Source organism: Onychomys torridus, chromosome 2 (assembly GCF_903995425.1).
Source record: "Onychomys torridus chromosome 2, mOncTor1.1, whole genome shotgun sequence".
NCBI lineage: Eukaryota > Metazoa > Chordata > Mammalia > Rodentia > Cricetidae > Onychomys > Onychomys torridus.
The window spans coordinates 139589669-139729435 of record NC_050444.1 but is presented as its reverse complement, the minus strand read 5'-3'; the positions used below and the strand labels follow the sequence as shown (position 1 = coordinate 139729435).

General features: G+C 47.9%; 5 protein-coding genes and 2 long non-coding RNA genes across 10 annotated transcripts; 3 read left to right on the top strand and 4 right to left on the bottom strand.

The window, feature by feature from the left end:
* Positions 1–2700: 2700 nt before the first annotated feature.
* LOC118577157 lies at positions 2701–14317 on the bottom strand. The gene is made up of 3 exons (XR_004944171.1): positions 14061–14317; positions 6944–7008; positions 2701–3448 (listed from the first exon to the last, which is right to left on the bottom strand). It is a non-coding gene; the product is annotated as an uncharacterized LOC118577157 (long non-coding RNA).
* A 204-nt stretch (positions 14318–14521) lies between these two features.
* Positions 14522–53849, top strand: Thrap3 (thyroid hormone receptor associated protein 3). Of its 2 annotated transcripts, none has more exons than XM_036178102.1 (11): positions 14522–14610; positions 30389–30556; positions 37408–38310; positions 39716–40414; positions 41929–42101; positions 42916–43027; positions 44931–45015; positions 46567–46754; positions 49697–49892; positions 50311–50454; positions 52276–53849. In XM_036178102.1, exons 2-11 carry the CDS (start codon positions 30420–30422, stop codon positions 52495–52497), a joined length of 2859 nt encoding a protein of 952 aa, XP_036033995.1. In that variant the 5' UTR covers positions 14522–14610; positions 30389–30419; the 3' UTR covers positions 52498–53849. The 2 variants fall into 2 exon arrangements, with proteins under 2 accessions (XP_036033995.1, XP_036033996.1); XM_036178103.1 differs by lacking the exon at positions 14522–14610 and adding an exon at positions 14809–15336.
* An 823-nt stretch (positions 53850–54672) lies between these two features.
* Positions 54673–67384, top strand: Sh3d21 (SH3 domain containing 21). 2 transcript variants are annotated; one of them, XM_036180033.1, is made up of 16 exons: positions 54673–54724; positions 54808–54965; positions 55057–55117; positions 55347–55465; positions 55637–55727; positions 55883–55938; positions 56026–56071; positions 56204–56304; positions 56385–56471; positions 57908–57950; positions 65599–65692; positions 65782–65831; positions 65917–65999; positions 66135–66991; positions 67074–67137; positions 67224–67384. In XM_036180033.1, exons 1-16 carry the CDS (start codon positions 54721–54723, stop codon positions 67266–67268), a joined length of 1959 nt encoding a protein of 652 aa, XP_036035926.1. In that variant the 5' UTR covers positions 54673–54720; the 3' UTR covers positions 67269–67384. The 2 variants fall into 2 exon arrangements, with proteins under 2 accessions (XP_036035926.1, XP_036035927.1); XM_036180034.1 differs by lacking the exons at positions 54673–54724; positions 54808–54965; positions 55637–55727 and having other exon boundaries at positions 55060–55117; positions 67218–67384.
* A 398-nt stretch (positions 67385–67782) lies between these two features.
* Positions 67783–69503, bottom strand: Eva1b (eva-1 homolog B). Its single transcript, XM_036180035.1, has 3 exons — positions 69366–69503; positions 68966–69124; positions 67783–68758 (listed from the first exon to the last, which is right to left on the bottom strand). Exons 2-3 carry the CDS (start codon positions 69030–69032, stop codon positions 68328–68330), a joined length of 498 nt encoding a protein of 165 aa, XP_036035928.1. The 5' UTR covers positions 69033–69124; positions 69366–69503; the 3' UTR covers positions 67783–68327.
* Positions 69504–79236: 9733 nt separating this feature from the next.
* Positions 79237–117710, bottom strand: Stk40 (serine/threonine kinase 40). 2 transcript variants are annotated; one of them, XM_036177233.1, is made up of 12 exons: positions 117360–117710; positions 116989–117166; positions 95098–95217; positions 93613–93698; positions 93159–93302; positions 90502–90729; positions 89812–89864; positions 84075–84190; positions 82997–83141; positions 82760–82879; positions 82307–82391; positions 79237–81494 (listed from the first exon to the last, which is right to left on the bottom strand). In XM_036177233.1, the coding sequence occupies exons 3-12, from the start codon at positions 95207–95209 to the stop codon at positions 81276–81278; spliced, it is 1308 nt and encodes a 435-aa protein (XP_036033126.1). In that variant the 5' UTR covers positions 95210–95217; positions 116989–117166; positions 117360–117710; the 3' UTR covers positions 79237–81275. The 2 variants fall into 2 exon arrangements, with proteins under 2 accessions (XP_036033126.1, XP_036033127.1); XM_036177234.1 differs by lacking the exons at positions 116989–117166; positions 117360–117710 and adding an exon at positions 116444–116590.
* A 5431-nt stretch (positions 117711–123141) lies between these two features.
* On the bottom strand, positions 123142–125491 carry Lsm10 (LSM10, U7 small nuclear RNA associated). The gene is made up of 2 exons (XM_036177239.1): positions 125282–125491; positions 123142–123907 (listed from the first exon to the last, which is right to left on the bottom strand). The coding sequence occupies exon 2, from the start codon at positions 123881–123883 to the stop codon at positions 123515–123517; it is 369 nt and encodes a 122-aa protein (XP_036033132.1). The 5' UTR covers positions 123884–123907; positions 125282–125491; the 3' UTR covers positions 123142–123514.
* LOC118577166 lies at positions 125070–132314 on the top strand. Its single transcript, XR_004944172.1, has 4 exons — positions 125070–125653; positions 126282–126350; positions 126994–127159; positions 132260–132314. It is a non-coding gene; the product is annotated as an uncharacterized LOC118577166 (long non-coding RNA).
* The last annotated feature ends 7453 nt before the right edge of the window (positions 132315–139767 follow it).

Below are 139767 nucleotides of genomic sequence, written 5' to 3'. Positions count from 1 at the left end.
TCTGCTAGGCCATGGTTGTGCACACCTTTAATCCCAGTCCTCGGGATTAAATCCAGAGTCAGGCGGATTTCTAAGTTTCTGGTCTACAGAGTGAGTTCCAGGATAGCCAGGACTACACAGAGAAACCCTTTATCCAAAACAAAACAAACAAAAACACCCCAAGTGCCTCAGGCAGACATGGTAGCACATAGAAGTGATCTTGGTATTCAGAAGGCTGCAGAGAATCTTCAGGACAATTTCAGATTTAAGGCCAGTTTGGGTGGCTCTAGCTAATCTGGAACTCAATTTGTAAACCAGGCTAGCCTCAAACTCATAGAGATCTGCTTGCCTCTCCCTCCCCCGAGTGACAGGATAAAAGGTGTTACCATGCCTGGTCTTTATTATTATTATTTTTTTAAATAGAGATTCTTGTGCCTCAGGCCGGCCTTAAATTTTAGATTTTCCCACCTCAGCTTCCCAAGTGTCAATATAGAGGCATGCGCCTCCATGGGCTGGGATATACTTGAACTAAAAAAATCTAAATTGAGCATGGTGCCTCATACCTTTAATACTAGAACTGGGGAGGCACAGGCAGGCTGACCTCTGTGAGTCTGAGGCCAGCCTGGTCTACACTATAAGTTCTGGGTCAAGAAAGGAGTACACAGTGAGAGCCTGTCTCCAAAAAAAAAAAAAAAAAAAAAAAAAAAAATCATTTACCACTTTCTCGAAAAGTAAAAATAAATAATAAATCTCCCCCCAAAAGTATTTTCCTACTTTACTGGGCCTAGCATCTTGGTTTTTGTTTGTTTTGTTTTGTTTTTCAAGACAGAGTTTCTCTGTGTAGCTTTGGAGCCTATCCTGGAACTCACTCTGTAGCCCAGGCTAGCCTTGAACTCAGACATGGCCTGCCTCTGCCTCCTGAGTGCTGGGATTAAAGGCGTGCGCCATCACTGCCTGGCAATGGACTAAGTAACCCTACCCACTCCCAGTCCTCAATCTGCCCCCTCCTCCTGATATATTGTGTACCCCAATAAACTTATCTGGGGTCAGAGAACAGAACAGCCACTAGATAGACATAGAAGTCAGGCATGGTGGCATTCACACCTTTAATCCCAGGACTTGAGATCTCATGTCGTGCTTGGGAAAGACACACGCCTTTAATCCCAGGAAGTGATGTCAGGAAGCAGAAGGGTATGTAAGGCATGAGGACCAGGAACCAGAGGTCTTTTTAAGCTTTTAGGCTTTTGAGCAGCAGTTCAGCTGAGATCCACTCGGGTGAGGACTCAGAGGCTTCCAGTTTGAGGAAACAAGATCAGCTGAGAAGCTGGCAAGATGAAGTTGGATGTGGCTTGTTCTGTTTCTCTGACCTTTCCATTCACCCCAATATCTGGCTCCAAGTTTTTTTTTTTTTTTTTAAATTTTATTTATTTATTTATTAATAAGACCATCTAGTGCTTCGTGTTACATCTTCCTGTTTACCTCACTAACCCTTCCCCAGTGTGTTCCTTTTATTCTCATTTGACTAAAACTGTACTTCAGAAGTCCTTAGGGGCTAGGGTATGACTCGGTAGTAGACTGTACTGTAGGACCCTGGCCTTGCTGAGTACCTGCCCCTGGACCACACTAGCCTGGCACACAGTAGCCTGAGCCACTAGGGCCTGTCAGGGGATATGAGCGGGAGGGCCAGAGCACTCTGAAGGCAGGCCCTGGTGACAGGGACCAGTTACTAGGCTGCATGGTAAATTCTGGGATTCAATACTTTAAACCATGTCCTGGCTTTGGACATTGCACTCGGGTTCTGAAAACCAGGCCCAGGGCAGAGGTCACAGACCTCGGGTCTTTTGACCCTAGAGGGTACTAGGCTCAGTGGCAGTCATGAGTTTGGTGTCAATTGCTACCCAGGTGGGGCCAAGATTGAGGACCTATCCAGTCCCCAAACAGCTGTGTCCTACCCTGCCCAGCTGTTTTGTAACAGCTATTGGACTAGCCTAGAGGAGAAATTTAGGGAGCTGGTGGTGGGGTCAATGGGGAGGGTACAGAGGGTCAGACACACAGATTAGTCCTTGGTCCTGGGGTTGAGCTCCAGGCCTCTCAGAGGGCCCTCACAGTTAGGGAAAGATGGGGTGAGTGGGAAGAGTGGAGACCTTCCCGGTTCCCTGTCTTTTCATCCACCCCCTTTGCCTGCCACTTGGCTCTGCTCCCCGGCAGAGGCAGCTGGAGCAGTTCCTGTGGCTGAGGAGTACGCATGCCCAAGGCTTGGGCTGGACACAGAACATAAGGATCCTACCGGAACAGATGGCAAGATGCAGAATGAAGAATAGAGACCAGATTAAACAGAGGGACAAATAGGGACATCACCAAAAAGATGGACCACAGGAACGGGTCAGAGACTAAATAAGGAGAGTTGGAAGGCCTGCCGGACAGTGGTAGTGCATGCCTTTAATCCCAGCACTCAGGAGGCAGAGGCAGATGGATTTTTGTGAGTTTGAGACCAGCCTGGTCTACAGAGCAAGTTCCTAGCTGGGCTACACAGAGAAAGCCTGTCTCGAGAAACAAACAAACAAAACCCAAATTATTTGTTTGTTTTGTCTGTTTTGCTTTCCAGGACAGGTACACAGCACCACTGCCAGGCCACCTGTCTATTTTCTTTTTTTGTTTTGATTTTTTTGTTTTTTTTTTCGAGACAGGTTTTCTCTGTGTACCTTTGGAGACTGTCCCGGATCTCAATTTGTAGACCAGGCTGTGCTTGAACTCACAAAGATTCTCCTGGCTGTGCCTCTCGAGTGCTTATTAAAGGCATGCGCCACCACCACCCGGCCCAAGTGTCTATTTTCCTTCCATCTAGAAAGGATAGTAGTGTGTTCTGTGAGGTACTAGGACATGCTCTTTGAGAGGAGAAAGATGAGCCCTGGGGTGTGTGTACAAGGTACTTAGAGCAACAAACACACATTTTGTTCGTTGGCTTGTTTTTTTGAGACAAAGTCTTGCTATGTAGCCCTGGCTGGCTTAGACTTTACTATGCTTATCAAGCAATCATCTTGCCCCTGCCTTTCAAGTGCTGGGTTGTATCTCACCATGCATTGAAAGTATGCAGTTAATCTACAGAGTTAGACGTCAGAAATGCCTCATTTCTGGTTGTGGTCACACAGTCTAATTCCCAATACTCAGGAGCTGGAGGTGAGAGGATGAGACGGTCATGGTCAGCTCCGGCTATGTTTTTAGTCTTCTTTAGGCATTCTAAATCAGCTTGTCTGCGGGGAAACTCTGCTACAAAGGCTGCTGGAAAACTCAGTCACAGTGAGGTTTTGGCGATCTCCGGTGTGCTGGTGGCTGCATACAGATGATGTGGGGGAGGGTTGCTTTCCAGAAGGATGAGGTTTGTAGAATTCTCCAGTTTTCATGGCCAATGTCAAACTATCAGGCTGAAGTTACTGCAGGTGTGCCAGGAGAGGTGACTACAGTACAGGACCTATGTAGGGTTCACAAGTGAACAGCATCAGGAGCTCTGGTAATTCCAGGCTAGTGGTATACACCTATAATCCCTGAGACAGGAAGATCCTGGGTTCAAGGTCAGCCTGGGATATCTAAGGGGGTCCTGTCAATACAACAATAATCTGTAATAGGAAAACAAAGGAGGGCCACTGAGATGGCTCTGTGGGTAAAGAAGCCTGCTATCGAGCTTTCCTACCTGCGTTTGATCCCCAGGACCCATATGCTGAAAGGAGAGAACTGGCTCCTGCAAACTGTTCTCTGACCTCCATTCAGGACCTGAGTTCAGTTCCCAGTACCCATCTTGGAATGGTAACTGTAACTCCAGCTCCAGGAGATCCAACACTCTCTTCTGACTTCTACAGGCATGCACACAAGCCATACTATCACACACACACACACACACACATACACACACACACACACACACCAAACAAACAGTATAGCAAAACTGTCTCAAAAACAAAACAAAATAAAAATAGTAAACTAATTAGGAAGTGATGCACTGATGTTATATCTTTGGATATGTGTGTGTGTGTGTGTGTGTGTGTGTGTGTGTGTGTAAGATACAAGTACTCTATCTGCATGTACACCTTTATGCCAGAAGAGGGCACCAGCTCTCATTACAGATGGTTGCCAGCCACCATGTGGTTGTTGAAAATTGAACTCAGGACCTCTGGAAGAGCAGCCAGTGCTCTTAACCTCTGAGCCATCTCCCCATCCCCCTTTTGATATATTTTAATTATAAGTTGGTTTTTGTTTTTTTTTGGGGGGGGACAGGGTTTCTTTGTGTAATACCCTTGTGGCCATCCTAGAACTCGATCTCAGACTCGTCCTGGTCTCAAGCTCAGAGATTCGACTGCTTCTGCCTGAGTGCTGGGATTAAAGGCGTACACCGCCACCGCTCAGCATGATTATAAGTTTATAATTTATTTACAGGTTTCGGTGTCAGACCTGAGTTTCTATCCATAGCCTTCTTCTCTCCTTATCCTTCTCCTTCCCGTTAGAGATTGAACAAAGCTCCTCAAGCATGGGTAGTCAAGGGCTCCACCCGAGAAGGCCCCATCCTCCCTATGTGTGGCTTCAGAAAGTGACTTTTCCTCCTTCTCCTCTCCCTCCTCCTTCTTCTTTTTGTTTTTTTCCAGACGGGGTTTCTCTGTGTAGCCCTGACTGTCCTGGAACTCACTCTGTAGACCAGGCTGGCCTCAAACTCATAGAGATCCACCTGCCTCTGCCTCCTCCTCCGCCTCTGCCTCCAAGGCCTGCGTCAACACCGTCCAGCTATCTCGGGCCATCTTTAGCCTCCATTCCTTGTTCATTTCTATGACCTAATATCCTGTGACTAGCAGATAAAACCTCTAGAAATGTACTAACCTAAAAAAGTCTTTCCTTTGACTTATTAAAAAGCTAATGGTATTAGAGGATAGCATCTGGTGCCTAGAGCCAATATGTGCCCATTTTTCTATAACTGCCTACATAATATTTCCACCAATATATTTGAAAAGTCTCTTGATTTCTGACTTTCTTTTCTGTTACTATAAAAACTTCAAACTGTCACCACGTTGGAATATAGAATTCAGGGAGATCTGAATCTTTTCTCTGGCCATGGTCACTTGTATTTGATTCCAGAATAAACAATAGCTCATCCCCTTTGAAGAGAGAGCTGTTTCTTTTGCTGACAACGATGCAATGCTTCTATTGCTCAAGGACAGAGACAGTGACCAAGACAGCCAGATTCAGGTTGGTTTTCTCAGATAGGTGTACTTAACTTCACACACACACACACACACACACACACACACACACACACACACCAATCTGGAAGGCCTTGTGGCTCTGGAATAATCCAGCTCTGAGTCTCTTGGAGTCTGGCCTTAGCAAACAATAGGCCCAGCTGGTAGATGTCTTCTGGTGCCTAGCAACTTCTGGTTTTGGCCTGGCAACCCCTAAGCCTTCAGCAACTTCAGTCCCTACCCCAAGACAGGAAGGAGGAAACACACCCATATCAAGGAGACCAGCATGCAAATTACAAATTAGAGATCATCCCTGAATGCATGTGCTGGCAACTGGCAGACCAGGCTCTGAACCAAGAAAATAGCTGAGGAGAGGAGAGGAAAGGACAGACACCAGCCCTTAGACCTCAAGAAAGACTTCCTGGCCTACCTGAAGGGAAACCAAGCACAGCACATTGAGGTAGATAAGGAGTCCTGCTCTAGGCTACCTAAGTGACCCATGAGGGCTCACCACCTCCTCTGAGCTCCCATAACTTCTCACGCTTCTTAACTGCTTTACAGTAAAGTCACATGAATAGCTGGGGGCCTGGATCTTGTACGGCAGTTGTCCTTTTGGTTTGTTTTTTAAGACACAGTTTCTTTTTCTTTCTGTTTTTTCGAGACAGGGTTTCTCTGTGTAGCTTTGTGCCTTTCCTGGAACTTGCTCTGTAGCCCAGGCTGGCCTCAAACTCACAGAGATCCACCTGACTCTGCCTCCCGAATGCTGGGATTAAAGGCGTGTGCCACCACCGTCCAGCCAGTTGTCCCATTTTATACAAGAGAAAACTAAACTGAGGTCAGAGAAGACTCAGTTGCCTGAAGTCATGCAGCTGAGGTAGTCAAGGCTGGAACAGGAACTCCGGTAGGACACCAAAGCCTATGTGCTGTGTTGTGTGACTTCCATCACGTATCTCCACCTGTCCCGTTGGGGAATATTATTTTAAGGTGTATTACTTTTGTTTATGTTACATTTGTTTAACTCTGTAAAGTTGTGTTACTTTGCCTGTCTAAAACATCTGATAGGCTAATAAAGAACTGAACAGCCAATAGAGAGGCAGGGGAGAGAAATAGGTGGGTCTGGCAGGCAGAGAGAATATATAGAAGGAGAAATTTGGGAAGGAAAGGAAGAAGTAGCCAGAGAAAGAGGAGGACTTCAGGGGCCAACCACCCAGCTCCTTAGCAAGCCACGAAGTAAGAGTAAGATTTACAGAAGTAAGAGAACGGGAGAAGCCCAGAGGCAAAAGGTAGACAGGATAATTTAAAGTTAAGGAAAGCTGGCAAGAAACAAGTCAAGCTAAGGCTGGACATTTATAATTAAGAATAAGCCTCCAGGGTTGGGGATTTAGCTCAGTGGTAGAGCGCTTGCCTAGCAAGCGCAAGGCTCTGGGTTCAGTCCTCAGCTCTGGAAAAAAAAAAAAAAAAAAAAAAAAAAAGCCTCCATGTGTGATTTATTTGGGAGCTGGGTGGTGCACCCTCAAAAGAGCAAAAGCTAACAACAGTCCCCAGTCTATCTCCCTGGCCTTTCTATGCCATAGCCTTTATACCCACCGCATAAAAGGAGGCAGGAAGGACAGCAGCATGAAGTTGTCAGGAACTTCAACCTGACCACGTGTATCTGGGATGAGACATTAAGCTGGTGGAGCAGGATGAAGAACTCACAGGAGCAGGGAGGAACCAAGGAAAAGTCCAAATGGACTACTTACTGTTGCCAATTTATGCTTTACCCATTGCTGGGAAGATGAATTCTTCCGTCCTGGAAGCCGGCTCGCTGTAGATGAAACAGCATGTGATGGGTCATTTCAACAAATGTGGACTGTGTGCCATCAGCAGCTTTGGTTCCCATTCCTCAGAGTTGGCGCCAGACCTAGCCATATTCAGACCTCAAACTCACTTGAGGCCACAGGGCTTCCCCCTGTGCTGTTCTTTTTGTTTGGAAGGATCTTCCTGAACTCGTTTATTTATTTTTGAGACAAGGTCTTACTATACAGTCCTGGCTGGCCTGGAACTCACTATGTAGGTCAGGCTGGTCTTAAACTCACTGAGATCCCCCTGCCTCTGCCTCCTGAGTGTAGGATTTAAAGGTATGGGCCACCACCAACTGGCTGGATAGTCTTTCTTTAAAAAATTACTTTTAAACTTTATTTTTAAAAAGTTGACCCTTTTTTCTCTGAGCATCTCGCATAAAGCCTGGCTGTGCTGACCTATTGTATGTTAACTTGACATAAGCCAGAGTCATTTGGGAAGAGGAAACCTCCACTGGAAGAAGTCCCCAGCAGATTGTCCTGTGGCGTACGGATGATTGATGTGGGAGGGCCCAGCTCACTGAGGGTAATGCTACCCCTGGTCCAGTTGTCTGGGAGTTATCGGAAAGGAGGATGAGAGAGCCACTGGGAGCAAGTCAGTAAGCAGCACCCCTCCATGACTGGGCTTCAGGCCCTACCTCATGATCTCCGTACTGCTTGAGTCCCGACCTTGACTTCCCTCACTGATGGAGTGTAACAGGAGTTGTAAGCAGAAACAAACCCTTTCCAACCAAGTTTGGTATCACAGCAATAGAAGCCCCAAGACACCAGCCCATGGTACTAGTTGAAGAAATGAGTGGAGTGGGGTGACAAGGTGCAGCCTTGTAATCCCAGGACTCAGGAGGTGGTCAGGTGAATTCTTTTTTGTTTGATTTTTGGTTTTTTTTTTTTTTTTTTTGAGACAAGGTTTCTCTGTGTAGAACAAAAAAGAGGGTGGGGGTCCAAGTTCAGCTTTTTAAGGTGTAGACTGTGACCACGCCATGCATTCATAGTCGCCAGTGCCCAATGACGCCATAAGATGCAGGACCCCGAGCTGCACGTGTGCAGGAGTGAGGGCAGGATCCTAACATTCAAGAGTTTTTGCTTCTTATAAAAAGGGAGTGATTAGGAATAGGGGTGCTGTTTCTCCTGGAAAAACTGCTTCCAGCTGACTTGGTGGGTGTTGGTTGGCTCTTGGGTCAGGGGTAGAGAAGAGGGCCTTCCAAGGTAGACAGGCGTCTTGGGATGGTGGGCTGTCCTGCTGCCCTGGAGCTGTCCATCCCTCTCGGCTTGGCACCCTGACCACTTTTGTGTCTGACAGGATGCTGGTGAGACAGAAAAAGCCTGAAGTAGGTCCAACTTGTTCAGATGGATTTAAGCTGGTTTTTGGAGCTCAGGAAAAAATTTTGAACATGTTAAGAAGCAGCCATGAGAAACTTAGTGACCATTGTACTCTGCTTATATTGGTTAGTGTTAATGGAAGAGAAGGAGAGATTGGAACATGTTAAGCTTTATCAGAGACAGATCATTTAAGTCACCTGTTTCCTTTACTAGTTTAGCATCCAGGAGACACAGGTGATCAATTGTTGAGAGCATTTAACAGGAATAGATGGTTATATTAAAGCCTGTTTTTATAGAGCCCAGACACTTTTGGGTCTGGGGGTGTAAATACCTTTTAGAGTTGTTACAGTTTCTTACCTGATGACCTCTGGACTCTAGTTCTGTGGTGGTGCAAAGCAGCCATTAGCTGATCAGTTAATTACAAGAAGGAACTGGGAAGAGAAAAGCTTGTGGTACATGAGACCTTATTTCTTTGGAATTAGGGACAAGGCAAAGATCAGGTCTGTGTGCATGAGGAGGGGAAGCACTGCTGACAGGTCTGGAGTGAGGCACGTGGAAGGAGCAATGAATTGAAAGCTCCTACCTTAGCTGGAAAATCTTTTCCCATTAAGTAACCCAGAAAGTACAACTAAATCTGGTGAGGTGGGTAAGGCTGTCCCCCTGTCCCAACAATAGGGAAATGAGGAGAGGTGACACCCCAAAACTGAGTCAGTGGCTCTGGTGTCCAGAAGGAAAGAAACGGATCACTTCCATGCTGCATTCTGAGTTCCTGCGAGTGAGCCTGTGGCCAAGCCTAGGTCTGCTGGAGGTCTTTGTTTGTCCCCATGCCACTCGGGGCCTGGGTGCAATCAGCTGACCAGTTGTCTCTGTAGGTGGCACTTTCAATGAGGCTCAATTGATGGCCTGGCAGGGCACGCACTAGCCTGAGTGGCCTCTTTTTTTGGGACCCAGCAGCTTTTGGGAGCCAGTCAGACAGTGTGTGACAGCACTTGGCAATTCTGTTCTCAGGCTTTTTTATCTCTCCCCTGGTACACCTTAAATGCCACAGTTGAAACTTCTGCCTGTGGGGTCAGGAGCCTTGCTCTCCAGATGCTTAAGTTTTAGCCCTAATGTCAGGGAGTTCTGGGAGACAAGAGATGGATTTTACTCCGTGTCTTGAAATTTTTTTTATGTCTGCTGGCTTGGGGACAGTTTTAGGAAGACCTGCCAGGAGGCAGGCTATAAACTGATCTCTGGCTAAAGAGCCATCCTGATTATTGTAAACTTATTTGCATGGATCCTAGCCTGCTTTTAGACCCGTCTGTGCTTCTCAGGGCAGCTTGAGAATGAGTGGGAGGCATTAAGGTGAGTTCCAGCCCGCCCAATGCCAGAGAGCAGAAGTCAGATAGACAGAGGTGGTTGCACATGGCACACAACTAATCAGAGATGGAGAAGGAGAAGGGTTCAGAGCTTCTGTAGAAAGCGTGGGGATAAGGCAATTCTTTTCATTTGCCTGTTTGCTGGCAGAAGTTAGACAATTCCCATGAAGCCATTATGTGGCCAGATTTACTGGTGTCTGCCCCTATGTCCCATGGCTGCAGCACTGAGAGAGAAAAATAAAAAAATTTAAAATAAAAAATAACTAATGGGATCCCAGGCTCCTATCTCAAGCATTCTTGAGAATAGGCAGTCTGTGAACTGGCATTAACAGCACAAATTACCTGGACCGTTGTCACAATAAGGGTGAGGGCTGGGGCACACATACCCAGAGGACCCCCAGGGGCCTGGACAGCATCCCTTACTTCATCAAGAGAGACTGTGTTGTGTTATGCAGCAGAGGACCCCCTCCCCGGGTCTGGTGCAAGGAATATAGCTCAGGCTGCAGCTGTGGAAATGGTGGGGGACTCACCAATCTTGGCAGCACGTGATGGGGGGAGATGCAGCCATGGTGGCAGTGACAGCGGGGCAAATGTGTAGCATAGCTGGCAGTTGCAGGTCCTCGGTATAGGTTTCCAACAATGCTCAGCTCCGGATACTGAGTGAGCAGAATCTCCTATCCGAGTCCACGGCACCAATGAAGGAATGAATGGCGCTGGTGGTGGTGCTGGTTACTGTGTGGAAGGGTCACGAGCCACAGCCTCCAGTTACAGAGAGCTGTATTAGAAGGAAGGAGGGATAGGAGAGAGGAGAGCCAGGCCTGGAGAGAGAGAAAGATTGTGGGAGCAGAGCAGGGAACAGAGAGTAGAGAACAAAAAGAGGGTGGGGGTCCATGTCTGGCTTTTTAGGGTGCAGACTGCGACCAGGCCCCCATATGTAGTCCCAGTGCCTGCTGATGACGTAAGATGCAAGACCCCGAGCTGCACATGTGCAGGAGTAAGGGCAGGATCCTAACACTTTCTGCTGAGTTGATGGCCTGAGTTTGATCCCTGGAACCATGTGATGGAAGGAGAGTGCTGTGGAACAATCCTCCTCTTCTACACTATGAATAGGTATTATTCTCATTGGTTAATAAAAAGCTCATAGGGGTTAGGGATTTAGCTCAGTGGTAGATCGCTTGCCTGGCAAGCACAAGGCACTGGGTTCGATCCTCAGCTCAAAGGAAAAAAAAAGCTGATAGGCTAGTAGCTGGACAGAAAGTTAGGCAGGAAAGACACTTTGAGAATGATGGGAAGAACAGAGTCAGAAGAGACACCAGCCAGACCCCCAGGAAGCAAGACATACTAGAGGACAGGTAAAGCCATGAGCCACATGCCAATACACAGATTAATAGAAATGGGTTAATTTAAATGTAAGAGTTAGCTAGGAACAAGCCTAAGCTATCAGCCAAACATTTATAAGTAATATTAAGTCTCTGTGTGGTAATTTGGAAACAGCTACCAGGATGGGGAGTGGGCAGTCAGGACGGAAAAACTCTAAATTCAAGGCCAGCCTGGTCAACAGAGTGAGTTCCAGAACATTAGGGCTACACAGAGAAACTCTGTCTTGAAAAACAAAACAAAATAGCAACCACCTACCAACCAAAGAACGCAAACACACAAATAACTGCATCAATTAGAAAGTGCTATACTGGGGGGAAGGAGAGCTGGGTAATAGACAGTTTGACGTTGCTGTAGGAAACCAGGGTGCATGATGGCTTCCAAACATTTAAAAGTGAGTTAAATGGTTCAAAGGACAGAGTGATGTAAAGGCCACATGAACTTACTGGATCAGTGGAGGAGAAAGGGGACACAATGGAACTGGCTGGCTGAGAAGAAAGGGTAAAAGCTGGACCCATGGGATAGTCTCTGGGCCAGAGAAGGGGCAGATGGACCTCATTTAGTTCACCACTGTGTTTGCAGTATTTTGCCCTGGTCATGGCATGTAGTAGACATCCAGAAAGCCTGTGAACTGGCAATTAAATTGAAACTGAGTGTCTCAAGAGGTACTACACTGTATGCTGCTCAAAGGAAATACTCCAGGAGGAGGAGAATGTGAGTTAGGTGGGAAAATACTGCTAAGAACAGAGAAGCTTCGGGTTGACTTGCACTAGACATTTCTCTCATGACAAGCAGATTATGTATGTATTTTTTGTCTCCTATGACCTGGTGTGCGCAAAAATCCATCAAAACTCATCTCTGTTCTCAAAGAGTTCCCAGTCTGGTGGGGGACAAAACATGCTTTAGTAATTGTAGGTGATAGGAACTCCAGCCACACCCCCATGATCCCGCATGCCCCAGCGGGACACTTACTTAGTCATTTCTGATTAGTCATTTCTGGGTCGTGCGTCCTATGTAACCCATGCACTGCATGGCCATGTAAATTGTGTGTAGCGTGACCACATGATCTACGCCCAAGTGTGGAGTAGCCACGCCACGTGGGCCCATGTGCACATGCGCAGGGGGGGTGGGTGGGGGGTAGTCTTTAAATGGTAGATTCCAAGTGCTCTCCTCTTCACGTGTCTTTCTAGCAGGTCTGATTCACTCTGTTCCTTTTCTCCTTTTAATAACTCTCTTGTTAGTGGGTTTTGTCGTGTTCCGTGACTTTTCCTCACAGGGTAAGAGTGCTGCTAAAACCAACATTTGGTGCCTAGAGAGGTAACTGGTCAGCTGACTACCCTGGTGCACCTGTGGCATGGGGACATCAGACAAAGACCTCCAGCTGACCTCCTAGGCTTGGCCATGGGCTCACAGGGAACCCAGGATGCAGCATGGGGCGATCTGTTTCCTTCCTGTTGGACACCAAGCCACTTACTCAGTCCTGAATGAGTTTTGGGATCCCACCCTCCTTCTCGTTTCCCTATTGTTGGGGTAGAGGGACAGCCTTACCCACCTCACCATACCCCACTTATTCAGGGGTACCTAATGGGAAGAGATTTTCCAGCTAAGGTGGGTGCTTTCATTTCATTTGCTCCCTCCACGTGTCTTACTCCAGACCTGTCAGCAGTGCTTCTCCTCCTCATGCAGTGACACACACAAGGCCCTGCTCTCTCTCACGTTCTAGAAGACATCAGGATCCACTGCCTTCTCCCAATTCCAGAAGAATGAGGTCTCACCCCACAGGCTTTTCTCTTCCTGGTTTCCTCTTCTAATTAACTACTCAGCTAACTGTTACAGGATCACCATAGATCTGGAGTCCAAGGACCATCAAGCATATACCTGCTCTTCCACCACCTTTTATAAAAACAAATAGTATGCAGAGATTGGAATAGTTAGTAAATGCACTTCAGAAACGGCGACATTTGAACTCACTCTCTCTCTCTTTTTTTTTTCCCCCTGGAACTCGCTAGGTAGCCCAGGCTGGCCTCGAACTCACAGAGATCCACCTGCCTCTCTGCCTCCCGAGTGCTGGGATTACAGGCATGCGCCACCACCGCCCGGATTTGAACTCTTACATGTACAGTGTTCACTAGGGCACCAACTGTAGAGGAAACCAGCCTGCTATAAAACCCACATCAAATTGGTAGGCATGATTATGAGAAACAGAGTTTGGTGGCTCACATCTGAGATCTCAGAAATCAGGAAGCTGAGATAGGAAAGGCTGCTTCAGGTTTAGTGATTTCCAGGATAGATTGGAATATAGAGGAAGATTCTAAAATCAAAGTTAAAAAAAAAAAAAAAAAGAAAAGAAAGAAAAATAAAGAAATCAGCAAGCAGGGGTGGAACATGACTTTAATCCCAGCACTCAGGAGGCAGAGGCAGGTGGATCTCTGAGTTTAAGGCCAGCCAGGTCTACAGCACAAGTTCCAGGACAGCAAGGGCTACACAAAGAAACCCTGTCTCGGAAAACAAAACAAACAAACAAAAAAATCATCTGAGAGGTCTGTTTGAAATGCACATTCCAGGGTTTCACTTTCCAAGACATTTGTGGTTCAACAGGTACTAACACACTTCCTGGGCCCATGATCTCTCTGAGCCAAACCAGGCGGTGGTTGCACATGCCTTTAATCCCAGCATTCGAGGCCAGCCTGGTTTACAGGGCTAGTTTCACGACAGCCGGGGCTACACAGAGAAACCCTGCCTTTAAAACAAAAACCAAGAACCTCTCTGGGCTCACACTGTCATGAAACCGGATGGAAGGCTGGAGAGAGTGCGGTGCATCCGGGCTTCTGGGTCTCCCCTCCCCCCCCTCCCAAGTCACACTATCAAAACAAGAACTCTTTTTCCATTTTCCGTTGAGCTTACGGGATTCCTGGTGCTCATTAAGTACCTCCCAACAACTTTGTGAGTTGCAAATTACGAACCTCACTTTATATAGAAACGATATGCTCAAGGTCACAAAGCGGGAAGAGGGCATGGCGGAGAATGAAAACCAAGTCGCCGGGTGGCCGCCAGCCTGGAGAAGTTCCGAGGACACAGGCAGTCGGCGAGTGGGTGGCGCCCAGGGCCTCCTTCAGCCTCCGGAGAAGCCGCTCCAAAATGGTGGGGGCGGCGGCGTCAGCTACGCCCCCGCCCCTTCCGTCAACCTCAACCTCCCTCCCTCTTCCTCAGGCCACCCAGGCTGGGGGGGAGGGGACGCAACGCAGCCGCCCACGTGACCGTCGATCAGCGGGCGCGTGACGCACAGCGGCGGGCCCAACGTTCGCTTTGCTTTGTGGGAAATAGAGTTCGAGAGGCCGTCCGGTGAGTCAGGAGAGGTGAATCTAGGACTACATTTCCCAGAAGGTAGAGGACCGAGGCGGTAGCTGCCGTCGTCGGAGAGCGGGGACGCGGGGCGCGCTGTCGGGCGGGGGTGAGGTTCGGGCCGGTTGTGCCGTTGCGAGACTGCTGCTGTGGTCGCTTCGGCGGGTCCAGGTGAGTGGACGTAGCTGATGGGGGTTAGGACATCTCGACTGGTGTCTGTGTTTTTGGGTTTTTCTCTTTTCTCAGCGGCGGCAGGTCCCGGGCCAGGGTAAGGCCTAGCGTGCGGCGGCTCCCCCGCGCTCTGCTAGGGCCTGCTCTGAGCGGGCCTGCTGGCTCGACTCCTCCCCCTCCCCGCCCTTCAGAGCTTCCCTCCGCTCCGGCCTAGTTCCTCAGGCCCCGGCCGTCTTCTCTCTGGAACAGCTCGCAAACTTCTTTGCACTCTGCGGGAGGGTCGCCTTCCACCAGCCCACCTTCCCCGTCCCCTGGTCGGACGAACCCCATTAATTGAATTGTCTTTCCGGAAACTCTTAAACGCCCTTCCCCCACCTAGTCTCGATTGGCCTGATTCTGGCTTCTAGGGGCGCAGGTGGCCCTGGAGTACACTAAATATTAATATTCCCGTTTCTTGTTTGTTTTTCCCTGCCTTCTGGCCCAGAGGCATAATCCAAATTTGTTTCCTGTCGGAAAAATACTGTTCCCACTTTTTTCTGTGGGTTGCAAGTGAGGCTGACTTGCATTCCAGTGGTAATTGGCTTGTGTCCTGCTTATGAGGAGCAGTTGTGTTCCACACTTAAGCAGCTTTTCTCTATTTCTTTGCCCTTCTGGATCTTAACGGGTGGAGCGTGGCGGCGGTAGTTGGCGGCAACACTGGTGGCCCAGAAGTTGGAAGCCATCAGTGTGAGTACAGTGTTAACGCGGGGTGTGTGTGTGTGTGTGTGTGTGTGGCGGGGAGTTGTTGTTAAATGCCTTGAAGGAAAAGCTGCTGCGAATATGGGAATATGGCAAGGCCGTAATAGGAGAGAGCCAATAAAGTCGGCTTTACCAGCTTTTGATTTTAAATTTCAGTTTTCACTTCCAGGTACTTAGGTTGTTTTCTCTTTTTCTAAAATGGCAGTGCACTGCACTGGCAACGGCAGTGGGTTTTTGTAACATTCAGTGAGATCAGCTGAAGATCGCTTAGTCTTTGTTACCCGTGTAGTTTTCCCGAGTGGAAAGGCAGATTGTCATTTTTCAGACCTTTCCTGGTTGTGTTTGTGGAACTCCTCCTGTCTGTTGTAGTTGGTGCCGGTCGTGTGTATTCCGTATAACTCTGCTAAAGATGGCTGGTGCCTTGAAACTTGTGGGAAAACAAGGCTTAGTTCTCTGTTTGCAGACGCGTGTCCTGAACTTGAGTGACTGAACTTACTACTTAAGTGACATAAAAGGGAAAAAAAAGAATGCAGTGGTGGTGCACTCCTTTAATCCCAGCACTCGGGAGGCAGAGGCAGGCTGGTCTACAGAGTGAGATCCAGGACAGCCAGGAATATTACACAGAGAAACCCTGTCTTGAAAAATCAAAAAAAAAAAAGAAGAAGAAATAGTTAGACCATTTAGTCATGACCCCCCCCCCCCCATTTTGTTTTTTTCCTGAGACAAGGTCCAGAATGACCTCTAAACTCTGTAAGTAGTTGAGACTGGCCTTGAACTCTTGACCCTCCTCCCTCTACTACAGTGCTGATTTTACAGGCTTTTGCCATCATGCCCAGCTTGGTAGCTTGGTTGCTTTTTTTTTTTTTAAAGACAGGGTCCCTTTGTGTATCTGGCTGGCCTGGGACTGGAGAATATGCTAGCCTTCCTCTGCCTCCCAAAGGTAAGCTCCATCACCCTGGCTTGATTAAGTCTGTAAATGGAAAGAACTGTTTGAGGGTTACGGCATGATTGAGTGTGGTGGTTCTTACCTTTAATCGTGTGGCACTCAAAGACAAGTGGCAGGCAGATCTCCTGAGTTCCACCAGGCCAAGTAGTGAAAACCTGTCTCAGGAAAGAGAGAGAGGAAGATACTTATTGAAATAGCATTTCTTTGTTTTTCGATTCTTTGAGCACCTGTGAAGGGTCTCCAGTTTTAGAAATAGATGGATAGATTGGCTTAGAGACTAGGTCTGGATTTAGTCTAGGTAGGGCCTTTCCTCCTGCCTCTGTCTCCTGAGTGTTAATGACTGCCAAGGTGAACAGTCACACTTTGTAAGATTGGTGTTTTAGTCTGCAGACTAAATACAATTCAACTTGAGTGGGGTTCTGGTAATTGTTTAATGCTTCAGGCTATTTCTTTAATATCAAGTATGGACACTTTGGGTTAGTCAGTGAAGTTATGGACCACAGTCCTGGGGTGTAGTTTAGTGGTAAGAGAGCTTTCTTAGAGTACTCAGTTTTGTCTTCAGTGCTAAAGAAGGAAAAACTATGGAGAGCTGGCCATGGTGGGGCACACCTCTAATCCCATCACTTGAGAGGCAGAGACAGGTGGATCTCTGAGTTCAGTCAGTGCTAGCCTAGTCTACTTAGTGAGTTCCAGGACAGTTGAGCCTGTGTAAAGACTCTCAAAAAAATTAAAAATAAAAACAAAAAATTAAAAGTAAGTATGGATTATGAAGCGATCTACTTTGTATTGGTTAATTTTCGGGAGAAAATCTTGGCGTGTGTCCAAGATTAGCACAAAGGAGGGATAAGCTTGCCTGGGGGAGCACAGTCTAAAGTTTATTTTAGGTTTGGGTATTTTTTTTCCCTTTTGCTTTGAGACAGGGTCTCTGTAGTCTAGGCTGTTCTGATGATGTTTCAAGGACATCAGCCATCACACCTGTCTTTTATATAATTTAGAATGGGTAGATTTTTAGAATGTTACCCTGTTTCTTTTGAGAATTATGACATCATGAATTGAAGGAAATGTAATTAATGCTATTAGGTCAAATACTAGATTTTGGTGGCTTGCCTCATAAATATCTAGAGTCAGTGAACTACTTGACTATGAGTGGGTGAATGATTCAACAAATAGTGCCTGGAAGCCTGCCCATTTCCAGCCTCTGTGCTTAGGCCCTGCAAATACAGTGCAGGAAGCCAAGATAGCAGCAGTTCAAGGCCTGCCGGGCAACTGGTTTTTTTTGGGGGGGGGCAGGGCGCATGGGTTTGGTTTGGTTTTGTTTTTGAGACAGGGTTTTTCTTTTTTGGTGCCCGTCCTGGATCTCGCTCTGTAGACCAGGTCGGCCTTGAACTCACAGAGATCTGCCTGGCTCTGCCTCCCCAGTGCTGGGATTAAAGACATGCCTGGCTTAGGCAACTGTTTTGAGGACAGTAGAAGGCAATGTGAATAGGTAAATTACAAATTGAGAAAAAGGGCATGGAGGTATTAAGCAGAGTATATTTCCTGTAGACATTAAGAAAGACCTAATAACTGATCAGAGTGGGTTTTTGTGTGTGTGGTTTTGTTTTTTATTTTTGTTGTTGAGACAGAATCTCACTGTGTGTGTCTTTGGCCAGGAATTTGCTGTATAGAACAGGCTGCCTTGAACGCAGAGATCCACCTGTCTTTGCCTCTTCCTCCTGAGTACTGGGAGCGTGTGTGGACCATGCCTGGCCAGACATTTTTTGTTTGTTTGTTTTTGAGGGGAGTAAGGAACCAGTTTTGTGGGGTATTGGAGCGAGAGTTCTCAGGTGGAAGGAACAGCAGGTGTGCAACAGGAATGGATTCCTTCCTCCCTTCCTCTTCCTTCCCCTCCATCTCTTCCTCCCTTCTTTCTAAGAAAGCCACCTGTGGCTGACAGGCATGACTGTTGAAGGTGAGTTAGAGGTCTGGTAGGTTGGTGAAGGGATTTGGAAAGACTTGTGACTTTGGTTGGGGGAAGAGATATATATGATGGATGACTTTTGCAGAGCTTGGAAACACTATAGGGGGTGTAATGAACAGGCTAGTGTAGGCTAGAGATGGTCCTGGAGATGTAGAATGATGGGTAGGGGTTTACAAAGAAGCTTATTAGAGTTTGAGGATTAGCTTTGTGCTCTCTAGTCAGGACAGTATTACTGTATGATTCACATAGTTCAAGAGGCTCAGGATCTCTGTAATTGTGCAGTGTGCACATTTTTAAAAAAGTCTCTGTTACATCCATATAAATCTAAAAAAAAAAGTTTAGCTGCATAAGAGGCAAAGGCAGTGGGATTCAAGATCCTTGCAAATTCAAGGTCTGCCTGGATACCTCCATCTCAAAAGAAAAAGTATGGTGGCTCATGCTTTTAATCCCAACTCTCAAGAGACCGAAGCAGGCCTATATCTATGAGTTTGAGGCCAGTTTGGTCTATATAGGGAGAGTTCCATGTCAGACAGACACTGTCTGGAAAAAAAGAAAGGGGAAAAAATAGAATAGGGATAGAAGAGCTTAGTGGCAGAATAACTAGCCTGTTACATGCAAGCTCCTGGGTTCAGTCCTTGGTACCACAAAAAATAGTTTAAGAACCATTGTTCTAGGGAAGAGGGGAGGGAGATTAGAAAGGATCATAGAGCGGATTGGAATGATCAGAGTTTATTGTATGTATGTTTGAAAAGTCATAATGAGCTGGTGGTGGTGAAGCTCAACTTTAATCCCAGCAATCGGGTGAGAGAGGCAGGTGGATCTCTGTGAGTTCGAGACCAGCCTTATATACAGAACCAGTTCTAGGACAGCCAGGGCTGTTAAACAGAAACCATGTCTTGAAAAACTTAAAGAACACTTTTTTTTTTTTTTAAATTAAAAGTTTGGTAGTGTAGGGTATATCTGCCTTAACTGCCACTAGAATATTCATATCTGTCTTGTTATGGTGGAGGTTGAAAATGTAAGACTAAATCTGGTCTGCAGATTGATTTTTGTTTGGCTCATACAGAGTTAAAATTTGAATTAGTTGTCAGCATTTAAAAATGGATATATGGGGCTGGAGAGATGGCAAGCAGTTAAGAGTACTGACGCTCTTCCCAAGGACCCAGGTTCAATTCCCAGCACCCACATGGTAGCTCACAGCTGTCTGTAATTCTAAGATCTGACACCTTCACACAAACGTGCATGCAGACAAAAACCAATGCAAATGAAATAAAAACAAATACATTATCTAAAAGCAAAAATATATGTAAATCTTCGGGCTGCTCTTGAAAAAGTAGTTCTGGTGAGCTGTGGATCTGTTTTATAGCAGCTATCTCTTGTGATTGAGACATTTCTTTTCCCGATTGCCACGGACCTTAGCACTCACCAGAGCCTTTTTTTTTTTTTTTTTTTCTCTTTTGGTTTTTCGAGACAGGGTTTCTATGTATAGTTTTGGTGCTTGTCCTGGATCTCGCTTTGTAGACCAGGCTGGCCTCGAACTGGCAGAGATCTGCCTGGCTCTACTCACCAAGTGCTGGGATTAAATGGGTGTGCTGCTGCCACCCAGCTCTTTGGGTTTTATTTAGGCTTTTCTTTTTCCCTCAAAATTTTGTTTACTGATCCTCCCCCACTTTTTATTGAAAATATTTTTTCCTCACATAATATATCCTGATTATGGCTTTTTGAGACAGTGTCTCTGCATAGTCCTGGCTGTCCTGGAACTCACTCTGTAGACCAGGCTGGCCTCTGCATGCTGAGTGCCAGGATTAAAGGTGTGCAACATCGTGGCTGGCCTGATAAGGAAGGGAGAAGGGGGAGGGACCCCTAAAACATGGGGATACTTTGCTTTGGAACTGAAGCCCCAGGAGTTTTAAAAGGCAGTGCCTTTAAAAAGACATTGATCTGTCCACTGCCCTTGCCTTTTTCACCTGGCTTAAGTTCAGAATCTCCATTTTGTTGTGGTTTACTTTGTAGCATCTGGAATGTTGTAACTGCATAGCTTAGCCTGCCTCAGAGGACAGAAGGCCAAGCAGAAGGGAAAGGCAGGTACAAGAGTGTGGGCTGGTAAGAGTTAATCAGAGTTTGCCACGTGTGGTGTCTTCTCTACTAGTTCCAGTGGCTTCCGAAGCTGAGGCAGGAGGATCACATGTTCAAGGCTATCTGGGCTCCATAGCAAGTCTGAAGTAAGTCCTGGTAGCATAGCAAGACTGCCTCCAAAAAAGATGAGGGGTTTTGGGGTGTAGGGAGCCTACTTAGCATGCAGGAGCTCTAGGGTTCAATTTCCAGTACTGTTAGAAAAAATTCCAGAATTTATTTTTATTTTTTTGCAGGACTTAGGTTTGAGCCTTATGTATGTTAGGCAAACACTTACCCTGGAGCTGTATCCTCAACCATATGTATTTTTAAAGCTTTATTTTTATGTATATGAGTATTTTGTCTGCATGTATGTGTTTGTGTGCACCCTATGCATTCCTATGCATTGAGGCACCATGTCCTACCAGATCCTCTGTAACTGCACTTAGAGATGGTTGTAAGTCACCTTGTGGGTGCTGGGAATTGAACTTGCAAGAACTCTAACTTCTGAACCATTTCTCCAAACAGTCCTGCAAAATTTGTATATTTATTTTGATGCTTGAGGACAATTTTATTAGGTTTTGTTTTTTTTTTGTTTTGTTTTGAGACAGTCTCACTTTAGCTCTGACTGGCTTCCAATTGACAGATCTACCTGCCTCTGCTGGGATTAAAGGTATGTATTACCACATGCTGTGCTCTTTATTAATATGAGGGAAACAACTCTGCAGGCTAACTATAAGTCTTAGCAGCTGCCCAAAGGAAGAGATGGTGAAGGGGAAGGGAAAAAATGTCATTTGTAGGCAGTCATGGCAGAAGGGGGTGGTTAGCTTCTAAGAGTGAGAGTCTGTAGAAAGATTGTCTAAGGTTTGAAGAAAAAAGTTAGTGCTGTACTGTAGGCAAGGCCAAGCAGAGCTGTGTGGTGGCGATTCCATAAGTGACTGCCCAGAAGAATTTTATTTTTAAAATTAATTCACATCTGTGAAATCTATTACTTTATGTTTAATTCTTTTTTCTTTTTCTTTTCTTTTGTGTGTGTGTTTAATGGTTAATACTGGGCTTCCCTCTATTTTAGTGGGAAGGTAGGGTTAATAGAGACTTGATGGAGTAGTTCACTGAGATGAGGGTGCCTCCTAAAATCACTCAGAAAGTTACATTGCTTGAAAGCATCTTCAGCATCAAAAATAGAAAGACTGTGTAATATCCTGGCTTCCAGACTATGGGGTTCAGGAAAGAAAGATGCTTGCCACTGAACCTGATGACTAGAGTTTGATCTCCAAGCACATATGGTGAAAGGAGAGAACTGACTTCTGCAAGTTGTTCTCTGAGGTCAAAGCCTGTAGTTTAGTGGTAGTACACTTGTCTAGCATATACAAATCCCTCATCCTCAGGGTCACGACAAAAACAATACTTGCTTCCTAAGGAACAAAGGATGAGTACAGAAGCACAGAGATTGACTAGGAGATGATGCAATTGAACCAGATAGTAGTATGCTTGAGATTTTACAAGCATAATACATAAAGTAGTAGTAAATTAACGTAATAAAGTACATTGAGACTAGAGATGGTAGTACATATCTATTAATCCCAGCATGTGGGAAGTGAATTAGGCAGGATCAAGGCTTTCAAGGCTACACAGTTCAATTAGACCCTGTCTCAAAGAACCAGAATAAAAATAAATACACTTCAGTGTTTTTCTTCTAAATCTCTGTGGTAAACTTGTAGGAAGAGTACTTGATCTTTAAACCACACCAATACACATTGGTGTCAGATGTGTTAAGTGTTCCTCTAATCCCAGCACCCTGGAAGCTGAAGCCCTAAAAACAAAATACGAGTGTATAAAAAGATGTGAAATTGTCCGTCTTTTCTATTGCTGTGACAAAACACCACAACAAAGGCAACTTTAAAGAGTTTTAATTTGGGGTTCACAGGTTCTAGGGGGCTAGGGTAAGGGTATATTATATGATCATCATGGTGGGGAACATGGCAGCAAGCAAGCAGGCTTGGCACTGGAGTAGTAACCGAGAACTAACATCCAGATCCACAGTAGGAAGCAGAGAGACACAAGCACACACTGGGCATGACCCAGGCTTCTAAAACCTCAAAGCTCACCTCAGCTGACACCTCCTCCAGCAAGGCCATATATTCCTAATCCTTCCTAAACAGTTCCACCAACTGGGGACTAAATATTGTGCCTATGGTGGCCATTCTCATTCATACCACATTATTTTTCCTAATAGAGTTGTAAATAAGCTTTGTTATAAAACCCTACAAAAATGAATAGCTATGTATCAATAGTGGGGGAATGATTATGTGTTACTGTGTTACAGAGACCATGACCTAGTCTATAGTCTTTGGAATAGTCCACTTCAGCCTCCCCAATAGCTGGGACTCTGGGTTTGCACCACTGAGTCTGACTCATAATATTTTAAGAGAAGGAGTAAAGCTGGAGAAATGGCTCAGTGGTTAAGCACACTTGCTGCTCTCCAGAGGACCAACGATCAACCCAAATTTGGTTCCCAGCACCCATATTGGGCAAACTACTTGTAACTCCAGTTCTAAGGGATCTAACACCCTGTTCTGGCCTCTGTAGCACCCATGCATAAGTGTATGAGCACACATGGTGGGGGGTGGTGAATTAATGTTAAAAAAACAGTTACTGTAACAATTGGCTGCTTAGTTAATAATGAGGACTGGAAGGACACTATAGGCTATTATTAGTTAAGTTAGAAAAGCTCCAAGTTTTTCTAAGAAGTGAGAAAATATTCCCAGTGGTAATGCAAACACATTTAATATGCATACTGAAATTGCCATCACTTTCTCTGAGGGACAAAAGAGGAGCCTCTGGGGTGAGTCAAAGATCTCTGAACTGCCAGCTCTGTTGTTCATTCTCTTTCCCTACTGATGAAACATTAATTGCATAGATGATCATGGGCTTAATAGACCCTTTGTATTGAGTAAATTCTCAAGAGAAAACATAACAAGTTGTTTACACTGGGGATTTTGTAGGGGAAAAGTTTTTTGTTTGGTTTGGTTTTTGGGTTTTCAAGACAGGGTTTCTCTGTGTAGTTTTGGTGCCTGTCCTGGATCTCACTCTGTAGACTATGCTGGCCTTGAACTCACGGAGATCCACCTGGCTCTCCGAGTACTGGGATTAAAGGCGTGGGCCACCACCGCCTGGCTGCAGGTAAATTTTTTTATTTAAATTGATTTTGTTTTGTTTTTGAGACGTCTCACATAGCCCAGCTTTTTCTAGTCTAACTTGTATCAGACCCTGACTTTGACATCCAAATCTTCCTGCCTTAACCTCCCAATATTAGAATTTACAAGTGAGTGTTACCACAACTGGCTTTATGGGTACTTTAACTCTCTCTTCGTCTTCTGTACAGTGAAGACACAGAGTCCAGCTAATGATTCACAGAGGCCCCTACCTGCCCACCTCCTTTATTCCTGCCAAAGCTTTTGTTTAGCCAAGACCATGTTATAAAGTGACTCTCTGGGACTCTATCCATTTGGATTGACTATTAAATTTTTTTTCCTCTTTTTCTTTCTCCTCTCTTTTTGTGTATGGGTATTTGCCTACATGTATGTATGTATGTGTGTGCACCACTTAAGTTCCCTCAAATGCCAGAAGTTATTGGATCCTCTGGAATTAGAGTTACAGATGGTTGTAAGCTGCCATGTGGGTGCTGAGAATCAAATCTGGAACCTCTAGAAGTGCTTTGAATTGCCAAGACTTCTTACCAGCCAGTGATTATCCATTTTAGATTAATTAGCTTTAGCATATTTCCTCCCTTCATGCTAACCTTTATGTCTATTTAGAAATAACAGAAACACTTTTTTTTTTTGAGCTGAGGATTGAACCCAGGGCCTTGTGTTTGCTAGGCAAGCGTTCTACCACTGAGCTAAATCCCCAACCCGGAACACTTTCTTACAAGTTCTTGTTTTTGTTTTTTTAAAACCAGAAAATTGGGCTGGAGAGATAGCTTAGAGGTTAAGAGCATTGGCTGCTCTTCCAGAGGTCCTGAGTTCAGTTCTCAGCACCCACATGGCAGCTCACAATTGTCTGTAACTCCAGTTCCAGAGAATCCAACACCCTCACACAGAAATACATGTAGGCATAACACCAGTGCACATAAAATAAATAAAAAAATAAATCATAAAACCAATAGAAATAAACAGACCCCCAGAAAATTGTGGGTAGTACAGAGTTATTGGATTTGCTGTGGCTACTGTAACAAAATGTGATTTAAACAGCATTGTTGTTAGTGTCTGATAGTTCTGTAGGCCAGCAGTTCAAAAACCATGGTTTTGGCAGGTTGTTGCTTCATTCTGAGAGCTGCAAGGGAATGATGTATTCTTTTCTTGGCTTATGAGTGGTCATTCTTCTCCCTGTGTCTTACATTTCCCTTGTGCATCTCTCTCTCCAAATTCTGTTTATGAAGATGCAGTTATATTCCTCAGTGCTATCTTTGTCCCCTAATGAAGACACATTCTAGGGTGCTGGAGACTGAGAACTTCATTTGGAATTGGGAGGATGAGTGGACCACAGTGTTACTGGAATGTTTTCTCTGTACCTTGGGCCTGGTTCTCTGCTATAGTTAACATCTTTTTTATCAGTATACTATGTCACAATGATCCAATTGGTGTGGTCCTTAACAGCAAGAAGACTTAAAAAGAAGTGATGCAATTTGAAAAAGATCTCTGGTGTTTTTATTACTGTTCACCAAAACAAACCAGGAATTTCCAAAAACATTTTTTTACAGGGACAGGGAACTTGTCAGTTTTATTTTCTGTATTTACAAACACAAGGCATGCATAGGGCAGAAATTGTTCAGTGAGTCTGATAGAAAGATGAGAAGAATGTTTAGGTGTATTTTATTTTAAATGATGTGTCTGTGTGTGGTATGTGTATCTGAGTACAGGTGTCCTTGGAGGTCAGAGGCATTTGGATCCCCTGAAACTGTAAAGTTTGAGTTGTCCAGCGTGGGTGCTGGGAATTGAACCCAGGTCCTCTGCAAGAGCAGTATACTCTCTTAATGGATGAGCTTTCTCTTACGCCTAATTTAGGTTTTATCTGTTTGTTTGTTTTGGAGACAGTCTTAATATATATCTTCGGCTGGCCTGGAGCTGGATATGTAGACCAGCTGGCATTGAACTCACAGAGATCTGCGTGCCTCTGCTTCCTGAGTGTTGGGTTGAAAGGAAGGCATGCACCATCATTCTCAGCATAGTTTTTAGTGTGGTTTTTGTTTTTTGAGATAGTCTTTCTGTAGCCTAGGCTGATCTCAAACTTGTCCAACCCTCCTGCCTTGATCTTGGAAATACTGAAATAACAGGACTGGGCATTAGACCATATTTTGCTATACTATCTTTATTTTTGGTAGTACTAGGCATTGAACCTATGGATACTGGACAAGATCTCTACTACTGAGCTAAAAAGAACTCTTATCATTGAGCAATATAGTATCTCCAGTTTTTTTCCATAGCTAAGCCTGAGTAGCATCTGTCATCAGTGGATGGCTGATAGTTGGGCTTGAGTTCACATTCCCCATCCATTCACAGACTACTAGCCATCTGGTGGTCTTTGGAGATCGAACTTTGTTAGAAGAAGTTGGCTTAAGTTGGAGCCCAGAATAACCACAATGAATCGCAGTTCTGTTAGAAAGGAATCAGCTACTCTTCTTAAATTTGAGATGCCAAAGTCTTGAATACCCCCTCCACCCCTGTTTTGGTTTTTCAAGACAGGGTTTCTCAGTGTAGCCCTGGCTGTCCTGGAACTCACCATGTAGACAAGGCTGGCCTCAAACTTGGAGATCCACCTGTTCTGCCTCCTCCCTTCTTTTTTTGTTACGTAGTTTAGCATGGATTTTCTGAGACCAATTACTTGATGTTCTAGTTTGTCATATGAAGAAATACCAAGGTTAGAAAAGGAAGAACAGACTGACTTGAGATTGAACCACAGTGAAAAATAACTTGGTTCATTGGCAGTATTGTGACAGGTTTGTTATTTTTTGTTTTGTTTTGGTTTTTGAGGTTGGTTTGTTATTTCTTAATTGCTGTGCTTTAATTTTCTTAAATGTTTTTTTAAAAGATTTATTTATTTATTATGTATACAGCATGTATGACTGCATACTAGAAGAGGGCAGCAGATCTCATTGTAGATGGTTGTGAGCCACCATGTGGTTGCTGGAAATTGAACCCAGGACCTCTGGAAGAGCAGCCAGTGCTCTTAACCTCTGAGCCATCTCTCCAGCCCTAAATTAATTTTTTTTTTTTTTTTTTTTTTTTTTTTTTTTTTTTTTTGGTGGAGCTGAGGATTGAACCCAGGGCCTTGCGCTCGAGCGCTCTACCACTGAGCTAAATCCCCACCCCCCACCCCCCACCCCCTTTTTTAAATTGTTTACTTGTTTCAGACAGTTTCATTCTGTAACCCATGCTGGGTTACAGAACTTGGCTATGCAGAGCCCAGGTTGCCTTTAAACTTGACTTATTCATTCTTTCCAAGTGGTGAGGTTTATAGGCAGGTGCTGCTATGTCTGTCAGATGGTCATGTCCATACCCCTCACCCCCCAGGGTTTCTTTGTGTAGCCCTGGCTATAAACCTCCAACTCACAGACCTCATCTGCCTGGGATTAAAGGCTAGTGCCACCACCCCACAATAATCATTTTTTTAAAATTGAGGTTTGTGTGCAAATAAGTTCTTTTGAGACAAGATCTTATGTATATGTGTAGCCTGGGCTAGATTGTACTGTAGATTGGTCTGGAACTTCAGTAGAATTGTCAGGTGTTCACTGTGCATATTTGTATTTTCAATTACTTGGGCAGATGCAGGAACTTCTGTCTGGGGTCAGGCATTCAAAGCCAGCCTGGACAACATGAAAAATAAGTAAATAAAATAATTGGTATTGTTATTTTGTGGAATGTAGTTTTTTTGAACTGAGGAAATGGCTTACAAAGTTGTTGGCTACAAATAAAGCAGCGAAGAAGTGCCCTTTCTTCCCTCGGCTGCCCTTTCCTGGTCTTTTCCAGGTTTCTTCCCTGTTCTGCAGAGAGAATGGTGTCCCTGTTAACTGTTGGATGCACTTCTTCCTGTTGTTCTTTGTTATACTTTGAGATTCTGTCTATGTAGTTAAGATTCTCAGGCTGGCCTCAAACCCAGAATCCTGTTGCCTTTAGCCTTATAGGAGCTAACCTGAGCATTCTTTAACTATGCCCTGTGTTAGAATATTTTAAATATTTATATTTGTATCCATTGGTTATTTGAAAGCAAATCTTAACCAAATTGTATAAAGTTCAGGATTTAAGAAATAGCTATGTGTTTAATCCCGGCACTCATCAGGAGACAGAGCAGGGAGGTCTTGAGGCAAGATTGGTTTAGACAGTGAATTCCAGGCTGGCCAGGGCCATGTAGTAAGACCCTATCTCAAAAACAAACAAAAAAAGTATTTAAGTACTTAGTTTCTGAGGGGTTTTTTGTTTGTTTGTTTGGTTGGTTGGTTTTTCAAGACAGGGTTTCTCTGTGTAGCTTTGTGCCTTTCCTGGAACTCACTCTGTAGACCAGGCTGGCCTCGAACTCACAGAGATCCGCCTGCCTCTGCCTCCTGAGTGCTGGGATTAAAGGCGTGCGCCACCACCGCCCGGTGTAATTTTGTTTTTATAACATGCGGATTAAAACAAATCTTTTTAAGTTGTTTCAGCAGTAAAGTCACCAGAAGAATGACTCCTACCCCTTAGGAAAGTGTTTGATGCAGGTGGAAATATTTTCTATACATTGTAAGACCTTTGAATTAAAATTGTTTACTGATTTTAGTACAAAGTCACATGTGAGCCATTTAATAGCACAAATGTCAGAAAGAGGTCTTGCTTCTTGAATATAGGTGGGATTCAGAGTCTCTGAAAGTGTTCCCTAGAGGTATGGCAGCTGCTCTTAATGTTGTTTCCCCTCTCTCCCCTCTTCCTTTTACTCTGGAGAGTACCGTCTCGGGAGAACGAAAGACTAGTAAACAAGTTTAAAATTTCACCTGAGCTCTGCTTTCCTTCTCCAACTACCCTGGGGCGAATAGCACAGACAGGGCATGCTGTTTTAACTTCATAACTGGTGTGTCATGGTACCCTCCTTTTTCTTTTCATTCCCTCCCTTCATCTTTTTAAGATTAGATCTGGTGTTTTTTTTTAGGTTTGCCCTGAACAGGCCATGTTGTATGACCTTTGTTTGACTTCTGATCCTCTTGCCTGTCTCCTCAGTACTGGGATGACAAGCATACACCACCATACTCAAGTTTTATGTGGTTTGGAGATTGAACCCAGGATCTTGTATATGTTAGGCAGCCACTTTACCAACTGAACTATATATAGCCTCAGGCATGTCTTAGTTATCTCGCTAGTTTGACAAGAGTGTTGCCTTGAGTGTGGCCATTGAAAGTTCCCTTCTCTCTCCTTATTTCTGATATGCCAGCTCATACGATTTGATTGTGTTGATACTAAATGTCTCAGAGAGGGGTTGGAGAAATGGCTGTGACTAAAAGCACTATTGTTTTTGTTTGTTTGTTTGTTTGTTTTGTTTTTTGGGTTTTTTGAGACAGGGTTTCTCTGTAGCTTTGTGCCTTTCCTGGAACTCGCTTTGTAGGCCAGGCTGGCCTTGAACTCACAGAGATCCACCTGTCTCTGCCTCCCAAGTGCTGGGATTAAAAATGTGTGCCACCACCGCCCGGCAGGTGCTGTTGTTTTTGCAAAAGATTCCAGTTTGGTTCCTGAACCCACATGGTGCCTCTTCACAGCCATCTATAACTCTTAACTCCTGAATTTCAAGGCACCTGATACCCTTTGCTGACCTATTGGGTATCAAGAATATACCTTGTGCACATATAGACATGTATACAAAGCATTTGCGCATTCAGTAAATCATAAAAATATACTGGAGGCCAGGAGGATGCTCACTGGGAAAAGTGTTTGCTGTGCAGATTTAGCAACCTAAGATTGTTTCCCCAGAACCTATATAAAAGCTAGACAAGTTATTTTTTATGTTTTTGATTGACACATTGTCTTTTTCTTTTTTTGTGTGTGGGGGGACCACAGGGTCTTGTTTATAGCCCTGGCTAGCCTAGAGCTTGCTATGTAGACCAGGCTGGCATCAAATTCAGAGATCTGTCTCTGCTTCCTGGGTGTAGTGATTAAAGATGTGTACTAGCACACTTGCCCTTGAGGCTGCTTACTCAGTATGACTTCTAAAGAATATGGTGGTGGTGGTGGTACACATCATTAATCTTACCACTTGGAAGGCAGAGGCAGGTAGATCTCTTTAGTTCGGGGCCAGCCTGGTCTACAGAGCTAGTTCTAGGACAGGACAGCCAAGGCTATACAAAGAAACCCTGTCTCGAAGAACCAAAAAAAAAAAACAAAAACAAAAAAACCGAATATAGAGACTAGAAAATCAGTGAATCTGGGGAGACAGCTGAGTCGTTGGAAGGCTTACCATAGAAGTATAAGGCCTTGAGTTCTAAAATCTAGTCTTGAGCTAGAGAGATGGCTCAGTGACTGAGAGCTTGTGCTATGGTAAGGGGCTTGAGTTCAGTTCCCAGTAACTCTTAACTCTGGGGGATTTGACATCCTTTTCTGGACTACACGGACAGACAAACAGAGGGTACACATGGTTGTGAGCCACAACGTGGTAGGAACTGAACTAAGGTCCTCTGCTAGAGCAGTAGTACTCATCTGTCTCTCTGGTCCCAATCTAAAAATACAAAGTAGAAGAGAATAAGGTTGTTTTGGCTTTTGAGTTAGGGTCTTGTTATGATGCTCTGGCTGTAACTACATAGACCACTCCATCCTTTTGCCTCTCCTCCCAAGTGCTAGGATTATTGGTGTTCATGAACATTCCTAGATAAGGGTTGGTTTTTAGAATAATTTTGTTGTAGCCTGCATCCCGTCCTCTGTCTTCCACCCCCCCACCCCACCCCTTTAGAGAAGTTGGGATTTGCAGGCTCATGTATTTGTTTGAATGTACCCTCTTCCCTCTTATATTAGGTGTTACTGAACAGCGACCCTCTCTTCCAAGATGTCAAAAACAAACAAATCCAAGTCTGGGTCTCGATCTTCTCGCTCAAGATCTGCATCCAGATCTCGGTCTCGATCGTTTTCCAAGTCTCGGTCCAGAAGCCGATCTGTCTCCCGTTCAAGGAAGCGCAGGCTGAGGTAAGGGGGTGTGGTTTTGTATTTTGAGATGATTGTGTTATTTTGGGTATTGAAGGACTTTGGTCACTGCTTTTCCTGTCACATGGCAGTTAGAATGGGTTTTCATTGTCAGGCTATTTGCTTAATTCCTGTTCTTAGTGCATACTTGTATTCACTTTAGAAGAAAGCATTTCATTTGTGTCTAAACTCCTTGCTTGAAATCATCATATATTTGGTTATCTTTACTATTGTAATTTTGAGGCTTAAACCAAACTTATTTATCAGCCGTGAAAGGACGACCAAGGATTAATAGGATTAATATCATCGCATTGGGGAGAGACCGTAATCCACTAAACTCAGTAACTTTAAGAATTTGCCAGAGGTCACGAGTATATATATTTAATGTGCTGATCACTAACAAGTTGTATTTATTTAACAAAACAGATCTTAAAACTAAAGTCAGTGTTAAAAACACCAACAGTTTTCTTTCACTAAATGGGAAAATAAATTTAGTTTTTAAACCTTCAGTAAACATCTCCATTTCAGTTGTTTCCAACAGATGCCCAGCATCTTCTCTTGATGGTTTGTTTGTTAAGGCAGGTTTCTCACTCATTGAAAGCATGGTGGTTTTGTTCTCTTAAGACAGATCTGTAGTCTAGGCTGGCATTAAACTTGAGATCCTTATGTCTTATCTTCTTGAATCCTGGGATTAAAAAGTTTTAAATTTTCTTCTAAGGATTGATTTTAAAAGCTTTTAATGATTAGAATTTTCTTCATGTGAGTATTGGGAAATACTAGAATAAATACTGAAGGGGATCTTTGTATGGTTCCATTTTTTTTCTTTCAAATTGAACTAGCAAGGTTCTATTTTATCATTTTATCCTCTTAGAAAGTCTCCTGACAAGTGTCTAAGAGTCTCTTTCTTGACTTGATTATGACCTTAGAGCTTCTTTAATAACGTCAATAAAGTTTTGTTCTGATGACTTCTGTAGTTCTATAGCACTTAAACATTAAGTGTGTTATTGGCCAAAGGAAAAAATTCCCTTTCCTAGCAAAAGTCAGTTCAATCTCAATGAAATCTGCAAAAAGTCAGTCTCAAAATTAAGACCAGAAATTAGACAAAAGGAGAAGTATGGAGACTGAAGGGAAAACCACTGATTTTATGTTTATACCTCAATAGATGAATTAATGTCAAGGCCATGGGGTGGATCAGAGAGGTTCTTTGTGAAGCCTGCCTTGTACCCAGCCTTGATTTAGGTGACTTGAATTTCATTGTCAGCTCATTTTGTTCTGAAAGATCATTGAAATTTTAATTCAGTAAGTGGAAGCTAAATGATTGGTTCAAAGTCAAGCATCACTGGACAGCCAAAAGCTAAACAACAAAACTGAACTGACACAGAGACCAGATCGGAACATGACAACCATCTCTGAAACAGCGGGAATTCTGGGTAGGTCTTGTCTCCTGGCCTATAGATTTGGCGTGGAGATTGACTTGAGAAATAAGTGTTGTAACCAGGCAATTTGTTGGGTAGGTCTAGAGCCAATTTAAGTGCTGTCTTGTTATCTAGGAGACTGTTGACTCTGGAAGAATCCCCCCCTCCCTCCTAGAAAACATGCTTTTTATCTTGACTGTTGCCTGACTTCTGTTTTTAAGAAACAGATAAGTTTGCCACTGTATGCTCAATTTTTTATTTCTGGCTTATCTGTTTCATGGCTTTGTTTTTGTTGTTTCCTTTTGTTTTCCCTCTCCTACAAGGAAAGTATCTATCCTGAGAGTTTGAGAAACCATGCCTTTAAATTAACTAACTGCTGAGTTCTACAGAATTGGAGAAAGTTCATTGTTTCCCCTTTATTTCACAGACTGTATCCTTTTCGGTGACTTAAATAATTTCCATTGCAGTCTGCAGAGCCTCATGTTTCTGCATCCTACAGTGACTGCAGGTTTGGGTACAGGTGGCCACAGGGTCCTCCCTTACTCTAGTAATTGGTAACAGAAGCATCAGTAGGCCTAAATATGGGAACATGAATTATATCCTTCTTAGTGCTGGTGATGAATCACCTCCTTCAGACAGAGCCCTTCAGTAGGGTCCTATTCTGTTTCATAGCCTGCATCTGCTTCTCCTTTCTCTTCTTAATTGTTACTGGTTCTGAATGAAAAATACAGAAGGTAAGTTTTTATCTTTAAATTTTGCTTAAATAGCAACCATTAATCAGAAATTAGATGCATCTTTGTTTGTTGTTCTTCATGGTGTAGATATATCTAAGACCATGAGCAATACTAGGAAACCAATTCTCTTTTACCTTTAGATTAAAGTGAAGGTAAGCTTCTTCTTAAAAGTACTATTTGCTTAGTTATCAAGTCCTTAAAGCCGGGCGGTGGTGGTGCACGCCTTTAATGCCAAAACTCGGGAGGCAGAGCCAGGCAGATCTGAGTTTGAGGCCAGCCTCCAGGATGGGCACTAAAACTATGCAGAGAAACCCTATCTTGAGAAACCAAAAAAAGAAAGAAACAAGGAAGGGAGGGAGGAAGGAAGAAAGGAAGGAAGAAAAAGAAAGAAAGAAAGAGAGAAAGAAACACTGCCTGCTAAATAGAATTACAGTAGTAGCTCCTTATCTGCAGCAATACTGTCCCAAGACTTGAGTGTATGCCTGGTATTAGATCTGATGCCTCCCTATACATAGTACTGTTTCTTCCTGTATACACATCTATGATAAAGCTTAATTTACAAATTAGCTACAGAAAGAGATTAACTACAGAAAGCATAATGAAGTAGAATGTTAATAACAATTTACCACAATAAAAACTATTAAAACATGGTAAATACCAAAGAATTAGACTGGCAAGGTGGCTCAGAGGATAAAGGAGCTTGGTGCCAATCCTAAGGACATGAGTTTGATCCCAGGGATCCACAAGTAGAAGAAAAACCAACTCTTTCAAGTTGTCCTTGAGTTCCTATGCATAATACACTGTGGCATGCATGCACATACCCCACACACAAACAAATAATTGGAGGAAGCCACTAAAGAATTATTTCTGGAATTAACACATAATATTCATTGCTCTGAATTGCTATGGGTAAGAGACTTTGCAAAGCAAGACCTTGAATAAAGGTTTGTTTTTATTTTATTTTATGTGTGTGAATGTTTTGCCTGTCTGTATGTTTGTATACCACATGCATACAGTGACCTTGGAGGCAAGAGGAGAGGCAGATTCCCTGAAACTAGAGTTAATATATAGCTGTGAGCCAGCATGAGAGTGTTGACTCAAATACAGGTCTGCTTCAAGAGCAAATGCTCTTAACCACTGAGTCATCTCTCCAGCTCCTTATTACTTTCTATTACTTTTATTTGTGTGTATGTATATGGGCAAGCAATGCCACAGTGAACTTAAGGAGGTCAGAGAACAGATTGCAGGAGTTGATTCTCTCCTTCTGTTACGTTGAACTTGGTTGAAATGCTTGGTGACAGGCAAGCCTCAGGATTTTTTTTTTTTTTTTTTTAAGATTTATTTGTTATGCATACAGAAGAGGGCACCAGATCTCATTACAGATGGTTGTGAGCCACCATGTGGTTGCTGGGAATTGAACTCAGGACCTCTGGAAGAACAGTCGGTGCTCTTAATCTCTGAGCCATCTTTCCAGCCCGAATTATTTTAAAAGCAAACGTAGCCAGGCATTCTGGCAAATGGCTTTAATCCCAACATGTGGGAGGAAGAGACAGGCAGATCTCTTGAGTTTGAAGACATTCAAGGCTTCATAGTCAGACCCTATCACAAAAACAACAGCAACAAAAAATAATAAGCAAACATGGCTCAGTGTCGCTCCATGGGAGAGTGCTTGCTGAGTGTGTAAGGTTCTGTGTTTGGTTACCAGCACCAAAACAAACAAACAAAAAACCCCAAAAGCCCCTCAGGCAAATTCATTAACTGGAAAGACCACATTTTTAACTGAAATGCTAGCCCTGTGTGGTAGGTAAGTTCTCTACCAGTGAGCTACATCCCCAGTCCCTTCTCAATTTTGTTTTCAAACTGGATCTTGCTAAATCATCCAGGCCTTCCTCTAGGTTCAGTTCTCCTACCTAGGCTTCCCAGGTAACTAGGATCGCACATGTACACTAACATACTTATCTAAGGTTTTTGTCTTGTTTTTGTGCCTGTGCCTGCAGAAGCTAGATGAAGACATCAAGTCTTTTGGAGTTGGAGTTACAGATGATTGTGAACTTATACTATGGGTGCTGGAAACCAAATTCTGATCCACTGGAGGAGTAGCAAATGCTTTTTTGGTTTTTTGAGACAGGGTTTCTCTGTAGCTTTGTGCCTTTCCTGGAACTCACTCTGTAGCCCAGGCTGGCCTCGAACTCACAGAGATCCACCTGGCTCTGCCTCCTGAGTGTTGGGATTAAAGGTGTGCACCACCACCGCCCAGCTGCAAATGCTTTTAACCACAGTCACCTCCATTCCCTAGTTGTTTTTGTTGTTTATTGAGACGGTATCTTCAAACTTGTGTAGCCTTGGGATATTCTTGCCTTCTCTTAATACTCCTGCCTTCACCTCACAAGTGTTGGGTCTATAGGTGTGCTGCACTACCCTGCCTAGCTGGACTCTTGTTTTAATAGTACAAAATAATAGATTTCATTCTGTTGTTTTCATACGTGAGTACAATATACTTTGATCATGCTATTGTTCCTGAAGGAATTCTATATTTTTGAGAAAATATTCCCTAGTAATATTAATATCATAATTGGCAGAATAAATGGCATTCAAGAACCTTATCAAGTAAGTGCCCTTAATCCTAGCACTTGGGAGGCAGAGAGGTGATTCTCTGAGAGTTCGAGGCCAGCCAGGGCTACATGAGACCAAGTCTCTCAAAGGAGAGGGAATCAGTGAATTTGTACACACCATTTGTTTTTTAAATTTGTATGTGTGTGTTACACATGTGAAAATTAGAGGACAACTTGTGGGAGTTGGTTCTTCCCACCATGGGTCCTCGAGGTCAGATCATACTGAAAATAGAGCTCAGGTTGTCAGACTTGACGCTGACAGCCCTGATCTTTGACTTACAGGCTGTCTTAGGGTTGCTATTGCTGTGATGAAACACCGTGACCAAAAGCAAGTTGAGGAGCAAAAGGGTTTATCTGGCTTACACTTCCATATTGCTGTCCATCATTGAAGGGAGTCAGGATAGGAACTCAAACAGACCAGGACCTGGATATGGGAGCAGGTGCAGAAGCAATGGAGGAATGCTGCTTACTGGCTTTCTCTACATGGCTTGGTCAGTGTGTTTTCTTACAGAGCCCAGCACCACTAGCCCATGGATGGCCCCACTCACAATGGGCCCCTTCCCCCATTTATCACTAATTTAAAATATGCTGTATAGGCCTGATCTTATGGAGGTATTTTCTCAATTGAGGCTCCTTCCTCTGGTGACTTTAGTGTCTGTCAAGTTGATAAAAAACCAGCCAGTAGCCATACACTGGCTCTGGCTCTGGCCTTTTTCATGCTTCTGGTTGTCCATGGCTTTGTGTTGTTGGACATGTTAGACAGTCTCCTATGAGCACCCATGGTTCTTTCCATGGATCTTGGCTCCTTCAGAGTTCTGTATTAAAATGAACACAGTGCTGCCTTGAGTTAAAAGGACCTTTTCTCTAGCTCTCTTGCTCTCTCTGGTCCTTGTGCTTGGGTCAGATAGAGCCCTCTTGTGGCGCCTCAGTGAGATCAGGAAGCTCAGCTCAGCCACAGAAATTTGACCTAAATAGATGATTTCCAGTCTCTAGCACAGAATCAGGGTTTCATGTTTTTCTAGTCTGATTTTGGCAGATTCTTTCAAGTTTTTTTTTTTTTTTTTTTTTTTATAATTTTAATTTTAAGCCTACAGCACCCGGTATTCCCAGGTAGTCTCCCATCCAAGTACTAACCATGCCCTGCTTAGCTTCTGAGATCAGACAAGATAGGGCGTGTTCAGGGTGGTATGGCCGTAGACTTTTTTTTTAATAGCTGTGCTTTTTTGTTTGATGGGAAGCTGTTAAAATTGTGCTTTTACAAGCTCGGGTCTTTATTTAAGACATTCCTCCTTTACTGAGAAGGACTAGGATGGGAGTGTGAGAGCCAGAGATCCTGAGTGGTCACCTGCTACATCTCCTGTGCCTGTGTCTTTAGTTTACAGAATTGAGGGGGGGGAATTGATGTTTAAGTTTATACCCCTGCTTTTTTTAGTGGGAGGAGGGGGGTTCTTTATTTTTATTTATATTTTTGAGCTGAGGATTGAACCCAGGGCCTTGCACTTGCTAGGCGAGCGCGGCTCTACCACTGAGCTAAATTCCCAACCCAGGGTTCTTTATTAACTCTTTCATCTGACAGATGTTGAGCACGTGCTTTATGTCAGCAACTCAAAGCTCTAGTGATGCAGCTGTGAGCAAAGAGACAAACGCTTGCTCTCAGAAAAGCAGGGGGAAGGTATGAGGGTCCAGTTTTAGAAAAACCAGAAAAGGCCTCCATGGGATGCTGCTGGAGCCTTGACATGGGGACGGAGCCCATGGGGCCCGAGGCAGAGCCAGTGTAGACCTTACAGAAGGGAGATTAGATGGCCTCCTGAGGAGGATCACAGCCAGTGCTGTGTTGTGAGCAAAGTGGCAGGATCTGGCCTGTGGGTTCAGAGGTCATTGGCTGCTGCTTGGAGATTAGATGGAAGGGCAAGAATGCAGGCCTAGGCCACTCGTGACAGTACACACCTTTAATCCCTACCCTTGCTTTCAAAACAAAGCTGAAAATAAATGATACAGAACAGTAGAAATTGCAATGTTACCTTTGTTGGCAATTTTTTTTTAAATAAAAATGCCGTGTAAAAAAACATTTTCCCCATTCCCTTCCTCTGCAGTTCTAGGTCTCGTTCCAGATCGTATTCTCCAGCTCATAACAGAGAAAGGAATCACCCCCGAGTGTATCAGAATCGAGATTTCCGAGGCCACAACAGAGGCTACCGAAGGCCCTATTATTTCCGTGGGCGAAACAGAGGCTTTTATCCATGGGGCCAGTATAACCGAGGTGGCTATGGAAACTATCGGTCCAATTGGCAGAACTACCGACAAGCATACAGCCCTCGTCGGGGCCGTTCCCGATCCCGGTCCCCAAAGAGAAGGTCCCCTTCACCACGGTCCAGGAGCCATTCTAGGAACTCTGATAAGTCATCCTCTGACAGGTCAAGGCGCTCCTCATCCTCCCGGTCATCCTCCAACCACAGCAGGGTTGAATCGTCTAAGCGCAAGTCTACAAAAGAGAAAAAGTCCTCTTCCAAGGATAGCAGGCCATCTCAGGCAGCTGGTGATAACCAAGGAGATGAGGCCAAGGAACAGACATTTTCTGGAGGTGCCTCTCAAGATATAAAAGGGTCTGAGAGCTCAAAGCCATGGCCAGATGCCACCACCTATAGCACTGGCTCTGCATCACGGGCCTCAGTTTCTGATCTGAGCCCCCGGGAGAGAAGCCCAGCTCTCAAAAGCCCCCTCCAGTCTGTGGTGGTTAGGCGAAGGTCACCGCGCCCTAGCCCTGTGCCAAAACCTAGTCCTCCACTTTCTAATACATCCCAGATGGGCTCATCGATGTCAGGTGGTGCTGGTTATCAGTCTGGAACACACCCAGGTCAGTTTGACCATGGCTCTGGGTCTTTGAGTCCATCTAAAAAGAGCCCTGTGGGTAAGAGTCCTCCAGCCACTGGCTCTGCATATGGTTCATCTCAGAAAGAGGAGAGCGCTGCTTCAGGAGGAGCAGCATACCCAAAAAGGCAAGTATCTCATTTCCCCATCCCCAAGTAGTTATCACTAGCCATAGTAACACCTGAGTTAGACCTCTGATTAATGGTAATAAAGTAATTCCTGTTTCCTCAGCTTTTCATTAGCTGACATTAAAGGAGTCACCCAAGGAAACCTTTAGCCTAACTCTGGCTTTCTGGAATTTTATTGAAGCATAAGTTTCTTTAGTCTGTGGTAATGTTTGCACATTTAAAAACTTGTCTTGGATTCTATCAGTCTAAGCCAGAAAACAGTAGAGGTTTGTGGGTCAGCTGCCAAAAAGCATGTCTTTACCAACATGACTGGCCACTGGAGCTGTAGAACTCTAGGATCCACCATCTGCCATGTTTGGTGTGCATGGGCCTGCCCTGGTGAAGAGACACACTCTGAGGAGACTGGCAGAGTAGGAAAGCCCAAGGCTTAGTCCAGGAGAACCTTTTTTTTTTTTTTTTTTTTTTTTTAAAGAACACAGGGTGGGTGTGTGCCCTTGTAGAAGCTCCCAGGCTTCATCTTAGAAGAGGGTATGCTACTCTGGAAGGGAGCATGGTAAGTTGGTTAAGAATTATTCCTGTGTGGACTGGATGGAGTGGGAGACTACAGCAAAGGTGCCAGGACCATGTTTTAGAGAGAGACAGCAGGAGGTTCCTCCTTCCGTTCCTGACTCTTACTAGCACATTCTCTGGTCCCTTGGTTCTTTGTCATGCTCACTCATGTAACAACTAGTTTGTTTAGCATTGCTGATAATTAGCAGATATTCAAATTCTGTGCTTCGCTGCAGTTAGAGTTTGCTTTGCAGTGTCATTTTGTTCTTCACCAAGACAGAATGTAGATTTGAGTCTGGTCTCTTCTTTTCCATTAAGGAGAATAATGATTTTGCCACCTCCGTATTCTTTCCCCTATTAACAAGTATTTTGTTTTTATGTGTTCACAGTATATTTCATTATGTAGATCTTCTAGGTGACTTGAAGCAAATTTGAAGTCTCTTTTTGAGACTTGTATTTCCAAATGTGAGTTGTATAAAATCAAAGCAGTCCAAGGTTGAACACTGTTAACTTGGCTGAAGGCAGATTTAAATGAATGAGTGAAAGCTGGGGTGACTGTAGTTGATTCCCTTAGACCACACACCAGGTAAGTAAAGTTTCTCAGTACCTAAATGACTGCTCTTCCAGTCTGTCTGTCTTTGTAAGGCACAGCTCCACTGACTCCTACATGCCAAGTTCAAAATCCATGAAGGATTCTTTCAGTAATCATTAACAAAAACCAGGTAGAAAGTTCTGATAAGACTGGGGTCTGTAGGTATGTCTGCTCAGTCAAAACCAGAGCGGGGACAGAAGTGCTGTGGTAGAGCAGGGTGCTCAGGAGGCCTCTTGTGTGTCTCCCTTGTGTCTTTATAACTAGGTATCTGGAAGAGCAGAAAACAGAGAATGGGAAAGATAAGGAGCAGAAACAAACAAATACTGATAAAGAGAAGCTGAAAGAGAAGGGGAGCTTCTCTGATGCTGATGTAAAAATGAAATCTGATCCATTTGCTCCCAAGACGGACACTGAGAAGCCCTTCCGAGGCAGTCAGTCACCCAAAAGGTATAAGCTCCGTGATGACTTTGAGAAAAAGATGGCTGACTTCCACAAAGAGGAGATGGATGAGCAAGATAAGGACAAAAGTAAGGGAAGGAAGGAACCTGAGTTTGATGATGAGCCCAAATTTATGTCTAAAATCATAGCCGGTGCAAGCAAAAACCAGGAGGAAGAGAAGTCAGGCAAGTGGGAAAGCCTGGTGCATACGGGGAAGGAAAAGCAGAGGAAAGCAGAGGATCTGGAGGATGAGCCTTTCACAGAGAGATCCAGAAAGGAGGAGCGTGGAGGGGCCAAGAGGAGCGAAAGTGGGCACAGGGGCTTTGTGCCAGAAAAGAATTTCCGAGTGACTGCATACAAGGCAGTCCAGGAGAAAAATTCATCACCTCCTCCGAGGAAGACCTCTGAGAGCCGAGACAAGCTGGGAAACAAAGGAGACTTTTCCTCAGGGAAGTCTTCCTTCTCCATTACTCGGGAGGCCCAGGTCAATGTCCGGATGGACTCCTTTGATGAGGACCTTGCACGGTGAGGAGTGCTCCTTTTTGATCCTGGGGCTTCCTTACCCCTTCTTCCTGAGAATGGAAACGTGTCCTTGTGGATAGCCTGTGTCTGTCCCTGAGTAGAGAAGGGTGTGTCACCCGGTGATGACAGCTCACAGATTGATTGTGGCCCGTAGGCATTGCTGGGGTAAAGAAGGTCTTCAGCTGCTACTGGCTGACTTTATTTCTGGGAACTTGGAACTGCTATTTTGGTCTGTCTTCACCTCCAAGCCAACTCCTACCCCCATTGTTTCTTTTACCTGTGAAGACACTTGAGAATCATGTCTCCGTTTTACTTGGGTCACCAGAATCTGATATGTTTCCCACCATTAACTAACAGAAAATTTCAAATGGATGGATCTAGCTTCTTCCTTCCCTTCCTCCCCTAACTTGAGGAAAGCATGCTAGAGTCTAGACTGGCTGGTTTTGATTTAGTTCAGTTACCCAGCCAGTTAGAACTCTGCTTCAGTGCCATTCAAGCCACACTCTACTCTTGGCACTTCTACTTAAGAAGGGGAGAGTGGCACATATGGGGGGCCACACATGCCACAGCACACATGTGAAGGTCAGAGGACATCTTTCTGGAGTTTTCTCCTTCTCCCATGTTGGTCCTGGGGATCAAGTTCTGGCTCGGAGGCCATCACCTGTACCCACTGAGCCATCTCACCAGCTCCACTCTTTGCTTCTTTAGGTTGCCTCCTTGAATGACCTTGCCTAGCCAAGCTATTTGATCTTTTACAGTGTCTTTGTTTTATGTGTTAAAACAAGCAGCAATAGAAAATATAGTCACCAAAGTTTAACACTTCCCCACTTAAAGATTCTCAGTGATGAAAGAGGTTTTTGGACCCATCTTTCCTTAGTTGTGATGGTAACATTACTTGGACTTTGGTAGAGAAAAGGAGCATTGTGGATAGATTTAAAACTCTTTGGAACTGTCTCAGAAAAAGGAAGGGGGTGCTGGCATGATGGTTCATCGGGTAAAGGCGACATCACCAGGCCTGGTGATCTGGAAGGAAAGAACTGATTCCTACAAATTGTGTTCTGTCTTTCACGTGTGCGTGCCACACTTGTTCATCCTCCTCTCCCTGGCCCAAAATAATAATAGGAAACCATGGTTCAGTGTTGGAAGACTCTCATACTTTGTTTGCACAAGGCCCTGGCTTTGGTGCCCAGCATTCTACACCGTCACAGCCAGCCTTGAGTTATATGTAGGAAAAAAAACTATCTTGAAAATTAGTATATTTTTATGGTTAAAAAATTGTGACTTTCAGCCAGGTGGTGGTGGCACACACACACACACACACACACCTTCAGTCCCAGCTGCTTGGGAGGCAGAGGCAAGCTGATCTCTGATTTTGAGGCCAGCCTGGTCTACAGAGCAAGTTCCAGGACAGCCATGGCTACACAGAAAAACCCTGTCTCAGAAAACCCAAAAAGAAAAAATAATTGTAACTTTGTGTATCTCTTGTTACACTGAATCTCCTTGTATTTGTCTTTCAGACCCAGTGGCTTATTGGCTCAGGAAAGAAAGCTTTGTCGTGACCTAGTCCATAGCAATAAAAAGGAACAAGAATTTCGTTCCATTTTCCAGCACATACAGTCAGCTCAGTCTCAACGTAGCCCCTCAGAATTGTTTGCTCAGCACATAGTGACAATTGTTCATCATGTTAAAGGTGAGTAGAAACCATTTCTGTACATTAGTCTTCTTAAAACAGGATGACTTAGGGAATGAGAAGCCTCTAGTACTTTTGAAGCTAAAGGCAGCTATCTTAAAGGAACATCCTTTAAGATGCTAGGAATCTGTAATCATGATAATAAACAAAATCCTCTACATGAAGTATGGGGAGTGTCTTTTTAAAGATTTATTTTATATTGTGTATGTGTATGTATCTGGGGCGGGAGGTTCCCATGGAGGCCAGAAGGTGTCAGATCCCTTGGAGCTAGAGTTACATTCCGTTGTGGGCCTTCTGACAAAGGTCCTGGAGAGTGAACTTGTGTCCTCTGGGCAAATAGCAACCTTTCTTAATCTCTGAGCCATCTCTCTAGCTTCTGGGAAGTGACTTTTCCAAACCTCTTTTCCTTTGTAGCAGTCTCTTGTAGACTTTATGATGTGAATTTCTTTCCCAAATTGTTCTGTCAACCCCTGGGCAAATGGAGGTGGGCAGGTTGAGAAATGGCCAAGAGCAGTGACTTAGAAAGCTGAATTGGGCTGGTTACAGGTTCCATCTAGAGTTAAAGTCAGTAATAATTGGTCCTGTGCCCCACAGGGAGTAAGCACCAGGATCTTTGTCCTTCCATCATGTCCCTATGATGAAGGAGCTAACTAGAAACCCAGCATTAGATTGTTTCTGAGCCAGCCACTTTCCTTTCCTTCTTCAGTAGATTGTATGGATTTGAATACTAAGTTGTATCTCTGTGGCTGCAGGTTCATTGGACATTGTATCTGCCCTTGATAGCTTATTCATGTATTTCTTTGAATCTTAACAGAACATCATTTTGGATCCTCTGGAATGACATTGCATGAACGCTTTACTAAATACCTAAAGAGAGGAAACGAACAAGAAGCAGCTAAAAATAAGAAAAGCCCAGAGATACACAGGTGAGGTCCTCAGCCTTACACTGGGGGTTGTAATAAAAGACTTGTCATTTGGGGGTTGGAGAGATGGCTCGGTGTTTAAGAGGACTGACTGCTCTTCCAAAGGACTCAGGTTCAATATCCAGCACCCACATGGCAGCTCACAGCTGTCTGTAAGGCCAGTTCCAGGGGATCCAATGCCCTTGTATAGACATACATGCAGGCAAAACACCAGTGCATATGAAATAAAAATAAATCATTAAAAAATAAACTTGTCATTTGATATTAAACCAACCTTGTTACATTTTCCTGCTAATATACTTTTGATCCAAAATTTAGGGTAACATAATTACTAGGACTCATGGATTTCTGGGGACATTGTATTTGAGAATGGAAAGGATGTTTTGAAGGCTGTAGTCTCTCACATTGGGCCTACAGAACCTGAGGGTCCTGTAGTAATAAATACTAACTTCTTTAAGCAACCCTATCTATTTCATGTATTTCATTTAGGAGAATTTGCTGGGGAAGAGGGTTGAGGGAGAAGCTTAAAATTTACTTATCTCAAGGGGTTTAAAAAAGGTCCAAGGGGCTGGAGAGATGGCTCAGCAGTTAAGAGCACTGACTGCTCTTCCAGAGGTCCTGAGTTCAATTCCCAGGACCGCATGGTGGCTTACAACCATCTGTAATGAGATCTGGCACCCTCTTTTGTATACATAATAAATAAGTCTCTAAAAAAGGCCCAGCAGGATTTGGGTGGTGGTGGCACACACCAGGCGGATCTCTGTGAGTTCGAGGCCAGCCTGGTCTACAGAGCAAGATCCAGGACAGGCACCAAAGCTACACAGAGAAACCTTGTCTCAAAAAAACAAAACAAAACAAAGGACCAGCAGGTTTAAAGAATAACCCTTGTAATGGAGGCAATGTGTTAGACACATGGAGATCTTGTCTGGAAACCTGTAATTCCTGAGTATTATTCAATCAGCTTAGTACCGTGGAAGACCAAGCTTGTAAAACAGTCATAGATTTAGCATCTGGTAGGGTCTGTGTCGGTCTAGGGCAGTTTCTCATCTAGAACTAGTATTACAGAGAAATAATGGGCCCATGTGCTTGGATTCTCAAAATGGAAACTACTCTTTAAGTTTAGCAGAGCATATGTATGTATTCAGGGCAGTAGACATGATAATAAGCAAATCTAAGATTGAATCTGCCTTGCTAACTATTAGCACTATCATGAAAGAACAGAGCCTAGGCATGGTGACACACATCTTTAATCCCAGCGCTGGGAGGCAGAGGCAGGTAGATCTCTATGAGTTTGAAAACAGCCAGGTCTGAATAGCAAGTTCCAGGGCAGCTAGGACTACTATATAGTGAAAAAAAGCAAAATAAAACAAATCAGGAAAGAGTAAAGTGCTGGGGGCTCCGGTTCACTGGTAGGTAGAGTGCTTGCCTAGTATATGCAAAGCTCTGAAGTTCAGTCCCTAGTACTGCCTACCCCCAAAATAAAATAAAGGAACTTGGGCTGGCAAGGTGGTCACTGGGTAAAGTTGCATGTTGCCAAGCTTAGTGAGTTTGATCCCCAGGTTCCATATTGTAGGAGTGAACTGCCTCCATAAGTTGTCCTCTGACCTCCACACGTGGTGCTGTAGCTTGTGCATTAAAGATACACATACATATACACATGAATAAATGAATATAATACTTATTTTTTAAATTATCTTATGAGGAGGCTGTTACAGGTCTAGCTCAATTATGGAATGCATATTAGGCATATACATTTAATCTTAACACTAAAAAGGGGAGGATATAACTAATAACAGATAAGCTATGAAAAGTAATTGTCTGTGACTCCATTACCTACCCTAGGATTTAGAATGTTAACCAATGTTGTTCTGTAGACTAGTCCACAATCTCTGTGCTTTCGTTTTAGGAGGATAGACATTTCCCCCAGTACATTCAGAAAACATGGTTTGACTCACGAGGAAATGAAAAGTCCCCGGGAAGCTGGCTACAAGGTGAACTGTTGCTTTGATAGTAATTCCAACCTAATGAGTGCGTTGGGCATGAACTTGACAGAAATGTGTTTGTTTAAATTACTCTCTACTTAAGTTTGTGTTTTTCTTTTAAGGATGGGCATAATTCTAAAAATGAACTACAAAGGGTTAATTTTTATTAAAATGTATCAACAACCTTTGTGAAGTGGTTAGAATATGGTAAATGACCCCAGAGTCTATTGAGGTGAGCTTGAGAAAAAAAAGAGAGGCGTTTTGGAACAAGTGCCCATGATGAGAGAAGAAACTTTTTGTGATATTTTTCTGCTTGTAAGTATTATCAAATCAACTGTCTACATGCACTATTTCCAACCATGATTTCAGAAAGACATGCATGTCAGAGCAGAGTGAAATATTCATATCTTAACTCAGTAGACTGTGTTCAACAGCTGGTGCGCTTTTTTGTTTTTCCCTAACATTGTACCATATCATCTGTCAATTACTGTTACTTTAAAATGGCCTGGCTACATTTGCAATGATGTGCACATAAAACTGTTACTATAAAAGATTGGACTCATGCAGTCTTTACTGTGAAATATATAGATGGAGTTTTTATGATCTTAATATTTATTGACCATCATTTCATATATACATTTGAAATTTGAAATAAGATGGCTATTCTTTGCTACTGAAACCTTTTTTAAAATACTGTTTTAAAATTTTCTAAACAAATTTGTCTTTTTGGTTGAAAGTGTTGAGAGGCACTGTTGTGCCATCTCTCATCTTCCACCCCTTTCCCTGTCCCCACATGCCTCAGCCTGGCCCTAGTGAAGCAGCAGAAGTCTATGCTCCATGCCTCTATGCTCCATGCGCCTCAATGATGCCGTCCAGTGGCCGAGGGAGTGTGGCTGCATTGTCCTTTGTTGTCATTTATTTGTTTACTTACTGGCTTTGGGAGTCTATAGAGGTCTTAGACTCTCAGAAAAAATTGATAAAATAATAAACCCCCTTCCTATCATTCTTGCTATTTAAATGAAATATTACATCAGAAAGTTTATGGTTCATGTATATGTTGATACAGTGTGGACGCTTCCTGTTATCAAGGACTTAAGTCTTGACAAGTCCTAGTACATGATGTCCCTGAAACCATCTTAGGCATTTGCCCTCATGAAGTTTGCTGGAGTTATTGAAGGCCATTGCAGAGGTGATCTGGCCAATGTTGCTTTTTTGTCTTCTTGTAGTTTAAGGTGATTCCACACACTAGTGGGTGGCTACTTTAGATAGGGAGAAGTGAACATTTCCTATAAGCCTAATAACACCTTCCAGAGTTGATTTTGGCCACTTGAGCATATACACCTAGCCAGAGGCATTCCATTGGGACACAGGAAACAAAGTAAGATTCACATACCGCATTTTTATGAGATAGCACCTTGATTATTTTTTTAAAAAACACAAACTGGCTGGGGTGAGGCTCTTAGATTCCTAGTGCCTCCATTGATAGAAACCACATTTGAGAGTGAGTAAGTTAGCAGGTTTGGATCCCAAAAACCTTAATTTTGACATCTTTTTTGGCAGGCTGAAGGCAAATACAAAGATGATCCTGTTGATCTCCGCCTTGATATTGAGCGTCGTAAAAAACATAAGGAGAGAGATCTTAAGCGAGGTAAATCAAGAGAGTCGGTGGATTCCCGAGACTCTAGCCACTCAAGAGAAAGATCGACTGAGAAAACAGAGAAAACTCACAAAGGATCAAAGAAGCAGAAGTACGTGATGCCCCCGCCTCTCACCGTAGATTCCAGAGTAAAGTCTCTGTTATTCACACTAGACTGCTTTGTTGGTGGCGGTTTGTTTTCACCTTTTCTCAGAGTCTGAACATGAAACCCTTGCTGGCCTAGAACTTACTATGTAGACCAGGTTGCCCAAACCCTGTCCCTCCAGTGCTGGGATTACGTGAGAGCACACAATACTTGGGCTAGGAACTAAAGCAACATCTGCAGCATCTTCATCCCTAGCTTGAAAATAGAATTTCTAAGCTGGGCGGTGGTGGCTCATGCTTTTAATCCCAGCACTCAGGAGGCAGAGGCAGGCGGATCTCTGTGAGTTCTAGGCCAGCCTGGTCTACAGAGATAGCCAAGGCTACACAGAAACCCTGTCTAGAAAAAGAAAATAGGGGGTTGGGGATTTAGCTCAGTGGTAGAGCGCTTGCTAGACCCTGGGTTCGGTCCTCAGCTCTGGCAAAAAAAGAAGAAAGAAAGAAAAAGAAAATAGAATTTATATATCTAAGTAAGGTTATCTTTGTTCAAAGAAGGCTTTGTGCAAGAAATGAATGCCTGCAAGGGTTTGTAGAGAGTCATTGGCAAGTTTTTTTCGACAGGTCTTTTGGCCATGTTCTTTCTCATTGAACATTTTCTCAGTGTGCTTAGAGTTTGGGAAGTCATTGTTGGGCTGGAGAGATGGCTCAGAGCTTAAGAGCACCAACTGCTCTTCCAGAGGTCCTAAGTTCAATTCCCAGGACCACATGGTGGCTCACAACCATCTGTAATGAGATCTGGTGCCCTCTTCTGTATACATAATAAATAAATAAATCTTTAAAAAAAAGAAAGAAAGAAAGAACATCATTGTTGGAATAAAAATTAGAATAAGATACTGTATTACATCTAATACATTAGAATAATAATACTGGTTAAAGAATCAGTTGAAACTAAATAGGACAGATTTGATGGTGTTTCACAGACAGGTCAGAAGAGGTGTTCCAATATTTTATTTTATTTTTTTATTTTGGTTTTTCGAGACAGGGTTTCTCTGTGTAGCTTTGTGCCTGTCATGGATCTCGCTCTGTAGACCAGGCTGGCCTCAAACTCACAAAGACCCGCCTGGCTCTGCCTCCCGAGTGCTGGGATTAAAGGTGTGCGCCACCACCGCCCAGCCCAATATTTCTTAAACAAAGCAGGCATTGTTGAATTATGTAGGACAGCATAACATGCCAATGCCATGATGTTTCTATTTGCTTTCTTTTTGGTGGTGCTTGAGAGTTCTAGGCCTTGCACATGATAGGCAGGTGCATTCCAGCTGAGCTACACCAGCCTTGGCGCACTCATTATGGAAGTTTCTTTGGTTTCAGTCACCTTTCCTTACATGGAGCCGAGTTGCAGCTTTCACTGTCTAAAAAAGCAACGTTTCTGCTGTTCTGAACTTGAACTGGCAGGCTGTTTCTCAGGCTGCTGGCTTTACTCACTCTACAGCAGCTAAGGATGACCTTGAATTCCTGATCATCTTCTATCTCCCAAGTGTTGGGTTTATCAGTGTGCACTACATTGCCACTGGTGGGAAGGGGGTGAATCCCTACAAGCACTCAGAATTGAGTAAATCTGATATTTCTGAAATATGCCCACCCCTGAGTTGCAGTGTAATTTTCAACAAGTTGCTTAGAGCAGGTTTCTAGAGGTCAGTGCCAGCCCTACCAGAGTTAATAGAGGAAGTTACTAAATGACTGAGGTGTCAGGTGGACTCCCAGGAACAGAGACCTCAAGTTATTTCTCTGTTCTTCATTTATAAAAAGCACTTCAGGCCTGGCGGTGGTGGTGTATGCCTTTAATCCCTGTACTCGGGAGGCAGAGCCAGGCGGAGTGCTGGAATTAAAGCTGTGCTCCACCACTGCCTGGCTCGAATTGGAACCTCTTGAGAGTCTTATTTCTGAAAACTTCTTGCAGTAGCACTGAGTAATAGAGTGGTTAGATTTTTCACGTTCTGGTTATGATAAGTACACATGTCTGGGTACCATGTGTGTCCCCGGTGCCCCAGGAGGCCAAGAGAGGGTATTGGCTCCCCAGAACTAGAGTTACAGGTGGTTGTGAGCTGTCATGTGGTTGCTGAGTTTGACTAACAAATGTTCTTAATAGCTGAAATAACTCTCCAACCCCAAAATGCTTTCAGTAAACGAAGAACTGAAGAATTTGAGGAGCTTGGTCCTCCTGACTCCTCAGAGTCATTTAGTAGCCTCTTCTGTTACCTCTAGTAGGACTGGCACCAACCTGTAGTGTATAGACAATGAGTCACCATAGTAATTAATTTGTCTAGCCTGTAATTCCCCAGATGAAGGGGAAGGAAGAGATACGACTCCAAGAAGAGTTGCTCAGACTCTAGACCTCACAGCACCGCCTGTCTCATCTCAGTAGGAGGTGTTGCACAGAGTTGTGGGCTGATTGGTGGCTTTGAGTCCAGACTCTGCTCAGCTCTTATCACCTATAAACTGAGTGATGGGGAATTCTGTGGTCACTGTTGAATACTTGTTTTATTAGTAAGGTGTTTAGACAGTTTATTTCATCTTAGAGTGCCTCCCACCCCCCTTGCACCTGCCTGCAAAACAGCATTTCTTTGAGTACCAGGAGTTAGCACACTAACAGAAGGGTTTGCTGCAGTGTCAGAACCAGCCAGTGTGACTCCTACAGCTTGACGTCTCTGTGGGTCACGTGTTAGACTGATAATACTGGAGGCCATTGGTGTTTCATGTTCTTTCCGTTTGCTACATACTCAGTGGCAAGCTTAGAAACATATGTCACTGAAGATGACTCACAAAACCAGGAGGAAGCCCCAGGTCTGCTGGTTGGGTTGGGGTGAACAGGTTAGTGGTAATCTAGTTGCTTGGTAGTTTGTGGGGCTGCCAGGACCAGTCTTGATTTCCTCCTCCTTCTTCTTCTCCATGTAGGAAGCACCGCAGAACCAGAGACCGGTCTAGGTCCTCTTCTTCCTCTTCCCAGTCGTCTCACTCCTACAAAGCAGAGGAGTACCCCGAGGAAGCAGAGGAGAGGGAGGAGAGCACCACAGGTTTTGATAAATCCAGACTGGGGACCAAAGACTTCGTGGGTCCAAATGAAAGAGGCGGCAGAGCTCGGGGAACCTTTGTAAGGGCCTCCCTCCCTCTTTGTCAGCTTCCGGCTCCTTCTAGTCCTGACTGAACATCAGGAGGATAATCAGTTCTTTTGCCTCTGGTCTAAGCAAGCCAGTTATAGATTCTTTGGTTCCCTAGCGTCTATGTTCACTTGTTTCTTTGTTTATAATCACTCCCAAGCCTTTTATAGCTTCCCATCCCAGGACTTCCCCCATTACCTTTATCTTGCTTGAAGGAAGGCCCTCTCTCTGACCATGTGTATGTACCCCCTGAACTGTCTAGGAAAGAAATGAGTAGAAACTAGTTGAACTACTCGTAACAGGGGTCCATTTCCCTGTCTATTCCCTGTCAGGGAAGTGTTTGAACAGAAGACAGGGGATGTTTCTGCTGCTGACATGGACTTGGTCCTTTTGCTTCCTTTATTTCTACAGCAATTTCGAGCAAGAGGGAGAGGTTGGGGCAGAGGAAACTATTCTGGTAACAATAACAACAACAGCAACAATGATTTTCAAAAGAGAAACCGGGAAGAGGAATGGGATCCAGAGTACACACCCAAAAGCAAGAAGTATTACTTGGTATGTGTCTGGGACTAACCAGGAAGGGCCAAGAGAGTCTTGGCACACAGTGGCTGATTTGAAGACTTTAATTGGTCTGTCTGACCTTGTTAAATTTGTGTACAGGCTTAGAGCACTGTGAATGTGTTAGTATAGTGCTAGCTAGATGGCTCTTCTCTGGAGGGATAAGTCAGTTTATCTTCTGAGCTGTTTATGGATTCCAGAAGAAACAAGAAATACTACTGTTGCCTTTCTTGTCCTGTGAACTTTGACTCCTCACTCACTCCCAGCCTCTTATCAACAACCTTTGCTACTAGAGTGACAGGAAAAACAGCTCTAGAACTGTTGGAGGAAAGAAAGTTGTTCCCATAATAAAATGCCACTGAGGTTTTTTTCTCTTACCTGTGTTGTGGATCGTTCCCATGCTGGGCTATTACCTAGTCAGTAACTCTGTTGTCCTTGCTGTGATTCAGCAGGCCTGTATCCAAGCCCATGTAATTCCTGGGAGTTGTGCCTAATGTTGGAAGCCAGTTTGAAGCTTCTAGAGGGCCTGAATAGGTGTGGGGTTGCTGTGAAAGGAAAGGCCCTCCCCTGCTTCTGTTTGCCACCAGAGGGAGCATTGCCAAGCTAATGGTGGTCCTTGTGGCACTGCAGCCTTGGACAGGCGCAGCTGGCAGTCAGCCGAACTGACCTCCAGGAGCCTAAGACAGGCTTAGACTGGCTTCTGTGAGTGGCTTGCTGAAACTGTGGAGTGATTAGAGTCTAAGCATGAGACAGAAGCTGCTTCACTTCCCCCAAGACGTCAGAACAGGGATTGTCAAGATGTAGGTTGTCCTCCTGTGACACTGTCTTCTTCATACTAGTGAAGAGGGGGGGTGCTCTACAAGAGGGCAGCCTGGGGTAGGAGTGGTGGAAAGCACTGGAGCCCCAGGTAGGGCTTTTGTTCCGTGTCTAATGGCCCAGTTCCATCTCACATGTTAGTATGATTGACTTTCTAGATTCTTCCTTTGAGAAATGGTGTTCTAGGGCTGGAGAGATGGCACAGTGGCTGGGTGGTGGTGGCGCACGCCTTTAATCCCAGCACTCGGGAGGCAGAGCCAGGCGGATCTCTGTGAGTTTGAGGCCAGCCTGGGCTACAGAGCAAGATCCAGGACAGGGACCAAAACTACACAGAGAAACCCTGTCTCGGAAAAAAGAATGAAAGAATGAACACTGGCTGCTCTTCCAGAGGACCTGGGTTCAATTCCCAGCTCCCACATGGCAGCTCACACCTGTCTGTAACTCCAGTTCCAGGGGATCTGACCAACACACAGACATACATGCAGGCTTAAAACACTGATTGATGTATATAAAATTTTAAATAGTAAAGTTTTTGTTTTTTGTTTGTCTTTCGAGACAGGGTTTCTCTGTAGTTTTGGAGCCTGTCCTGGACTAGCTCTGTAGCCCAGGCTGGCCTCGAACTCACAGAGATCCACCTGCCTCTGCCTCCCGAGTGCTGGGATTACAGGCGTGCACCACCACCGCCCGGCTTAAATTATTTTTAAAAAGCAGAGAAAGTGTTGTAAACAATAGTTTGCATCACACGAGAGTGATGGTGGCAGGATGGACAGGAGAGTTCAGCGAGCTGACGCCTCTGTCTCGATGCTCTGTCAAGGGTTTCTATTACTCTTCACACTTGCCTGAGAGTCCCTTAGGTACCCAGTGGTGCTCTTGGACCGGAGTCTCTGGCAGTTCTGCAGTAGGAGAGTGGTGAAGGGCAGAAAAGGAGGCTGGGCACAGGCTCTGGCCTGTGTGGTGGGTACAGAAAGAGCAGTGGTACTGATGATGTCTCTTTCCTCGCAGCATGATGACCGGGAAGGTGAAGGCAGTGACAAGTGGGTGAGCCGTGGCCGTGGCCGAGGAGCCTTCCCCCGGGGTCGGGGTCGGTTCATGTTCCGGAAGTCCAGTACCAGCCCCAAGTGGGCCCACGACAAGTTCAGTGGGGAGGAAGGAGAAATTGAAGACGATGAGAGCGGGGCCGAGAGCAGAGAGGAGAAGGACAGTTTACAGCCCACGGCCGAGTAGGCACTCGTGATGGAGCCCTGCCAGGGGAGAAAGGCGCTGGGGAGGCTGGTGGCGCTAAACAGGGAGCCCCCAGAAGACCCTGCAAACCCACCCCACAACCCACCAGCCGCACACAACCCTTCGACGGCAGAGTACGCATCCCCGGTGTTGTCCCACTGGACAGAAGATGCTGGCCACAGCCTAGGATCAGGCCGTGTTTTGAGTGGCCACAGTACAGTGGGCTCCAGCTGTTTCTTGTTTGTTGTTGGTGTGTGGGGTGGGGGCAGGGTAGGGAGAATGATGCTGATGCTTGGATTTGGGGTTTTTTTTTGTTTTGTTTTTTTTTTTGTTTGTTTGTTTTTTTCCCTATTAGAAACCAAGTTTTCTTAATTTCATTTCATTTGGAGCTAAGAGGATGAACTTGGTTTTCAGTCTTTTCCTGTCCTGATTTTTAAAAATCCCTTATTTTTTCTTTACTTTTTTTTTCTTTCTTTTTAAGACATATGTAGTAATATTAGCAGAAAGATTTAATTTGGGCAACTTTGATTCTTAAGAGAAAACAAAGCATGTGAATAAACATTGAAGTGTTTGCCTCAGTTTGGGACCAAACTGCTTGGATCTTTGTAGAAACCGGTTTTGTATGTCAAGGAGGAGTTTAAGGCCTTTCTGACCACCTTGCATTATTCCCCTTTCTGCACAGCCATGTGTCACGTGGAGTTGCTCCCGGCCTCCCCATGCACCCTGCTCTTGTCTGATTTCTCCTGGGCTGGGCTTCCCATTTCCACCAGCAGCTCCACTATCCTCAACTTTGCAGTCCTGCTGGTTCTCAGCAAAGGGAGGGAAACTGGAGGGTAGTTTCTGGTCTGTTTTCTAAGAAACTTCTGAATTCTATTATCTTTACAAATATAAGATGAGAAAAGAATTTTTTCAATATTTTTTATTGATCTTTTTATAAAATGAAAAGAAACTCCTATGATCGATTAAGGATGGTGGTTATGGCTGGGTGGTTTGTGGGGTTGTATGTTTTTGGTTTGTTTGTTTTTTTTTAACCTTAAGTTTTGAGTTGGAACACTTTCATATGTTTGAGGGGGAACATCCTCACAAAAGGTCCTTGTGCTTGCCTTCTGGGGAGGCGGTCCCGAGCAGATGAACACAGCATATGGTCTATGTGCACGTGGTCTATGCCGGCTGCACCTCCTCTCCCCCCAGCCTTGCTCGTGGGGTGTTACTACTTCCCCTTACTTTGCTAATTTCTATAGTTAAGTTGGTTTTACTTGAATGATTCATGTTTAGGGAAGAAAAGAAAAACACCCTTAAGTTTTTGTTTCAACTCCTCCTGCAAATAAAAACAATAAATGAAGTGACAGATGTGAGTGGACTGTGTTCGTTGTTGTCCTCACGCCTGCATAAGCCTCCCCGGGCTGTAGGTACTTCCGCCCACACAAGTTTCAGGAGACCTACAGTCTGCTCTTAACTGGGGAGAAGGCCTCTTGTTCTCAGTGGAGTCCCTGTATTCTCTGCTTTTAATAGCCAAAAGTCAAACTTCCCTGTAATGCAAGGAGCAAGGACTTTGGTTTCCTTCCTGTTGAGGCAGGGGTCAAGGTTGCAGTCAAATGGCCGCTGTATATTCACCCAGCCGGAAGATTATTTACAGGTGAGCCTGGCCCCTTGGTGGGTGGGCCCTAACATTCAGACTCTTGCCAGCCCTGGGCTTGACTAGACTTGGTTCTTTAGGAGAATCTGTAACAATTGTCAGAAACCCAACCAGGCCTCAAAGCTCCACCAGTGAGGTTTTGAAGTTTTGGAATATACCAGCCATAGTTTTTCAGAGACAGGAGCTACCACTTTCTGCTTCTGGGGCGCTTTCTCTGGAATAACCCCGCCCTGGTATGTACCTCTCCCCACCTTCCCCTGCAGCTAAGAACTTGCAAGCCAGTAGAGGGTGGGCCAGGAAATGTATAAAAGACTGGCCTAGGTTGGGAGACTTGGCCAAAGTAGAATTTAGTAGTCGGCGAAAGAGCCCTTGGAGGAGTTGTTAACCTCGCACTGGGCCGAGACCCTAGACGACGACTCTGAACTGGGGCCCAACCTGCTGAGCCAGGCCGCCCACTCCTAGCACCAGATCCTGACCTATGACTTGAGTCCCCGCCTCATCCAGCCTACAGCCCAGCGGCGCGGCCCGCCCTCCAAGCTCCCAATACTCAATCGCCAACCTCACAAGCTGTGCAGGGGTCCCCAGAAGTCATGGGTATGTGTGCGGGTCTCGGGGTGGCTCTTCTGAACGTCCAGGGACGTTCCCCCAGCCTTTCTTAGCCAGCACTCCGCCCGCAGAGGTCCTGGTCCTGGCCAGATACCATGCGCAGACGCAGGACGAGCTGAGCCTGGCGCCGGGGGACGTGGTCCGGCAGGTTCGCGCAGGGACTCCCCGGGGCTGGCTGCATGGGGAGCTGCGGGGCCACCGTGGTGTCTTTCCCAAGAGCCTGGTGCAGGTGAGGCCTGGTGCGGGTAAGGCCGAGTGGGGAGCGGGCTGGGTCCAGCCCCGGGCCTCCCACTGAATGCCGCCCCATGCGATCTTCCCAGGAGATTCCCGAGGCCCTGCGGGGCATAACTGAGCCCAGGCCGCGCTATGCGCGCCGCCGCGGTGAGTCGGACTTGGGCTGGTAGGTGGGGGATCACTGCCCGCGTGGAGCGTGACGACTGTGGGAGGGGCCACGGAGCTACTGGGCAGCCTCCTGATTGGCTCCAAGTACAATGCTCCGGCTGCTAAAGGGCGGGGCTTGAAGCTATTAAAGATCGTGCTTGGGGGGTCCGCCCCTTCCCCAGTGGACAGGGCCACCTGCTCCAGCTGCTCCCCTGCTTGTCTGGCCTAGATCAATCTGTCAACTCTCGGGGCCCCCAAAGATGGTGCAAAGTGAACTTCAACTACAATCCAGAGCAGGCAGACGAGCTGAAGCTTCAAATTGGGGAGATTGTGGAAGTGATAAAGGAGGTGAGGGGGTGCGATGGTGAGAGGCCCTGGAGAAATGCTAGAGCTCTTCACAAACAGAGGAGAGTGAAGTGAGGGTGGGGGCGATGGGAAGGGTGGCAGCTGGGGAGAAGTTGATCCTTTTAGTGACTCTTGGACAGAACCAGATGCTCCCACATCCTTCCCCCTCCCCAGATTGAGGACGGCTGGTGGCTGGGGAAGAAGAACGGGCAGTTGGGAGCCTTCCCATCCAACTTTGTGGAATTGCTGGACAGTGGGCCCCCAAGTGAGACCGTGACCCTGTGATCCCCTGGGACCAGACTCTGCAGTCTTCAGCGATCTTCCCAGTGACCTTCCTGACCCTGCTGACCCCTTTGGCCCTCTCCCTTCTGGGACATAGCTAAATATTAGCACCTCCCTAACCTCATTGTCCCTCTCTAGGCCTTGGAAACACAGACATGCCTTCAATCATCCCGAACCCACCAAGGCCTCCTAAGGTAAAGTGGGTCAGGATGGACATAGCCGGTGAGTTCTTAGAATGGCTCCAGGCTCATCTCAGTCTTCCTTTGTTCTGTCTCTCCTAGCTGAGCAACTTGACCTATGACAGCCCTCCAGACTACCTGCGCACAGGTGAGCATCTGGCCAGGGTCCCTCCCACAGTGCCAGGCCACACCCTGCCTTGTGGGAGGGGAATCAAGTAGGTAGTTGGAGGGAGCCACTGGTTGATGGGGGAGGCTCCACAGTAGGATGTCCTTCTCTCAGCCCCCTGCCCTGAGACCTGCAGGGTCCTGTTTGATTACCAGCCTGAGGCCCCGGATGAGTTGGCGCTGCACAAGGGGGACCTGGTGAAGGTTCTGAGAAAGGTACAGAAGGGTAAGGAGGGGGACCCAGGCGAGAGGGACTTGAGTGAGGCTCATCTCCTGCTGGCTTGTCTCTCAACCAGACAACGGAGGATAAGGGTTGGTGGGAAGGAGAGTGTCAAGGCCGAAGAGGAGTCTTTCCAGACAACTTTGTACTTCCACCACCCCCAGTGAGTATGAACCAGACACCAGCAGGGCAGAGAGAAGGCTAGATTGTAAAAAAATCCGGAAAACAGGGTATGGTGGTGCACACCTTTACTCCTAGCACTGGGGAGGCAGAGACAAGCGGATCCCTGAGTATGAGGCCAGCCTGGTCTATAGTGCGAGTTCAGGACAGCCAGGGCTACACAGAAAAACCCTGACTCCAAACATAGGGAAAAGGCCGGGCAGCGGTGGCACAAGCCTTTAATTCCAGCACGGGGATCATGGCATTTGCTGGATCACTAGATAAAGGGACGCAGAACTCTAAAAACATCTAGGGATAAACTGAAGAGATGTGGCTCAGGCTTAAGTGTTTGTTTGGATCCCCCAGAACCCATAGAAATGGCAAATGGGTATGGCAGCACCTCTGTGTTTTCAGTCTCGGGAAGGTAGTAAGGAAGAACAAACCATATTGGTGAGCTCTGCATTCGATTGGGTGACTCTACCTTAAAGAATTAGGCAGAGGGCTGGAGAGATGGCTCAGAGGTTAAGAGCACTGGCTGCTCTTCCAAAGGTCCTGAGTTTAATTCCCAACAACCACATGGTGACTCACAACCATCTATAATGAGATTTAGCACCCTCTTCTGGCATGCAGGCACATGTGCAGGCAGAATACTGTGTACGTAATTATGTAATAAATAAATATTTTAAAAAATTAGGCCAGGCAGTGGTGGCGCACGCCTTTAATCTGAGCACTCGGGAGGCAGAGGCAGGTTTGTGAGTTTGAGGCCAGCCTGGTCTACAGAGTGAGATCCAGGAAAGGTGCAGAGCTACACAGAGAAACCCTGTCTCAAAAAACCAAAAAAATAAAATAAATAAAATAAAGTAAATAAATTAAAAAAAATAAATAATTAGGCACACACATCTTTTTTTTTTCTTTCTCTCTTTTTTTGAGGGTGGTGGTGGTGGTGGTGGTCACACACATCTTTAATCCCAGTGCATGGGAGACAGAGACAGGCAGATCTCCAGGCCAGCCAAAGCTACACAGAGAAACCCTGTTTTGGGGGGGGGGGGGGAGGAATTAAGTAGAAAAGGGATCAATGCCGGGCGGTGGTGGCGCACACCTGTAATCCCAGCACTCGGGAGGCAGAGGAAGGTGGATCTCTGTGAGTTTGAGGCCAGCCTGGTCTACAGAGCTAGTCCAGGACAGGCTCCAAAGCTACAGAGAAACCCTGTCTCGAAAAACAAAGGAAAAAAAAGGGGACGGGGGATCAAGATTCCCTATATCAACCTCTTGTCTACATGATAGTGCACACATTTTACACACACACAAACAAAAGAAAAAAATAGAACAAACAGGCATTATGGAACTCCTTGAACTCAGCTAAAGGGTCACCCCTAAATGAGACTGGACCTAGAAGTTTTGGGACTTGTCCTTGGATTCTCAGATTTCTTTTTTGTCTAGATCAAGAAGCTGATCCCACGGAAAATTATAACTCGGGAGTCAGGTGAGTGAGGAGTCAGGTCAGTGGCTGGGGAGCATGGGGTAGAAGGGATGTTCTATGGGAGACCCATCAGTTTCTTTTTAAAATTTTATTTTTATTTTACGAACATCAGTGTTTTGCCTGCATGTATGTCTGTGTGACAAGGTCAGATCCCCTGAACTGGAGTTACAGACGGTTGTGAGCTGCCATGTGGGTGCTGGGAATTGAACCTGGGTCCTTTGGAAGTACAGTCGGTGCTCTAGATTATTGAAAGGTTCCCATAGAGAGGGGAGAGACTTGGTCTGGTCTTAGGCAGAGTCATGTTTATCACCTCATGTGCAGATGTGCAGATGGCCAAAATGTTACAGAGTAGGGCGGAGAGATTTTCTGGGAAAGTTGGGGGAGGGGAGGAGCTGGGAGGGAGCAGACAGAGTGGGTCTGGGAGAGAAAGTAGGCATACAGTGGATTGAAGGTGACGGTGACTGGTGCCATCGCCAGGACCATTGTGCTAAAGTAGAAGGAGCTTCGGAGCATCCAGGGAAGAGGGGGAACAGGATGAACGTCTGGCTGGGGTTAAAGGCGTGTGTGTCTCCACAGCATCTAAGAGGCCTTTTTGCAGATGTTTTGGGTCAAATGCAGCTGTTTTTAGGGTGAGAACTATTTGGAGAACTCATGCAGAGTGTTTTGTTCGGTATAAGGTGAAGTTTAGCAAATAAAACATTGAAGAGACAGGGTACAAACATAAGAATAAGAAGGAGGAAAGAGATCCAGAAGCCCAGTCATAGGAGGCTTGTGGTTGAATTTTTTGTGGCCCCATCCCTAGGCTCCATCTCAAACCAGTTGGGGTTTATTGGTGTGGAAGCAGCATTGTTTGTGGGGGAGGGCACAGATCCCATACTGTAGCTGCCCAGGAGCTGAAGCTGATCCGAGGTTCTTTAGAGAGCCTTTGTTTGTTTGTTTGTTTCCAGAGCTTTATTAGGAGGAAGGCAGGGGACAAAAGAACCAGGCCTGGGGAAGAAGCATGTGCAGAGAGCAGAGGAAGTGGGAGATAGAGGGGGCTGGAGAGATGGCTTAGAGGTTAAGAGCACTGCTTGCTCTTCTAAAGATCCTGAGTTCGATTCTCAGCAACCACATGGTGGCTCACAACCATCTGTAATGAGATCTGGTGCCCTCTTCTGGCCTTCAGGGATATGTGCACTGTATACATAATAAATAAATTAAGTTTAAAAAAAAGGGGGAGAGATAGAGTTAGTGGGGGCAGGAGAACAGAGAGGGCGAGAGCCATTACTTAACATAACCAAAGTATCTCAAATAAAACACAATTTTTGGAAAGAAACAATTTGATAAAGTAAAATTTTATAAAGTGGAACTATTACCTTAAATGACCATATTCTAGTATTTGAAAACATTACTCAACACTTTTTTGTTTGTTTGTTTACACCGATTGTGTGTCTGTGTACCACATGCATACGGTGTCCACAGAGGCCAGAAGAGGGCTTCAGATCCCCTGCTGTACTTTAGTTACCCATGGCTGGGAGACACCATGTCAGTGCTGGGAACTAAACTTGGTCCTTTAGAAAAACAGCCAGTGCTCTTAACCGCTGCATCATGTCTCCAGCCCTGAGTGTTCAATGTTGTAGCCAAAATGCAGAAGTGATATGAATGACCCACGGCTGTCTTTCCAGCCACAAAAAAAAAAAACTTCAAAAAAAATTAAAAGAAAAACTCAGCTCCTCGGAAACAGTGCTGTCACGCTTGCGATCTTGAGCACTTTGGGAGGCAGAAACAGGAGAATTGCTGCAAGTTTGATGTCAGCTTGGTCTACACAGTGAGTTGCTAGTCAGCTAGAACTATATGACAAGACCCCACCTCCCCAAACCCTCCCCCCAGATCTGTCTTTCTAGGTTTCGTCTATTTATTTTCTTTCTTAGTTTCTTTTGAGAAGGGGTTTCATGTAGCCCCAGGCTGACCTCGAACTCTTAATCTGCCCACTTCCACCTCCCAACTATTAAGATTACAGGTGCATCCCAACATGCATGATTGCAAATGAATGCTTCCCTCTTCCCTTCCAGCGGAAATGTTTTCTCTGTCTCATTCTATTTCTACCTAGGGTTGGTTTTGTTTGTACTGAGGAATTGAACTCAGGACCTCTTGGATACTAGGCCACCACTTTGTCATTGAACTGTATCTCAAGCCTGTATCCTTAGGGATTTTATCAAAAATTGGCATTGAATATTCCCAAATTGTTTATCCGAATCTTTTGAAAAGATGCAATGTTTTCCCACTAATTTGCCCATGTTATGAATGAGATCAGTAGAACTTTGTCTCTGTGTATGCTTGTGTTTCTGTTAGTGCAGGTGTGTGTGTCCATGGCGTGGGTGTGGAGGCTTGGGCGTCCGTCCTCATCCTCTGTCTTATTTGAGATGGGGTCACTTGCGCTTCTAGGTAGTCTCCTGTTTCCACCTTCCATCCTGATGCAGGCGTGCTGGGTTTTTTTGTTTTTTAAAGCTTTTATTCTTTTTTATTTATGTGTTTATATGCATGTTCACATCTGGTATGGATGCTGGGAATCGAACCCAGGTCCTCTGCAAAGAGCAGTAAGTACACTGAGCCATCTCTCCAGCCCTTGAGTCCTGGGATTGTAGGTGCATGTTATGTGAATTCTGGGGATCCAAACTCTGGTCCTCACACTTGCACGGCAAGCTCTTTACCCACTGACCACGGTCCTCAGTAGAAGTGTGTGTGTGTGTGTGTGTGTGTGTGTGTGTGTGTGTGTGTGTGTGTGTGTTTGCTTGCCTGTGGCTATGAGGATGTACTCATCTGCTGGTGTACATGCAGAGGCCCGGGGTTGACTTGAGGGATCTCCTCCTGCCACTCTACCTTTCCCCCCCTTTTTGAGCAGAGTAAGCACGGGTTCATGAATATTTACTAAGGAGAAGCGAGAACTCAGGAACGTGGGAAAGGTACCATGGGAAGCACCCACCACCTTTGGTTTTGAGGGCAAGGTCCCTAGGATTTAGAGCTTGCTGATCAGACTAGGCTGACTAGACAGTGAACTCCGGGGATCCTGTCTCCACCTCCCAGGCTCTGGGATCACAAGCATGCACCGCAATGCCCCAGCTTTTTATGTAGGCTGGGGATTTACTGCACGTCCTCAGGCTTGCATAGTAAGCACATTGCTGACTGGGTTGTTTCTTGCTCCTCACGCTTTTTTCTTTCTCTTTAAAAACTTGGTTGTTTTGAAGCTGGGCTGTGGTGGTGCACACTTTTAATTCCAGCACTTGGGAGGCAGAGGCAGGTGGATCTCTGAGTTTGTGACCACCCTGGTCTACAGAGCAAGTTCTAGGACAGCCAGAGCTACACAGAAACCCTGTGTGTGGGGGGGAGGGGCAGGGAGAAAGGCTTCGATATATTTTTCTGTGTATGGATGTTTTGCCTGCATGCATGTCTGTGCAACACTGTGCCTGGTGTCTGTGGGGGCCAGAAGAGGGTGTTGGATCCTCTGGAACTAGATTTCCAGATGGTTGTGAGCCTCCATGTAGATGTTGGGTATTATACCCCAGGCCTCTGCCATGGCAGCCAGTCCTCTTAACCACCAGCCGTCTCTCCAGCCCTACCACACCTTTATTTCAATGTGGAGACCCAGGGCTTCCTGCATGCGAGACCAGTGCTCTGACATGGCGTTACATCCCTGGTCCTTGGATCTCTGAGACAGGGTCTCACCAATCAATCCAGGCTAGCCTTGAACTCTGAACTCACAATCCTCCTCCCAGCAGGTGTATGAAGATCTCAGGTTCTCCATACTCACTCACATCGATGCTTGATAATATCATCATTAAAGCCGCGCTGGTGACCGAAGAGCAGCTTGTGGTTTGGATTTGCCCTCCTCTGGGGCCTCATGATCCTGAGCAGCTTTTGTTTGTTTTGAAGACAGGGTTTCTCTGTGTGGCCCTGGCTGTCCTGGAACTCACTCTGTAGTCAAGGATGGCCCCTGACTTACCACCTGCCCCTGCCTCCAGAGTGCTGGGATTAAAGATGTGTGCCATCACCGCCTGGCATGGGGAGCTTTTCATGTTTGCCGCTCTGTAGGCGCTTTCCAGTTGGGTTGTGTGCCTTACTACGGAGTTTCAGGAGTTCTTTATGTTCTAGATGAAAGGCTAAGCCTGGAGCTATAGCTGTGTGATAGAATCCTTGTCTGGCAAACATGAGGCAGGCCCTAGCTTCCACCTCCAGTACACCAAAAATAATGATGATGATGATGATATCATCGATAGTAATAATAAGTAAAAGAAGTATCATTTTGTAAAATTTTTTCCTATCTTCATTTTATTGCCATTCCCCCCCCCCCTTTTTTTTTTCTGTTTTAATGTGTGTGGGTATTTTGCCTGGATGTATGTCTTTGTACTGCATGCATGCAGTACCTATGTAGGCCAGAAGAGGGCATCAGATCCCCTGGAACTGACATGCTTGTGAACCATCATACAGAGAGGCTGGGAATTGAAGCCCTGACCTCGGGAAGGGCAGCTGGTGCTCTTACCTGCTGAGAGGTCTCTCCAGCCCCATGGTCATCCTTAGTTAACGTTGCCCTTTGATGCAGTTTTGTGCTCTGATGAAGTACCATTCATCTACTCTTGTGTTGGGGGAGTCACATGAGCGAGCTCCCTTCGCTGTAGTGCAGTTGCTGCTCCTCTCAGCCCCTGAACCCACACCTGCACCCCTTCCCTACCCTGCACTGCAGACCCATTCTGTGGACCATGCTGGGGGAAGGGGTGAGCAGCCACAGGAACGCCACGGAGAAGAAACTCTTCTCACGCTACCTCGATGCCCTGGACAGTGTCTGGAACACAGATATGCTCATTTTGTCCTATGTCCATCTTCTTAGCTGCCTTCCTGGGAGAGGACACAGGCACCGCCTGGCTGAGAACACTGGTCTGAATCATCCCTCCCCCACTTCTCATTCAGTAATTCTCTCTCTAGCTTTTGGCTGTTTCCTCTGCTGTTTAACTTGTGCTTTAAATCCTGTCTGTACACATGTAGGTCACGGGCTTGCACTGTCTTTTTCCAGGAATGCTGCTGTCATCTGTAATTACAAAGTTTTCTCTTTGCTTTCCATAGCCGGCTCTTCCTGATAATACCTGTGTGGCTTACACAGCCTTAATTCCCAATATTTCTTACCCGGTCGGGTCATGTTACCGGATGGCGTGTGATGAGTTGGGTCTGCCGACTGACTGCTCACAGTGGCTGGCCCCAAGGCGTGCTTTTTGCCTTTATGAGCTCATGACTTGATGTGAGCTGTGGGAGCCTTGCAAGCCTTCAGAAAGATTTCCAGGAGGATTTGGTTTTGTTTCTGCCAGCAGCCAGAGGACACCAATTCCCACCGGCCATGTGGCTTTCCCAAGGAAAGGTGGCACGGGACGACTGAGCTTTAGGCCTGTTGGTAAGCTAAGGGAGCAGGGCCTGGACCCTGCTCCACCTCACAGGCCCCAAGCTCAGGAGCCAGAGCAGAGCCCCCCACTTTACCACCTGTGCTGTCTTGATTGTTGACGTAGACCCAGTGCATTGTGGGCGATACTGTTCCTAGGCAGGGAGTCCAGAGCTGCAGAAGAGGGAAAGCTGGCAGAGACAGCAAGCAGGGAAGGAACTGTGTGTTTACTTTCTCTCTGCTCTTGTCTGCGGATCTGAAGTTTCCTGCTTTGGCTCCTCAGTCATAAACTAACCTGGAACTGGAAGCGGGACAAACCCCTTTCTCCCTAAGCTGCTTTTATCAAGACATTGTCTCAGCCACAGAAATAACACTAGGGTGACACTTTCCGGCCTCAGGTCTCCATCTGTCTACTCCCCCACCCCGAGACAGGGTTTCTCTGTGTACGCCTGGCTGTCCTGGAACTCACTCTGTAGACCAGGCTGGTCTCGAATTCACAGAGATCTGCCTGGCTCTGCCTCCCGAGTGCTGGGATTAAAGGCATGCGCCTGGCTGTTGGGATTTTTTTTTAATACTTTTTTTAGACAAGGTGTTCCAACATAGCCCAGGCTGGCCTTGAACTCACAGTATCTTCGATAACTCCACATCCTGGAGGAGGCTGGGATTACTGGCATGCACCATGACATCCAGATCACTGAATTTAAGACTGTATACTGTAGGGCTGGTGAGGTGGCTCAGCAGATAAAGGCCTCAAGCCTGGTGAACTTGAGTTTGATCCCGGATACTCACAGGGTAGGAGAGAGATGATTCCCCTCACTCGGTTGACCTCTGCCCTACACACCTGTATGCACATAAGCACACATAGATATTTAGAAGGTTTACTTAAAAATTAAAAATTGTGCTGGGAGGTGGTGGCGAATGCCTTTAATCCCAGCACTCAGGAGGAAGAGGCAGGTGGGTCTCTGTAAGTTCAAGGCCAGCCTGGTCCAGAGTTCAAGAACAGCCAGGAGCTGTTACACAGAGAAACCCTGTCTCGAAAAAAATTTTTTTCTTGAGTTCCAGGATAGCCAGAACTACACAGAGAAACCTTGTCTCAAAAGACAGAAACAAAATAACAAAAAATTAAAATTTTATACTATTGCTGGCTGTCCTGGTTATACTTATATTTCTAGCTACTTGTAGCTATCAGGAAGATCACTTGAGCCCAGCCTGGGTAACAATAAATAGTAAGACCCTGTTTCAGAATGTGTGTATCTATTCTTAGTGGAAGTGGTACACACACCTTTAATCCCAGCATTCAGGACACAGAGGCAGGTTGGGTCTCTGGGAGTTGAGGCCAGCCTGGTCTACAGAGTAAGTTCCAGGACAGCCAGGGCTACACAGAGAAACCCTGTCTCAAAAACAAACAAAACAAAAATCAAAGCCAGTTCCTCACAGCCTTATCCGTGCAAATGAGGGGCATGGGAACAGAATGAGAAAGGTTCGGGCTGGGGTATGGGAAACAGGAACTTGCATCTGGATACCATGTTGTAGGTGCTGAACTGTTTTTTTTGTTTTGTTTTGTTTTGTTTTTTGAGACCTAGTCTCTGTGTAATCTCTTCATCCTTTGAGCTCATGACCTTGGTGACAGGGCAGTTCACAGTGGTCACAGAGATGCAGAGTTGGGCATCATCGGTTTATTGATGATTAAACCCTGAAGACTGGGTAAGGTCACATAAAAGGTGTGGGACAGTAATAGAAGCCAATGAGATTAGAAAGGGGAAATTAAAGCTGGGTATAGTGGAGCGCCTTTAGTCCTGGCACCTGGGGGAAAGAGGCAGATCTCTGCATTTTGAAGCTACCCTGGTCTACATAGTGAGTTCTAGGACAGCCAGAGCTACAAAGGAAGACTGTGTCTTGGGGAAAAAAAGGTATGTGTGTGTGTGGTGGGGGTGGGGGTGGTCAACAAGAAATGGAGGCTAAACCAGAGAGAGAAAACTTGTTATGGGCACCAAGCAGGGGACAGGTCTTCAAAGAGTGGATCAAAACCTGGCAGAGTAAAGAGCTTTCTCCTCCCCCCAAGCCTTCCCTGAAACTGATCTGCTGTTCCTTTGGGGTGCTACACAGTGGGGTGTCCATAGTTCCCTAAGCCTGAGGTAATCTCCCAAAATCAGATGGAGTTCATCTCCCATCAGGCTTCTGTGCACAGCACAAGACATACATGGCCAAGGACTTAGGCAGATGGACATTAACTCCTCTCTCTCCTCCCAGCTCCTATTAAGGAACCAAAAAAGCTGATGCCCAAAACATCCTTACCCTCTGTCAAGAGGGTGGCAGCAGTTACCTCAGCACCTAACAAAACCAAGTAAGGAGGTGGGGGGCTGGGGAGGAGGGGGATACAGAGGAGAAACCCCTTCCACCCCGTCTTGTGTTGCTGATGGAGATATGTTCCAGGACATCTACACCCAGTGGGGACAGCCAGAAACGCCCCTCCCGAGACACTGGTAAGGGCTCCCTTCCTACAGCGGAAGACAGGGATGTGTTGAGGGGCAGGGATGAGCTTGGGTCTCTGAAGTTCTATTCTCATAGGCTTCAATGGCAGCTTCCTCAATGGGGGATCCAGGCAACCAGGGAGAAAGCGATCCAGAACCCAGCATTCTGTCTTCAATCAGGTGAGGGACCAGATATTGGGGAGGAGGGATTACTGGAAGGAGATGGTTCCCGCAGGTGTGTTGTGTAAGAGTGAAAAGATCCCAAGGGGAATAAGGAAGCTTCCAACTGAGACCTCATCCCTACCATCCCCACAGGATGACGACCAGAGAAGCCCGGGAAAGGCCCCCTCCACAAATAAAACCCGCACTCCAGATAAGACCCTTGGCCCAGAGAAGATCCTGGCTCCCAACAAAGCCTCCACTCCAGAGAACCCCATTCCAGAGACAGCCCTGGATTCTGACAAAATTCCCGCTGCAGAGAATACCACTGTAAACAAGGCTGCCACTATAGGGAGTGCCCTTTCTGTGGATGAGGCCCCTGCCCTAGAAGCCCCAACTAGGGATGAAACCGTTGACCCAAAGGTGGCCCTTCATGTGGACAGTACCCCTGCACTGGTAAAGATCTTGACCCCAGAGCACATGCTTTTTGAAGAGGACCCTTCTAGGGACAACACTCAGTGCCAGCATCTGCCTCAAGAGGAAACGACACAGGGGTCAGAGTCTCTTGCACCTCCAAATGACATCCATGTGCCAGGAGAGCATCCTCAACTGCCTAGCTCCTCGATGAGATGCTGCTGCTGTAAGATGGAACACAGTGACAGTTCCCTAGCCCACTGCAGGGCTAAGGATGAGTCTGCCGTGGAGGAAGCCACCTTTCCGGAGGGACAACCAGGCAAAGATGAGACAACCCTGAAAGAGGTACTCCCCACAGAAGAGCCGCCTTCTGAAGGGGTGGGTCCCCAAAAGCAGGTGCCCCCGAAAGAGTCAGTCCCCACTCCCCAAGCATCACATATTATCAAGCCGATTCCGGACCCTGAAGAAGCGCCCACGCTTCATCCCGTGGTCCCACTAACTTCTTCCAAAAGCAAGAATGGCGACACGGATGTAGCATCGTTAAAGAAAGAGGTGGGGTCGCTAAAGAGCGCGCTGGAGCGTCTGGAGTTGAAGATGGAGTACGTGGGCAGTAAGTGGGGTGGGGTGGGGCGGGAGACAAAGGGAAGGGTCCAGTGTCTCACCTGAACCTGGTATCCACAGACAGAAGTTGAGTGATGTCTGGGAGGAGCTGAAGACCGACAGAGAGAAGCTGCAGTCGCTGGAGGTGGGTGAAATGCGGACCCAGGCTTGGGGAGGGCAGTAGCCAGTGAGCGGCTCTGGTCCCTCATGCCCTCTCCCGACTAGGTGCAGAGGACCCAGAAGTCCTTCAAGCACGCGCAGACACAGACAGAATGAGGGCGGGCTCAGGCAGAACCTCAGGCCGACCTGGAAGGACGTCCATCCTGCTCGGGTTACCCCTGTCCTTGCACAAAACTTTGAAACTCCAAGGAAGTAAAAACTCTTAACTCTTAGACCAGCCTGGTCCGTGTGAGGCGGGGCCAGTCAGCACACCGCCCTCCGCATTCCTGGCGCTCTCTCTTGGGCACATCTGGCCAACATGTGGCTCCCATTACCATTCTCGAGGCCTGTGCAAGGCTATTTTTATCCACCGGATGGTTGGGGGCGGGGGTAGTCTCCTTCGGACGCTGGCCCTGGGCTGGATGCAGGGTGGAGGGGCCCAGACCCTCCAGGATTCAGGAACCCAGCTGTGCGCTAGATGGGTGGAGCCAGCCTTCTCTGGGCCCAGCTCCTCCCAGTTAGCCTCTGCCCAAAGGAACTCCTGTGTCCACTCAAGGAATACTCGCCCAGAAGCGAACTCCAGGCTTCTCTCAGGCACTAAGTCTAAGAGAATTAGTATGAAGGTCTGAGCCTTAGGCTTCCCTGTGTGACTGCAGTGACATCCCAGGGTAGGTCATAGGGCAGGGGACTAGGTGACATCTGTCCAAGCGCTGCTGGCTAGTAAGGAACATATTTGTGAGGAATGCCTGTAATACCTGTCCTGTGTTCAAGTGCAAAAAGGCGTGTCTCGGTCTGGTCTGTGAAGTGAGCATAAGCATGCACTGGATGGACCCGCCCAGAGGGGGCTGCAACCAGCAAAAGCAGTGAGACCCACAGCCCTGGGACCCCCCTGCAAGGCTGGAGCCCGAGGGCCTGCTGAGTGAGAGACTGAGTCACTGAGACTAGCTTCCATTGGTCATTCATTATTACCAGGAGGAGAAGGTGGGACCTGGCATTCTTTTCCCACCCACACCTGCCCAGTGAAGAGTGCTTAGCAGGCGGCAATCCACGCTCAATAGCACCAGGAGAATCAGTTTGGGCAGGACCAGGAGGGCAGAGGCAGTTTAAAGGCCCTGGGGCAGCACTGGGTTCAATCCCATGTCCAGTACGCAGGGACCCATGAAGTGGAGTCGTGTGTCAATAATAGTGCATGCGGCCCAGTGTGCCCGTGGCAGTGGCTCCGGGCCCAAGCGTGCCGGTGCCCAGCAGGTCTGGCTGCCCGGTGCGCCAGATCTCCCGAAGGATTCGCTCACGTTCCTCCAGCCTCTGTGCGCGCTCCAGCTCTTCTGCTGATGTGAAGACATTGACACTAAGGGGCCCGTCGGGCTCGGTAGACAGCTCCTGGCCCGGGAGTGTGTCATCGGGGCCCAGCCTCGTCATGGTGTCTTCATCCTCATCATCCTCATCCTCCGGCTCTAGGGTGCTGCCTCGAGGGTCCCGGCGCAGAGCAGGGGCCCGGGGCCTCGAGCGAGGCGCACAGGAGATGCTGATGACTAGCAGGCACAAGGTCAGCAGCAGGCCGAAGCAGACGCCCAGCACGAAGTAAAGGCCGAAGCTCTCAGGGTTAGCTAGGAAGCAGGGAGCGAAGGTCATAGAGGGGCCTGACAAGCAGGAGTCGTCCCATCTGGGAGAGACCCAGGGTCTAAGCTTGGGGCACAGAACGGAAGGGCAGCAGGGGACAGGCATCTGGGGATGGACTGAGGGTGAGCATCTGGGAGTGGAGGGCTGCCTGGGTTATGATGGACGGGCTTCGTGCTCCCAGGCCTGGCCCTCACCTCGGATGTGTGCATAGGCCGCCAGGCTGTTGCTGAGTAGCTCCATGTCCTTCCTCGGGGCATCCATGCTGCTGGGGCTCAGCTGGACTGTCGGCTTGGGAGGTCAGCCAGGTCAGGTCCTCCAGGGCCCAGGGCGCTCACTCCTCGGGCAGCTCCACCCTGGGGGAGAGCAGTTCCCCTCATTAGATCACAGATCTGGGCTCTGCTAAAGAGTCCTTGCTCCCCTGCGGACGCCCCTTCATCCCGGGGAGCGGCGGAGAGGCCGCGCACGCTCCGCCCCCTCGTGGGGTCCCCAGGAGAGGCCCAGCGCACGGAAGGACGAGGCGGTGCCCCCTCGGGCTCCCCTGCCGCCTCCCTCCTGCACCCCTCCGCCCAAGGGGCTTCGGCCGTGCCCGCTCACCCGTCAGCGTCCCGCTGCCTGCCCCCGGCAGTTGCGTCTCCCCCGTGGCTGCATACACCCGGGCGGGGCCGCCCCGTCCGCCTTACTCGGTTCGCACCGTGGTGCGGCCGGACACGCCGACGGACCAGCCGGCGGAAAGTTTCCTCTGAGGAAAGAGGAGGGACGGGGCGGGGCGGGGAGGAGAGGCGGGAGGAAGAGCGCCTGGAGGAAGGGGAGAGGGGGCGGCTCCTGCTCCCCTACAGGAAGCCGCTGGGGAGGCCGCTCACAGGGGCCGCCCCCGCCAGTACTAACAACAACATCAGTAGTTACTAAACATCCCTAAGGCCTGGGCGCCGGGGGTACCCTCCTTCCCCCCCAGACGTTCCTCTTTTAAACCTACCAACCCCAGAATGTGGTTGTCATGAAATCTCCAGCTGAAGTTAACTGAGCCATAAAGATCTTGAAGAACTTTGCCACATGGTCAGGACTTGAACCCACAACTCTGGCCCGTAGAGCGCAGGCTCCAAACTACTTCCCTGTGCCTGGCTCCTCCTGTGATGGGGCGGGTCCAAGCCCGTTCATCCCTCGGGCCCTTTCCTAGCCCAGTGGAGTCAGCCGGCACCCCCACCTCCTCATTGGCCCTCCTGGGAGAGAGGATCTCTCAGCCCCTCCTCCCAGTGGCCTGGCTGAGTGTGTCCAGCTGCTGTGGTCAGCCAAGGTTAATGATTGTAGGATTCGGCCGTGAGCCAGGCCCAGCACGCTGCAGACCCCGGCGGGGCCCCTGCCCCCGCAAGCGCAGGGGACGTCTTAGCTGCTTTGCCCGCTGGACCTGCCCAGACTCACACGTGTGCCTCCACCTGGGCTCAAGGCTTATACAGAAGTGTGCTGGGGGATCTGCAGCTGGGCTCTGCTCTCTGCCTAGTCGTCTGGCCACCCCCCCCCCCACTTCCCTTCCCGATGCTGGGTGAGGGGGAGGCCTTCTTGGCGGGAATCTTGGAAGGAGGAGGGAAAGAATGAGGAGAGGAAATTGCAGGCATAGCTGTAGGCGCTGCCTGAGGCCTGAGGGCCATTAACCCCCTCCCTGTCCAAGCTGCAGGACCCCCCCTCCCGGACTCCCCCAAGCTAGCCTGGGTTCAAATAGGGGGCAAGAGGAGATGGAGAAAGGCGTGAGCTGCCCCGCACCTGGGTGTATTTGTGACTGTTTAGTCTACTTTGTGAGCGTAGAGAGGCCCCTTGGCTCATGTGTACTTACCTTTTCGCAGATAATGCTGCTTCAGCATTTCAATGTGGGATGAGAATCTTAGTAGATGCCTGGCCCCTCCCAAGAATGGAGATTCAGAATGAAGAGGTTATAAGCCCTTACAGGCTGTGAGCTGTTGAGGTGGTGGAGTCCATGAATGCGATGGGGGACATCTTGGGCAGCTCTTACAGGAACACCCCGGGTAAGAGCTGAGTCCTGAGGAGAAAGCACCCATGACAAGATCCGAGGAAGAGTGATTAGGCAGGAACAAGGGACAGGGGCATGAGTGTTGTCATTCCTGGCTTGCAGAGAGTTAGCATGCGTGGTACAAGGAGGCATAGAGGACGGTGATTGCTGTGAGACCACGCAGGAGCTTTCACAGATCGCTAAGGAGCTTGGATGTCATTGGGAGTGAATTGATAAGCCCCTGGGCTCTTAAGTAAGGGAGTATCATAACCACTCCGCACTTTGGAAAGACTTCTGAATTGGCTCAAGATAGGCTAGGCCACAGCAGGTCAGGAATGGAAGCAGAAAAGATGGGGAGCAGACTGGCAGGTATAGGGGCTTAACCCAGAAGGCAGTTCCTTTGTGGAGGTGATGTTGAGTGAAGAGGAATTTAGCCTTGATCTTGGGCTGTGCAATCAAGCAAAGTCTTGGGGGCAGAGTGTTTTTTTGTTTGTTTGTTTTTCTTCCAGGGGGCAAGGGGTGAGATTCACGATACCCGCTAGATACCAGGGTGTGGGTGTTAGAGAGGCAGGGATAGCCCCAGCCCCCAAATACCATTTCCAGCAAGGAGAGACCATACGAGTAGCATCCTGGGAATAGGTGGGTCACCCAGTTCAAGAGAACAGGGTCTTTCTGGAGCCTGAGCCCTGAACACTGACATTGAAGGGTCTTCTGGAGGAAGACTCCTCAACAGCAAACCAGAGAGGTTGGAGGAAAACCAGGCATGAGCAAGGATGTGACCCTTTGGGTTACATGGGACTGAGAGATAGAGTTAGGACCAGAATCAATACCCAGGCTGGGGCAACATTTCAGTATCGTCAGTGATGCCCATGGGCTCATCCCTGCTTCTCTAAGGCCTGTGTGTGACTGGCTATTGAAAACCATGGTCCACCAACCACGTACATGTCAGTGTGTGCTGCAGCTTAGCTTGTACAGCATCCGTACCTAAGTTTGTGGGCACACATCTCTTCTCTGTGAGGGTCCATATGAATATGGTGTGAGGTTTGAGATAGGCTTCTGCAAAGTGGTCGGCATCACTGTGCCGAGCAGATCCGTGTGTCCCTATCTGGGTTAGATGTGACTCAGCCTTGGGGAAACGGCTATGCTGAAACAAAGGGAGGGTTGAGATGGCTGCAGGACCCTGCAGAGGGATGCACCCTGCTGGGATGCTCTGCCTTCCACAGCCAGCTACTTGCGGTTAATGGGTTAATCATGAGAAGTGACAAGGTGGCCCTGATGACTCTGAGGAGTAGAGATCTATTCAAAGTTCTGGAGAAGGTACCGAAAGCCCTTGGCTGAGATGGCTGTCCACAGTGGCCGGCTGCCTGCCTCTGACAGCCATAGTTCTGTGCGGCCAACTTGTTTCTCCTCTGTGGCTGGAATGTCTCGTGTCTGCCCATCCAGCTTGCATCCTGCCTATCCACCTGCAGATTTGACCAGGACCCTTCTACTCGGCTGGCCCCTTGTCCTGGCTGGCCCATCTCTGCCCTCCCATCTGCTTGTGAGATCAGGGATTTGTCGTCTTGGAAGGCCCAGAGAAGAAACAGGAAAGACAGGTCCTGGCAGGTTAGGGGGCTGAGGGATCCAGACTGGAAGAGCAGTCTCCAGCCAGCAGGGAGTCAGTCACTGCCTAGTCAGCCCGGAGCTGGCCCTGGCTGCTGAGCTCCACACTCGGGAGTCCCCCACTAGAAGAGTAGGGTCTTAGAGAGGTGGGAAAAGGGGGACTCACTCCGGGTCTCCTGCAGCTTGTCAAGTTTCTCAGTGTCCCCATGCCTCCAGCATCTAGTTCACTGGCTAGGAAGGGGATCCTGGAGAAAAGTTTGCTCAGGGAAGGGTAATGGTAATAGGTAGGAAGTGCCCTCTGTCCCTGGAATCCCCCATGCAGTTTGTAAGGTGGCTCCCATTTGACAGAGGCTTAGAATGTCACGTTGCTTGGAGGGTCACATAGGTACAAGCAGTGAGCCCAGCTTTCAATGTGTGTAGAGACAGAATACTACGTAGAGGAATCTGTCACAGTAAGACACTCAGCTGCCCTTCTGGGCACTTCCTACTGTGCTGTTCCTGCTCTGGAAATGAAACTCAGCTAGTGCACCAACTTCTATGTTGTCCTATGCTATAAAAATGGCATCTATGGGGGCTGGAGAAATGGCTCAGTGGTTAAGAGCACTGGTTGTTCTTCTAGAGGACCAGAGTTCAATTCCCAGCACCCACATGGCAGCTTATAACCATCTGTAACTCCAGTTCCAAGGGATCCAACACCCTCATACAGGCAAAAACATTGGATACGAAATGAAAAAATCTCTTTTATTTTTTTAAATGGCATGTGGGGCTGGAGAGATGGCTCAGAGGTTAAGAGCACTGGCTGTTCTTCCAGAGCTGTTCTTCAATTCCCAGCAACCACTTGTGGTTTATAACCATCTGTAATGAAATCTGGTGCCTTCTTCTGGCCTGCAGGGATGTAGGACGAACACTGTATGCATAATAAATAAATAAATATGTATTTTTTTTAACGGCATGTGTTTGTATAGTGGTCTGTTGCTAAGAGAGTGACAGTCATGTGTGTGACTGATACTGGAACACTGCTGCGGGGGTGATGTGTGTTGTGATTAGTAAAGTTCTGAACAACATTAAGTACAAATTCCTTCCACTTTACGCAGCAGTTAAGATTCCCAGGAAATAGCTGGGCGTTGTGGCCCACAATCCATGCACTCAGGATCCAGAGGCAGGCAGATCTCTGAGTTTGAGGTCAGGCTAGTCTCAAAGCGAGTTCCAGGACAGCCAGGGCTGTTAAACATAGAAAAAGCCTGTCTGAAAAAGTAAAACAAACAAACAAAAATTCCCAGAAAACTCACCGTACTGGTACTGTGTAGACCCAAATTCCTCCAGTTTATCTGTGAAATGGGATGAGATTTCAGGCTCTGATAAACTCCTTTCTGTGTTGTGCATGGTTTAGAATCTGCCTATCAGCCTGCGGTGGTGGCGCATGCCTTTAATCCTAACACTCGGGAGGCAGAGCAGGGCGGATCTCTGTGAGTTCAAGGCCAGCCTGGTCTCCAAAGTGAGTTCCAGGAAAGGCGCAAAGCTACACAGAGAAACCCTGTCTCGAAAAACCAAAAAAAAAAAAAAAAAAAAAAAAAAAAAGAATCTGCCTGTCTATGGGTTGCCTGGGGTCTCTGGCCCCCTACTCTGCTAATGGCAACCCCTAACAGGGATGATTTTCCTGATGCCGTTTATGGGTCTTGACATTTGAGTAGGGGAGAGATGGTCACTAATTGAACATATGGTGGTTGGTGAACCAGGTAGAGCTCCAGGAGAGCAGTGGACATGGAGTGAAGGCTTTGAGGAGGCTTGTTCGAGTCTTCACTGAAGAACATAGCAGAGAAGCCAGTGGCCAGGCCAGCTGGGAGAAACATTCTTGGCTTGCTGAGAATCAGGAGCCTGCAGTGGAGTGGAGTGGGTGAGGGTAAGGTGGGGAGAATTTAGGCCCCTGCCTTTCATCAAGTGTGGGACCAAGGGCTGGAGAGATGGCTCAGAGGTTAAGAGCACTGACTGCTCTTCTAGAGGTCCTGAGTTCAATTCCCAGCAACTACATGGTGGTTTACCATCTGTAATGAGATCAATCTGGTGCCCTCTTCTGGACTGCAGACATACATGCAGGCAGAAAGAACACTGTACATAATAAAAAAAAAAAAAAAAAAAAAGCATGGGACCAAAGCCATTCAAGGTTGTGATCAGGAAAAAGATGTACACTGGTTTTCTGTTGTGGTTTTATTTACTGGGGCTTGAACCCAGGGCCCCTCGTGTTGGACAAGCATTCTACAGCTGAGTAGCGCTGCAGTCCACCTTTACTTTGAGAGTTTCACTAGCTGCTTAGCCTTGAGTCTGATCCTCCTGCTCAGCGTCTTGAGACAGTGTCTCACTATGTAGCCCAGACTGGCACTGAGTTCAATATGTAGATCACACCAACTTTGAACTTGTGGCAATCCTCCTGCATCACCCACCCAAGTTCACTGTGCTGGTTAGTTTAGTTTTCTGTTGATGTCACAGAAGCTGGAGTTATCTGAGAATTGGGAAATAAATGTCAACTGTAAAAGTCCCCCTATCGGGGTTGGGGATTTAGCTTACTTAGCAAGCACAAGGCCCTGGGTTTGATCCTCAGCTGGGGAAAAAAAAAAAAAAAATCCCCCTATTGGCCGGGCGGTGGTGGCGCATGCCGGTTATCCCAGCACTTGGGAGGCAGAGGCAGGATCTCTGTGAGTTCAAGGCCATCCTGGTCTACAGAGTGAGTTCCAGGAAAGGCACAAAGCTACAGAGAAACCCTGTCTCAAAAAACAAAACAAAACAAACAAACAAACAAACAAACAAAAATCCCCCTATCTGAGCTAGGCAGTAGCACACGCCTTTGATCCCAGAATTCAGGAAGCAGAGGCAGGTGGATCTCTGTGAGTTCGAGGCCAGCCTCATCCAGGATAGCCAGAGCTACACAGTGAAACCTTGTCTCAGAAAAAAAACAATAACAAAAAATCTGTGATGTTTCGAGGAGAGAGGTGGCCCAGCAGTTAAGAGCACAGACTGTGATGTTTCTGAGGGAGGTTTGAGAGTCCAGTCCCCCTTATTGGCTATTCATGTGCTAGTGGTTTCTGGTCAGCAGGCTGAAGAAGAATCAGCCATGATTAACAAGAGAACCACTGAAGGGAAACCTTTGTTTTACTGAGACAATTGGTGCTACTCTGTCTGAGCTGAGAAAACAGCTGTGATTAGGAAGAAACTGGCATCCTTGAGGCGGGATCTTCTGGGAAGGAAAGTTTCCTCGGCCTCAGCACACCTGACCTTTGTATGGTTCAGAGGAGTCCAAGGCTGTACTTTGTGCTGGCCGCTGAACTTCTTGGAGTGTCCCAAGCAGTACTGGGTTTGTTTTTTCCTTCTTTCTTTCCTTTTTTTTTTTTTTTTTTTTGTTTTGTTTTGGTTTGGTTTTTTTTTCCAGGTTTCTCTGTGTAGCCCTGACTGTCCTGGAACTCGCTCTGTAGACCAGGCTGGCAAAACAAAACAAAACAAAACCCAATCAAATAAACAAAAAAACTGTGAGTTCAAGGCCAGCCTGGTCTACAGAGCAAGTTCCAGGACAGGCTCCAAAGCTACACAGAGAAACCCTGTCTTGAAAAACAACAACAACAACAAAATTAACTTGAGGTCTGGAGAGAGGGCTCAGAGGTCAAGAGCACTGGCTGCTCTTCCAGGGGTCCTGAGTTCAATTCCCAGCCACCACATGGTGGCTCACAAGCATTTATAATGAGATCTGCTGCCCTCTTCTGTCCTGCAAGCAGAATACTGTATACATAATAAGTAAATAATCTTAAAAAAAAAAAAAAAAAAGTTAACTTGAGTTCTTGGAGATAAACAAGAAAAGGAAGGTTATGGTTTGTGCTGTATTTGTGTGTGAGGCTGACAGGGGGTCAATCTCACTGGCTAGTTTTTTGTTGACACAAGCTAGAGTCTTTTGAGAAGTAGAAACCTCACCTGAGAAATGCCTCCATCAGATTGGCCTGTAGGCAAGCCAGTGGGGCCTTTTCTTGATTGATGGGGGGGGAGGGGCACTGTGGGCGGTGCCACTTCTGGGCAGGTAGCCCTGGGGAGTATAAGAAAGCAATCTGAGCGAGCCAGAAAGCAGCATTCTTCCATGGCTTTGCTTCAGTTTCTGCCTCTAGGTTCTTGCCTTGACTTCCCTTAACGATGGATACAGATGAAAGACAGAAACCCTTTCCCCGAAAGATGCTTTTGGTCATGGTCTTTTCTTGTTTGTTTGTTTTCCGAGACAGGGTTTCTCTGTAGCTTTGGTACCTTTTCTGGAACTCTGTAGCCCAGGCTGGCCTCGAACTTGCAGAGATCCGCCTGCCTCTGCCTCCCACGTGCTGGGATTAAAGGCATGCATAACGCCGCCGCCACCACCTGGCTTGGTCATGGTCTTTATTAGAGCAATAGAAACCTAGCTAACAGTCACTATGGCAGGCCCTATATCTGAGCCTCATTAATTTATCTTGTGAGTGTTTTGCCTGCACGTTTGTGCACCATGAGCCTGCCTGGTGCCCAAAGAGTTCAGAAGAGGGGTCTGATCCCTCTGGAACTGGAGTTTAGACAATTGTGAGCTACCTTGTGGGTGCTGGGAATCAAACCTGAGTCCTCTCTAAGAACAAGCACACTTAACAGCTAAGTCATCTCTTCAGTCCTGTTTTCTTGTTTATTTTTATTTATTTATTTAATTTATTTGTTTTTGTTTTTCGAGACAGGATTTCTCTGTATAACAGCCCTTGCTGTCCTGGAATTTACTATGTAGACCAGGCTGTTCTGGAACTCACAGAGATCCACCTGCCTCTCCACCTCCCAAGTGCTGGGACTAAAGGCATGTGCCACCACTGCTCGGCTTCAGTTTATTTTTTGAAAAACAAATTTAGGTATATGTGTCTATGTTTGAAATGTGTGTGCAATGCTTGCAAAGGCCAAAAGACAGTATTGCATTCTCTGGAGCTGGAGTAACAAGCAGCCATGAGCTACCTGATGTGGATGCTGGGAACCGAACTCAGGTTCTCTGCAAGAGCATTAAGTGCTCCCAACAGCTGTGCCATCTCTCTGGCCCCTTCTTTGACATCTTATACATGTTAATATAATGTATTTTAATCAAAAGCAGTTAAACTTTTTGTTTCTGGGACAGTTTCAGGTCTCTGGGGATGATGACTTTGAACTTTTGATCTCTTGACTCTCTCCACTTCCAATGCTGGCATTACAGGGATGGGACCAATTTATGTAGTTCTGAGGATTGAGCTTCATGTATGCTAGGCAAGCTACACCCCCAGGCTTCACTATTTTACTGGCCTGAACTCACCATATAGACCAAGCTGGCTTTAAAATCACAGCGATCAGAGATCTGGGTTACAGGCATATGCCACCACCCCTGGCTATACCTAAGTTTTAGATAGTTCCCTCTAGTCCCCGTGGCACCTGGACTGTCTGGAGGAGAGAGGGGGCTGGGGACCAGAGTGTTGCCACTCACGGTGGAGTTGAAAAGTGGTCCGATTCAAGGCAGAACTGGGGGTTTACAGGGCAGAGTGTGAGAGACAGACGTGTGCCTCATCCAGCACAGCTCCAAGGACAGCCCTAACTGGGGTAGCAAGGGAATGAAGAAAAGACAGACAGATGGACAGAAAGCTGGGATCAGGAGCTCTGGGCTCTTGGATGGAGAAACTTCAGCTTGCTTATTATAGAGAGTTGGAAAACCAAAACCAAAACCAAACCTGAAAATAAGTAAAGGATAAACAGTCCCAAGAGATCAGTAAACCAGAGAATGGAGAGATGGCTCAGAGGTTAAGAGCACTGACTGTTCTTCCAGAGGTCTTGAGTTCAATTCCCAGCAACCACATGAAGGCTGAATCACTGTCACCTGTAACTCCCATTCCAGGGATCTGATATCCTCTTCTGGACTTTGTGGGCACCAGGCATGTAAATGGTGCAGAGATACACCTGCAGGTAAAACAGCCATATGCTTAAGAGGTAAAATAAATTTAAAAAGGAAAACAGTATCTGAAGAAATAGGGCTGCTTTTTCTAACCGCTAAAAGCAAAAAACAAACTAAGCAGTTCTGGGCACCAGTTGGGTGTCAGAGCACTTTTGAGAGCTGAGTTGGGAGACTTAGACAGTGCAGACATTTGTACCCAAAGCGAGAGGTTGTGAATGGAGACCAGGTCCAGGTCCAGGAGCTGAGAAAGGCATCTCATGGAAATGCACCTGGGCCAGACAGAGCAGGGGTCCATGTAGGGTAGAATGTGTGGGCTGTGGGGAAGGGGCAAGGCAGAGTAGTCATGGGAATCAGGTCGGTCTGGGAGAGGCTTCATTATCTAGAATGCCTTTTTTCTTCCTTGCCCAGCTAGGGATGGTCTAGCCTACCTCCCTTCACCAGGAAGCACTCACTGTTTCTTGGCTTTGCTGGGAAGTACATCCTACAGTCTAAACTTAGGCAACGGGAGGAAGGAAGGAAGGAAGGCACCCCTGGGCTTCCCAAGAGGGTGAGGGCAGTACAGGGAAGGGCCAGCCAGCCCTGGCTAGCTCCTTACCCCAGATCCCTGGGACAGGCATGTGGGTCCTGTGACACATGTCTTTGTAAAGAGGGGGTTCATGGCTTTCTAGTTGTCAAGGCCCTGCTACTCTTCTGCCTATAGCGGGCAGAAGCTGGGTCAAGCCAAGCTAGAAGCTCCCACTGGGCATTGGCAGGAGGCAGGCCACTCTGGCACCCCTGCTCCTGGCAGCATGGCTTGATTGCTGCCGGCCGGAGGGGGCGGTGCCCCTGTGGGCAGGCCACAGAGACACAGGACCTGCTTTGCTGGGATAGAGAAGGCGAGCTAGATGGAGGACAAGAACAGAGGCATTGCCGCAGCCATGGTGGCTCCAGATCAGGAAGTTTTATTGCTGACATGCAGGAAGAGTCCCCATGTAGTACAAAAATACGTCTTTATACAAACTTTTTTGTGACTTTTTCCATTGTGTTTTTTTTTTTTTTGTTTTGTTTTTGTTGTTTTCTTTACAATAGGACTTCTCAGTGTGTGACACCAGTGTGGGCAGGCCAAATCTCCTCTCCTCTGCACTGCCAGAATACCATCCGACCGAGGCTTGACCTCGGAAGGAACCAGGCGTCTGATGGGCTCTGCAGACCTGAAGGTATTGCTTTTAAAAGGAGGGCTGTGGATGCAGGCCTGAGACACTGGGCAGAGGCTCCGCCCAGGAGGGCGCTAGCCAGGCCTCAGAGCCTCACTGGAGGGCAGTCATGGGCTAGGAACTCCCTTAGGAAACTTTTCATTATCAAATAAATATAGAAAAGAGCCCTCCCCGCAATGCAGCAACACCATGCCCTGACTCTCAGTGGCTGGATGGCTGAACTCGAGGCAGAGCTGGGTGCTAGGGGAGTAAGTGCTGGGCTCAGGTGGGCTCCTGCAAACCCAGCGAAACAGAGGCACAGGCGCCCAGGGCGGGACAGGGGCTATGGGGAGGGAGGGGCATGGGCAGCCCTGCTACTGCTGGCAAGAGGTGGCCCCATTTTTTCCAGATGGGGAAACTGAGGCACAAGGAGGTTTGGGAACTTGCCCAAGGTCACTCACAGTGAGTCAGCTTTTCAAGGGGTGAGGGGCAGCTCACACTCTAGGAAACATGGTCTCCCCCACTGGAGAGCAAGAGGCAGGAAGGGTCTAGGACTGCCAGAAGGGGTACATGGTCCTCTCTGAGGGTACACAGGGTATAGGCCTCCAGAGTTGGGGCTTTGCTTGGTACTAGGTGCGCCAAGTCCAGTGCAGGGAGGGGCAGTCTGGAGAGAACAGCATTTCTGGCAAGACGGGCATCCACTTCAAAATTCCGGCTCAAAAAGGGTAGCAGGGCTGTTCTCACACCAGGTAGGTAGGTCCCCGATCCCTACAGGTTTCTCTCCAAGTCTTCCACCCCCAGGTAGGCATCTGCCCAGGGTCTGCTGGGAGAGATACACTTCTGAGGCAGGATAGGAGGGTCTCTGAGCACAAGTGGCCTGTCCCCAGCAGGCTCAGAGCATCCTCCAAAGTTGGCCGCAGGTCCCTTCACACTCTGTCCGTGTTACCTGGGTACCACGTGAAGGATGGAGGAGGCAGATTGACACACATGTGCAGCACCTCAGAGAAGCTACTGAGACAGAGAAGGAGCCAAGTCTAGAAACAGGGTGGGTTGAGAGCAGAGAAGAACCGGCAAGAGAACTCCTAAGTGCCTGGGGGTGAGAAGGGAGCCTACATACAGATGTGGGCCCCATTATCCAGCCGGGCTGGGGGGCAAAGAGTAGCCATGGGCTGAACCTAGAGATGGGAGAGAACTTGGGTTCAGTAAAAAAATAAATATATTTGAATTGGGCGGAAGATGAGGTGAAAGTGTTTCAAAGCTCAGACTGAGGGCAGCCCGGGTGAGGGGGGCTGGGAGGGATGGGGGGGATGGGGGGGGACGGGGACAGTGGGAAGGGGTGCTTACTGGGGGCCAGTAGCGAGCGGCATGGTCAGCTTATGTGGACTGTGGGGAGCAGTGGCCTGGCCAGGCTGTGGCTGTTCCAGGGCCTGGGTGGCGAGCATAGGCTCCCCTCTTTCCTCCCGGCACTCGGTCCAGAGACAGCGTGGTTAGAGTCAGAGAGGTAGATTAAAATGTCATGATTAAAAGCAGATCAGGTATCTAGAATTCTCAGATTTTAAAACAAAACAAAACAAAACAAAACCAAAAACCAAAAAACCACAATCAAGCAATCATCCCAAAAGGTAGCTCTGTGGTACCTCTGTTGACCCTGGCTTTGACCTGGGCTGTCCCTGTCCTCACTGCAGCCTGGGAGTCAGTCCAGCACTGCTGGGCCCGGGCCTAGGCCGATGGCTGGGCCTCAGTAGGCCGAGGAGAGGTGTGCTGGGGTGGTGCCCTAGCTGAGGGCACTATTTCCGCAGGTAGCGCTGTGCCAGGACGGCTGTGTCCAAGGAGGTCATGGGCTGTGCGTCATGGCCCAGCCGTCGTACTGGTGGCATGCTCCCGAACTGCCGCTTGGGCACCCACGTCCGGGCCTCATGGATGGAGCTCTTCTCTTCAGCGAGCAGCAGCTGCTGCCGCATGTAGTTCTCAAACTCATACTGGGAACACTCCTCTGTCACTTTTGCCTGGGAGACGAGAGAGCACGGGGAAGGTGAAGACCTAACTAACGAACACAGGGAGCCTCCCTCACCATGCTGCTGACGTGAGTGGCCTGCTGCAGGAGGCTCCAGCTGTGCACAAGCCTGTCTTCTGACTGGATCTCTACCTTCTGGGTTGCATGGTGGGGGTGTATGTATATGAGGGTGGGGTGTCGGTGGGCCTCTGAACTCTGAGGGGCCAATGCGTGCCAAGGGTTAAGAGCAGGGCCACTCTCCGATCCTCAAGCTGAGCTCCCTCCTGTGCAGACAGGCAGGGCAAGACTGTGGAGGCAAGTCCTGACTGGCAGCAGGCAGGCTTCTGGAACCAAGGCACAGCTGCCCTGCTGTCAAGCTGTGTGACTGTGGACACATGGGTTTACTTCTCTGATCCTCAGATTCTTCCTTGGTCAATGGGATAAAAATATGACCACAGGCCTTAGGGTGGACTGAAGGGAGCCGGACGGGGCTCCCAGGCGCGGCCCTTCCTGGTCCTACCTGCCCACTGCTTGCTGGGGAGCTCCCAGGGAAGGTCACTGTAACAGCTCAGGTCCAACTTCCCCCTGGGGGAGCCCTGAGACCACCAACAGCTGCTGCCTAGCACTCTTGTCTCTGTCCCACCCATCACCCAGTACTTTCTCCAATAGATGACCCCATGTCAACTAGCTGTCTCTGCTCAGGCTGGAGACTTGGGTGGACGGGACACAGGCTGGGGACCCCGGGGGTGGACGGGACACAGGCTGGGGACCTCGGGTGGACGGGACACAGGCAGGCCAGAACCTGGCCTCCCTCTCCACACTTACCTCCTGGGAGCTGTCAGAGTTGCTTATTTGGTCATCAATGTCTGGAACCACTTGCAAAGGCCCACTCAGAGAGGACAGTGATTGCCTGCAGGGAAGGGGGACATGCCAGATTAGACAGGTCCCTACTGCTCCTGACTTGTCTATAGTCAGTCCTCTTAGGACCCAGTCAGTACCTGCCTAACATGGCTGACTGCTCTGGGCCTCTATCTTCTGGTCCAATAAAGAGTGGACATCCCCTGCTGCCAGGGCTGTGGTAGGAACTCAGCAAGGCAATGCCCACCTCATTGTCGGCATGCCACTCAGGCAGGAGATGCCCATTCTGTACTCTGCCTGCACCCTCCTAGCCCTGCTTTTAGGAGACTCTGAAGCTGATGGTAGAGCAGAGAAGAGGGCTGCTCGGCTGAGCAGGGCGGCAGAGCATCTGAGCTGCAGACCTTGTGCAGGCCCACTTACCAAGATGCGATGATGGCACTGAGGGTCTCTAGGACAGCAGCAGCAGCCAGGCGTTGCTGGGGGTCAAGGACCAGCAGTTTCCGGATAAGACACACTGTGTTCTCAGAGACCCTCCCATCCCTGGACAGGGAGGAAGAGGAAGAAGCCTCAGCAGGGTGACAGTATTGCTGTCTCTTCCCTGAAATCCCAGAGGGCCAGCTGATCCCTTCCCCAGCCCTCCCAGGAGGCAGGACTCACTCGGGGATGGTGTACTCCGCAGCCTTGATCTTGCGGAAGAGCTCCTGTGGAATGCTGTCGTAGAAGGGGAATTGGCCGTAGAGCATGGTGAAGAGAACCACACCCAGGGCCCACATGTCACTAGGCTTGCCCCGGTACGGCCGGCCTGGGGACAAAGCACATGAGCACTTGGTTGGAAGGACGCACCTGGGCAGCTACTGACTCCAAGTCCCACCTCTGCTTCAGACCCTTTCACCGTTTTTACCCACAGTGCAGTCCAGAGCTCCTGTATGCTCGCCAGCCCCTGCTCCCAGGATGAGGCCAGGGTATGTGCAGCCCACCCGCCTTGCCCTGCTCTGCCAGACTCTGTATCATCTTCATCAGCCTAGGAGACTTACCCACACCCAGGAAAGCAGCTCAGAGCAGGCAGTCAGTGCGTCTGTAGACACAGCTGGCAGCCCCATACCCCCTTTCTTCGCCTCATCTCCCCCCCCCCCACCCCTGCCCCAAGTCTCTACTAGATGATGAGTTCTCTGACACAGATGTCATTTACTGTGCTCACTGCCTGTTCCCAGCTTCATCGACCTTGCCAGCTTCCTTGTCAGTGGTCTGCATGTCCCTACCACAGGGAGGGGGATGGGAAAGGAGGCTGTAACGGGACATTTGGACCACAAAAGCTGGAGGGACTATCTGGAGGGGGAAAGGGGACCAGAGGACCACGGGAGAGGAATGAGAAGGCAAACAGAAATAAAAATGAAAATGTTGGCCAGGCAGTGGTGGCGCACGCCTTTAATCCCAGCACTAGAGAAGCTGAGGCAGGTGGATCTCTGTGAGTTCGAGGCCAGCCTGGTCTACAGAGTGAGATCCAGGACAGGCTCCAAAACAACACAGAGAAACCCTTAGCGCCCTTACATGCTCTCTTGGAATGTCCATCCCTCTCTCATGGCTCTAACCTCATGTGGGCAGATGGCTTGTTCCTCCATTAGAGTGGAGATCTAGACAGGGTGGGTCAGGAAAGCCCAGCACCTAGTCCAGGGCCTGCCCTCACGCTACCATCTGTTCAAGGAGTGTACTGCCACAATGTGGGGACCACACATACCACTGAGCACATCAGGACTGATGTAGGCAGGGCTCCCCCTCTGGTCCTTCAGCAGGTCCCCCTCACTCACAAGATGTTTCCCAAGGCAGAAGTTGGTGATAGTTATCCGGTGGGTCCTAAGAATGGGAGGCAGAGAGTGAACAGAGGCCCCAGAGCCAGGTCCCCTGCTGGGTCAGGCTCCTTACTCTACACAAAAGCATCCAGGCTTCTCTTCAAGAGGACAGCAGCCACCTCCCCTGAACCTCTGCTCTGGCTGAATCTCAGGGGCACAGCTTACAGCTGGAACAGTCGAGAGCAACCCGCACTTCAATATGACTCCCCCATTTGCACACACAGGAAAAAGACCAGCAGACACGAATGCCTTACTTAAGCCTCCCTCTCACTGTGTGCTGTGGCCACTGCAGAGAGGACAGTCTGAGGCATCCTCTTGGCAGGAAGTCCAGTATACCACAGTATACCAGGCCTGGGCCTCACATGGGAACTCTGGTCCCATGGGAACTTTCCACATGTTCTGGTGGAGTGTGGAAGCTGATCCTATGTCATACCCTCCAGCTGACAGCTCTGTGTATGTCGGTGTGTGTACATGTTATAAAGGCCAAATGTCCACATCTGGCATCTTTCTCTAGTGTTCAATACACTAGGTGTATGGGTGTTTTGCCTGCATGTATTTGTTTGCCCCACCCCACCTTCCACTCCAAAAGAGGGGTTCTCTGTGCAATCCTGGCTGTCCTGGAACTCACTCTGCAGACCAGCTGGCCTTGAACTCACAGAGATCCACCTGCTTCGACCTCCCAATGCTGGGATTAAAGGTGTGCACCGCCACCACTCAGCTTGCCTCCATGTATGCTTGTATCCCAACCACATAAGTGCCTGGTGCCTGTGGAGGCCAGAAGAGGGCACTGGATCCCCTGGGGCCGGAGTTATGGATAATGAACCATCTCTCCAGCCCCCTTTACATAATTTTTTGAGAAAGGGTCTGAACCCAGAGGTCACCAATTTGGCAAGACTACCTGGTCAGCAAGTCCCAGGGATCCTCTGCTTATTCTTCAACAGGGATGGGATTATAGGACCATGCCACCATTCCAGCTTTTTAAACTAGGGATCTGAACTCAAATCCTCCATACTTGCCTGGCAAGCACTTAACCAACTGAACTGTCTTCCCTGGGGAAGCTAGTCTCTCCAAAGAGCCCTGGCATCCAATTAGTTGAGTGTGTCATCTCAGCTCTTCCCAGTCCTCACAATCCTCAGAGCTAACAGAATGGGAATGGAGGGTGCCAGCACAGAGCAGTGGTACAATTAACCAGTCTCAACCACTCTGTCTTTCTAAAACCCCACTGTGGCCACGCCCCCGGGAAGCTCAGCACTGGAAGGCTGGAGAAGTTTTCCTGCTTCACGGTAGGGCATGCACACTGCTGTTGATATGAGGTGGCTAGCCATGAGCCCAATAGCTAGCAGATGGTCAGCAATGCAGGTCTGGGTCTCCACTGGTTCAAGGCCTCAAAGAGAGGGAGTTCACTCCAGAAAGGGAAGGCACTGTGAGTCGGCGATGCTGCCAGGCCAGCTCTGCCATGGTGGGGTTCCCTTTGCTAACAGATGTGAGCAGGTAGCCTTTCTTCAAGAGTTCTGGGGTTCAGCTGCACAGGCTTGAGGAGGCTCAGCATGCAGAAGCCACACTGGCTTGTGAATGAGGCACTGCCCTGAAGTGTAGCAGGTCACTGTGGGCTGTAGCCACACCGCATCATGCACACAGGCTTAGTGGGCACATTTCGGAGTCACCATGAGACAATGTATTGTCTATTTCCAACAACCTTTGTGGCTGTAGTGCTAGAGGTCAAAGCCAGGGCTTGTACACACCAGCCCCATTCCCCCAAATTATGAACCCTAGCACGTCACTGACTGTAGCTTCCTGACGCTCCTCATTTGGAGCAGCAGGGCCTTTGGGAGGTAAGGCTGACACCAGTGAGGAATGTGGCTAAGAGGCCTCTAGTAAGCTGGGCCAGCCTCCCAGGAGAGCCCTTGGCATAAGGAAGGGAGCCGAGACAAGCAGATGTTGCTCTGCTGTTACAGAGGAAATAATAGAGGGTGGCACACAGGAAATCCAGAGCTGGCTTTGGGGCCTGGGCACTTCTACCCTTTTGTCAGGACTCAGGTGGACTGTTCTCATTTATTCCCACAAAGCCTGTGAGGGAGACTTTTCAATTCCTCATCAGAAGGTACAACTAAGGTCTAGAAGTAAAGGGACCTGCCCAAGGTCACACAGCTTGGGAGAACTGGGAGGGAGGTCTAAGCCCAGCTCTGTCAGCCTCAGAGCCCCCTGGGAAAAGCTCCGCCCCCAAATGACTTTCCCTTCTGTTCTCCCGGGCTAACTCATCTTGAGTTTTAGACTACCGTGTCCTAGGAAAATCGGATCTTCTCTGAGAATTGTCAAGCAGGAGGCGTTGGGCTTGGAACCTTTCTAGGAAGTTCATGGTGTGGAACTCCCATTACAGCTGGGGATGAAAAGGAGTGTGGCCTTTGTCAAGAGGCCCTAGGGGAGCACCAGTGAAGAGGGGTATCTCTTCCCTAACTGCACTGGCTTGTGCTTACTGGCCGAGCATGGCAGCTGGGGAACAGTGGAGAGATGCTCAATGAGGGGCCTTGTGCATGTCTTTCTAGAAGAGCCTCCAGGGCAGTGGCAGAGTGGGCTCAGGAGCAGGGTATGTGGCTGTGAGTGGATTTCTCCAGGAGCTGCATCCAAGAGGCTCTGAGAGCCCTTCAGCTACCTCAGGGAATTCTGCTGGCAAAGGGCTTGGCACAAACAAAGGCCAGTCTGTCTCTACATTCCCAGTGGAAATGTGGGCTCCAGCTCTACCCCAGGATGCCCTGCAGGATAGAGCCTAAGATTGCAGACAAAGGGTCCCAGTGAGGCTCATCTGCATGTTGGGATGTGGAATGCCCCAGCTGTGAGCCCCCTCTGTCACTGCTCCTGACACAGGACTGTAAGGTTTCACAGAACAGCACCCGGTTTCTGTGCCAGCCACTGTGGCTACAGATGCATCCTGTGGTCTCCGGCGTGGGATCCTGGGAGGGTAGTCAAGCAGGGGCAGTGGGCCCAATCCTGCCTCTGCCATTTCCTTGCTGTGTGAAGCTCCTGCTAAATTCAAATGTTCTTTTCTATGAGGGGGGGAATGGCAAAGCCTGACTCTCAGGATCAGGCTGGATCAGACTGGGTAAGAAGACAGTCTACAGTGGGCACAGAGCTCCAGGCTTGCCAGAAGAAGCTGCCAACAGCCTCTTATTCTATGCCAGCTGGTACGCCCAGGACAGCCCAGGAAAGCCACTGTCTCCGACATGGGTGACAACTGGTCCTGGAGCACATGCATTAGTGTTGTTGCTCTAGGTCCTGTAGCAGGATGGCCAACTTTCTGCCTGTGGGGGCTGTCCTACCCTTGAGGTACCTGGAGTCTCTCCCACAGGAAACGTGATGGTCAGCCCGGAGACCTCCTAAGGCTTGGCAATGCTTGCCTGCCTCACCACCACCCACACTGGCAGGGTGGCAAACAGCTCCCCAGGAGTCCCAGACCCCTCAGCTAGTTCTGACAGGAGGGTAAGGGCATCAAGGGGTGGCGGGGTGATGTGCGTCAGCAGGGGCTGCTTTGGGTGAGTCACACTTCAGCTATGGTCTCTGGGCTACCACAGTGTTCTGCTTTTCTAGGAACTGTATGCAACTTGCCTACCCAAGAGGAAGGAGGAAGAAAGAACCCACAGTCAGCCTCACATAACCCCAAGGACTTCAGATTTCAGCCCTTGCTTTTTCCCATTCCCTTCCCTGGGGACTCTCAGCCCATTTGCATTCCACTGGCTAGCACAAGAGCCTGGGCAAGATGGGTGGGAAAGGGCTGGCATGCCCAGGAGGAACTGGGAACATGAGGAGGGGCTTTCCATGCTATGTCTCCTTGAGCCTTTCCTGAGAGTCTGGGTACTCGTGTGAAAGGTAGCTGGACTCCATCTGTCCTAAGAGGTACAGTGCTCTGCACCCGAGTCACTTGAGACAGGCTACATACAGCTGTGCCGAGGACTCCAGAGGTGCTCCTTCAGCCCATACAGCAGGGGGTGGGGTGGAGGTGGGGGCTGGGAGAGGGAGAGAAGCAGAACCACCAGTGGAAAAAAGAGGCCACGCACACTGGTGCGGGTTACCAGGCAGGAGCCCCTCTGCATGTTTCCATGACAACCCTCACGATGCTCATTTAGAGAGCCAGCAAGCCAACAAGCAGCTGTTAACAAGAGCCCAGGCTCTCCAGTCCAGCTGGTTGGAACATGGGTTCTTCAGTGTCCCACAAAGGGCCTAGAACTAACAGGACCCAAGTTTTCCTCTTTGTTATAGGTTTTTAAAGACAGGGTCTTTCTTGCTTATATAGCTCAGGTTGACCTCAAACTTATGATACCCTCACACTGACATGCTAAGTCATCTTAAGACTGTCCACAACTTTAGGCCAAGGTGGCTAGCGCCCTCCAACACCTACCTTCCTCTCCTGAGTCCCAGCCAAGCCTGGGGGACTGCAGGCCCCACAGCTTCCTCTGAGGAGTGGGAGTCTCTTCTTTCTGTCTCACTCATAGAAACCTCAGGCTCTCTTAGAATTGATACTGGGAGTGTGTTTAGGAATTCCCCCCCCCCCCCCCGGCAATTCTGCATCTATTTGTATTGCGCTGCTTTTTGCAGGAAGGTGGGGTCACTCCACTTCTATGGACGAGAAACAAGCTCAGTGTTGGTAACGGGACGCATGGGTGAACACACTTAGCAAGTAAAGCGAAGAAGCAATCTCCGATACGAGGCAGGCAGGGTGGGCACTGAGCCAGGTCCCACCCCACATCCTGCCCCTTCATCTTCCCTAACTCCTCACTTAGCCAGATGGGGTCAAAGAAGCCCTGGAATTTCCTGTTTCCTCCCTCCCCTCTGCAGAGTGTGACACTGAGGTTCTCATCCCTTCATGTTCTCAAGATGGCAAACCTTTGCTCATCCTTCCTAATCAGCCAGCTCCATGCTGTCCTCGGTATGTGTTTTCTGGTCAGCACCCCAGAAACAAGTCTGTAGTTCAACGCCAAGGAGATGGTGGAGAGGAGGGTAGTTTCACTGTTGTACAGTACCACCCGACGGTGCATCAGGCTGCAGCTGTGAAGCCTGGGGCCTTGTCCCTCCTGTGCAGCCCATCTCCCTACAGTTTCTTTCCTCATGACCATGGGGAGGCTTTGGCTACTGTACAAGGACAGTGGGGCCCCTCCTGGGCTGACCACATCATGGAACAAATCACCACCATGACACTTGTGCTACGAGTATGTGCTGCTGCCCGGCCCAGAAGGGAAAGGGAGGGGAGAGGCCCAAGGAAGCAGGTGAGGTGTCCCTCTTCCCAGGGCTGCCTTTCTAGGACTGTGGCAGCCCGGCAGTGCTTCCTCCTGTGGGTCCTGAAACCTTACACTACTGCCCTAATCATGGCTGAAGGGGCCAGTGCCCAAGAGAGCAATCTGTTGTACCTCCCACACGCCTCCAAGACCCAGGCAGCTCTGCCCACACTGGGAGTGCCAGTGCTTCTTCCTTTCCATGACTCTGAACCCCTGGTTTCAGCAAGACAGTATTCCCAGTCCTGGGATGCCTGGATGCTGGGCTGTTCTGAGTCAGAATCCCACAGACACCGCAGAGAACTGGGTAGCTGCAGCATGCAGCCCAGCTTGAAGACTTCTCGGAGGAAGAAGGCACACTTACCTTTTATTCAGCACCATGTTCCCAAGCTTCAGGTCTCTGTGCACGATGTTTTTCTGAAAACCAATGAGTGGATGATTTGCACCAGAAAGTAAGAAGTGGGATGGGGTCCGCTTTGAAAGATGAAGGGTCATCAGGGTCTGGGAAGGCAAGAACCCCCTAGGATCTGTCTATTAGGCCTCATCAAGCATGCATCTCAAGTGGGTAAGAAGTGGCCTAGCAGTCTCCTCAGCTACTTCTCATTCTAGAGCAGCAGCTTGTGGGAAAAGCCGCCGCCGCCGCCTCCCCCTCCTCCTCCTCCTCCTCCTCCTCCTCCCTCAATCAACCATCCCACGGAGAAAACAAGCTGCAGCCTGGAGGTGGGGCAAAGAGCCAGTGCTTTCCTTCTGCAACTGAGTCCTCCAGACTTGGCCCACAGAGCCCAGGAGGAGGCTCAAGCGCTTCTGTCCTCCACCTCAGGGTACTGACATCCCAGTCTTACTAAAGCTCAGCTAGCCTGTGTAACACTGTCTTTTACAGTTATCCCTGAGCTGGGAGGCTCTAATTTAGCTTCTTGACTGCCTGGGAATGACTGCCTGGGCTCTGCTGGGCTGCCTCACCCAGGACAGCAGATAGTCAGAAGCAAGCAGCTTTCTGCTAAGCCGGAGCTGAGGAGGATGCTGTTACTGCGGCACATGGGGTCCTGGGCCTCACCTGGTGCAGGGCTTCCACCACGCGCACCACATCATAGAAAATGACCACAGTCTCCCGTTCACTGAGCCTCTTCTCCTTGATGACATAGTGCTGTAGGTTGATGAGGTCGGCGGTCTTGTCACTGAAGTCGTGTGCACAGAGGCAGTCCAGGACGAGGCAGATGCGTTTCTTCATCTTCTTCACCATCCGGCCAGACTCTGTGTCCTCGACCGCTTCACAGGTGCGGTCCTGGGAGGCGAGGAGAGACAGGCCAAACCAGGGGGTTAAGGCCCTCCTTTTGAAGTCCAGAGGGAAGTGGCTGAATTCTGCTGCCCTGGGTGAGGCACACCCAGGTGGCTATTCAAACCACTGAAACAAACTGGCAGGAGCCAATGAGTGGAAGACTGAGACCCACACAGCCTGATGGGGTAGTGTTCAGCTTCCTGTAGGTCAAGTGATATACCCAGCACGCTCAAATTCAACTTCTCAGATGAAGGCTTCATCACAGGGCAAGGGCTAGGGTCAGCACTGGGCATTTCAAGTCGACTGGTCCTCCAGCCCAGCACTGCGGCAGTGACACTGGCCCCTGGTGCTGCACTCCCAGATTCCAGCTCTCACCAATGTCACTCTTTTCTGTGTTTTTTTTTTTTTTTTTTCTGAGACAGGGTTTTTCTGTAGCTTTGGAGCCTATCCTGACTAGCTCTGTAGCCCAGGCTGGCCTCGAACTCACAGAGATCCACCTGCCTCTGCCTCTCGAGTGCTGGGATTACAGGTGTGCACCTCCACTGCCCGGCTCACCAATGTCACTCTTATCCACCTCCAAGATTGCAGATGTTTCTGTTTAGTTTTTTGAGACAGGGTCTCACTATGTAGTAATGACTGGCCTGGTACTTCATATGTTGACCAGGCTGGCCTCGAACTCACAGGGATCCGTCTGCTGGGATTAAAGTCATGTGCCACCACTCCAGGCATAAGACTGCAGAAGTTTAAGAGTGATCCCTCCTGGGAAGCTGCTGGGTTACACAGTATTCAGTGTGTGACGGCTGACTTTGGTTGTCAACTTGACTGCATCTATAATCAACTAACTGCCAAGAGATGCACTTGTGAGGGATCATCTTAATCTGATTATTTGAAGAAGGAAGATCAACCTTAAATACGTGTACAGCATTCTCTGGTGATGGCCCATGTGAAAGGACATGGAAGAAGGAAACAGGGCCAGGTACGGTGGCGCACACCTTTAATCCCAGCCCTCAGGAGGCAGAAGCAAGCAGATTTCTATGAGTTCAAGGCCAGTCTAGTCTGCATTTCCGGTTCTAGGTTGGTAAGATGTGATGAGATCTTATCTCAAAAATCTGAAAAAAGGGGGGGGACCCTGCTTTTGCCCACTTACCCTTGCTCCCTGCCAAGTCCATCTACCCTACTACTACAGCACTCCATCACCAGTATAAGAACTAACTTTGGGCTTCCAGACTGAAGCCCAACCCTCTCTTCAGGCCTTCAACACCAGACTGGGACTGCTCAAGTACCCAGCCTTGTGGACTGAATTGAACTACCAGATTCTCTGCTTTCCTGTCCTCAGCAGCCATTGTGGGATTACCTGGATCCACAGCCTGGGAGCCAGCCAGTAAATTCCCCTTATGTTCTGTTCCTTTACACCCTCCCTCCCTGACACCAAGGATAAGTAAGCCAACCAACCAAAACCTGCTGCAGCCAGGCTCAGCTGCTGACACAGGGCCCACAGTGTGACAAAAACTGTGCGACATGTATGCTGGGTCCTGCTGGCTGGAGAAGGCCTGCTCATTGCCAGCAGATAGGTAAAGCCCTCTGGGAAACAGACCAAATAGCAGATTTCTCCTAAAAACATGGTCAGACCTGGGCTTTGCCTGCTGCAGGGTCTGGGCCCAGTGTTCAACACAGATAACCACTCAAGGTACTTTTGGTCACCTCTGTTCTGTCATGCAAATGAAGGCCAAGCATACGAAGATATCAGAATCAAGATACTAAAATCGACTTCATTTCCGTTTAAGGAAAATGCTCCAATTTCTGGAATTGCCTCTAACAGCAAGTCTAAGGATAAGAGCTTGGCAGGTGTGGATGTGGGTGGGGGGGATTTTACTGTTATCCCAGGCTGGGAAGCTACAATTCACCCTCATTAGCATGTTCCACTGACATGGAACAATGGTGATGATGAACAGGTGTCACAGTGGCCAGGACTACCCACCCGCCTTAGGGCAGGTGCAGCTATCATTCTCCCCGTTCTTTAGAACATGGGTGTGGGGCTCAGAGACCTGAAATGTCTAGGCAGGCAAAAGGACTGTGGTATAGTCACACTGTGGGAGCTGACCACAGGTGACCCCGACTCTTGCTCTGTCTTCCAGTCCAGCCTGCCAATCTAGACAACACAGCTGGAAATGGCATGGAGACATTAAATGACTTCCTTTTTTCCCTCAGAAAAGCAGCTCCTCCAAGCAAGCCTGCCACTGTAAGTTGTCATTTGTGACCAATCCTGGTAGGCTGAAATCACACTGGGGGTACTGGAGCAGCCAGCATGGCCCTAGCCTGATTCCAAATCCCCCTACTCAGGTCCTGGCAGCTGGTAGGGAAGGAATACTGGGCGTCACACAGAGTAGATGTGGCTCTAACAGATGCCAGGCATGGCAAGGAGCGGGGCCACTCACCTGGAAGAGCCCGTGGTGATGGACCACACCGTCCTGTGTGTGCAGCAGGGAGAGCAGTGAGTACTCGGTGTGCAGCAGCATCTTGCCCTGCCTCTCCTCCTGGCTCTCTATTCCTTGCTCTCCTCTCTCCTCGAGGGTGAGGATCTTTAGGGAAGCACACAAAGAAAAAGAACAAATGCTTCCCCCCCCAGAACAGCTGGATGGGGGTTCACCTCTGCCGTGTGATGCCTGCGCCTGACTGCACACAGGCATGCACGCTGGCAGCTGCTTTTCTTGACAGCCTGTCATTCATGCAGAGCTCTTTAATCAGGAGCCGAGTGAGACTGTGAACCTGATGGCTTGTCAGGAAGAAATGGGGCTACTTCTGCTCCCGGGTGATGCAGGGGTGAAGGCAAAGAGGAGACAGCTGCTAGGGCAGCTCTGGCTCTGAGGGTCCCAGCCTGTGCTTGCTTACCTTCAACTGATAGAAGTCATCTGTGCCGTCTTTCCTCGCCAAACACTGCACAATGCTCGGTACCGGTGAGTTGCCCAGACGGGGACCTACGGCACAGAAAGCCATGAGCTTCCTTTCCAGAACATCACCACAGGCCTTCTTACTAGATGTTCTCTTTATACCTACTGGGTCCCCCCAAATCTTCTGGTGGAGAGTTCTATGACTTACAAAGTGGAGGAGGACGTGTGTGTGCCTGACATAAACCTGGCTTTGGTGGAGAGTTCCACATCTTACAGAGTGGAGAGGTCGTGTGTGCATCCGCCTGATATATACCTGGCTTTTGCTGACACATTCCTCACAAGGGCTTTCCAGTGTCTAGTGTGGTACATGCCTGTAACCCTACCACTCAGGAAGCTCCTGCAGGAAGATGGCCAGCTTGAGGCCAGCCTGGGCCAGACATTAAGGCCTTCCCTGGCATCCCTATCCATAGATCTTCTTCACATATGCCCCATCCTGTTCATCTCCTTCGAGTACTCAGCTGAAGTCTTTTTTCCCAAAAAACATGTCAAATTTTGTGAGGGCAGAAGTGACCCATCTTCATCACTGTTTACCTCTACACCCCTACAAACAGCACAGGGCCATTTGCTGGTAGCAGACGCCATTAGGAGCTATTTGCTGGGTATCTAAAGTTGGAAGTAGGCTGTGCCTGTACGTCCCAAAGGTTGTCCTAAAGCAAAAGTCCCACCAAGCCCCTGGTGCCAGAGCCCACACTACCTGCAGCCCTAGCCAGCAACAACCTTGACTGGCTGGACCTCAGACACCATGCAGGATGCCCTGCTGCTCCTCAGCCTGCTGAAAACATTCGATTCCAAAGGATTTCCATAGCATTCTATAAGTTCAGGGCCAGGCATAGTGGCACTGGCCTTTAATTTCAGCAGTTGGGAGGTAGAGGCAGAGGCAGGCAGAACTCTGTGGGTCCAAGGCCAGCCTGGTCTACATAGAGACAGATCCTGTCTCAAAACACCCATCCCCAAAACTAAATAAATGTAAGAAGTTCATGGAAATTCTATTAAAAAACACTGAAATCAGGGTTGGGGATTTAGCTCAGTGGTAGAGTGCTTGCCTAGCAAGCTCAAGGCCCTGGGTTCGGTCCTCAGCTCTGGAGAAACAAAACAAAACAAAACAACAAAACACTGAAATCAGTCATGTCATTCAAGAAAGTCAAATAGTGCCTTAAATGGTGGGTCAAGGGTTCTAAGGTAGCTATGTGCTTTTGTGAGCTTGTTGAGACTCTGGAATTCTTATCTTGGGAGTGGGAGGTAAGAGCCTGGCTCTTTATCTAAAGCTGGTGTGGTGACACAAACTTTTGCTATGGAGTGACCTCAGCCCTGGGTTTTCCACTGACAGATCAGGGTCCTTGCTGGGCACGTTACTCTGCTGCCCATAGGTCAGAATGAGAGCCCTTGCGCCCTGGCCACCCCTGCTCCCCCAGGGTCAGCCACTTACCCAGGACGAACGGCCCTGCTCTCTTGGCATTGTTTCCAGCAATGCCACTCCCTAGAGCCTTGGCCTTGGCCGACGTTTCCCCAGCTCCCCTGTCTGATGCTCTCCGCTTCATTCTCAGTTCTGGACAAGACAGAAAAGATCCTTCTGTTGAGTAAACCAACAACTTCTCTTACATGAACCCAGCCAGGCAGTCAAACCCGAGGATACATCACACAGCCGCCGCCGCCGCCGCCGCCGCCACCTTCTCCCCACCTGCTCCCCACCAGGAGGAGCACCCAAGGTTCCTGAGGACAAAAGAGCCACAGCTCCTTTACTTGACAATCATTCCACACCAATGGCAGATGTCCTTAAAGGCAGCAGCCGCGTACCATAGAGGGAGTGGGGGTGGGCACATCTGCTGTAAAGGGCCAGAGGGATCCCAAGAGGACTGTGTGGGTGCTGAAGACAAACCTCTATAAAGACAGCCTAGGCAACCAAGCCCCAGCCCTGAGCAGCTCTTCTCAAAGTGCCCCCCATCTCCAATACTCACAGCTCCAAGACCTGTGGTACCGCCCCCACCCAGGTTATCTCCAAGGAGAGATGGGCTGGGGGACCCTGGGAAATGGCCCCTTATACATGATGCTTAGTACTTCTTGCCCACAAAGTTTGAGGAGTACTGGCCTAAAGTTTGATATGTAGTCAAGAATGACCTTGAATTTCTTTTACTTTTAATTAATAATGAACTATCCATTATGATCACTTGAAAGTATTAGATGCAAGATAAACTTTTTTTTAAATGAATACTAACTTTTTTTTTTTTTTTTTCAATACAGAGTTTCTGTGTAGCCCTGGCTGTCCTGGAACTCACCCTGTAGACCAGGCTGGCCTCTAACTCAGAGATCTGCCACCTCTGCCTCCCAAGTGCTGAAATTAAAGGTATGCACCACCACTGCCCAGCATAATGAATACTAACTTATTTTGTGTGGGTATTTTGCCTGCATGTATGTCTGTGGCAGGATATGCGAGTCTGGTGCCTGTTGAGGCCAGCAGAGGGCACTGGATCCCTGGAACTAAGTTAAGACAGTTGTGGGCTGCCATATGGGAGTAGAAAATTGAACCCAGGTCCTCTGTATGAGCAGCAAGTGCTCTCAACTGCTGAGCCATCTCTCTAAATCCAAGATACTATCTTAAAAAAAACAACAGGAAAAAGAAAGGAAGGATGGATGAATTGGGGATAGTTAGAAATGAGGGTTACTGTTCCTGCCAATCAATGAGGTAGCTTTCCTGATAATCCATCCAACCAATGGGGTTGTAGCTTTCCTGATAACTATCCCCTTTAGGGCTTCAATACAAGGCAAATACAGGGCACTAGGTTCTGCAAGACATTAGCCTCATGTCACAGATAACAGAAACATAAGTTCTTGTTCTCCAAGTCAAACGCCTTGGGGAGACAGAGCCCAGGTGGAAGGGGAAGGCAGAGGTCACAGAGTACCCCCAGTGCAGGCTAAAGCTCAGGGAAAAGTTAGTAAGGGTGGGCTGAGAAAGCAGTCTGAACAGTCCCAGGAGAGGGTCTCATGAAAGCAAACGTACAGAGGCCATAAGCAACAAGTTCCCAAGAGTCTATGCTGCTGAGAGTCCAGCACCGGCAGGGAATGGGGAGGAAGCCGGTGGGAGTACTAGTGGCATTTTAGAGAGGAGCCTTGGCCATCCATTCCCTACAGGGCTGAGAGAGAGAATACCAAACTTCCCTGAGAATTTCTTTTTCCACATACAAGTAATTGGCATTCCCTGCACCAACACGGAAAAGGAAGCTAACCTCACCACCTAGATGCTTACTCTCCCGACAGGCTTCTGTATCTCCTGAGTTTTCACTGTCATACAAAGTAATATAAATCACTGTAAAAATATGGACCACACTCTAATGCCATTTTGCAGTTTCCTTTCTCCCTATTTTAGGTAGAATTTTATAATTTGTGAAATATATCTCATTAAAGCTGTTAAAAAAAAGAAGAAAAGAAAAGTCTAGGCCTGGTGCATGTCTTTAATCCCAGCACTTAGAAGGCAGAGGCAGACAGTTATCTATGAGCTCAAGTCCAGTCTGGTCTATATATAGAGTTCCAGGACAGCCAGGGCTACACAGAGACGACTGTCTCAAAATAAAACAAAACAGAGCACTTGCCTAAAGTGTCCAAGGCCTTGGGTTCCATCTACATCAAAGAAAAATAGAATAGATTTGTACATGATAAAAGCACCCTGACAATCTTCTTCAGTGGCATCGTGTGAGATACGGTTTACCTCCTACTATATGGACACCCACTGCCTTCATTTTCCTCTTTATGGTCACACATATGCCCGTATATTTTAGCTGTCTTTTCTTTTCTTTAAAGTTTAAACCCCAAGGCAGACAGACTGTAAATGTCAGCAGCTGGAAGAGGAGGGAACTAGCAGAGGGAAGGACCGCTGCCATGCTGTTTCAGCACATGGAGGTCAGCCACACTGTGAGCAGCCACCTGGTGGGGATCGAGGGAACAGGGAGAGAGGGACAAAGGAGCCCAAAGTTCTAGACAAAGCAAATGTAGGTTCTGGCCAGCACAGAAAGAAAGAAACAAAGAAATGATTATTTCTGTCCGAGGTGAACAGACCCAGAAGACCTTAAGGCTCCTAGGGACTGGTCTTGGCACTGTTCCCTCTCAGGATGAATGCCAAGAGGTAAGACTGCAGAACTGCAGGGTCAAATGGGGTAAAGAACTTCTTTTTATTATTTTCATTAGTTTTTTTTTCAAACAGTCTCACTGTAGCTCAGTGGTTCTCAATCTTCCTAATGCTGTGACCTTTAATGATTATGCTGTGGTGAACCAACCATAAAATTATTTTCATTGGGGGCTAGAGAGATGGCTCAGCAGTTAAGAGCACTGACTGCTCTTCCGGAGGACCTGGGTTCAATTCCCAGCACCCACATGGCAGCTCACAACTGTCTGTAACTCGAAGAGCCAACACCCTCACACAGACATACAAGGAGACAAAAACACCATTGCACCAAAAAAAAGCTTAAAAAAAAGTATCTTCCCTGCTACCTTATAACTGTAGTTATTTTTTATTATGGGTTATAATGTAAAATCTCTGTTTTCCTGTGGTCTTCAGGCTTCCCCATGAAAGGGTCATTCAATCCCCAAAGGAGTTGTAACCCACAGGTTGAAAAACACTGTGTCTAGCTCACGGTGACTAAGAGTTCACTATATAATCCAAGCTGGCTTCAAACTTGTGGTGATACTTTCTCAGGCCCCCAAGTGTTTAGCTTATAGCAGTGAGCCATTGTGCCTGGCAAGGTGAACGTTTTTTCTGTTTTGTTTTGTTTTTTTCAAAGTGTTTGATACACAGTGGCAAGCTGTTCCCAGGAAGGCTAAGGCAACAGACAGTCCCGATTAGGCCGCCATGTGTGGAGGGGACCATAGGTTCTGTACCTGCAGCAGAACTGTCTCCTTACTCTTGCAAATGACCCATTTCATGAGTAATAGAAGAGATACTATTTTTTTTTTTTTTAATTTATTTTTGCGGGCTGGAGAGATGGCTCAATGGTTAAGAGAGCATTGGCTGCTCTTCCAGAGGTCCTGAGTTCAATTCCCAGTTACCACATGGTGGCTCACAACCATCTGTAATGAGATCTGGTGCCCTCTTCTGGCCTGCAGGGACACATGCAGACAGAACACTGTATACATAATAAATAAATAAATCTTTTTAAAAAAAATTATTTTTGCGCCATGGTGGTAGTGGCACATGCCTTTAATCCCAGTACTTGGGAGGCAAGGCCAGCTTGGTCTACGGAGTGAGTTCCAGGACAGTCAGGAGTGTTTCACAGAGAAACCCTGTCTTGAAAAAAAAATTATTTTTATTTTATGTGCATAAGTTCTTTGCCTGCATGTATGTCCGTGTGAGGGTGCCAGGTCCCCCAGAACTGGAGTTGCAGACAACTGTGAGCTGCCATGTGGATGCTGGGAACTGAACCCGGGTCCTGTGGAAGAGCAGCCAGTGCGTCAGTGCTCTTAACTGCTCAGCCGCCTCTCCAGCCCTGATACTATTACTTTTAAAGTCATAATTCGGGGCTGGGGATTTAGCTCAGTGGTAGAGCGCTTGCCTAGCAAGTGTAAGGCCCTGGGTTCAATCCTCAGCTCCACATACAGAAAACAAAAAAACAACAAAAAAAATAATTTAAAGTCATAATTCTTTTTCTTTTCTTTATTTTTTTTTGTGGGGGAGGGGGGTTGAGACGGGGTTTCTCTGTGTAGCCCTGGCTGTCCTTGAACTCACAGAGATCCGTCCACCTGCCTCTGCCTCCCAGTTACTGGGACTAAAGGCATGCGCCACCACCTGGCAGGTCATAATTCTTTGTGTCTGAGGTTGGGCTTGTTCTAGACGCTTAATGGTTATATGCATTTGGTTATATGTATATGTACTTTCTCCCTCCATCACGTGAGTCTCGGGGACTGAACTCAGCGGACCCCTGTCCTCTACTTTATATTTCCATGTGTATGGAAGTGCCACTATATAAACTGCTATCCAGTAAAATATGTCTGTTCCTTTAGACTTTGCTGGTATCCTGGAAAGCTTCCTCATGCTGAGGGTCACAAGTCCTGTCACTTCCGGGCTTCTCCTAACATCCACAGTCCCCAGATGGAGTGGGAGCCTCGGACAGATTTAGCTATGAACTTTGCCAAAGAAGCTCCTGCTTGAAGCAGTCACAAAAGCAGAGAGGAGCGAAATCACTTTAGAGACACCCTGAGAATCCAGATGCTAGCGTGTGCCTGCTCTTTGCCTGGCTAACTCCTTGGCATCTCCAGTGTGCATATAACTTCCTCAGAGAAGCCAAGCTTGACAGCCCATTGCCAAAGGCTCTCTCTTGGCCGGCCTCACACTCACGGTGTCCTGTGACTTCCTCCACGCACTTACCGAATTTGGTAATAATGTATTTGTTTTAATGACTCACCACCACTAGAAAAAGAATCTCATATACACATATGAACCACTGCACCTTGGCAATGAATTAGATGCCTTCCCTCCAGTTGGTGATGGTTCTTGCCAGAGCCATAAGCCTCTGGTAGTAGTAGTTGGTATCACTACACTCCGATCCTGTCCTCCTCTTGGGTGCTGGGCCTCCTCTTTCTTCCACAGTGCTCCAGAGAGCACCAGGGAGGCACATCACATCTGTGTAGATGCTGCTTCTTCGCCTACACCCAGTCTAGACGCCAGTTTGCTGGGAGCAGCTGTGGCCCAGACAGTGAGTGGGCCTGACCCCTCCTACCCCACTCAGGATTCTGCTCAAGCAAACGGCATGGGAACTGCTCCAAGATGCTGGTAGACAGAAGGATGGGAGCAGATGGGCAGGGAGAGGGAAAGATGCTGGCGGAGAAGAGGTACCCAAAGCTGACTGAAGCCAGGGAAGCTTGTGAAGAGACAGGCCAGGAAAAGCGGAAGACTGGGTTTTCAGACACAGACCTCCTTGCCTTGCCCCTACTCCAGACTGCAGATGCACCTGGAGGCTCCGCCCTGCCCTCAAGCCATCCTGACAGGGATGCCTCCAAGTGTATCTCTAAGTGGTCCACAAAAAGGCCTGTCTGGGGGACCCTGCACCTGTGGTAAAGCAGTATTGGCTACTACAGTCTCAAAAGGACTTGGGCATCGCCCTGTCTTCAGCCTGTGGTAGAGACTCCACCCCACCCCTCAGATTTTGCTTAAGGTTTCCTAGATTGGGGTCCCAGCAGCCCAGGAACTCAACAATCTCAGCTTTGAAGTTTGTAAAGCTTTGAATCTGTCAACTCTCCCATGTTCTATCCGTGCAAATTGGTGCCACACCCCTTAGGATCTCAACAGGAAGCTTGGTGAGGTAAAACCGAGAGGAAGGCACTGAAAAAGAACACAGCCCAGCAGCCCCACCAAGGGCAGGTTGTAACGGGAACAGGAACTCGGAAAGCAAGCAGCTCTGTGGGCTTTGCTGGGCATGGGGAATGCAAGACAGCCACGAGCGGGTCTGTATATGGTGTCTATGCTCTATGTCTTCTCACCTTAAAGCCACCAGGCAGTGTGAGCCTTCAGCCAGAGAGGCAAGGGATACAGAAGATTCTACAGCAGAGCTGCCCAGAGCCCAGGAGTGTGGGTACACACGGCAGGTACAGAAGGCCTGGGTGGGTCCAGGCAGGCCAGGCACCGAGAGCAGAACATGGTTAGACTTTGTGAACACACCTCCACATTTCCAAAGGGAGAAGGGCTATAAAGACAGATGGTTCTAAGAACAGTCTCTGTCCCCCCAGCTCAGTCTGGCCTCAATTTACCACAACTAAAAGGAACTAATGCCTGGCTGTGAAGGATCCAGCCACTTGCACCCAGAAGCATCCACATACCAGTTTGTGGACTGTACAAACTCAGGGCAGAGGGAATCCCCTGCCTCAGTAAGCCTGAGGAGCAGCTATAGGCCTATATATGGAGAGAAAGCATCAACTTTTGTTGTTTGAAATGGGAATCTTTCCATGTTGCCCAGGCTGGCCTTGAACTCCTGAGTTCAAGCAATTTCCTTGCTTCAGCCTCAGAACATCAGAGTTACAGACACCTCCTGGCTTGGGCCTAGGTTCCTGAAGCAGCTACTGGGTTTTTGAGGGGTTGGGTGGCCCTGCAAACCAACACAATTAGGCAAAGAGCAGGACAGTCTTCCTGCCAAGGAAACAAACCATGGGCCTGGGCGGTGAATTCCTTACTGTGTGAACACATGTTTGTGTGTGTGCTCATGAACACAGCAGCTGGGAGCCATGTCTGTCAGCAGCTGACAGGGCCACTAGCCTATTCCAAACAACTCTGTCTGTTCTAGAGGGTCACGTCAGCCAACAATTCCATATGCAAGCTGTCCCTGCCAGCAGGTCCAATCCCCACCCTCAAGTTCCTGGCTGTCAAAAAAAGTGCTCCTGAGCTGTGAACCACTGATCTTCTAGTCTTTACCCTCTGGCCTTTTCTACTGAAGGCAGGGGCCTTGCACCACTACCTACGTCACCTGGCCCTTGAAGTGAGGGCAGAAGGCCAGCCTGCTCTCAGCCTACATCCTATCTGCCAAGCACTGCTTGGGAGTCTGTGTCCAGACCCACTCCAGATTCTCCAAGGGCACCAGAGCACTGTGGCTAGAACAACATATCTTAGTCTAAAAGGACTCGGGTTCCAGCTGACTCATGCCCCGCCTATCCCCCTGAGCCACAGAGATCACCATATGCTGGCAACCAAAGAATTTGGAGGAATGCAGATTCAAACCCAGCACTATCACTGGTGATGAGCTCTTGGGCAAGGGTCTTTTTCTGTCTACATCTACAGAGGATGCCTTCCTTACTCCCATAGCTGTCCTCGGAATTAAGTGGGATAACTCACACAAAAGGGTTAGAGGAGGACCTGCTGGGATAGCATAGCCATTTGATAAATTATGCTATTAGGAGCTTAACTACAGATGGGTGTGGGTGCAGTGGCACATGCTTTTAATTCAAACAGAGGCAGGTGGATCTCTGTGAGTTTGAGGCCATCCTGGTTTACACAGCAAGTTCTAGGCCAGTCAGGGCTACACAGTGAGACCAAACAAACAAACAAACAAATGCTCAACCACAGTAGCGTTGACTTTCTCCAGTCCAAGGAAAAGCAGACAGTCACTGAACTGGGAGCTGAAGAGAGCAGAAGTAAGAGGGTGCCCTGGCTTGAGAGGTGTCGAATCTGCTGCAGCCCGATTGGTTGGTGGCTAGCCTGAGAGCACACTGCTCCACCAAGGGGCAGAGCTGGGCAGAACCAGGCATGTCTGCTGTAGAAGGCTGAGCACAGTGTGCAGGGTCAACAGGAACACCTGTTCTGTGGCATGGAGGCAGAGAATCAAATCCTCTTGTTCTCTGGTCCTTCAGAGAGCAGAGGCACCTAAATTCTGCAGGCTAGGACTGGCACCCCACTCTACTTAGGCACAGTAAAGGGCCATCCAGAATGATGAAGCTATCTTAGGCAGTTCTGCCATCCTGTTCCAGTTTGGGTACAGTGGGGCTAGGGAAGAACACGAAAGGAAGATGCAGTACCTCTAGTCTAAGACCATTTGGAGCAGGTCTGGGAGAAGCATGGCTGTGAACCTTTCCACTGCCAGACTTCTTGTGGAGCAAGCTAGTTCTAGGTGCACACATTTCTCAAACCAATAGAGAGTCAAAAGTTCTGTACCATTCCCTCCAACTGTCCACCATGGGCCTTCGTATATGGCACATTTAGCAAGGATGTATTCCTTACTTATGCTCTTCTTTGGCAAAACTGAACCTAACTGTGACAGCCTTGAGTTGAGGTACCTTCAAGATATATATATATATATCACACACACACACACATATACTCTATCTGTATCTGCATGTACATCTTTATGCCAGAAGAGGGCATCAGATCCCACTACAGATGGTTGTGAGCCACCATGTGGGTGCTGGGAATTGAACTCAAGACCTCTGGAAGAGCAGCCAGTGCTCTTAACCCCCGAGCCATCTCTCCAGCCCTGAGTTGAGGTACTTTCAACAAAATGGGTCTATATGCTTCAAAAACACCAATGCCAGTTAAAGAAAAGCTGAGGATGGACACAGAGGTGTAGACCTATATATAACCACAGAACTCAGGTGGTGGGGGAAGCAAGATGAACAGGTCAAGATCAGCTATTCAAGGTCATTCTTGGCCACACAGCAAGTTCAAAGCTAGACTGGGTACTTGTGAGACCCCTGTCTCCAAGAAAAAAAGAGGTGAGGGGCACACTGAGCTGGGTAGGCTGGTTCATGTCTGCAATCTCAACACTGGGATGGTCGAGGCAGAAAGACTGTTCTGAATCTGAGCCCAAATAGTGAGTTCTAGGCCAACATGAGCTACAAAGTGAGTCTTTGTTGGTGGTGTACACTTTTAATCCCAGCACTCAGGAGGCAGAAGCAGGGAGGTCTCTGAGTTTGATCTACATAGCCGTATTCCAGGCTAGCCAGGCCTACAGTGAGATCTGGTCTCAAACAAAACAGCAAGATAAAAGAAATTAAAACACTCAGAATCACCCCTTGTATTTATGTGTAAGGGGTGATTCTGGAGCCATAGGGGACATAGGCAACCAGCAAAGAATAAAGACACTCCCCACCCCGCGTGCGCTTGTGTGTGTGTGTGTGTGTGTGTGTGTGTGTGTGTGTGTGTGTAAATATACGACAATGGTACTGTGCCATTTACATTTCCTTTCTTAATTTTTATTTATTTTTTTACTTATATGCATGTGTGTGTGTATACCATGTGTGGATGTTCTCAGAAGAGGGCACTGGATCCCCTAGAGCTGGAGTTACAGGTGGTTGTAAGCCCCCTGATGTGGGGGCTTGGGTCCTCTGGAAGAGCAGCCAGTGCTCTTAACCACCGAGCCATCTCTCCAGCCCCAGTTCTATTTCCTGGGTTTGAAAAGCATGTGTGGGTTACATAACAGATGTACAGGTGTTTCGGGATGGACAAGAGTCATGCTGCTTGCATGTACTCTCAGAGACACAGGACCAAGTCCAGCTGGCCAGAAGAGCTCCCAGACTCAGTCCACAGCTTAAACGGCCTGGCTTTGGGTACATACTCCCAGTGGGAGAACCTGAAACCTCATCTTGCCAAGCAGAGTGAACCTGGCATGCATGAACAGATTTAGTCTTATATGGCCAAGAAAGGAGAAAAATGAGGACTCTGCAATCTTCAGGTCCACCACCTGGTGGCGCCTTTCTGCAATGCATCCTTGGTAAGTCTCTGCACCAAGGGCAGAGTAGTGGGCCACTGCTCGCCTTCAGGCTAATGAGAAAGCATGCAGGGACCATTTCAAAGACAAGGAAGGCACTGCCTCTGTTAGCTCAAAAATGGACCACGCAGATAAGAGTTCATCAGGTGGCATCCCCAACTATTTGCTGCTGAGGTCCTCCAAGGCTTCCAGTTTTTGGGAAGAAACCCAAGCTCCCCAGTGAGGCTGCCAGACCCAGGCTACCTCCCCCACCTCACTGCTCTTATATGACGCTAAATGTAGCCCATGAGTCATGGGCGCTGTGTGTACCATGAACAGTCTTGCCCTGCCATTCTCTATGGCCTGTTTGTCCTCAGTCCTCACTGAAGTGTCTGTCACCTACACAGATACTCAAAGCCGTTTGCCAGGACTGGGCAATCTTCTCTACCACCCAGACACCTGAGCACACCTCAGCACTCTCACTGGGCCGAGACTACTGATTTGTTTAATTCCCCCACCCCAGGCTGTAGGCTCCCAGAGAACAAGTCCACCTCTTTTTGCTTGAGCCCAGTCCAGTGCCTGCCAAAGGCCAAGAGAAAACAAGCCATGCATCTACAAGGCACCGAGGCCAATGTTAGGGCAGGGGATAGAGACAGCTGGATATGGATTCACAGGTGAACCCTGCCCTCTGCCAGGCCGGGATTGGTATGGGATCAGACGGGCAAACTAGGCAGTGTATACCAGGAAAAAAAAAATCCCACGACAAACTGGGTGCAGTGGCACATGCCTGTTATGCCAGCACTCGGTTAACAGAGTCAGGAGGCCAGAGCCTGAGGCCAGACTGGGTCACATAGTGAGAGCTGCCCCCCTCCCCCAAAGAAAAGAAAAACAAAAACAAAAAGAAAGAGAAAATGAGAGAGAAAAGTACCCCAGTACTAGTGCGGCTGAGACAAGAGGATCTATGTGAATTCAAAGCTAGCCTGAGCTACAGTGAGACCTTTCCTAAAATAATAAATAGGCTCATGTCAGAAACGCATGGGCAGGACAAGGTCTAAACTGGGCCGTTTAGATAGTGGAGAGACATCTCAACCATGGAATCAAATCTATTCATGTGTAGGCCCAACCCCCACCCCCACAATGAGGAAGGGACAGACCAAACCTTGATGCAAGGTCTCTTAGAATCTAAGTGGGAGGCCTATATTCTTACATTAACTATCACAAATAATTTTTGCTTACAGCTTTATAGTTTACAAAGCAAATACACATTTCTAACTGATCTCCCCAACACACACAGGTGCACACTTTCTAGAAACTGTGATGCTGGGAACCCGCCTAAAGTCTAAGAACTAACTGGAAAAGTTGGGACAGGACCACAGGTTTTCCAATGCTAAATCTGTTGCTTCTTCAACAGTCCCCACTACACCAGAGACTGCCAACTTCCTTACAGATCTGCTCTCTACACTCAAGAAAGCAAGAGGAATTCATGGCCCACAAAAAGGGCTTCAAGCCACTGACCAGTCAGTCAAATGCCAGTTAGGAGAGCAAGACCAATGTGAGGCCATGTAAGCAGGGTTCAGGGTTAGCTCCCACCACTCACTTGCCTTGTGACCCTAAGCGAGTTAACTACTACCCTTTGTGCGCCCTCTCTCCTCACTTATAAAGAGGGATAGTAAACCCACCTTTCACAGGAGGTCCAAATGTTATCCTGGGGCTGGCAGCAGATAGGCAAGTGTCCCTGCTGTGTGCATAGGTGACCAGGTAGAGAATCTCTCCAGGCATGTGAGTTTTCAGCTTGTACCAGAAGGGCACCTCCTACTTACTAGGGACCCATTCTTGGGGCTCCCCCCCCTCCAAATGCAGGGTTTTACTCACTATGCATGCAGATCAGGCTGACCTCAACCTTGTGATCCTCCTGTTGCCTCTGCTGGAATCACAAGCATGTACTACCATGCCCTGCCTGGGTTCTTACAACTTTCTCACTTGTCCATCTAGTTGTTTGTTACAACGCTGGGGATAGAACCCGGGCCTTATGCATACCAGGAAAGTTCCCTACCACTAAACTACACCTGCAGAGTCTGCCTTTTCAGGGCTGAGAAACCAAAGCCTGGTGGCCAGGAGCTCCCAGAGGCCTGTGCTCTACTCTTGCCCTGCCTGGAACGAGACTGTTTCAGAGCTAGTCCTTTGGATCTGAATGGTGGCTATTGCTGAAGGAGGAGTGCCTTCTCTCCCAGGATCTCAAAAGAACCGCTGGAAACCATTTGCTTTGTGCTCTGGATGGATGCTGGGGGGATGGGGAGGTGAATTAGTAATCCTTTGACTTCAGCCAGGGTTCCCTGATGACAAAGACCCTGCATGTGCGTCTCACTCTTCCCAAACAGCGATGACTCCACTCACTTTTAAAAGCAAGAGGACACACATAGCTCCAGTTTGTTAGGAAAATTTAACACAGCATCATTCTCTACATGCTGCACGGTACTGCCTGGGGTTACTAGTGGAGGGCTACACAGAGCAGCCTCACCAGTGCCTGCTCTGCTCTGGGCTTGTGGGAGACTACCTGCTGCAGCCAGAGAGGAAGTGACTCAGCCAGGGGGAAGTGGGAGGGGTGCTCACAAAGGGCCTGCACAGCGCCCCAATACATCCGCTGCCATCAGGCAACCTTTCCTCAGCACAACTTGGTCCTGCTGAACACCGCAGACTGGGACAGAAGGGGCCTAAAAGCCCTGCTCTGAAGCTTGTCTCTCTCCTCCAGGAGGCAGGCTTTACAAATTAGCCCCACACCAGGAGACTGTGATCATTTCCAACCCTCAGGAGTCCCCAGTGGGCTCCACTAGAAGACCAAGGTGCCAGTGGGGTAGGCCTGGAACAATTTTAGAAGAAAAGCATAGGGCTGTGCCCAGGAGGCAAACAGGCACTCTCCTCGGTTCCTCTGAGGAAAAGACAGTGCAGCACCAGTCTCTGTGGATGCTGAAGGGGGCTGGCTGCTGCTGAGGGCAGGTTTCACCAGCAATCTCTCTTAGAAGCCACCAGAATGGGATCCAGGATATTGTGGCCAGTCCAGTCACCAACTGATCCCTCCTCCCTGCCTCCGGAAGCAGCTGATGTGACAACAAGTATCTGTCAGGGTGTGTGGGTGTCAGAGGAAGGGACAGTCTTAAGAGCTTTTTCTTGAGCTTTGCTGGCCCAGCATCTCCCATCCAGAAAAGCAGCCAGACACACTGGCTTGTAGACATTTGTGAGGGGCCGTGGTTCTGCACGGGGCCTTGTGCCATACACAAGGGATATCGGAGCAGTCGCTGACAGCTCCCCTGCTCTAGCTCACTGGCTAGAAAAGAAAGCAGCTCACAGCAAGGAAGATCCTAGCATGTGACTCAGAGGCCCTTCAGCTCAAAATATCAGTTACAGCTTTGTGTGGCTGACTCAACCCAAGAACAGGCCTGCCACAGGGTCCCACATGGAGTTCAAGTATTGTCACCCAGAATATCAGAAATCAGGCAGAAAGAAATCAACCAGAGATCAAGGAAGGGACGGCTAAGTCTGAGCGCCACCTTTCTGTCCATTGTGTGACCTGAACACCTGTTTCTGTGCTCACAGTCTCCTCGCTGGAGGAGAGAGGTGGTACTACCCGGGAAGAGCGCACCCCCAGAACTGCTCTCAGAACCAACATGCACAAGGGACCGGGTAAATGTCTAGCCCAGATTTTCAGAATGACACAGGAAAGCCCAGGCTGAGCATGCATGCAGCTATTTCCCCCCTTACACCACCTTTCAACAGTTTAAAAACAAAAACAAAAACCACCACTGCTATCACCCTGCAAGAACAGCACTTTGGATGAGAGCCAATAAACGACCTCTTTCAACCCGCCTCTATAAAAAGTAAAGTTAAATTTCACAACTTTGGGCTGAAGATGTAGCTCAGTTGGTAGAGCACTTGCCTAGATCCCGACACCACAGAAACTAGGCATTGTGGCATATGCCTGTAATCTAGTACTTACGAGGTTGAGACAGGAGATTCACAAGTTCTAGGTCAACTTGAGTGATTTCTAGACTAGCCTGGGCTTTATGAGACCCCATCAAAAAAACAAAACAAAAACTAAACCAACAACAATGAAAATCTAACTTCAATAGTGAAAAACACATTTGGGTTTTCAAGTTTCATGAAATGCTCCTGCCTGTGTGGCTGCCTGCATGGTCAGAGCCAGGTAGGCCCAGTCATCGAAGTGCCCCTCAGACAGGTATTCAGGGGATGGGCCCACGTGCTTGGAACCACCGAAAGACTAGACTGTGAACCACCACCCACACACTAAGATGAGCACAAGTCTTGCTTGAGTATATACTACTTGAGGGGTCTACACTGCAGGCCGTGGCCAAACTCGGTAGCTATTCAGAAAACCACATGCCTTGGGCAGAGCAATTCCAGTAGTCTGGGGATTTATTCTCTAGGTATGTGCACACAAGTTCAAAGATAAATTCACTTTGGGGCCTCTGCATTACAGAAGAAAAAGAAACAAGCTACACACATAAACAAATCAAAATACCCAGAGTCAGACAGGAAACAATCTAACCACCCACCAAGAAAAAAAAATGGTTAACCATGTTCCAGCTAGACAGTGAAAATACTATGCAGCCTTTAAGACTAAGTCCACACTAGCATAGAAAAATGTCTCTAATATATTATTCCCTCAAAAAGCAGACTGCAAGCCAGGCGTGGTGGCACACACCTTTAATCCCAACGCTTGGGAGGCAGAGGAAAGCAGATCTCTGAGTTCAAGACCAGCCTGGTCTACAGAGTGAGTTCCAGGACAGACAGCTACACAGAGAAGCTCTGCCTCAAAGAAACCAACCAACCAACCAACCAAACTGCAGTACTGTATGTATCCACAATGCTCTTTTGGTTAAAAAGATTAAAAACACCTTTGAATATGCACGGGAATTTTAGAGGAACCCAAGGAGGGAAGGGGACTTCTACATTTCTCATTCATATTCTTCTACATTATCTGATTATTTACCTACAGATTATTATAATTTTTTTTTTTTCAAGACAGGTTTTCTCTATATAGCTCTGGCTGTCCTGGTACTCAAGAGATCCACCTGCCTCAGCCTCCTGAGTACTGGGATGGAATGCATGTGCCACCACCGCTCAGCTATAATGATAATTTTTAAGAATCTGAAAATTTGCTGGGCAGTGGTGGCACACACCTTTAGTCCCAGCACTCGGGAGGCAGAGCCAGGCGGATCTCTGTGTGTTCGAGTCAGCCTGGACTAGGGTGAGTTCCAGGAAAGGCACAAAGCTACACAGAGAAACCTTGTCTCGAAAAACCAAAAAACAAAACAAAACAAAAAAAAATCTGAAAATCTGCTGAATTAATTGGACTGTTAAGTGCAGTGATGACATCCAATGAGGCTGGGCATCTTGTGACATAGTGGCAGGTGGCAGGTAAGTACCTCAGATGTGTGGAGCTGTAGGCAAGGGGATCCCAGGAGCTAAGGACAGAAGGATCAAGATCAATATTTCTGGTAAGTATAAGCTCCCCCAGACAGCTTGCAAACATGCCTATAAGGTAGCCACAGTAGACCACTAATGAAGGCAGTGGTGGATCACCCCAGCCCAGCCCAGGAGCCTGACATACGCCAGACACTAATGTTGTTGACCGGGTGGGTGTGGGTTCACGTGGGTCCATGGGAAGAAGACATAGAAGACACTCTGAGGATGTCTCTAGCCTTTCCATCTGGGGGTGGGGTGGGGACACGACTCAGCCTCTCTTGGATTGAGACCCCTCTCTTAGACAAGGGCATTTTTACTGTTCTCTAAATTTATACTTTTAGCAAGCTGATTTCCATATCCCCAAAATATCTTAACTAAGCTTCCAAAGGGACAATGCCAAATGCAAATTCTCAATTAAGGAATATCACAGTGTACTGGATTTTTCCCAACCATGTTTTGCATAGGCTTTGTACCCTTGGGAAAGGCTCAGACAAGGTTGACCTAGAGGGCAACAAGACAAACAAAAGGTAACAAAAGGTGGATTAAGGCTAGGTGCTAACACTCTGAAGCCAGATGAGGTGTAGCTCAGTGGGAATTCTCCCATCACACTAAGCGAAACCTGATACCACAGTAACCTGGTTCATCTTGTGCAGGGATGGTTTCTTCTTTTACAGGAGAGGACGACACTGGGATCTGAATGACTCGCTCAAGGTCATTTGGCTAGCGTGGGACAGAGCTAGGTTCTGAAGCCAGGTCTGATCACTGGCTAACAAGGTTTAAAGTGTCCCTACCTACCTCCCACAGGGAGGAAAGAGAGGAACTTGTTCTCTAGGCAGTGGCAGCTCCATTGGGGGCCTCTAAGCAAAGGAGGGACTCTAAGCTCTGTGACTCCAAGATTCTGTGGACTGAGCTCCCTGGGGCCAGAGCCTGCCAGGATGGAGAAGGGGTAGGATGGGTTCCAGAGTCACACCAGGATGGATGCAAAGTCCCAGCTCTGTTCCCACTGGCTGTTAAACACTGGGCAGATTCCCTAATTCCTTCTGACCCCAGCCAAGCTGCTCAGTAAAGCAGAGACAAGCCCTGCCCTCAGAGGCCATACTGTGTCCAGGATACTCAACAGGGATCTCTGGTGATTCGAAGCCTCTTGTTGTTGACTTCCTTCCTATTTCTTCAAGAGAAAACACACCCATTGCTCGTGAGATGCACCCCTAACCCAGGATGCTGTCAGCACCAAACTTAATACAAAAGTGGCAGGACATTTTTGGCTAGACCTGGAAGGTGCCTGCCATGGTGTCCGAAGTCTCACAGAATGTTGGACCAAGTCTCCCCAAGGGTCAAGTAACCCTCTCCCTAAAAGCACTGCTATCCCTATAGCACACCTCATCATACCAGCTGTGCCCCCACACAGACAGGTAACTAGCAAGTCAATCCTGCTCTTCCCAATTCCCACTCCTATGCCGGCCCACTCTTCCTTCTGAACCCTTGGGCAGCAAACTTCTTAAAGGCTAAAGAGTCTATCTATGTCTGTCCCCCTTGCGGGTAGGTGGCAGTCTGTATGCATATTTAGAGAGGACACCATCTCAGGTTTGCTACCTCTGTTTGTGCTTCCTGACAGCTGGGGTGTCCTTAAAGTCATCAGGCTTGTACAGAGCTAAGCCCCAAAGATTCACATTCTCACCCACTGATCCCCCACATCTTCCACAGGCAGGAGGGAGATGATCTGCTTTATCTGCTCACTCAGGCGGTAAGCACACTTGCTGGGGTTTAGGAAGGCCTTGGCACCCAGGAGGCTGAGAAAGGAGGGTGGCGAGTTCAAGGCTGTTCTAAGTCTGAGGACAACAGGGGCTATTATGGAAAGACCTTGTCAAAGAAGAAGCAGAAGCATCTCTTTGAGGCAGCAGCCCTTCTAGGCATCTGTCCCTCAGATACTTAGGGTGGGCTAAATCATGTGTATGAACAAAAGTCAGGGCGTGGAGAAATAAATAAATGGCCTACTGGTTAAGAGCACTTACTGTTCTTGCAGAGGACCTTGGTCCAGGCCACAGGAGCCGTATCAGGTAGCTCATAACCACCTGTAACTCAAGCTCCAGGAGGTCTGACACCTCTGACCTCCATAGACACATGCACTCGGTGAACATAAACTCATGCAACCTCACACATACACAAACAAAAAAAAATAATTTGAAAGTCAGTCCAGATAAAAGCCTGCTCAGTTACACTCAAGATGGTATATGATGTATCCTAGAATGACAGAATGCACCCCTATAAATGAAACCATCTCTAAAACAGCAAGTCAACCACGCATGCAATACTGGCCTCTCCCCCTTGGCTCTTGAAGAAGATGTGCAGGGGAGTCTCGGGGCGCCACAAGGCTACAATCTTACTTGAGCAGGTGCTAGAGGAACAGATGTTCTTGTTTTAGGCCACTTTCTTGTATCCACCCCACTTTTCAGACAGGGTCTAGTGTATCCCAAACTGGCTTCAAATTCGATATGTAAAGCCGGGTGGTGGTGGCGGCGCATGCCTGTAATCTCAGCACTAGGGAGGCAGAGGCAGGTGGATCTCTGTGAGTTCGAGGCCAGCCTGGTCTACAGAGCTAGTACAGGACAGGCTCCAAAGCTACAGAGAAACCCTGTCTTGAAAGAAAAAAAAAAAATTCGGTATGTAGCAGACACTCATCAACTTGTAAGCCTCCTGCCTCTATCTCCCCAGTGCTGAATTACTGATGTGTACTAGTACACCCAGGTTTTATGCACTGCTAGGGATTGAACTAGGGCTCCATGAATGCCAAGCAAGCACTCTACCAACAGAGCTACATCCTCAGACTTTCAAACTTTTTCTTTTTAAAAGATTTATACAGTATGTTTTGACAGTATTCTTTCTCCTCCTCCACTTCCTCCGCACGTCCCTACACACTATTTTATTGTTTTGAGACTGTTGCCCTATAGCTGGTCTTGAACTCATGGCAATCCCCCCTTCTCAGCTTGCCTTGGTCCAAGCCCCCACTAGCCTGCCTAGATTACCGAAGCACCACTCTCCCCAGCCCATGGTTCTTCTGAAACCAGAGAGCTCTTTGGAAGATGAAGGTTTAATGTGTCTCCAGCATACAGACACCAACAGAATAACAAAACTCAAGCATCTTCACTGGGTGCCTACTTACCTTTCCAGTTGGCTCCAGCATGTCCTGCAGCCAAGTCCTGTTACATCCTGTGATCACACACTTCCACTGCCTAAGAGTGTTTCATGGAACCCCAGAAAACTATCCACAGGTGTACAGCAGAGATTCTCTACTTTGAACCACCATATACATAAGTATATGCACACACACACACCTGATGCACCACACATACATCAAGTATGATGCTTTTTGATGATGTCAACTCAGGTTCCAGACCATCCATGCTCATTAGTGGGGACTCCAGAAAATTGACATACATTTTCTCCAGTTCATACTTTAAAATGCTATTTACCACTGGGTGGTGGTGGCCCACACCTCTGATCTCAGTACTTGGCAGTCAGAGGCAGGAGGATCTCTGTGAGTTCAAGGCCAGCCTGGTCTAAAGAGTGAGTTCCAGGACAGTCTCCAAAGCTACACAGGAAAGTCCTGTCTCAAAGAAAGAAAGAGAGAGAAAGAGAGAGAGAGAGAGAGAGAGAGAGAGAGAGAGAGAGAGAGAAAGAAAGAAAGAAAGAAAGAAAGAAAGAAAGAAAGAAAGAAAAAAAAAGGCAGGGTCTCAGTCTCTTTCTCTCTCTTTCAGTTTTTCAAGAAGGGTTTCCCTGTACAGCTTTGGCTGTCCTGGAACTCACTCTGTAGACCAGGTTAGCCTTAAACTCAGAGATCTGCCTACCTCTGCCTCCGAGTGCTAGGATTAATTAAAGGCTTGCGCTACCACTGCCGGGCAAGACAGGATATCTTTATGTAGCCTTAACTGTCTTAGAACTCACTATGGCCAGTGCAGTGGTGGCGGTGCACGCTTTTAATCCCAGTACTCAGGAGGCATAGACAGGCAGATCTGTATGAATTTGAGGCCAGCTTGGTCTACAGAGCAAGTTCCAGGTCAGGCTCCAAAGCTACAGAGAAACCCTGTCTCGAAAACAAACAAACAAAAGAACTCAGTGTGTAGACCAGGCTAGCCTCAAACTCATAGAGATCCACCTGCCTCTGCGGCTCAGTGCTCCCATGCCTAGCTCTGTCTTTACTTTTTAAAAAGGTTTTATGAAAGAGCTGCATTGCTCCTATACAGACTGGTCAAGTCCCCCCCCCCTTTTTTTTTTCCAGAAAGAAAACAATAAAATTCAGTGCTCCTGAGGCCCTCGGGGCAGTCCCACCAGCTCAGTGGGCCACAGCGCTAATTCCTGCGAATTGCTTCAACTAGTCCCCAGCTCTATCTCCAGCAGCCGGCAATGAGAACCATCATTTACCAAGCATTTACTGCCCAGTGCATGCTGAATACTAACCCTGCAACATCTATCTTAACCCTCCCAACTGCCCTTTTGGGGAAGTAGTCCCACTATTTCTTTTTACAATGAGAATTCTGGGCATAGAGAGACAATGTAGCCCCAGGCGGCTAGCCGGGCTGGGACTAGAACCAGATCCGTTTGAGCCAAACAGGTTCTTAACTTCTACAACCTACTGTCTTATCCATTAAAGGACAAGAGTGAAAATATGACACCCTCACAACTGGCCTTCTGAGAGGGAAGCCCTTCCTTCCAGCTGTTTAGGCAACCTGCAATCTCAGAAAGAAAAGGGTATGTGTGCCAGGCACTGCAAAGGGTTAGCCACCTAGCACTGGTTGCAAAAGGTGCCTCCTCAAGGCAGATCCATTATGCCTATACCAACACTCCTCTTGGAAAAGGGTGGTGGTCTCTGGCGAGGTCTCTGGCTCTTTCCCTCTCTTCAGCCCTTCACCTCTCTTGAGCAGAGAAAGCTATCTAAAACATGGACCCAGTCATGTTACTCCCTGGCTAAAAGCTTTTTACTAGCCTCTCACTGCACTGGGCATAAAGTCTCAAATTATCAATGAGAACTTCATTTCCTCATCAACTTCTTTTGCTCCCTTTGTACTATGTCAGCCTCCAACCACTCTCTAGAGCAAGCTGAGGTTTCTGAATAAACTCTAATGTTCTGCTCTCTGCCTCTGTAATTCTTTCCATACGGCATCTTCCACTTTATTCTCTCCTGGCTAAGACCCTTTTCCTCTCCTTCTAGACTGGACTCTGGTCAACACTGTCCTCTCTTCCTAGGCACCCCTCCACTCCATGCTTCCACGTCCCAGACTGAGCTAGCAGCTTCCCTCCCTGGGTCCCCTCTGCATTCAGTTCTTGCTGCTTTTTGTAGATCACATTACAACTATCCGCTGGCAGGTCAGTTCCCTTTAACTAGACAGTGAACCGGTTCAGATAAGAATCTTTTATCTGTGCTGTTCGTCAACTTCTTAACTCTCCAAAGTAATTACTTTTTATCATTACTGAAGTTTTTGAAATGAGGACACTGAGACAAAGCATCCAAGGTCACACAAGCAGAAAGCTGCTGCACCAGAATTTGAACTTAGGGAGTATTGGGAATGGTGGCACACATCTTTAATTCCAGAATTTAGGCAGTATGGCTCCAAAGCCTACCAATACTACACAGCACTTACCTCGGCAAGCAAGACCCTTTAGTTATGTGAAGAATGAATGAATGAATGGATGGATGAATGAATGAATGAATGAGGGCTATCTCCGGCAGAGCTAGGTCTAATCTACAAACTGGCATAACAGTGTCATTAAGGAGGGCAGAAGGAACTCACAGCACTGTTTACAAATAAGGACTCTCTGGGCCCCACGGTTTAGCTCTTCCTTATCTCATGCAAAACTACTCAGTCAAGAGGGAAAGGTGCCCAGCCCAGCATGACTACCCTCTTCCTCAATGATTCTCCAAACCAGCAAAGCCAACCGGTTTCCTTCAGTGGCTTAAAACAGAGCAAAGTCTATCCTGCCACTGAAGGCGGCTGTCATCTCTTCCTTCCGCCAACAACCTGGGGGGTGGAGGGGGTGGACAGAGAAGCCACCCGGAATCCGAAAGCTCCTACCCAATGTTGAAAGGTGGGGCCAAGCAGCGTAGGAATGGGCGGGCCTGACCAGGACGGCAGGTGAAACACTGACCACAGCGAGCTCTCCCACGGTGAAGACCGGCCCAACGTGGATCTGGCAAGCAGGTAGCTGTGACTCGCACCTGAACGCCGCCCAGGATGTGAGAATTCCCCAGCAGCGATGGTGTCGGTGCCAACGGGTGAGGGCTCCAGGAGGAAAGCCTTGGCTGGCTCTCCCTGGGGACTCGTCCTAACTTTCAAGTCACTCGCTAGGTCAGGAGAGAAGCATGGAGAGGAGTGGGGGGGGGGGTCTCTTTAGGAGAAAACTGAGCGTGGGTCCAACGCCGGCTACTTCAGTGACAGGCTCAGTGGGTCTGGGCAAGGCGGGCAGTGCCCACTCCCCGGGGTTGCGGCGAAGACCCAGGTTCCCGGCGGTCGCCGCCCCCGCCGCCGGGAAAGACAGACCCCCGACGGCGGAGAGAACATTTGCTAGTGCCGTTTCTGTCGCGCTGGACAGCTTCGGGCTGTCACCGGGGGTCCCTCCGCCACGGTCCCCGAGGCCCGCCCCACCAGCATTCAGCCCCCACCCGGCTCCGCGTCCCAGGACCCCGGACTCACCTTTCCCGGGGGTTCAGCTCTGTTCGCCCATAGTCCGCAGCCCGGAGCCGGGGCTGCTCGGCACTCCGTCCCGGTGGCCGGGGCCCGGCCGGGGGCGTGGGAGACACTCACCGCCGCCTCCCAGCACAGCCGCCGGAGCCGCCGCCGCCGCCTCCCTCCATGGCTGCGGCGCCGCCACCTGACAACGGAAGTGACGCATCGTCCCGCGGCCCCACTCCCCGCCCCCTCGCCTGAGTCTGGGGTTGGGGCGCCATCTTGAGGACGGGCGGAAGCCTTCAGGCAGGAGGCCCAGATAAGATCGCCGATTGGTTCTGGGTGGAGTCTGGGTCGAAATCTGTAAAACGACTGGACAGTCAAGGGGCGGTACTTACCTCTAATCTACATCTACGGGGGCTGGAACGGAGGCGCCGCCCGGCCTTGCCTCTGCAGTCTCGCTTTGCTGGGGTTGGGGACGTCTGTAGTGGCTGCAAGAATCGCCAACTGTACTGCATTCATTAGAAAAGCGGCATTTCCTTGATCCCCATTTCTCGGCTTCTGGAGATCTGTGTGGTAAAGCGTTTAGGTTGGGTTCAAGAGAAGACAGGAATTGTCGCTACGCTCACAATTCATTTCACTTTAAAGGGCTCTTTAGAAACCCCGAGGATGGCCAAGTTCACCCTGGACATCCCTAGAGTCTTGTTCAGGGAGATTACAATGAAGAGTTCCAGCGATCGATTTCAACCGGTTATCTACCTCACTCCCTCCTGCCACAGTTTCCGTCCCTTTCTCCTCCTCCAGCAACCACGCCCTCCATGAATCAGCTTCTTGCACCAGCAGATGAGCCCTTTAAAGGGATTGCATCAGTCTGGTGACTCACTGGGGGCCCTCGGAAAGCCTGGCTTCCCTCCACTGCCATGTAGAAGCAGCCAGAAGGGCCCGGTGGCAGCAATACCAGCAGCCATGGTGTCCCATTCCTTTGTCTCGGAGCTAACGGGTGCTAGGTGACTCTCAGTTTTTCCTCCCCTCTCCCGGGTCCTTCTGTATCCACGAGTAGACACACGTGGCCACGCCTATGCACTGCTAGAGGTAAGCGTGCATTTGTCATTTCACAAGGTATTGCCGGGACATGAAGGCTGGTCTTAATGGAAGTCTAGCTGTCCCAGCCAATATTCCTTTCTTAGTTCTTTTGAATGCTTGGTGGATAAGGCTGAATAACAACAGTAATCAGAGCAGCTCCCAGGATCGTTTTCTTTTTTTTTCCTTCCCTGTGTAGCTTTACGCCATTCCTGGAACAAACTCGATAGCCTAGGCTGACCTCGAACTCAGAGATCCACCTGCCTCTGCCTCCTGAGTGCTGGGATTAAAAGCGTGAGCCACCACCCGCAAACCCAAGGTCGTTTCTTATGCAAAGTGAAGCACTTTAGAGACCGGCTTACAGTTGCGGAAGCTAGAGCTCAGAGGGGAGTGACCTTTGCAATGACACTCAGCCAATAATGGTTGGGTTGTGGCTTGAAGAAAGTTTGGTGGATTCCAAAAAGGCGAGAGTTTGAATCGCTGTTGTATCACTTACAAGCTAGGTAACTAAGTGCAAATGGAGATAACCATCTCTGAGAGGACCCGATAAATTTCACATCAGCCCACCACTCCCCATAAATGCCCACTGATCTCAGTCAGGCAGCCTCTGTGAGGCGCATGACCCACAGACAGGCATCCAGAAGCCAGGCCCACTTTGCTCCTCTCTCTGACAAAGGGGGAAGACTCTGACAGGTATGAGTTTTGGCTTTTCCAGATTATCAGTAAGATGAACACTGGGTGCCAACACCATCCCCACTCCCTGTAGACTCTCAGCTGACTTGAAATATAGGATTTTTAACAAAGCAGAGGAGGGGAGGAGGGTAAGGAATAGAAACTAAATGTGCCAGCGAGAGAAGATTAAAAAAAACCTGTCATCAGGACACCAACTGAAGGATCTCTGGGACATACATGTGTGGTGAGTTTCCTGCTGGCTCTTCTACTCCGGTTCACTGGCAGATGGTGCTGCCATAACACAGTGACACCTGTCAAAACAGTTCAAAATGGCTTCTTGACAAGGTACAAGCAGATTGGACTATCGCAGGGGGAGGGGAGAAGACCTCTCCCCCAGGAGCCTCCAGGCTTCAGATCCCCAGCTCTCCTTAGCGGCTGGTTTTTAACTTCTCCGTGTCCGGGTTCCAAGCCCTGAGCAAGCGAGGTTTGGTATTTTTTGGTTTTGCTTTTTTTGGTGCTTAGGACTGAACCTATGGCCTCTTCTATGGTATATAGATACTTAACCACTGAGCTTTATCTCTAGTGCTTTTGTTTTTGAGACAGTCTCGGTAAGTTGCTCACGCTGGCCTCTCCATTCAGTCTATGGTACTAGCTGGCCTTGAATTTGTATCCTGCCTTAATCTGCCCATCAGCCTGGATCATAGTCCTTCGCCACCAGATCCAGTGGCTTCACAGTAAAGTCAAGGCCAGCTTATGCTACATGAGACCGTGTATTAAAAACAAACACAAAATTTTATGGACTCTGGTACTAGGTAGGCCTGATTTCAAATCTCCGCTCTGTTGTTCACCTTAAGCACATCGTTTTGTACATCTGTCTGATGAGGCTGCTAATACACAGGGTGAGACTGCAGCTCTGTCCCTGTGGAGCTCACCCAAGCTCCCAACATAGGGCATAGCAGCCGTGACTACTTCTGACCACCGTTATGCAGCACTGATTTAACTTGACCACAGGCTGGGGAAAGAGTCTCCTCCCTCTCTGAGCCTGTTTCTTCAGCTATGACATAATAAGAGTGGGCTCATGGTCCTCAGCCTTCCCACCTTTCAAGACTTTTAACTGTTCTTACCTCCACAGGTCATTTTATCCTTTTCACTGATAATACCTTTCCCCTGCCCCCACCCCAACTTTGGAGACAGGGTCTTACTATGTATCTCTGGCCTTGAACTCACAATCCACCTGCCTCTGCCTTTGAGCACTAGGACAAAGTCATGCTACCACCCCCAGCTGGTCACTATCATAGCCTTTTATCGAAGCCACTAAGTGGGTGGTCAGAACTAGCTAGTGGGCATGCCCACCTTGCTGTTGGCATAATTCTACCCCTTGCAGAGTCTAAGCTGCTTTCATCACTCTGCACTGTATCTCTGGGTCCTTCTGGAACAGTCATGAAAACTTCAAGGGCCCTGGTTATCCTTGTTGGCCCTTCAGCCAGCTCACTGGACTGGTTTAAGTCCCATCTGCCGAGCCACGCCGAGAGGTGGAGATATCAATGTCCCCTGTATGTCTCAGGCGTGAGCCAACATGTAAGCTACATGTCCATCTAGCTCTCGGAGCTTCAGTGGGCTACTCCCTGCATACAGCAGCCCCTCCCCCACAAATTCTCTCCAAGAATGACAGATGGATATGAACAATGCTGCTTGAGCATTCAGAGTTCTTGGGGGTTCTGCCAGCATTGAGACACCCCCCCCACACTTTGGCTGCAGGAAGGGTGGATGTGAAAGCTTGAGCAAATGCCATGGCATTCGAGACCCCAATGCCATCTCGAAACACACAGCCATCTTTTCCTTGGTGTTCCTGGGTCCCTCTTGTTCACAACTAGGTCACTCCCCATTTGTTACCTTAGGGGATAGAAGACACAAAAGAATGCAGAGACTATTTTTAGTTTCTGAATTCCAAAAGCCCAGCCTTCAAGTAGGAATGGAAAGAATTTCTATGGAGAAGCAAGTAGATGTGGGAACCTGAGACTGGTGTGTGTGTGTGTGTGTGTGTGTGTAAAAACAGACAGATGGACGACGGGGGTGGGGGTGGGGGTGTGGAGTGGGGGGGGGGGGGTGAGGTGGGGGGAGCGAGCAAGCAGCTGGGACTCAGGAGCTGCTGGGAGACAGGAGCTAGCTCACTGCCCTCTGTGAGGCAACAAGACTCTCCAGAGAGATGTAACTCTGGAGCTGTGGGCTGCATTTGACCTAACTGATCTAAGATCCAAGAACTTCTTGGGCCTAACAGGACCTGAGGAAAGCAAAAAAGAACCTGACACCTAAGCTGGCTGCAGTGGTGTGAGGTGGAAGCAGGAAAACCAAGAGTTCAAGGCCAGGCTAGTACACTTGAGACCCTATCTCAAAAACCAAACAAAACCCCAACAGTGCTGAGTGTAGTGGATCTTATCTTTAATCCCAGCACTTCAGAGGCAGAAGCAGTGAGTTGGAGGTCAGTCTGATCCATGTGAATTCCAGTTCATCCAGGGCTACACAGAGAAACTCTTGGCTTTGAAAGAAAGGAGCCAGGCAGACTCCAAGGGTAGATCTCTCGAGTTGAGGCCAGCCTGGTCTGCAGAGCAAGTTCCAAGACAGACAGTGCTACACAAACGCACAAATGGTCTCGAAAAACAAAAACAAAAACATAACAAAGAAAAAAAATTCTGTGCTGGAGAGACGGCTCAGTAGTTAAGGTTGTTCTTGCACAGGACCCAGATTCAGTTCCCAGTGTCTACACAATGGATCACAACTATCCTTAATTCCAGTTCCAGGGTAGCCAATGCCGCCTTCTGACCTCTAAGGACACCAGGTATACACATGGTGCCTGTACATACATGTAGGCAGAATACTCATACACACATGGAAAAAAAAAATTGAGCAGCGTTGAGGTGATGCATGCCTTGGATCCCAGCACTCAAGAGACAGAGGCAGGTGGAGTTCTGAGTCTGAGGCCAACGTGGTCTACATATCAAGTTCCATGACAGCCAGGGCTACATAGTGAGACCTTGTCTCAAAAAAAATTAAAAACAAACAAACAAACCAAAAGCCTAACATTTGAGTCAGCAGTGACTGATGAAGGGGTCTTCTGGTCAGGGAGCAACCTCTGAAGGCTGATATCAACCACAGACTCTGAGTGGATGGGATGCTAATTAGATGCCCCAAATTAGACTCCCTGCCAGGGTAGGGAAGCCCTTAGGATCCAAATTAAGAAAATAAGGGGATTGGTCACACAATTAAGTTTCTGAGGTGGGCAAAACAGAAGGCAGAGTGGGTTAACAAAAACAAATTCTACTTTTTTTCTTTTTTCTTTTTTCTGGGGGCAGGGTCTCAAGAAATCGGAACCAGGGCCTGAGGTGTATTCAGTTGGTAAGACTTTATGCTTAATATAGGCCCTGGGTTCAATCTCCAGCAAGGCCTCCTCTTAAGGAGTAACCAGCCCTTCTTGCCCACAGCCTCAGGTCATTTACCCATCTCTCACTGCTCTGCCCACCTGCCCTTCTCATCGTAGACACACAGAAATGCTAGTCACCCCAGGCTTTCCTACCTCAAGATCTTTGCAGTGGTTCCTTTCTCTGTTTTACTTCCTTGGACCATTTTCTTTCTTCTTGAACTGTTTTGTTTGTTTTGCTTTTTCTAAGACAGGGTTTCTCTGTGTAGCCCTGGCTGTCCTGGAACTCTCTCTATAGACCAGGCTAGAGATCTGCCTGCCTCTGACTCTTGAGTGCTGGAATCCAAGGCATGCACCAGGCAGAACTTGAACTCATGATCCTTCAGCCTTAGCCTCCCTCAGCAAATCCTACTGGTGTGCACCACCACAACTGGCCTGTTTTTTGTTGTTGTTTTTTTTTTTTTCCCCAAGACAGGGTTTCTGTGTGTAGCCCTGGCTATCCTAGAACTCACTCTGTAGGCCAGCGAACTCAGATCCACCTGCCTCTGCCTCCCAAGTGCTGGGTTTAAAGGTGTGTGCTGCGGCCACCACCACCGGCTCATTTTTGTATCGAGACAGGATTTCTGTCTCAGCCCATGCTGGTCCCCCTGCCTTAGCTTCCTGAGAGCCAGGATTACACCTGTAAACCACTATGCCTGGCTGGCACCGATTTCCTGTTAGCTGAACTCTCAAGCCTGAAGAGAGGGCCCAGGACGCCCCAGACTCTCAGCTTCAGGAAATAACACTAAGATGACAGCCCCTTCCCCAAGACTCTCAACAGAAAGGCCACTTTGCACCTGACTGCTTGAGTATTCTTAGTAGGTTTCTTCATGTTACCTGGGAAACCTAAACTACTGCTTGGACCCCATTCTAGGTAAACCTGGTGTGCTCCCCAGCTTGGAACCTGCACTCTGCTGCTACTACACAGAGGCTACCAGAAGCCCAGGGTACACCAGGCAACATCAGGCACAGACTTGTGTGTATCCAAGTTTGGTTTTATGAGAAAAGAAACAAACTCCAAGAGAAGTGGAGAGTTAGAGGTGATTCACTCCAAACACAATAATCCTCACTGGCAGAATCGATTACTCCTTGATAGACGTGGTCAATCCATAAACTGGAGATTCCAGATGGAAATGATCAAATAGAGGGACTGTCACCTACCCCAAGGCCACAGACAGAAGGAATTCTGGGTCCCAGAGTGTGTCTGGAAAGTGGAACCCTATGAAAGGCATCTTCGACAGGTGTCGCTCAAGACACCAGGTCATTGGTAGGGAAAGGTGGCAAGGAGTTGGCTCAGAACACCGGAGAACCCTGAGGTGGGACTGGAAGTTCACTGAGGGCACAGCTTCACAGCCTTTTGGAGGGAAACTCTCGCCGACCTTGACCCTTGCCACCAAAGTTGCGCACACGATGGATGATCTGCAGCTGCTGCTCGATGGTGCTGGTGATGTCCACATCATCTGGGATATGGACGTATCGGACATTACGGCCTGTCACAAAGAGGTCATCCAGCTCAACTTGATGTCCCCAGCGGTCGGTATAGGTGACATTGGCCAGGCGGATGTTCATGAAAGCATCCACATTGTCAATGCGTCCTCGGGCTGAACTCTCATCTCGAAGGTCCACAGTGGTTATCTGGCCCTGGAGGCCCTGCAACAGGATGACTAGACTGTTCTCGGAGATGGTTCGCTCCTTCACGGAGTGGCTCAGTGCCATTGTTCCACATTGGCTGGCTGCTCACTGTGGGCAGGAGCATACAAATAGATGTAACTCACCTCGGCCATGCCCTTCAGCTCCACACCAGTGGTCCAGAGGCCTCAATGTGCACTGGAATCACCTGTGGAAAATTTTGCCTGGCCTCTACATCCCACACATCCCAGAGATCTAGATTCATTTGGTTGGGGAGGAGAGGCTCAGGGTTTTTTTGTTTTGTTTGCTTGTTTTCAAGACAGGGTTTCTCAGTGCAGCTCTGGCTGTCCTGGAACTCACTCTGTAAACCAGGCTGGCCTTGAACTCAGAGATCTGCCTGTCTCTGCCTCCTAAGTGCTGGGATTAAACATGTGTGCCACCAAAACCAGCTTTTTTTTTTTTTTTTTTTAAAGGTCTTGTTATATATCCCTGACTAGCCCGAATTTGATATATAAACCAATCTGGTCTGGAACTCACAAAGATCCACCAGCCTCTTCCTCACACGTGCTGGGATTCAAGATGTGTACCACCACACGCAGCAAAGGATCCTATTTTTTATTTATTTTGATATAAGATATCTCTCTATGTAGTCCTGGCTTCCTGGAACTCATTCTGTAGACCAGGCTGGCCTGAAACGAGATGCGCCTGCCTCCGCCTCTCTAGTGCCGAGATTAAAGGCCTGCCCCACTATGCGCGGTTTATACTTTTTTTTTTTTTTTTTTTTTTGGAACTGAGGATCGAATCCAGGGCCTAGTGCTTGCTAGACAAATGCTCTACCACTGAGCTAAATCCCCAACCCCTTATTTTTTTTTTTCATTTTAAGTTTTTGTTTTGTTTTTTCGAGACAGGGTTTCTCTGTGGAGCTTTGGCGCCTTTCCTGGAACTCATCCTGTAGCTCAGGTTGGCCTTGAACTCCCAGAGATCTGCCTGCCTCTGCCTCCCGCATGCTGGGATTAAAGACATGCACCCCCAACCCCACCACCCTAGATAAATTTTTACTGTTTTTTAAAAGCACCCCAGATAATTCTAATGTGTCAATGAGCTTGAGAACCACTGCTGTAAATTGTACTTTGTGTATGTCCTTCTGCCAGGGACCTGTTAATATGTAATCTAGCGAAGCATGGTGGCGCACACTTGTAATACTATCACTCTACAAGCCAAACCTGGCCAAGATGCGCGCTTTTAATCCCAGCACTCAGGAGGCAGAGGCAGGCGGATCTCCGCGTTCCAGATCAGTCTGCTCTACAGAGTGACACCCGGCCTTAACACAATCCAAAAGAACAGTCTTTGAGACTTCCAGGCAGGTCCAGACTTTAACTCCGGCTCCGCCACTTCCAGGAAGGGAGGCCTGGGGGCTTGCCACTAGCGGTCAAGCTTGTTAGTTTCATCCCAGAAACCGGGTTCCGAGAGCGCCCCTCTCCTCACCGCGCGTAAGGGGTTTGGGAAGAAGAGTCCGCAGCCAGTGCTCCAGGGGAAGAAGCGGTCCGGGTTCCAGCGCGCCCTGGTCCCCACAGTAGACCGCTCGACCCCACCGCGTGATGCCTTCCGCTTTCCGCGCGCGACGCCGCCAAAGCCCGCCCGCGTCTAGCTGCGCCACCCGCCTCGGCTCGGAGAAGCCATGGCAACCGCAGGCGCCCTAGCACGTCAGAGCATGCGCCTCGCAGGCCGCGGACTACAAGTCCCAGCAGGCCGCGCACCGCACGCCCCACCCCCTCCTCCGTCTCTGCTTTGCCTCCTTTTGTAGGCTTGGGGCTTGGAGCTGTAGCTCATAATGGCCTGCTGAGCTGATGGTGCTGGGTGAGAGAGAGCATTCGTTAAGAAATTAATCCCAAGGGGAAAAAAAAAGATGAACGTTCTTCACCTGATTAAAATTGCGGAATTTGGCCGGGCATGGTGGCACACTCCTTGATTCCAACTACTCTTGGAGGCAGAGGCTGGTGGATTTCTGTGGGTTCCAGGCCAGTCTGTTTGGTCTACATAGAGAGTTTCAGAACAACAAGGGCTCCATAGATAGACTCTTGTCTCAAAAAGGAAAACACAGAGCTATGGAGACATGGTTTAGCTGCTGAGCTTTGGCACTTAAGAGCTTATACTATTGCAGATGGCCAAAGTTTGGCAAATTTCACAACTGCCTGTAACTAATTAACAATTAAAAATAAAATCTAGTAAGATTTACTTTAATTTTTACATACGTTTTCTCTCTCTCTCTCTCTCTCTCTCTCTCTATTTTATTTTACCTTTTGGTTTTTCAAGACAGGATTTCTCTGTGAAACAGCCCTGGCTGTCCTGGGACTCAACTCAACCTGGCCTGGAACTCACTGCTATCTGCCTGCCTCCTGAGTGCTGGGATCAAAGGCGTGCGCCACCACAGCCCAGCAGGTTTTTAAAAATTTTAATTAACCTGTTTGTATGTTTCTTTGTGAAGGTATGCTGTGTGAGAGGTGACTGACCGCAGAGTTCAGAAGGCATCAATTCCCTGGAGCTGCAGGCACAGGTGACTATGAGCCATCTGACATGGGTGCTGGAACTGAACTCAGGTCCTCTGAAAGAGCAGTATGTGCTCTTAACAGCTGAGCCATCTCTCCAGATCCTAAAAATAGCATCTTTATTTAAAAAGTCTGTGTGGCCAGGTGGCCAGGGAGAGAGGGGGCGGCATACATCTTTAATCCCAGCACTCGGGAGGCAGAAGAAGGTGGATCTCTGTGAGTTTGAGGCCAGCCTGATCTACAGAGCGAGTTCTAGGACAGCTAGGGCTACAGAGAAACCTTGTCTCAAAAAAAAAAAAAAAAAAGTCTGTGTGTGTGTGTGTGTGTGTGTGTGTGTGTGTGTGTGTGTGTGTGTTGGCTACAGGGGTCAGAAAAGGATGTCTGATCCCTTGGAACTGGAGTTATAGTTGTGAGCCTGTTGTAAATTACTTGATGGATGTGAGTACTGGGAACTCAACTCAGGTTCTCTGCAAAGGCAGTGGGTGCTCTTTTTTTATTTTTAGGAAGGTGGGGTTTGAGACAGGGTCTCTTTATATAATCCTGGCTGTCCTGAAACTTGTTCTATAGCCCAGACTGGCCTCAAACTCACAGAGATCTGCCTGCCTCTGCTTCCTGAGTGCTGGGATTATAGGAATGCGCTGTTATACCCAGATCTCAGGAACCCCCAGAAGACCACCACCACGGAAGAACCACCGAATCCCCTGTGTAAAAGCACAGAGCCTTTATTCAAGCAAGTTGGAGCTTGGACCCTCCAGGTGTCCGACACAGTGGAATGATCACCGTCGAAGAGTACCAAGCCCAGACACTCACAGTAGAGGTAGGGGGTGAGGGATTTCCAGGTTCAGGACCTTGATTGGCTGACATTTGTCTAGGGGTATAGGTGTGTGCTGGAAATGTTTGCAATGTCAGATATTTCCCCTTAGATGCTGGCCCTCCCGGTTGGGGTTAGCTTATGACTTTTTCTGGGGACTGGGTGGTACCTGCCAGTAAGCCTGTCATGGCACCTGTGTCTGGGTCCCTAAGCATGTGGTCAGGCTACTTTGTGCCCTTTGTAGTGCCACCACTCTTGTCTGAAAAATAACTTTTTAAAGGTTTTTTTTGTTTTTTTTTTAGCTGAGGATTGAACCCTGGGCCTTGCGCTTGCAAGGCAAGCACTCTACCACTGAGCTAAATCCCCAACCCAAAATAACTTTTTAAAAAGTGAGTTATGGCCGGGCAGTGGTGGCGCAAGCCTTTAATCCCAGCACTCAGGAGGCAGAGCCAGGCAGATCTCTGTGAGTTTGAGACCAGCCTGGTCTACCAAGTGAGTTCCAGGAAAAGGTACACAGAGAAACCCTGTCTCGAAAAGCAAAAAAAAAAAAAAAAAAAAAAAAGTGAGTTATGGCCAGGCAGTGGTGGCACACGCCTTTAATCCCAGCACTGGGGAGGCAGAGGCCAGCCTGGTCTCCAAAGCAAGTTCCAGGAAAGGCACAAAGATACACAGAGAAACCCTGTATGGCGTGGGAGGAGTTATTTGGGCTGGAGAGATGTCTCAGTGGTTAAGAGCAATGGCTGTTCTTTCAGAGGTTCTGAGTTCAATTCCCAGCAATCACATGATGGCTCACAACCATCTGTAGTGAGATCTGGTGCCCTCTTCTGGTCTGCAGGCATACATGCAGACAGAGCACTGTGTATGTAATAAATAAATAAATCTTTTTTAAAAAGTGAGTTTTTTTTTTTTTTTAATGAGATTTTTGCTTTGAGACTGGGTCTCCTGTAGCTGATGCTGCCTTGAATTCATTATGGCCTGGAGGACCTTGGATCTGATCCTCTGGCCTCTGCCTCCCAAATACTGGGAGGCACCTTGCTGGCCCTGGTCCTTCTCTATCTGATCATATTGTTACCGAGTAAGGTCTGCTTGGGTCACTGTGTGTTATGCCAATCACTGAAATTATGAGTTTTGGGAAAAGAAAAAGCTTATTCATGGGGCACCCAAATATAAGACAGAACCCCCCCTCCCCCTCAAACCTGCCTTCCCTAGACCAGATGGCTTGATCGGTAGAGAAAGCAACTGGGGGAAAAGATGTGAATGATTTGTGTTCTGCACAGGGGTTATCAGACTTCCCGGATCATCACATGATACCTGCCCTGAAAAGTCCACAGTTTTCCTGTTGTGTAGAGTTTGGTCCAAAATTCAAAGGTCACCCACGGGACACTTGCACAGGCCTTGGGGAAGGACTGGTCATTTCAGCCAGTTTGAGTGGCTTCTGAGTTCCTGAAAAACAAAGAACCAACCAGACAAACAAAAAACCATAGATAACTATTGTTAATATTCTGACCTGCCCCCTTGAAATTCTGCCCCTTGGGGCCACCCTATGTCTTGACTTAGAAGTCTCTTCTTAAGGGAAAACTGCTCACCTCTCTCTCTCTCTCTCTCTCTCTTGTCTGTCTTTTTCTCTCTCTCGTCTGTCTTCTCTTTCTCTCTCTCTCTCTCATCTGTCTTCTGTCTCTCTCTCTCTCTGTCTGTCTGTCTCTCTGTCTCTGTCTCTCTCCACTCTCATGAGGCCTGTACTCCTCTCCCTTCTTTCTCTCTTCTCTCCTCTTTCCCTCTTTCCTATCTTCTTTCCATCTCTCTATTGTAATAAACCATTTCCTTGAGGATATAGTATCTGGGCTGTGAATGTCCACCTGCCGCCTCTCTGCCATGCCCGCAGGGAGTGGGGGCACCCACCAGCCCACCGCTGCATCTGCCCAGCATGCCAGCATGTTTCTCTGCATGTATGGGATACCCTCGGGGTCCCCACGTAATATATCATAACAACTATTCCCATCAGAATCTAGGTCAGAGTGCTACCTGAGCAGTAAAGCTCCTGGGAGTAAACTGCTAAGGTCCCCTTTAGAACTGGGGACAAGGCTCCACCAGGCTTCCTCGGGTCCAGCACCCATCTCCAAGTTACCTACTCCGCCACTGAGTCCCATACCCATCACTCAGCCCAGACTGCTCTGCAGATGTCCTTTCTCCAGGTATCTCTGTGGCATATTCTCATGTCCTACTGGTATGTGGAAGTCACCAGGGGACAAATTCACCCAGACCTTACCAAAAGTAGGTTTTCTTATTTTTGTGCTTGCTTCCACTATTTTTTACTAAGCTGGGTACCTTCAGTAATCACGGCAATTTCTCTTATTCCCTCCTTTCTCCTTCCCACCTGTTCCTCCCTCCGTCCCTCCCTCCCTCCATCCCCTTTTATATTATTTCTTTTATGTGTATGTGCCTGAGCATATGTAGTGCACCCTGCTTGTGCAGTACCTAATGAGGCCAGAAGAGGGCGTATGTTGAATATAGAGTGTGGGTGTAGGTTCACTGGGGTCTGTGGAATCAAGAGAGAGGGGCACCTCAAGAATGAATCTTTAGCCTTTCCCAGCTGTTAGGGGGTTCATCCCTAGGAACTAGTCCACTGTAGTTTAGTAAAAGGGCTTTTTTTTTGAGACAAGGTTTCTCCGTGTAGTTTTGGTGCCTGTCCTGGATCTCACTCTGTAGACCAAGCTGGCCTTGAACTCACAGAGATCCACCTGGCTCTGTCTCCTGAGTGCTGGGGTTAAAGGCGTGTGCCACCCCCACCCTCCCCCACATCCCCACCCTCTTACCCCCACCCCCACGCACGCTAAAGGGCCCTTTTATTGTTCTCAAATTTACACCTTTTTACCAAGTTCATTTTAATCCCCAACACCTCTCACCTAAGCTTCCCCAAAGGGACAATGCCAAATGCAAATTCCCAGTTAAGGAATATCACAGTCTTCAGGATTGTCCCTCAACCAAGTCTGCATAGGCTTTGTACCCTTAGGAATTCTCAGAAGATTCACTTAGAGAGTAACAAGAGAAAACAAAAGACAACCCGAAACAAAAGGTAGATTAAGACTAGGTGCTAGGCCTGTGGAGCCAAACCAGGTGCAGCTCTGTGGGAACTCTCCCCACAGGCATCAGATCCCCTAGAACTGGACTTACAGATGGTTGTGAGCCACTGTGGGAGTGCTGGGAACCCAACCTGGGTCTCTGGAAGAGCACCCAGTATTCGGTACTCTTAACTGCTGGGCTGTCCCCCCCATACCCTGCTCTGCTGCTGCTTTTTGGATACAGGATGCTGTAAAACACAGTTGCATGAAGAACAGGTGAGTGTCTGTGAGTTCTAGGCCAGCCAAGAGGACAAAGTAAGACCCTGGGTCCCTTGCAGGAGCAGGATGTGCTCTTCACTGCTGAGCCCTCTCCAGAACCCACTCTTGAATTTCTTTCTTTCTTTTTTTAGAAGCATAAATATTTATTTGTAACAAAGGAGTTTGTATGTACAGTGTTGAAAATCTACAACTTCTTGTTAAATTCGTATTTGTACTTCACCTTTTTCAACAAACATTTATAATCATTATTTTATACAGATATAGCTTTGTAAATACAACATCAAGTTCAGTGGTCCTTCAGCATTTTCCACTTAAATGTGTGTGTGTGTGTGTGTGTGTGTGTGTGTGTGTGTGTGTGTGTTTAAACATAAACACAGGTTATAATTCCAAAGTCCAGAGTTATTTGAAACTGGAAAATATTTTCTCTGAAGAAAATAGTAAAACTGTTTGTGATCCTTGTTAACTACTCTATGGATTTAGTCCTTAGGACTCAGCAGCCTTTAAATCTGGAGCCAGTGACCACCCAGCAGGGTGTGTTTCAGCTCAGTGCTATTGTTGATGTCTCATGTTAATGTACCTAGGCTGACATTGGGCCTATGTAGCTGAGGCTGCTCTTGAACTCCCAATCCTCTGGCCTCCACCTCCCAAGAGCTGAGATTATAGGCAAGTGCCAATATACCTAAAAATCTTACCTCATTTTTGTATTTTTAGAGTCAGGGTTTGACTATGTAACCCAAGCTGAACTGGAACTCACAACCCTCTCCTCCTCCTGCCTCAGTATAATGCTAGAGATATTACTCAGTGGTTAAGAGCATTTGCTCCTCTTACAGAGGTCCCAGGTTCAATTCCCAGCAACCACATGCCACCACGTAACTGTCTGTAACTCCAGTTCCAGAGGATCCAAAGCCCTTTTCTGACATCAGTGGGCCCTGCATGCATGTGATACACAGAGCATGCATGTGATACAAAGACATACATGCAGGCAAAATACCCATCCACATAAAATACAATTGTTAGTATCCTGCTCTCATTCTTCTGGGTGTAACACCCTGTGTCATCAGGGTGTTACAGGCAACTGTGTACCACCACGTGATCACCAATCTCTGCCTTAAAAAGTTGCACACAGACCCCCCCACCCCCACCCTCCCTTTTCTGTTTCCTTTCTGCTGTCTGCTCTGCCCTGCTTCCCTCCCTCCACCAGGCCTGGCTTCTCCGTCCTGTCCCCTCTTCTTTCTAATAAAGCCCACTCTAACTCTGGTAACCATGGCTCGTTGTGACTCTTCTGCCAACCAATCAGCGCCGTTTATCCTTTCAACAATAACTGTGGGGGAGCGGCAGCACAAGCCTTTAATCCCAGCTCTCGGAGGCAGAGCTCTGTGAGTTCGAGGCCAGCCTGGCCTACAGGGCGAGATCCAGGACAGGCACCAAAACTACACAGAGAAACCCTGTCTCAAAAAAAAAAAAAAAAAAAAAAAAAAAAAAAAGTAAAGCTGGGCAGTGGTGGCTCATGCCTTTAATGCCAGCACTCTGAAGGCAGAGGTAGGTGGATTTCTAAGTTTGAGGCCAGCCTGGACTACAGAGTGAGTTTCAGACAGCCAAGGTTACATAGTGAGACCCTCTCTTGGGTGGGGAAAGTGTTAGGATTAAAGATGTGTGCAACCAGCTCCAGCCAAAGTTTTATCATTTAAAAATGGACGGTAACAACTACAAAATGACTTTCCTCTTGAAACTGAAGGCTGAATAGTTTTTCTCTTCTTTTTTATCCCAGGTTTCTTTGGGCAACAATTGAAGTCATGTCTTTTCTACAGCTTCCCCTCATTCACCTCTAACTCGGTAAGAATAAGAGGAAAACCGTTTTATTTTTTATATATTTAATGTCCCTAGGTGTTTTGCCTACATGTTTGTCTGTGTAACATGTGTGCACCTGGTGCCTGCAAAGGCCAGAAGAAAGCCCGGTACTGGAGGTCCAGACGTTCCAGACCGTTGGGAAGCACCATGTGGGTTCTCAGACTGATCCTGGGTACTCAGGAAGCAGCTGGTGCTCTGGACTGAGTCTTCTCTTCAGCTTGAGCAGTTCAGATGGGAAGAGGAAACAGCCACAAAGGGGCTGGAAGGACAATGGGAGGAATGCAGGGGGCAGGGCTGTCTGGGGACATTCTAACCCCCTGGGTCTCACCTGGGGCCATGCTGAGACTGGAGTGAAGCACATTCCTGCTGAGCTCCGGGCCTGGTTCCAGAGAGCAGCACCTAGCCCTAATCCTTCCTTTGTTTAACTACACCTTTTGTTTCCCTTATCACCTAATGTAAATCTTGTCTGAGAGTCAAGGATCAGAGAGTCCCCCAAGGATCAAAGGCCTATGCAAAACTTGGTTCAGGAAAACCGGAAAACCGTGGTTCCTGATAAATCAAGTAATTTGCACTTGGCATTTCTTCTCTGGGAGCTCCTTTTGGGTTGCTTTGTAGGTAAGGAAATTAACTGGCTAAACTGTAAATAGAGAGTACATAAAAATGCGTTAGGTGAAGGGAATGCTGGACCCCTGAAGCCATGAAAGGCTAGATTCATTCTTAAGATGCCTCTGAGTCTTCTTTCCATGGAGCCTCGTGAACCCACACACCCGTGTTGTGACACACAGTTACACTGGAGACTTAGCACATTCACTTGGGCCAGCTGGATTGGAGCCACTGAACTAAATCTGCCTCTTTCTTACAGTCAGAGTACTGATGCTTGGTGTGGGTAACTGGCCAAAGCCAACATGGTGAATTTGGGGCAGAGATAGGACCAGAGCACAGTGTCCCAATTCTAACCATACTGGGCGTTGTATGAGACCCTGTACCTCTTTGGCACTTTTTTATTTGTTTGTTTATGGTTTGTGAGTGCAGGGTGTGTACATCACATGATACAGTGCACATGTAGAAGGCAGAGGACAACTTTGTGGAGTGGGTTCTCTCCTTCCACTTTTACATGAAGCCTGTAATTGAATTCAGGTTCTCAAGGCATGTGTGGCAAGCACCTTTACCTGCTGAGCTCTATTGCCCACCCTTTGGTCTGATTTTTTTTTTTTTTTTTTTTTTTTTTTTTTAGCTGAGAACCAAACCCAGGGCCTTTCGTTTGCTAGGCAAGCGCTCTACCACTGAGCTAAATCCCCAACCCTGGTCTGATTTTAAATGGAGACTTGTGTATTACTTAGTTAAATTTTTTAGGTAGAGTTATTTATTTATTTGATGCTAAGAATGGAGCCTGGGGATTCATATGATGCTGGGCCACTGAGTCACCTATGCATTCCTATTTTCTTTGTTATTATCCCTTCCTGACTCCTATGCTTTAACTACCATGCAGATAAACTTGTTTTCCTCAATATTTGTGCCGGTCTTGAAGCACGAAACTAAGAGATTGCTTCATCAGCAGAGATGCCTATCTTGTTTATTTACTGAGAAGGCGGGTCTGTTTCAGGTCCTCAGCACCTCTCCAGGACAGGTGGAGGCCTGAGGAGGCTGTGGTTTCTGGGCAGCTTGTGGCTCATCTCCTAGATACACTTCCAGATGACAGTGAAGTCTACATCTTGACAGAATCTTCTGTTCGCCTTCACCCGTCTATCCTGGGCTGCAGGCCAGACTGCTTGGAGGCTAAACAGAATGTACCTGGTATTTGTAGCAGGTAGTTCAAGAAGTTTCTTCTCTAGCAGAAACAGGTGGGTCTAACCTGAAGCCCATGGGATACTTGTGCCTCAGGAAGGCCATAAATGCAGCCTGACACAGAATTGTAAATTTAGCTGCACGTGATATCGAACATCTTTGTTCTCAGCACTTGGGAGGCAGAGGCAGGCAGATCTCTGTTCAAGGCCAGCCTGGTCACATAGTGAGTACCAGGACAGTCAGGGCTACTGTATCAAACAAACAAACAAACAAACAAACAGAAAACAACAACAAAACTCCCAGAATTGTAAAGTAACTAAAACATTAAGAAAGAGGCCAATGATAAGGCTCAGGGGATAAAGGTGCTTTTTTTTTTTTTTTTTTTAAAGATTTATATTTTTATTTATTTTTGAGCTGAGGATTGATTGAACCCAGGGCCTTGTGCTTGCCAGGCAAGCACTCTACCACTGAGCTAAATCCCCAACCTAAGGTTTATTTATTATGTATACAGTGTTCTGCCTGCACGCATCGCTGCAGGCCAGAAGAGGGCACCAGATCTCATTACAGATGGTTGTGAGCAACCATGTGCTTGCCGGGAATCGAACTCAGGACCTTTGGAAGAACAGCCAGTGCTATTAACCTCTGAGCCATCTCTCCAGCCCCAAGGTGCTTCTTTCTAAGCCTGATTACCTGAGTTCAGTCTGTGGGGCCCACTGTGGAAGGAGAGAACAGATTCTGAAAGTTGTCTTCTGACCTCCATATTCATGCACCACACATGCAAAATAAATAATAAATGGAAAAGAAAAACATGATCATTTGGTTTGGCTTTTGAGTAGTCTTTTCCAGCTCACCAGCCAAAGTCCTGTCTTCTGCTGAAGGGTCCAGGCATATAGGAATAAGATAGAGATAAGAATAAAATGTTATAAGCTTAAGAGATGGAAAATGACAGCCATCAGCCCCGCTAGCAAATAGGGGTTAATCTGCAACTGGACCCTTCCTCGTTTTACCATGGGCAGCTCTGACAGAACCCCAAAAGTTAGTTTTTCACTGAAGATTGCTTTCTGTAGACCTGGGGTTAGCTATCCTCGATAACCCCCTACCACTCACAACCAAAACCGAAGTTAACTTTTAATGAGTTCTATGTGACAACCTGCTTTACAGTGTTTTGTATTCCCCCTGCTATGGGAACACAGCCATGTCAGGAAAAGTTGCAGGTTTGTGGCAAACATCACTTAGGTGTGTCAGTAAGACTACAGGGATATACAAATATCAATTAGCTGAAATGCTCTAAGACCTTGTTAATGGAAAATTGAAAAACCTAAACAGTAATTTGTCTCTAAAAGTTTAACTTCAAAATTCTTTTGCCCATGCCAAATGCTTTCCCCTTACTTTAAAAAGGGGCCCATAACCCCCCTCCAATCACCACAATTACAGAATCTCAAACTCCGGCCCGGGTCTCAGCTACCTGATTAGCTTTTTTTGTGCTCCGCCATGATTTTTGTTTTTTTTTAAATAAAGTTTTGCTTCTGGTTTTAGACTGTGGTTTGCACCCCATTATTTTGTGTCTCCCCCTGGATACAACATGCTTTTTTTTCTTTTTTAAAACCTAATTCACTGTGTGACACACTGTAGCTCCCGATGCCACTAGGATGAGTGAAGAGGTGTTGGAAAGATGGAGAAGCGAGGTGGGTTTTTGTTTGTTTTGTTTTTAATTAATTTTTAGGGTGTTATGCAGGGGTGAGAGTCAGATATGGAGGAGCTGGGAGGTGAGCGGGATTGGGGTGCATGATGTGAAATTTCCAAAGAATCAATAAATAATTATGTTTAAAATTTAAAAAAAAAACCCTAATTTATTTATTTATTTTTAATTTTACTTTTGAGGACTGGAGAGATGGCTCAGCGGTTAAGAGCACCGACTGCTCTTCTAGAGGCCCTGAGTTCAATTCCCAGCAACCACATAGTAGCTCACAGCCATCTATAATGAGATCTGGTGCCCTCTTCTGGCATGCAGGCATACATGCAGGCAGAATACTGTATATATAGTAAGTAAATAAATCTTTAAAAATTTTTTTTTTTTTTTGCTTTTGAGATGTCTTTTTCTGTGTAGCCCTGGCTGTCCTGGAACCCACTCTATAGACCAGGCTGACATCAAACTCTTGAGTGCTAGGGTTAAAGGTGCGCGTTATCACTGCCAGGCAAATTATATTTTTATGTGTATGTGTGTGTGCATGTATACTGCATGTAGGCTGGTGCCCAAGAGGCCAGAAGAAGGCATCAGATCTCCTGGAGTTTGAGTAATAGGTAGTTGTGAGCCTCCTGATGTGGGTTCTAGGATCTGCATTCTGGTTCTCTAAAAGAGCAGGAAGTGCCTTTAAGATTTGAAGTTATCTCTCCAACAACCCCCCTTCCCTTTATCCATAAATGCCTCAAAACAAACAAAAAATGATTAAAAAAAAAACAAAACTCAATTGTGCAGTTGTTGAGCTTTGTTGTGGTGTGGAAAGATTGGGCACCTGGTGGAAAGGGGTGTCTTTATTGGATGAGAATAAAGTTATGGGGTTGGGGATTTAGCTCAGTGGTAGAGCGCTTGCCTAGCAAGCGCAAGGCCCTGGGTTTGTTCCTCAGCTCCACATACAAAAAAAAAAAAAAAAAAGAGAGAGAAATAAAGTTTCTGGTGGCTTACCTTTCAGGATCAAAACTACACCTTGGGTCAGGCCAAGGGCAGGTTCCAAAACTACATCCCCGCTCTTCCCATGGGGTGTGGGCCTTTGAGTTGGTCCCATTTCACACAGTTCCTGCTCAGTTGAGTTTCTCCGTCACCCTCTGCTACTCAGACATTCCTCTATGAGCACTAATGGACAGTCGACTGGCCCTGAACTTGTGAATTTGTCCTAGGGAGGGAGCATGAGGGACAGGATTCCTGGCCTTTCTGAACTATTTTAGGCAGCCCTGAGGCAGTTCACATGAGTCCCTGGGGAAGGCACGCAGCCTAAGGCTCTGAGGTTTGATGGTGATGTAAAGGAGTCTGAGGTCATAGCACATCAAGCTGATATCTTTGGTGATAAACGCAGACTGGGGGAAGAAACACAAGCACGTAGAGCAAGCATCTGACCCCAGGTGTCTTCCCCGGGCCTAGCGGAGCCCGCCTTTGCTGTTGCCTGGCTTGCTCCGCCTCTCAGAGGTGACAGGTGGTTTTGGTTTTTGTTTTTTGGCATTTATTACCACAGTTATTGTAGCAGGAATCTTAACAGGTCTTATTAATAAAACCACACCTGAGGCCAGTTACTGGGGTGAAAGCCGATCAGAGAAACAGAACAAGACACAACTACCACACCTCGCCAGTTCCTCCGCTGATCTTGTTTCCTCAGACTGCAAGCTTCTGAGTCCTCATGCAAATGGATCTCAGCTGAGATTTTTCTTTAAGACAGGGTTTCTCTGTGTTGTTTTGGTGCCTGTCTTGGATCTTGCTCGGTAGCCCAGGCTGGCCTTGATCTCACAGAGATCTGCCTGGCTCTGCTTCCTGAGTGCTGGGATTAAAGGCGTGTGCCACCACCGCCTGGCAGCCTGCTTTCTTATAGAACCCAGGACCGGGCTGGAGAGATGGCTCAGTGGTTAAGAGCACTGACTGTTCTTCCAGAGGTCCTGAGTTCAATTCCCAGCAACTACATGGTGGTTACCATCTGTAATGAGATCTGGTGCCCTCTTCTGGCCTGCAGGGACACACGCATAATAAATAGATAAATCTTTAAAAAAAAAAAAAAAAAAAAAGAACCCAGGACCACTGGCCCAGAGAATGCCCCACCCACAATGGGCTGGGAGCTCCATCAATCACTAATTAAGAAAATGCCCTCTGGGCTTGCCTACAAGCCCCATCTTATAGAGGCATCTTTTCAGTAGAGGTTCTGGTATCTCCAGTGACTCAAGCTAGTGTCAAGTTGAGGTAAAACAGGAATGGGGATTTAGCTCAGTGGTAGAGCGCTTGCCTAACAAGTGCAAGGCCCTGGGTTTGGTCCTCAGCTCTGAAAAAAAAAAGTTGAGGTAAAACTAGCTGCATAGTGAGGTGACTGCCTGTTTCTATGATTTCGAACTTACCTGGAAGAGAAGCCAAACAGAACACTCTCCAGGAGCTTAGACTTTTTTGGGGGCGGGAGGGTTATTTGGTTTTTCTTTCTTTCTTTTTTTTTTTTTTAATATATCTTAATTTTTATGTGCATTTGTGGTTTTGCCATGGGTGTCGTGGTCCCCTGAAACTGGAGTTACAGACAGGAGGTGTGAGCTGCCATGAGGGTGCTGGGAATTGAACTCAGGACCTCTGGAAGAAGAGTCAGCACTCTTAACCCCTAAGCCATCTCTCCAGCCTGGTTATTTGGTTTTTCAAGACAGGTTTTTCTGTGTAACAGACCTGGCTCTCCTGGCACTCTGTAGACCAGGCTGGCTTCGAACTCAAGAGGTCCACCTGCCTTTGCCTCCCAAGTACTGGGATGAAAGGGTGTGCCACCATCACTTGACTTACATTTAAAGATTAGGTGTAATTTAAAAAATGTGTGTGTGTGTGTGTGTGTGTGTGTGTGTGTGTGTGTGTGTGTGTTGTAGTAAGTGCAGGTACATGTGTGCTGTGGCACATGTGTGGAAGTCTGAAGACATCTTCAGGTATTGGTTCTTGCCTTCACCTTGAGATGGGGGGTGGTGGTCTCTAATTTGCTACAGCATACCTGCTTCAGATCTCCCTGTAGGACACTGAGATTATAGACATGCGCCATAGCATCTGGCTTTATGTGGGTTCTGAGATCTGAACTCAGCATGCATAGTGTACACTGAGCCACATTCCCATCCCTGGTTTTTCTTTTCTTTCCTCCCATTTATCTGTCTATCTATCTATCTATCTATCTATCTATCTATCTATTCATTCATTAATTTATTTTTGAGAGAGGGTCTCATAAAACCTAGGCTGGCCTCAAACTTGTTGCTGAGGCTGGTCTTGAACTCCTGATTCTCTTCCTTCTGCCTGTCAAGTGCTGGGATTACGGATATGCACCACCATTTTTAGTGTGTGTGCACGGGGTGGGGGGGGGGGGGGGTGGTGGTGGTGCATGCCATTGTGTGCATGTGGAGGTCCCAGGATAACATTCAGGAGTAGGCTCTAGAATCTCTGGTTTCTGTTGCTGTGCTACAGATTGCAGGTTATCCAGCCTGCAAGCTTCCAGATAATTCTGTCTCCACTACCCATCTTGCAGCAGAAGTGCTGGGATTATGGACGTGTGCTACCACATCATTTTTGTTTTTTTTTTTTTTAAACTTGTTTATGCAGTTTACATATAAGAGGGCATCAGATCCCATTACAGATGGATGTGAGCCACAATGTGTGCTGGGAATTGAACTCTGGACCCCTGAAAGAGCTGTCAGTGCTCTTAAATGCTGCGCCATCTCTCCTATCACCACATCAGGATTTTACATAGAAGCTCTAGGGATCAAATTCAGGTCACCAGATTTGAATGGCTAGTGCTTTTACCCACTGAGTCCCCAACCTTTTTGTCTTGTCTTGTCTTGTTTTTTAGACACAGTTTTTGTGTAGCCCTGGCTGTCACCTTAAATTTAGAGACCCACCGGCCTTTGCCTCCTGAGTGCTGAGATTAAAGCCATGTA

Coding starts and splice junctions, on each gene's coding strand:
- Lsm10 (XM_036177239.1), bottom strand. CDS start 123,883: ATGGCACTGAGCCACTCCGTGAAGGAGCGAACCATCTCCGAGAACAGT.
- Stk40 (XM_036177233.1), bottom strand. CDS start 95,209: ATGAAGCGGAGAGCATCAGACAGGGGAGCTGGGGAAACGTCGGCCAAG. Junction 84,191..89,811: donor AACATGGTGCTGAATAAAAG/GTAAGTGTGCCT, acceptor TCCCATTCTTAG/GACCCACCGGATAACTATCA. Junction 82,880..82,996: donor GCGGAGTACACCATCCCCGA/GTGAGTCCTGCC, acceptor CTCCCTGTCCAG/GGATGGGAGGGTCTCTGAGA.
- Sh3d21 (XM_036180033.1), top strand. Junction 55,466..55,636: donor TTGTGGAAGTGATAAAGGAG/GTGAGGGGGTGC, acceptor CCCCCTCCCCAG/ATTGAGGACGGCTGGTGGCT. Junction 55,728..55,882: donor GCTGGACAGTGGGCCCCCAA/GTGAGACCGTGA, acceptor GTCCCTCTCTAG/GCCTTGGAAACACAGACATG.
- Eva1b (XM_036180035.1), bottom strand. CDS start 69,032: ATGGATGCCCCGAGGAAGGACATGGAGCTACTCAGCAACAGCCTGGCG. Junction 68,759..68,965: donor GGCCTATGCACACATCCGAG/GTGAGGGCCAGG, acceptor CCTGCTTCCTAG/CTAACCCTGAGAGCTTCGGC.
- Thrap3 (XM_036178102.1), top strand. CDS start 30,420: ATGTCAAAAACAAACAAATCCAAGTCTGGGTCTCGATCTTCTCGCTCA. Junction 30,557..37,407: donor TCAAGGAAGCGCAGGCTGAG/GTAAGGGGGTGT, acceptor CTTCCTCTGCAG/TTCTAGGTCTCGTTCCAGAT. Junction 43,028..44,930: donor AAAAGCCCAGAGATACACAG/GTGAGGTCCTCA, acceptor CTTTCGTTTTAG/GAGGATAGACATTTCCCCCA.